The sequence below is a fragment of the Gigantopelta aegis genome, chromosome 6 (genome assembly GCF_016097555.1).
Source record: "Gigantopelta aegis isolate Gae_Host chromosome 6, Gae_host_genome, whole genome shotgun sequence".
In the NCBI taxonomy this organism is placed as follows: domain Eukaryota; kingdom Metazoa; phylum Mollusca; class Gastropoda; order Neomphalida; family Peltospiridae; genus Gigantopelta; species Gigantopelta aegis.
This window is the reverse complement of record NC_054704.1, coordinates 55,787,409-55,931,587: the sequence shown is the minus strand read 5'-3', so window position 1 is coordinate 55,931,587 and position 144,179 is coordinate 55,787,409. Positions and strand designations below refer to the sequence as shown.

Genomic DNA, 144,179 nt, shown 5'->3' with positions numbered 1-144,179 from the left:
ATGCCAAATCATGTCATTGTATTGCATTTAGAAACCGGTTGATATATTTAGTGTTATGATGAATGGACGGCCAGTTTAAAAAAAGAAACTAGCGCATGATCTTATAATTATTATGTCACTTATATCGTTGATTATCTAATCCTGAAATTATTGTCCTACATTGTCCGAGTACTCGAGTACTCGTGGAGACCCTAATACAGAGAGGGGAAAGTTAGACAGAGAGGAAGAAAGAGACTGAGACAGAGAGTGGGAGAGGCGGGGAATCCGCTGTCGCCACAGAGTCTACGGGCAACGGGCAACTCATTTTACGTGCCCCTATCCACGAAGGTTCAGGCACGCCCACCACGGATTTAGCCTCTGACTTCGCCAGTGACTAACTCCGGAGCAGGAGGGGGGGGGGGGGGGGGGGGGTAAGTTTGAGGTGGGCAGAATTTGGAAAAAAGCCATTTAGTAAGGTCAACGCGAGCGCGGACCAAATAGCAGACACTTCGTAAACTTGAAGTACACCGAGTGGGAGCCGTGCTCTGATTGGCTGAATTTCGATTCCTCGGTGAAGCCTGTATTTTACCTAAGTCTACAAAGAGTAACTGCATCCAAAAACATGTCCGGACTCTAAAATTTAACCCAAAATAGTTAAGACTGCTCAGCCAAAAGGTTTTTAAGGTGATTTTGAGCAATTGAACGGGCGCCAAAGTAAAATGCGTTAGACTACTTATAAAAAAATAAACATAAGAATTTTGAACTGCTTCCAAAACGTTTAAAGTCTAACTAGCCCCAAAAAAGAGGTTGTTACCTGTCCTAGGAAAGGTTGGTATCTAGGGGATCCGATGTAGTCGTTGATCTCGAGATGCAGGTGGAACTGCCGGTAATCGGAGTCTGCTAACGACTTGGTGATTGGACGGTAGTGCGGACCCGCGACGGTTTTTAGGACACGATGTAATGTCGGGTTGTCCATCTCCGATAGTAGCAGACCTTGATTAAATCTTCCGTTCCGGCGGATGGTTACGCACACTGCGCTTTGTCCCTTCCGCATCTTGAGCCGGTGCACCGCGAATTCCCCCTCGTTGAGTCCGTCGGGTAGAGGTTGGTAAGACTGCTCCTTGGGACGACTAATCAGGAGGCGTACGTCTGTGAGGTTGGTCTTCACCAGCTGTTGGTAGCGCTGTTGGAGACGGCCGGCCTGCAGTGACCACCGCTCCTCTGGTTCTGTCCCCGGCTGCGGCGGTTGAGAGGGGCGACTTGGCTTGGCTGGAGTTGCACTCGGGGGAGTGTTCGCCTTCCTCCTCTTCACAACTGGTTCCTTCCGGGCCTGCGCCTCAAAGGGTGTCGTCGACAGGATCCGCGACACATCCGGAAGCGCTTGAGTAGGAACTGGTGCAGGAGGCCGATTGAACGGGGTGACACAGATAGCTGTGTCAAGCTCGTCCAGTTCGTCTTCTTCCAAGGGGACGGAAGCCGAGACAGCCGGGGCCGGAACCTCTTCCATCTGGGTCGTCTTCCTCGGGTGAGCGGTGTTCGGCGGTCTAACAGAAGGAGTCGCCGCCGGCGGTTTAGCCACCGGTTTTGACCCCCCCTGCGCCGCCGCTGGCACACGTCTCCTCTTCCTCCACCTTCCCTTCTTCTGGATCCGGTCTCCGTACACCAAGGTCACGGTTGCCCGTGACCCGGTGTACGAGACTCGATACTCCAATAGCATTCCGTATGTTTTCATAAGTCCCCCCAGGTGGGGGGGCAGATCGAGAGAGCAAGGGCTAACGTCCGTCATCATCGTGAAATAAACTGGAATGCAGAATCTACTGCATCGATACGCAGCAAGGGATCTTTTATATGCATTTTTCCAAAGATTGGTCCGAACACACCACGGTCTTTGATATAAAAACTGACTCCATCGGGGCGACCCATCGAGCCATGATGAGCTAACTGGCGCAGAAAGTGCAGTTTGCTGCATCTCCGTATAGTGTTAATAGAAATAAACGTTGAACTATCAGACTGTCGTTAATATTCTTCTACGCCTGTTTACGACTGTGCGTACATATATTGAATTATGACTATATAAACAAGTTTTTATGATAAGACAATGCTACCCACCATACCAAATACAGGTAGAGTGAACAAATATGTTCACTGCAATGGAAATACGACTTCGATTGTTAAATTTGGATTACAAACTTTATTGTTTCTGTCATATACTGCATGTTTACACACACACACACACACACACACACACACACACACACACACACATAATAATAATAATAATAATGAAAATAATAATCCTGTATTTCATTTTTATATGCTCTCTCTCTCTCTCTCTCTCTCTCTCTCTCTCTCTCTCTCTCTCTCTCTCTCTCTGTATATGTATATGTATATGTATATGTATATGTATATGTGTATATATATATATATATATATATATATATCAATTATTGACCGTCATTGAGGGCAATATCATGTTTTATAGACCGAAGAAATTGATATTGACCGAGGCCAACGGCCGAGGTCAATATCAATTTCTTCGGTCCATAAAACATGATATTGCCCGAAATGCGGTCAATAATTGTTTTATTACATAATGTCATCCATAAGACTCGTACATTCCTGCTTTGTTTATCAGAATCGAAATACGCCAACACATAATTTTCCGCAATGCCTTAAAACGAAGGGATTTAGTGACGTCACGTAATCCTATGACGTTGTATGACACGCTGTGGAATGCGGAAATAAACAGTTGAAACATTACTAAGACAAAAATCAAATTCGAGACATTATAACCAGCAAGAGTGTCAAAAATCATATTAAAAGCAAAATAAAACACAAAATGTGATAAATCTTAACATACATTTATACTGAACAGTTACCGTTTACCTCCAAATGCATTTTTTTAAATTTGCAACATAAAATCCCGAGAGTGCCGATTCCAAGTGCATTTTGATGTATCATGTACGTCCATACACAATTTAACGATTACTGACCTTGTTTTTGTCGTTTTTGCGGAATTAAACTCAGTATGACTAAAGATGTTATCTTTTTGTTGAAGAACAGCAAAGCGATTTGTCACAAGTTTGTGCTTGTTTACATTAGCGTTATTAGCAGTTGACGTTGCATTACGTTACCTACTCATTAATTGGATAGAATTTTGTCTCATTTTCATTTTCATTGGTTAAATCTCCCAGGGCAATATCACTTTTGATGGGTCGGTGAGACCGTCTCAGGGCAATACCACTATTTACGGACGGTCATGTGACTGGTTTTCGACCAATAAGAATACAGATATATTCTCATTATGTAATATATATATATATATATATATATATATATATATATATATATTTTTTTTTTTTTTTTTTTTTTTTTTTTTTTTTTTTTTTTACACGAGCTTCATACCAATCTTGGACCTCAAAGTTGGAAATGTAGAAACATGTATTAGTTTCTTGAAATGGTATAAATCCAGTACCACAATCAACTGCAATTATAAGAAAACACTCGTTAAAATTAAATATGGTTGTTTTGCTCTTGATATCTGTTATTCGTAACAGCATCGTACATATCACAAGGTGCGTATCCGAGGTGGCGTACGGTCTCCCATTTTTGTAGGGGGATGGGATGGGGGAGGCTGCTTTTTGCCCGAATTAAACAAAAGTTTCCGAATCTGGATTACAAAGTTTATTCATATTAGTATTACTGCCAGACAACTATATAGGGTTGCAAACGAATCGCCACGCATTTTTACATGGATTACAACTAATATTGTTGGTAGAATGATGGAAGTACATGGTGAAAAGTGTTCAGGACAGCTAATTTTGTCCGAATTTCTCTATTGTTTTTACCAGAATTTGAGGATTTTCTCCAGGACTGGGGAGGGCAGTTGCACACCCCCCCCCCCCTGCCCCCTGTCTTGTACTCTTATGTGCTAGACTAACGGGACTACGTTGTTATGCATGTAAAACCATAATATTTATTACAAATGTCAGTATTTGGAGCTTACATATATATGACTTAATAAAAGGCAACATAAATAACAATCATAGCGCTAATATTTGTATTTGTATGTAAAGTGTTTCTTATAGTCTTAACCTGAGTACAGCATACAAAAGTATTCTATTTTCAATGTGTACATGCCTACATTGATCGCTTCAGTGACAGTAATGTAAATACACATGGCAGTGTTATTAAAATTAATAAAACATGACACATATCAATCGAAACGTCAACAAACAAAACAAAAGTGTTTTTATGTTTACTATCCATAGTGGAAAATAATAATTGTAGAGAGGTTTGGCAACCAAACCGTTACTGTTACGGATGGCATTACTATGACTGTAGTTGGTTACGTCGCAGCAATTTCGTGGCTAATGTATAATTAAAAAAAAAAAAACCTTCTGAGAACGCCGCCATCTTTAAGGGTGTATACTACCAAATCAAATCCAATAGACAACAATAGTAACATATTTAGCTAAATAAAAACTCCTAGCTGCAACGCATCAATCGACATAAACATCACGGATATAAATACTTCTGCCCCTCACCCTTAAAATTAATAAGAAAACAGTGGGGGTGATGCTGCTCATTTCAGAGATAACGGGTAGCGTCTATGACTACCCTAGTTCCGCACAAAATTTGAGTACTTTTTTTTTACAGGTACCCCATACATGTTTCAAGCACAAACGTACTTGACACTGTCGTACTAGATGAAATAAAATTGCACGCATTTTTAGCCCAAATTAAACGGGGTTTTTTTTTTTACAACCAACACCCTCACATTTATCACCAATCACAGGACTTAAGTGGTGTTAACTTCTTTATCAAACGTTGGGTGCACCTCGAAATTTGACCTATCCGGAAGTGAATTCGTTTAGTACTACCTTAAGTCACTAACCGTGTCAGCCAGCAAAATTAACTAAACGATTAGTAATGTTACCAAATGTGTTTCTTAAAAGCAGCTGTTTAAACATTGTCAATGTATTTAGTTAGCAGTTACACGTGTGTAAGACATAAAAAGGCTTACTAAATTCGGTCCACTGTGATCAGCTATCGGTATCCGTAACCGTAAATGTGTGGTTATGAAACATCTCTAGTGTTAAGACTTACAGTTGGAAACACCGGTAACCTCCACTTCGCACATCACTAGAGCATCACAGGTCAATTCCTTATGTCCGTACGACTGCTTATGTCCATACGATTGTTTATGTCCGTATGCTTGTTGATGCACGTATGCCTGTTGATGCCCGTATGGCTGTTGATGCCCGTATGCCTGTTGATGCCCGTATGACTGTTGACGGCCATATGCCTGTTGATGCCTATATGGCTTTTGGTGCCCATATGAGTTGGAATGGGAAGGATATGAATTTGTATTCATCATACTATGGGAATCGGACATTTTGGTGATTTTGATGTAGCGGCCATTCAGAGTGGAGCCACACATGATCACTTTGGTGATGCCGTCCATAGCCGGTATAGAGCCAATGGATCCACAGAGTTGGCCAACAGCGCCAGGTACCTTGGGATCCGTCTTGAAGATTTCCACCTGTAGATTTCGAAGTCGTCCCTCTAAAGCGAAAATTAAGGATACATTTTTGCTTTTCATTGCGATTTTTAAATAAGCCGTTGTGGAATAAAAGTAATATTTCTACTGGAAGGAAATGTTTTTTTTTTTTTTTTTTTTTTTTTTTTTTTTTTTTTTTTTGGGGGGGGGGGGTTAACGACGCACCCAACACGTTTTATTTACGGTTATATGGCGTCTGACATATAGTTAAGAACCAGACATATACTGAAAGAGGAAACCCGCTGTCGCCACTTCTTGGGCTACTCTTTTTCGATTAGCAACAAGGGTTCTTTATATGCACCATCCCACACACAGGATAGTACATACCACGGCCTTTGTTACAGCAGTTGTGGTTTCTACTGGAAACGACTTACCCTACAATGCACATATTTTAAACTCACGATGCTAATGCAATAATATATATTTATCACACTGAGGTGACACAATTCTTGAATTCTAAACATACAAAAGTATGGAAAGACGATGGATATTTTCCAAGTTTCATGTTGTGTTAAAACTAATAAGTGTTGTGGTTGTTGGATTGTTTGTTGGATTGTTTGTTGTTGTTGTTGTTGTTGTTTTTGTTTTTTTTACTAAGTTCTTTCTCAGTAATCCCATAACAATCCTAGTCCTCAATATACATTTTCAAGGACACGTGTTTATTGGTTTTGTTTAACGACATCACTAGAGGGGTCTATCCGCTACTGAATTCCAAGCCTTTGATAATTCTGACAAGTATTCTTATTGAAAACCCGCAACATATACCCATAACCAGAAAAGGATCGTTTATATGTTGCTCCCACAGGCAGGATATCCAATACCACACCATTTGATATACTAGTCTTTTTGGCATCGTTTGAGACGACCGGCCTCGGTGGCGTCGTGGCAGGCCATCGGTCTACAGGCTGGTAGGTACTGGGTTCGGATCCCAGTCGAGGCAATCCAGATACCGACTCCAAACCCTGAGTGAGTGCCCCGCAAGGCTCAATGGGTAGGTGTAAACCACTTGCACCGACCAGTGATCCATAACTGGTTCAGCAAAGGCCATGGTTTGTGCTATCCTGCCTGTGGGAAGCGCAAATAAAAGATCCCTTGCTGCTAATCGGAAGAGTAGCCCATGTAGTGGCGACAGCGGGTTTCCTCTCAAAATCTGTGTGGTCCTTAACCATATGTCTGACGCCATATAACCGTAAATAAAATGTGTTGAGTGCGTCGTTAAATAAAACATTTCTTTCTTTCTTTCTTTCGTTTGAGACGGGAGAAAAACAATCGAAGAATGGGCCCACCGAGTGGGTTCGATCCCACGATCTAGGCACTGTAGGCGAGCGCTCTACTGACTGTTAGATTCCCGTCCCAGTGGTGCCTACTCAGAACAGTGTGCTTGTATTTGTAATTAGACATAAAGTGATATGCATAATTAATACATACCAGTTTCAAATGGGGGAGGGGGTGGGGGCTATACAAATAGAAATAAACTGAAACGCGTATACATATGTAACAATTTCACATTGAAGGTCTGACATGGTCAACAAAAAAAATAAAACTATTAATTAACTTTATACACAACAACGAAAATCATTTAGCTTAATACTTTAAAGAGTCGTGCTTAAAACATCACAAAATTGTTATTGTTTTATCTACGTACTTTATTGAAGTGTAATAGTGTAATACAAAAACGACAAAACAACACAAAGGTTATAAATATAAAATAACTTACTTGCTTGGATGGGATTGGTGATAGAAACGGAAGTGATGTCGTAGACGTCACCTAAACACAAAATCCAATATGGCATCGTGTCGTAGCACGCCGTGTGACTGCAGCTTCCGGAATACAGATTTGAGTTCCGGTTTCCGTCTACTGCTTTGTCTGCGCTGGTTTCCAGTTTCAGTGTGGAACTCTGAGTTACTGTACCGCCAAGGGCTATGTTTAGTCCTAAATACGAATCATAACAGCTTTACGTGTGTTAAATGTAATAAGACATAGCTAAGAGAGAGAGACAGACAGACAGAGAGGCAGAGAGAGAGAGAGAGAGAGAGAGAGAGAGAGAGAGAGAGAGAGAGAGAGAGAGAGAGAGAGAGAGAGACAGACAGACAGACAGACAGACAGACAGACAGAGACAGAGAGAGAGAGAGATAAAACCAAGAATCACAAACACACATATGTACACACACACACACACACACACATGTACACACACACACACACACACATACACATGCACACACACACACACATACACATGCACACACACACACACACACACACACACACACACACACACACACATACACACACACACATATACACACACCAATGCGTTTATGTACACACAGATCTGTGTTTTTATAAACCAAACAGAAGATATCTTACCAGTAGTAAGCGAGTACAGTAAGGTCGTCACAAATGTGTACACTAAAATCGTTTTCATCTGAAAATATATCAGAAATGCGTGTGTAAATTATTGCACAGGTGTGAAGAACGTCTTAATGAAGTCGTAACCAATCAGACTGGAAACAAAGCTACTTGGCAAGAAACCAAACAAACAAACAAATTAACACAGAGTTTCTTTAATCTATATATAAGTACAACAAATATTCACATATTTTAATTATTATTGGAAAATGACCTTCGCCCGTTAATGGTTCTCCAGTTCTATATGTATATGTCAATGTTTTATAATATATAGTTATGACCAGCACAAATCAACAGCGTGCCCATGTTTTTGTTCGTGCATATCAATGTAATATTTAAAAACACAAAATATCAATTGGAAGGTTTTGAACTTACTGCACCGATAAGTATGATATTTGACAGGCCGCGACAACAACAACAAATTCGAAATGCATTAACCAAATTGTAAATGAAAATTCAAATATTAATTTTAATATATAACAAAGCCTGGACACGTACCTTGCAGTAGGCGCTAGCTGGGTATGTCAGTCCAACCTATTGGGCGGTATATATGAACACACGTTCATGTCCTTCGGCGAGGTTTAAAACAAAGTGGTCACTTTGTGAGGTCTAGTCGGGACCGTGGCCGGGAGGTTCGGATTATTGTCATCTTGATAAAACAAGTACTATAAAGACCAAGGTTAGGTTTAAAAGTTTAAAACAAAAATTATTCCCTGGCACCCAGATTTACCTAATAAAAAGGTGCAAGTCTATGTTTTTTCTGTGTTTTTATTAGCATGTAGGTGGATAAAGTACATACATAAAATGTATCTAGACCCGTAGGGATGAATGTAGTAAAAAGAAGAAGAACACAAAACACGATCTAACCTACTGACTTGGGTTTTTTCAGCACGTTTCCTGTAGCAAAATGAGTTTTTGGGGGCATTAAAAATATATTTTGAGGCAGTTTATTAAGAGCACATTTCAAGATAACATGCTGTGGAAAATATGTGCTGTACTGTATGGTGGTCTTTGGCTGTTTGTTTGCGTTCCTTTGTTTGTGTGTTTGTTAGTTCATTAGTGTGTCTGTTTTTTTTTGTTTTTTATCATTTCGGTTTCTGTTTTTCTGTTAGGTAGCTGTTTTGTGTGCTCGCCCCTTTGTTTTCGGGATTTTTTTTATTATTTCGTATTATTATTATTCCAAACCCAGTGCTGTGTGTGTGTGTGTGTGTGTGTGTGTGTGTGTGTGTGTACATGCACACACACACACACACACATATATACACACACACACAGACACACACACACACACATATATATATATATATATATATATATATATATATATATATATATATATATATATATATATATATATATATACAGCTTTTTATCTCTACAATCTTGAGACATTTAAAATTTATTTGCAATAAAAAGAGTTTTCCGGACGCGACATACTGTCAAAAAGGTAGACCCTTATATGAAATAGCTCCTTTTCCATTTATATCCACTTTCGGGTTAAGCAAATAGTCTTTGGCATATACCTCATCTACCTGAGCTGTCGGACCCGGAATATGCTTAATGGCTATTTATTAGTGAGAGAAGTCATACTGAGCCACTTAAAAGCCATTTTCGTTTGGAGCTGGTACGTGGGTGCGAACCCAGTACTTGTCATCGTTTGGCAGTCAGCTTAATCCGGATTCCGTCGTGGTTCGTGACATGCAATATGTCTAGTCATCGTAAAGCTAGATTGAACTGTCGGCACGTCCTACAGAGCGGACCGTTCTAACACAATCTGAGTAATCGTAGATTAGTATCAGTCTAATGTTTCTTTTAGGATTAATGAGTAATAAAAATTACTAAGCGATAACCGATAAGTCTGTCTGGTCGAGTGTATTAATAAATTAATGTTCACAATTCACAATGGGGGAGAGGGGAGCGAGATTTACGTCAGTCGGTTGAGCGCTCGCCTGAGTTGCTTGCGTCGCAGGATCAAACGATCTCGATGGGTCCATTCAACTGATTGGGTTTTATGCTGTTCTAACCAGTGCATCACAAGTGGTCAAAGGCCGTGGTATGTGATTTCCTGTCTGTGAATAGTGCATATAAAAGATCGCTTGGTGCTAATGGAAAAATGTAGCGGGTTTCCTCTCATGACTACGAGTCATAATTGCTAAATGTTTAACATCCAATAGCCAATGATTGATTAATGCATGTGTACTAGTGGTGTCGTTAAACAAAACAACAACCCCAAAACAACAATTCACATCTACTGATGTGTTGTGCGTGTGGTGTGATGTGTGTGCGTGTGTATGCGTGTGTGTGTGTGTGTGTGTACAATAAAATACACGAGAAACATCCTTAATAAACAACACCACGACTGGTATATCAAAGGCCGTGTAACGTCCTATCCTGTCTGTTGGATGATGCATATTAAAGATCCCTTGCTTATATGTCAGAATTATCAAATGTTTTACATCCAATAGCCGATGATTAATAAATCAATGTACTCTACTTTTGTCGTTAAACAAAACAAACTTTAACTTTAATAAAAAAGAAAGAAAAAGAGGAGGTGTAAGAGACTAAAATCACATTTCAGTAGTAAAATACAGAGGCGTATTATACCTAATAACAAAGGACCTAAGAATAATTAAAAAGTATCACCATTTGGTAGGCGAGAACCCTCGGTGTGGAGGCATAAGATTCATTAAATGTTTAGGATATCTCATCACTATTTCGTTCACATAATCCAGCATATACAAATTAAAACATTTAACCGAGAAAAAGTTTAACGTTCTTCCAATGGGACCATTAATGTCATTCTACATTTTAAAAAAATTAAAAATTAAAAACGAAACAAACTTTCGGCAACTGGAGTTTGTATTAATTTACATGGCACTAAAGAAGAAAGTTTCGTGTCAAAATTCGAGGCGCTCCTCAAACATTTACGGTGTAAAAACAGCTGTATCTCTGATTGGTAGTAATATGTGACATTGGTTATTAATGCAAATATTATTATCCATTGGTAATACATAAATACAGTTTTATGCAAGCCCAACCGATGATCAGAGACTGCAGCTTGTTTGCTGCTGATCATGCAAGTTAAAATAAAATACATAACAACATGATTTATTAATGACAAACAGTTCGTCAGTATATTTAATACTACTGTCAAGTATAAAGTGTGCATACATACAGAGTATACATTGTATGGCAGCATAGATGGGTAACATTGGCGATTTTAATAAACCTTGATCCCTCTGTAAACATTGGTGGGAACAGGGTGGGCTAAAAATTATATTTTCACGGCGACTGCCCTGCGCTGCGTCGTATTAAAAGAATGGAACACGTGATTTAATGAATGCACCGCTACCGGTCAAACTCATTTCATTGGTCCGTTGATATTAAGAGACGACGCATCTGTCTAACCGAATTGCTAAGATTGTACGCTCCACACGGCCGTCTAGACTTACGCATGGCAGCCGTGAATCAAGAAAAAGCATTTTTAAATTTAATATAAACTTATTGGGTTGACTTACATAAATATATTTATTGTCATAATAAATGCCATTTATTTGTTATACAGTTGCTATGTAGTATACTCCAGAGGTTGAAAATGGTGCAGTGTACACCAAAAAGGGAACTGCGATTTTCAGTAAAATTAGGGTTTCACGTTTTATTGATGTACTGCCTGTATGTGTTGATACGCTGCTTTAATCTGTTTTATTAGTAAAGGTTAACATTATCGACAATCTAATTAAAATTAGCTCCACCGGTTAATTACTATTACCTGAGGATCTAATTGCACTCCGTTGGAGCTCATGTCCAGTTGACCTTTCATTCGACCAATCAAAACCTTACTTGCAAAATCATGCCAGTGATTTGAAAAGAATTTGAAAACATTCGGGATTATGCCGAGGGTATACGAAATGATTCGGGTGAATTACGAAGTTTGCCGGGAACTAATTTCAATATAAAATTTTATATAAAATTCGTTTCAAGACGAAAAAACAATACCGTGATGGTATAGCCATAATATGTTTATACCAGTATACAATCCAGAGTTTATTATTGCACTTTTCACCCTTTTTTAATGTTGAAATAGACCAACAAGTTCGCCTATTGCATAAATAGTCTCGCCCGATATTCACGGCTGAAAGAAATGCTTTATTTAACGACGCACTCAACACATTTTATTTACGGTTATATGGCGTCAGACATACGGTTAAGGACCACACAGATTTTGAGAGGAAACCCGCTGTCGCCACTTCATGAGCTACTCTTTCCGATTAGCAGCAAGGGATATTTTATTTGCGCTTCCCACGTTATTTGGAAATTTGCATTCTTTTAATGGTAAAAATAAAATAAAATTCGTTCTGCTGCTACCCCCCAGAAAAACACAAACAAAAAAAAACACCAAACCAACCAGTCCACGGGACCGACACCAAATTTCAGTTATAGGGGAGATTAAACTCTTTAAAAATGTGTTTTGTGAAGCTTAATATCCAAACGTTCCATTTTGATTTGCTGGATTTTTATAATTGGTCAATTCGACCTACATTTTCAAGGTCAAATGAAGGTCATTGTTTCTGAATATATAATATGCTGTAAATGACACTAATCATTGGTTTCTTTTTATTCTTTCCAATAATATTGATCAATAATTGTCAAATTATCACTTTGGTTTATAGATATATCCATTACATATCTAGTATGGGTGTTTCCTGCTTTCAGGGGCAGATCCATAATTTAACGAAAGGGGGAGATGTTTAGGAAAAGGTTACATTTTTACATAAGAATCGATGTTCAAAACTTCCTGACTCTCCAATACTGATAAATCGACTTGGCTTCTGAACTATCTGTATTACATACAAATACAGTCATGGAGAGGCTTTAATTTATACTGATTATAACTTTGCTGCATTGTAAGATATATATATACATATATACATACATATACATATACATATACATATACATATACATATACATATATATATATATATATATATATATATATATATATATATATATATATATATATATATACATATCGACCTGGCTCCCGTATTAAGAAGAATCATGGACAAAAGTATGTGTCCACGTGCATTAACAAAGTGTAAAAACGAATATATGTTGTTTTAAAGTGAATAAAACATGTCATGTATGTGTATTACTGTTTAGTGTTTTCCATAGAACATTGGGAAGGAACTGTAGACTAAACACTTTTGGGGCATTTTCACCATTTTAAGGGCATGTTTTTGTTCGTTAAAGTAATAAAAATAAATGTATTTAATGATATATTTTCTGAATGTTTTATAAAGACAATTTTAAAATTAATTATTTAAAAATACTTCTTTAATGTTAATATAACATGGTGATGATTACGGCAAGATGGCGCTAGACTATTGAGACACATGCTAGGGAAAACATTACTATCAATGAGGGGAGGGCTTGAGGGGACTCGAGCTACAGTGCAACATGACTAATATATTACAAGCCGTGTTATGTGCTGTTCTGTATGTAAGCTAATTTTGTTTAACGACACCACTTGAGCATATTGATTTAATAGTTATCGGCTATTGGATGTCAACTATTTAGTAATTTTGACATCAAGTCTTAGAAGAAACTCGCTACATTTTTCTATTAGTACCACGGGACCTTTTATATGCACAGTCCCGTGGACAGGATTACGCATATCACAATCTTGACATGCCAGTTGTTAATCAGGGCAGTTAGGTAAATTGCTCATTTTTCTGCTACATTTTGTAAAATATATTGTGTAGCTCCTTTGCATATCTTACATGAATAAATCTATTGTTGGCATTTTCCCCATCATAATATTGGCGGCCATCTTGAATTTAAAATGGCGGCCATTGTAAGACCACCCTGGGGTCATATCTAAACTTCTGTGTCACTTAAATATTTCTCTACCTGTCCAGGTATGATACAAAACTGATTGCGTGAGCCTGCGAAAACCATATATAGCAAAACAACATGTGTAACCATGACGTTTATGGCGTTGTTTAGGGGAGTAGAAATATGCAGATGTAATGCAGTGTTGTTCAATGTTTGGTCTATGAACAATATATCCATTTTTATTTGCAAACATATTTCACTTTTATCTGCTTAAATAGCTGTCCATATATCTCAAGCTGTAAAGGATCACATGTATTGCTATATATCCTGCAATTTGGCCTCGACTGGCAGTCCATTTGATGTAGCTAATTTTCGTGCAACAGAACGTTGGTGTTTTTTGTTGTTGTTGTTGTTGTTTTTTTGTTGTTGTTTGTTTTTGTTTTGTTTTTTGTTGGGGTTTTTTTTGGACAGAACTTAGCTGAAGGGCTAGTATCGTCTGTAGGCTGAGTTTGGTGTCTACAGGGAGAACAAGCAGTTTTCCAAAGAAATTGCACAAACAACCTTCATGTTTGAAGACCAACTTCTTGTTTTTGTTAACGGATCCAAATGTCTTTAGTGGCCGTCTTGTGATGGGTACATGGAACTTTGAACATTTGCGAACAAGCCTTTTCTGAATAAACCTTTAGAAAGCTTTTTATAATTGCTTCAGCCTTCAAGAAATCGTTTGCAACTTCAGCTGGGGCTTGGAATACAAAACAAACCTTATATATCATACAAACTTCAAATGGATTAATAAAATGTTGAACATAATTTATTTGTAAATATGTCTCGACACGTCTCAGATGGTCGACTGTTCTTGTGCACCTTGTACTCAGAACTCGTCACACCTGCCATATCCTGTGTAGTTTCTACATATGTTTACTCAGTAAATTGTCGGTTCCTAGATGAATACATGACAAAGTACACAGACACGTATTGGACACGAGCCAGGTGCGGATAAACTGTTTTCTGTTGAAGTTAGAAGGGATTTTAAGATCAACCATATTCTGTCCATGTAATGAATCAAAGCCTGTGCTGTTAGTCCTAGTTTACCACTTGTCACCTTACTATTGTACTTACAGTACATTGTGTGCAGACACTAACATTGGCCACTAACAGCCATCTCTTGCAACACTTCAGACACAGATCTTCCATTTAATGGGCCTAGTTCTGCACTGACCTTCTGGATCAGAGACTGCGCTTCGTGTTATCTTTTGAAAGTATCAAACAATAGTCTTTCCAAGGTATTCAGAGTGAGTTTGTGCACACACATAGCTATTTAACACTCTTTCAACTCATCCACTGCCACATACCAGACTCGATCACAGTGTCAGCGAAACCTCTGCCACACAGTGTTGTATCAAGTGCTCCCACATTTTGGCAAATATAAGTAGACTGTGTGGAATAGGCCAAGCTCTACAATAACATACTTCAACTGGAGAGAGCAGTGCCACACAAACAAAAGCCCTTTCTAAGGCGCTACAAGGTAAAATGTTACTGATGTGTTATCTTGATCAACAGTATTTTGTGATATGATTAGGACATGCTAAACTGTGGAGTTATCTGTAATGGCTGAGTTGGTAGGACCCATGTTGTTCACTCTGGACACATATTTTGTTATACCAGAACCTGTGGAAGATATCCACCCAGCCCAGCCAGCAACTAACAGTTGCCCATATTGTAGTTCACGTGGTGCACTGGCCAGAACAAGAAATAGCCCATTGTGTCCACCGATGGGGATCGATCTTAGACCGACCGCGCATCAAGTGAGCGCTTTACCACTGGGCTACTTGTACATGACGCCCTGTTCCTTACCACAAAGACCATGTGTCACTAGTAGGCGTAGTTTAGGTAGTGCTGGCTAGCATGAGGTACTCATTTCCATTCGAATAACTACGACTACTGTATACAAATTCCTTAAAAAATGGCAATGAAAATCAAACAATAGAATATCATTAATGACAAGTTTATTTGGTTACAGAAATGTAAAAATACACTTTTGAAAAAAACCCTGAATTCCACCTCTAATTAAATAGTTAAATAAATGCAGAGATCAATGAAGATTTACACACACAGACACACACACACACACACACACACACACACGCACACATAAAAGCGCGCGCACTCAATATATAAAGTATAAGGTTATTGGCTTTTCCAGTGCATTGCTTTGAAATAACTTATTATTTTATTAAACACTTTTAACATGGTGTAATATCTCTCTTTGGAAAATTAGCATTTTTTTCACATATGAAATGCTGATTAGACGTGCAGCCTAAATCGTGCCATTTGAACACCCCGCCTTCGTTTTTGAAGGTCATGCAGAACTGTGTCCCGGGAGAGCTGGGTTCTGTTGCTCTCCAGTCTTCGAAGCCAGGTCCAGCCGCCCCTGGTCCAGGGGGTATCGCGTTAGCAGTAGAATCCACCCACAGCCAAGTCGGTCCCGCAATATCGGACAGCTTATTGGCGCCGATAAAGTTGTGATCTACAAAAAACATAAGGAAAGTAACGGACATCGCATCACATATTTAGTCCCCTGCCGGGCTAACCGGACGGGACTGTAAGTTTCATCTTCGTCCTTCAGTCTGTCCCACATATAGTTCTCCGCATGTTTTTGGTTTTCTTACAATGCCTTGAGATATTGATCTGAAATGTTGTGTATATCTTTATCATGTACTGTTACAGATCAAGTTTGACTTTCATGGCAATTTACCCATTGTGGACGGAGTTATCGCCATTCAACTTAGGAGATGTGAAAATGTGTTTTCCTGACTTTTGCTTTGCAATGCCTGAAGATAGTGAGATTTGTTATATAGCTTTATCACGTACTGTTACAGATCAAGCTTAACTTTGGTGATGATTTAGCCACTTTTCACACAGGTATAGCCCTTGCATTTAGGAGGTACGATAACGTGTTGGGATCGGTAGGGTATTGCTTTAGCAGTACTCTCAGAATGCTTGTTAAAAAAAGAGACTTCACCCGCAAGAACATCGATGGTAATATATGTTAATCTACTCGCCAGTAATACACCAACACAATATATAATTTTAAAATGTATGTTAATCTACTCGGCAGTAGTAAAACACCAACACAATATAACATTTTCATATACATGTTAATCTACTCGACAGTATGAGTAAAAGTTAACGTTTGTTTTGGTTAATGACACCACTAGAGCTTATTGATTTATTCTACCATGACTTTGGAAAATACTCGATTCTGATTGGTTACACACCTTAAATTAGAGGTGTTAAATTTACGAAACCATCTCTGATTTAATTAGGCTGCTTTACTCGCGTAGGAATATGAATAGGAGTTTATTAACAAATAAACCAAGATGACAGCTACATTTGACATCGGAAGGCTGGTGGATATTTTCGTTCCAGAAAGAAAGAAATCCTAAATGGTTCGATGACGACATGGAACCCAACGACGAGGAACACAACGGAACAAGCGAAGAACAGAAAGAAAGTTAGTACACAGATTGTATTTTTTTTACAAGACTAAACAATAACTAAGGTCGACGACAGTCACTTTTTGCACCCTTGTTTTGACTTCGTGCATAATAAATATAGCACATCTTACCGTAATTTCACTTGAAATCCATATTTCGTAAAAGGTAAAAAAAATTAATAAGAAGATTTTCTTCAAACACATTCAGGTGCATTAGTAATGTTCAAACATTTTTTTTTCAAACGTAGCGCTGACATCGACACGGTCTTCTGAACAGAAGACATTGCAACTTCATAAATCAAGGCTAATATTCGTTCCTCGTATTCAGTCTTGATACATGTAGTCAAGATTACTGATATCCACTACTAGCGCCCTCTATTGGAAGAAAATTTGTAACACCGATTATGTCCCTTACACGATGACATCGCTGACCAATCACAGCATCGGTAACATGTGACAATATTGAAAGCAATATCAGTGTTCGCCCGCCAACATGGAGTTTACATAACAAGGGAATCTATATAAGGAGCGTTGCGATTCGTTGCAATCAGATCTCATCGCATCCAATGAAATTTAAGCATTTTGTGGCACGATTTCTTGACGACATGTATCAAGGCTGAATACGAGGAACGAATATTAGCCTTGATTTATGAAGATGAAGACATTGTCGATGTCAGCGCTACGTTGTCGTATCTACAGCTGACCGTGACATAAAATAGTTTGTAATTCGATTTATTTATTCTGGTTGATGAATTGTCCTTTATAACCATTGATTAAATGTGTCCGAAGTTCTAGCCAATTCTCTACTTTTTGCTCCATGGATTAAAACTAGTTCCAACATTAAACACGTTTTTAGCCATGGTAGAATGGAGATAAACATAATCTGACGTCAGATTGGAGGTAGTTTATCATGCATTTAACATCGTAAAATGTTACATTTAAATGTCATTTAGCGGTGTTAAATGCATGATAAACTACCTCCAATCTGACGTCAGATGATGTTTATCTCCTAATTAATCATCGGTTATTGGATACCAGACGTAGTGTATTGGCTGAAACAAGAAATAGCATAATGAGCCGTAACACTCACAACGATTACGAATTTGACATTAGCATATTCAATACCGCACCTCTGCATAAGACTAATTCCAAAAGATGACTCACTGTCAGGTAGTTTGCCTACTTTTTATAATCAATCAGCAACAATGTTTCTTTTACATTTCCCACAGACAGGACAGCACATACCTCTGCATTTAAGACACACCAGTTATGGCTGGAACAAGACAATCCAACTTAAGAGGATTTATGTTTCGACCCATCTGTGGGGTAGTGGTTAAGCCAGTGGGTTTAAGGCTGGTACGTACTGGGTTCGTATCCCGGTTCTAGCTCCCACCCAGAGCGAGTTTAGCGACGCAAAGGGTAGCTGTCAGGCCACTACTGACAGCTTCTCTCTCACTAACCACTAAAAAATAACCCAGATAGCTGAGATCTGTGCCCAGGACAGCTTTGTTGAATATTAAGTGTATATAGGCATGACAATAGGTATAAGCAAACAAACAACATCGACCCTTGGAATGTGTAAATGATCTCAATTAACTCATTTCAATGAGAATTCGGGACACACAAAAAGGGCTGAGTTTCAGTAAATGTACTAATTTAAATAATCGATGTATATAGCTGATTTGACAAAGTTCATGACACCACACATCATGGTCAATAAAACTGTAGTAAATAAAACATCACACATATAAAACTGAAATATATACATATAGCTGTACCTCGATCAGTTGGTACCACTGTCTTTAAAAACTCATTTTCTGCCGTGTTGTCCAAAATAGCTAGATCCGCACCCAGAGCGATACATGCGTCCTGTAAGATATGAGAAATGTTGCTGTGAATGTCACATCACACATTAGTTCGAATAATTAACATTAGTCACACAGAGTACATTAGTCAGATATTTGATAATACTGTCTTATTATCTTCAGAGGAGATCCGCTACATTTTGAAAATTAGCAGCAAGGGATATTTTATATGCACTTTACCATAGACAGAATATACCATGGCCTTTGGTGTACTAGTTGTGCATCACTGGTTTGGACGAAAGCGAAGAAAACCAATCAGATAATAGGTCCATTGATGGAATTCGATCCTTCAACCCAAGGATATCTCTGCCGACTGAGGTAAGTCCACCCCCGCTACAGCTTAAAAACCTCTTTTAACAATACCCTAGAACACTCTATGACAAGTAGCTATTAGATTGTTTTTAATATACTACTCACAAAGACGTTCTGTAACAACCTGTGAAGTATAGAAATGAAATATCAAATTGACACTATTCTTATAACTGATTTGATGTGGTAGTAAACCTTCACCATCCAGTAAACACACCCAAACACGACATTGGCCGTGCTACGAGGTATGTTAGAGTTGTCTACTCTTGAATACAACACCTATTGACAATGTACGTGCAAAACAATGCTCGTGGTTGTCATGCATGGTTTTTTTCCACACGTCATAGTTGAATTTGCTTACTAAAGTGGAATCCGGTGTTGTTTAGATGTATTCAACAATGGTTAGGCATCATTTAACGTCCATTAACGATGGTCATGCCAATCTATGGTCATCATGTCCATCCATAATCTATGGTCGCCATGTCCAACCCCAAGCTATGGTCGCCATGTCCAACCACAAGCTATGGTCGTCATGTCCATCCACAATCTATGGTCGCCACGTCCATCCACAATCTATGGTCATCATGTCCATCCACAATCTATTGTCGTTCATGTCCATCCACAATCTATGGTCGTCATGTCCATCCACAATCTATGGTCGTCATGTCCATCCACAATCTATGGTCGCCACGTCCATCCACAATCTATGGTCGCCACGTCCATCCACAATCTATGGTCATCATGTCCATCCACAATCTATTGTCGTTCATGTCCATCCACAATCTATGGTCGCCACGTCCATCCACAATCTATGGTCATCATGTCCATCCACAATCTATTGTCGTTCATGTCCATCCACAATCTATGGTCGTCATGTCCATCCACAATCTATGGGATTCATGTCCATCCACAATCTATGGTCGCCTTGTCCATCCACAATCTATGGGATTCATGTCCATCCACAATCTATGGTCGCCTTGTCCATCCACAATCTATGGTCGTCATGTTCACACATAATCGCTAGATAAGATGGTTCTGCTTGTAAAATGACGCAGCGTCTCAGTTGGTCGATGCCAAGACGGCGTGTAGAAGCCTGCTGACCGAGGCTACACGTGATATTAAAGCCAGTTACTGTAACAGAAACACTGGCTTTTATTTTTCTGCTGATCTGTTTGCACGTGCATTTCTATAGGTGTTATATTCAAGAGTAAATAATTAAAACACAACTTGTATCACTGTCAATGTGTTTACTGGATGGTGAAGGTTTACTAATTCAAATCATATAAAGAATAATGTCAAATAATACTTCATTTGCATACTTCATTGGTCATTGCTTAACACTATAAGAGAACAAATCGCATACTACCATGCTACGCATTTCGATTTGGTTTCACGTCATGTAATGGATCCATCATTTAGCTGTTAGCGTTAGTCAATGAGGGTTCGACTTTACTTAATTTCTTTTTCAGAAAACAAATCTATTTGCCTCTATAACCGGTACCTTCGTCTATTTTCGCAGCGAATTTTACCACTGTATCCTAACCGGAAGCATGCAGCACGAGCGACTCGAGCGATTTTTTTTTTAGAAACCATTGATTTCAATTGCTGCATCCTAACCGCACGTTTAGGGCGCGACAAACATATATTAACTAATCAAACAGATTTGGCAGTTTCATCTGTTGTTAACAATTTTAAAAAGAAGACTGTCGTAGCGTCTAGTTAGGATATAAATATTGTCGCGTCGCTTTAAGCTGTATCCTAATGCTGTATCCTAACCAGATGCGAGCGATGCGAGCGATTACTTTAGAAATCATTGATTTCAATTGTCGTATCCTAACTGGATGCGTGCGACGCCGTGATGGTATAGCCATAAAATCTGTTTATACTAGTATACAATCCAGAGTTTATTACTGTACTCACCCCCCCCCCCCCCCTTGTTTTTTCAATGTTGAAATAGACCGACAAGTTCGCCTATTGCATAAATAATCTCGCTCGATATTTTTAAAATTTGTATGCTCCCGAATAACGCTATAAAAGGCGAAGTGTAATTGGTCGATATTTAAATTGTTATTTATAGATGAAATGTCACCTGGACATGGCATTCCACGCCATGCTATTAGATCTATTGGTAGACCCAGTAGAGCTAATTTTAATCAGACCCATTTATCCGTCGCGCCGTACGCGTGCGGTTAGGATACGCGTCCGGTTAGAATACAGATTTACCTTTATGGTTATGTGTCTGTTGTTTATTGTTTCTGTTTGCGTCTTTGTATTTTTTTTTTCTCTCTTTTTTTCTCTCCTCCACCCCTCTGCCGGAAGAATGAAAAATATTACTCTCACTGCGTTTGTGGAATTATTTTTTTATTGAATGAAAGGAAGGAATGTTTTATTTAACGATGCACTCAACGCCTTTCATTTTCGGTTATATAGCTTCGGACATATGGTTAAGGACTACACAGATAATGAGAGGAAACCCGCTGCCGGTACGAAATGGGCTACGTTTTCCTACGTTTAGCAGCAAGGGATCTTTTATATGAAGCATTCCACATACAGAATAGTACATATCACGGCCTGATGTATAGCAGTTGTGGAGCACTGGCTGGAATGATAAATAGTCCAATGAGGATCGATCCTAGACCGACAGCTCATCAGTCGAGCGATTTACCACTGGGCTACTTCCCGCCCCTAGTTTTTATTGTTTTTGTTGGTTTAGGCCAAACAAAATAAATTTCTGGTCTCTGGTCAGAGCAAGTGTCGATTTTAACCTTCGCATGTCAAATTATTTTTTTAATTTCTCGCGTTATGACGTCGATTATTGTCGGGCTTTACTTCCCAAGACTTAAACACCGCATTTCGAGCCAAAACGTCATCGCGCATGAACTAGGATGTCCATTCTGATTTCAATTTAAATATTCCCCTTATTTCGGTATCAAATATACCCACCTTTTCTGTGCAATACATGCTTTAAAAAAATATAAAAAACTCCGCATGAATTCTGGAACTTTGTTCTTGACAGGAGACCATCTTTTTTGTTTGGCCTTATATACTGCGTGTCTGTGTATGTACTAATTATGTTTTTATTTCTACTTCTCTCTCTCTCTCTCTCTCTCTCTCTCTCTCTCTCTCTCTCTCTCTCTCTCTCTCTCTCTCTCTCTCTCTCTACTTACGCGAGCTTGATACCAATCTTCGGCCGCAAAAGTGGAAATGTAAAAACATGTATTAGTTTCTGCAAATGGTACGAATCCAAGACCACAGTCAACTGCAATTAAATGAAAACAATAATTGTTAAAATCAGATAAAAATATATGAGCACAATCTCTCTATCTCTATCTATCTATCTATCTCTCTCTCTCTCTCTCTCTCTCTCTCTCTCTCTCTCTCTCTCTCTCTCTCTCTCTCTCTCTCTCTCTCTCTCTCTCTCTCTCTCTTTCTCTCTCTCTCTCTCTGTGTGTGTGTGTCTGTCTGTCTGTCACGGCTGGTAATCTAATAATGCATAACATATTGTTATGCAAAGAACTCACAAGTACTCCTAAATATACCGAATTATGCATAACCTACCACGTTTTTGATGTAAAAGAAGCTTACATTTACGCTTGAAACTAATAAGTGACATCGAATAAGAGGATTTCCGAGATTTTGTCAAAACACCTCAGACATGTTGGCGATCTGTTGAACCCTGCTGTTAATTTTGTGCAACCCATACCAAATATTTCACTTTACGTTTGCGCCTAAAACGCAGTAATGTTTTGTTGACCAAGTATCCATTCTTGCTAAATGGCAACGTAGTTTATAACGAAATAGTTTTTAAAATAAACAATAAAGTATCACACATGATACGTGCTATTAATAAAGGCCATTGGTGTGTGCATTGAAAGCGGTGGAATTTATAACTGTTTATGCCAAATTTAGAAGCGGGTATGTTGTGGTGTATGGCATTATATATAAATAACGAGCGCACCAAATACGTGTGAATTTATAATTTGGGTTTTGTTTTGTTTTTTGTGGGGTTTTGGTTTGTCGGGGGGGGGGGTGATGGGGTGGGGGGGTGCTGCTGTTGTGTTTGGGGTTTTTTTCTTTGTTTGTTTGTTTGTTTTTGTTTTTGTTGTTTTTTAAATCTAGATGTGTATCAGGAATGGGCGTTGTCCAAGGCATCATCATTATCATTTTCATTATTTGTATTTTGCGATATATATTTTTATATAGAATTATTTTAAATACTACAAACAATAGGACGACTACATACAACTCGTATAATACTGTTAGTTGGAAACATCTAATAATGGCTGCACATCCAGGACAGTCTCTTCAATAGAAACATATAAAACCAGACAGTACAAAGCTAACGTGTGCAAGGACACGGTAATTGTATGAAGGAAAGAAATTGTTTGTTTAACGACGCACTCAACACATTTTATTTACGGGTATATCACTTATATGGCGTCGGACATATGGTTAAGGACCACACAGATATTGAGAGAGGAAACCCGCTGTCGCCACTTCATGGGCTACTCTTTTCGATTAGCAGCAAGGGATCTTTTATATGCACCATCCCATAGACAGGATAGCACGTATCATGGCCTTTGACGTACCAGTCGTGGTGCACTGGCTGGAGCGAGAACTCGGTAATTGTATGAAGACACGAATTTAAAATGAAACATCTGGCTTGGATTGCACGTAATGTACGTAATGCACAGCAGTATCGAAAAGCTCGCAAAGTGTGTCGCAGGTTTCTCGGCAATATCTGGAGGATCTTAGTCCCGACCACTTGATCATTACAAAGTTTGTTTGGTTTATTTAACGATACCACTAGAGCTCATTGATTTATTAATCATCGGCTATTGGATGTCAAACATATAGTCTTAAAATGGAAACAGACTACAGTTTGTTTTCATTAGTAGCTATGGATCTTTTATATGCACCATCCCACAGATAGGGTAACACATTCCACGACATTTGATATATCAGTCCTTGTGCACTGTCTGGAAAGGGAAATAGTTCAATGGGGTTTTTTTTTTACGTCCTGTCGTAAACGGTAGCTTTTGTTACAGCGTGTCGCATTGGCATAAACGCAAGCTTCTGTTACGGTGTATTGCATTGACATAAACGCAAGCTTCTGTTACGGTGTATTGCATTGACATAAACGCAAGTTTCTGTTACAGTTTACTTCACTGACATACACGTAAGCTGCTGTTACAGAGCATTGTATTCCTCCTTTTTCTCAAAGAACTGTTTAGAAGAAAGCGTATTGAATTGACAGAATCGTAAGCTTCTCTTACAGCGTATTGCATTGACAGAAACGCAAGCTTCTCTTACAGCGTATTGCATTGACAGAAACGCAAGCTTTTCTTACAGCGTATTGCATTGACAGAAACGTAAGCTTCTCTTACAGCGTATTGCATTGACAGAAACGCAAGCTTTTCTTACAGCGTATTGCATTGACAGAAACGTAAGCTTCTCTTACAGCGTATTGCATTGACAGAAACGTAAGCTTCCGAAACGGCGTATTGCATTGACATAAACGCAAGCTTCTGAAACGGCGTATTGCATTGATATAAACGTAAGCTTCTCTTACAGCGTATTGCATTGACATAAACGCAAGCTTCTGTTACAACGTATTGCATTCCCCTTTTTTCTCAAAGTACTGTTTAGAATATGCATAGTTGTGTTATTACGAGGACTTACCTTCCCAGATGGCAAGAAAGAATCACTTCCCTCGTGGCCGGAAGATCACCAGAATTTGTTCTTTGCATAACAATACTATGTTATAATTAACTATAAGTGATTACATCACCATTCGTGGCCGTGACACCCACTGACTCGTCCTGAGTCATAAGACGAAAACAGCAATATACGTCATAGACAAACGGTTGTTCGTGTGTCTGCATAAAATAATGTTTCAAAACCACATACCGCTGATGAAAACGATTGGCCAAATAATTTTGATATGCAGACAGACAGACAGACGGACAGATAAAGTCTTTGTTATTATTGTAAATGGATACAAAGTAAAACAATTACATTATTTGTTTTCTAAGTTTAAAAGTGAACATGGGGATACTTCACAAGTAAAAGTGAGTTTCATAGATAGGTAAAATATCGAACATATGTGTTTAAAAATGTCAAAAATAATACTTCATAATGTGGCTGTTTTTTAAATGAACATTACATGGCTTTACCATTCATAATGGAAAATACTGATAGACGGTTAAGACTTACAGAATGGAACACCGGTAACCTCTACTTCGCACATTACTAGAGCGTCACAGGTCAGTTGTTTATGTCCGTACGACTGCTTATGTCCATACGACTGTTGATGCCCGTATGGCTGTTGATGCCCGTATGCCCGTTGATGCCCGTATGGCTGATGATGTCCATATGCCTGTTGATGCCTATATGGTTTTTGGTACCCATATGAATTGGAATGGGAAGGATAAGTATTCATCATACTATGGGAATCGGACATTTTGGTGATTTTGATGTAGCGGCCATTCAGAGTGGAGCCACACATGATCACTTTGGTGATGCCGTCCATAGCCGGTATAGAGCCAATGGATCCACAGAGTTGGCCAACAGCGCCAGGTACCTTGGGATCCGTCTTGAAGATTTCCACCTGCAGATTTTTAAGTCGTCCCTCTAAAGCGAAAATAAAGGATGCATTTTTGGTTTTCATTGCGACTTTTAAATAAGACGTTGTGGAATAAAAATTAAAGTTTGTTTTGTTTAACGACGCCACTGGAGCACATTGATTAATTAATCATCGGCTATCGGATGTAAAATAATTGGTAATTCTGACTCGAATTTATCAGAGGAAACCCGCTACACTTTTTCCTAATGCAGCAAAGGATCTTTAAGAACGATAATAACACGGCCTTTGTCCAATTGTTTTGCACTGGTTAGAACGAAACACTCAACTGAAATAATCAGCTGAATGGATCCACCGAGGTGGTTCGATCCTGTGACGCAAGCACCTCAAGCGAGCACTCAAACGACTAAGCTAAATCCCGTCCCTTGTGGAATAAAAGTAATATTTCTACAGGGGACAACTTACCAAACACTTTAAATATTTTGTAATTGGAAATAAACATTTATTAAACGCGACCTGAGGAGAGTAAAGTTTCTTTTAATTAACGACGCCGCTAGAGCACATTGATTTTTTTATCTTATCATCGGCTATTGGACGTCAAACATATGGTCATTCTGACACTGTTTTTAGAGGAAACCCGCTGTCGCCACATAGGCCACTCTTTTACGACAGGCAGCAAGGGATCTTTTATTTGCGCTTCCCACAGGCAGGATAGCACAAACCATGGCCTTTGTTGAACCAGTTATGGATCACTGGTCGGTGCAAGTGGTTTACACCTACCCATTGAGCCTTGCGGAGCACTCACTCAGGGTTTGGAGTCGGTATCTCGATTAAAAATCCCATGCCTCGACTGGGATCCGAATCCAGTACCTACCAGCCTGTATACCGATGGCCTGCCACGACGCCACCGAGGCCGGTCGACCTGAGGAAAGACCCTCGACGCCAAAGGCATAACAAAAGCATGAGAAGAGAATAGGTTTCTTATTAAAACAAACAAATGCCACTATATTTCGGTTAAACATATATCACCGTCTTGTTCTCGTCGGTGTAAAAATGTACACCGGTAAAATTTAATAGATTTGTGTTGCCATACGAAAATAATATGTTTAAAGTTCTGACTTGCTGCATTGTAAGATGTTTCCGACTAATAAAATACTTCTACAATTTCATATTTTCATATTAAATATATTTTCTTGTTTACGATATCAGTCTCTGTATATTCAATATGTTTCTGGGCCCCGTTCCACGAAAGAATTGTAGCTAAGATTAATTGTAGTGACTTACGGTGAATTTTACAACTGGCACCGTAAATTTTACAGCTGTTCCACAAAGCAACCTTACAGTAGTCGTAAGTGCCCCTTTAATGATTAAACTATCCTTTACGAAGAAGTACGAATTAGTTAAATAATGAATTGGTTACCGACTTTTCGGAACATCTTAGATATATTCATCGGTATCGGACATTCATGAAGTAACTTGGTCAGTTTATTTGCTAACCGATAATTGCCGAATGCATAAGACATGAGAGTTATCTCCCGTATTTTGGTGTGAAAGTCGTATGGCCTAGAATGTTTTTTTCATCGAAAGCCGAGATTTATAAAAGGTATTTGCTATATATTAGATCCATTTTTATACAAAAAGTTAGTATCCTTCTTAGAAAATGACCAAAATCATCATTTAACTGTCATTTGACAGCTACATTAGTGGCTTACAACTGCCTCGTACCTATTGTAAATTTTCACAGTAATTTACGACGATAGTAAGCTTGGAACGGGTTGGCGATCGTAGACAAAAATTAAGATCGCTTCGTGGAACGGGACCCTGGTCGTCTTAATATTTGTAAGAAGCCCAAACTGGATTTTGTCTTCAAATAATTCCGTACGTACGAAAAAACAATAATTTAGGAAACAAGATGAAATTTAACCTAGTACAAATATTAGAACGATCAGAAACACGTTTAATATACAGCCACTAATATTTTATGCAGAAAAATATATTTGATATGTAATTACAATCGTTAAAAAGTCTCTGTTAGTCGATAACATCTTTAAACGTGAAGCAAACTCGGGAATGTCCCTTTAATTATTCAAAGAAATAAGGCGACGGCACACGATACAAGTGTCTCGTACGGGAATACTGGATTACATAGCAACCGATAACATCGTAATATTGAATTGTGACTATCAGCTATTCTCGTACTTGTCAATCGTACCGTGTGGCGTTGTCTTTAGCTACTTCGTGTGAGACAGTTATTTATAAAACTCCTTTAACCGACCAACTCTCAAACGATAAATGAAAAATAACTTACTAGCTTGGATGGGATTGGTGATAGACACGGAAGTGATGTCGTGGAGGTCACCTAAACACACAATCCAGTATGGCATCGTGTCGTGGCACGCCGTGTGGCTACAGCTTCCGGCATACAGATTAGGGTTCAGGTTTCCGTCTATGGCTTTGTCGGCGCTCGTCTGTGGTTTCAGTGTCGAACTCTGCGACGCTGCACCGCCAATGGCTATATTTGCTCCTAAATACGAATTAATTTTGGTTTTTGAAAACTATATAATAAAACAGACCGATACTTGTTAAACGAAATGAAAATAACGCAAGAACGACGTTGCAGCAAATTCAATGGTGACCATCCGCTGTCGAACATAATATGGCAATTTTGAATGTGGTACGTTCAAGAAATGCAGCAACCCTCTATAAAACGGCGCCCTTAAGCGCCAAACATAACGCATAAAGTTAAAAGTTAACGTTTTATTTAACAACACCACGATTTAACTTACATCTATTAATTATGATGTCAAACATTGCTCATTGAGACTCGTAGTCTGCATTTCCCCACAGACAGGATAGCACATGCCACGGCCTTTGATAAACCATTCGTGGGACACTAGTTGGGATGTGTGTATGTTTGTGTGTGTGCTCGCGCCTGCGTGCATTAATCAATATATTACAGAGTGTAAATAAGTTTCATATCTCCTCCCTTGAATCAACGCATTCAGTGATAAATATGAAATGAATATATAGTCATTTGTTGTATTACTGATGGGTATTTACACTATAAATTACTAAGGACTAAATGTGATATGCCCGTGACCCGGGAGATATCTTTTTTTATTATTATTATCCCCAGATGAAGCAGACAATGTAAAGGTTGGGGTGCCTCGAATCATTGGTGTACAGTGATGATATATATATTCAGTCATGATTACGGTTGATACAATAATTTATTTCATTTAAATATATATATATGTCTGGTGTTCTGCTATAATGAAAGTGAAGTGCATCACATTATTTTTTTCCACTAGATTAATTTGGTAGTGAATATACATATTACCATTATTTAATCAGACAATACTTAATATAATAAAATAAATTATTTATCATTTGTGATTTAACTTATTTTAAATCAACAAAATAGATACATTTTCTATTAAAAATTGTTTTAATTGCGATGCTTTGCATGTTGGTGGTTTTTATAGTATTTTCTGATATAAATGCTCTCTATCTACATACAAGAAAACAATCCAGAATAAAACAGAACTACAAAAAGAAGAAAAATATTTATATATATGAATTCCCAGACACTAGTTACTGGGAGATATCTTACCAGCAACAAGCGAGTACAATAAGGCTGTGAAACAAACGAACACTAGCATCGGCTTCATCTGAAAATATATCATAACAGTGCATACAGATTAGTGGTTGACAACTAGAGAACAATACATGAGTGGCCATTAGATACCATTTATGTCACAACGAGTCGTTTTAAAATGTATCTAACAAGCGAAAGGGAGTTTGACACGTTTTTAAACAACGACTTGTGAGATAAATGGTATCAAACGGACACGAATGTATTATTCTATTTCTTACATATCCTCAGAAACCAAGTGTCAACCATATTGTAACATCTTTTTGGACTAAAAGTTATTTACAGCTACTGCACTTGTAGCTGACGTATGCGTCACAGATACATGGATGTGAGGTTAACTATACGTCACAGTCTAATCGATTTCCATCGTGCAGGTTTTCATTGGTTGTATGGCACTGGTGACCTGGTCATCACATAGGAGTAGCCAGTCGTATGTCTTGAAATTGCTAACACACGTACGTGTGTTAACAACCATGTGTAACCAAAAATGACGCATGGTGTTCTCACCAACGGGTGTGTAAGAAAGTAAATGTATAGTTAAAAGCAACCATCTAAACAAGAAGAAATGTTAAGAAATGTTTTATTTAACGACGCACTCAACACATTTTATTTACGGTTATATGGCGTCAGACGTATGGTTAAGGACCACACAGATTTTTAGAGGAAACCCGCTGTCGCCACTACATGGGCTACTCTTCCGATTAGCAGCAAGGGATCTTTTATTTGCGCTTCCCACAGGCAGGATAGCACAAACCATGGCCTTTGTTGAACCAGTTATGGATCACTGGTCGGTGCAAGTGGTTTACACCTACCCATTGAGCCTTGCGGAGCACTCACTCAGGGTTTGGAGTCGGTATCTGGATTAAAAATCCCATGCCTCGACTGGGATCCGAACCCAGTACCTACCAGCCTGTAGACCGATGGCCTGCCACGACCACACCGAGGCCGGACCCATCTAAACAAATTAAAGTTGGTTTTCTTTTACGATACCACTACAGCATAGTGATGTATTAATCATCGGCTATTGGATGTCAAACACTTGGTCATTTATATAGTCTTAGACAAGAAACCCGCTACATTTGTTTATTGTAGCAAGGGATGTTTTTATATACACCATACTACAGACAGGATAGCACATAGCACGGCCTTTGATATCTCAGTCATGGTACATTGGCTGGAACGAGAAATAAGTCAATGGGTCAACCCAGGGGATCGATCAAAGACCGACCGCGCATTTGAGCTACGCCTCGCCCTTACTGGTAGAGAAACTACCATGTTCGGTAAAACTCAGTAACAATACATTAATAATAAATAACAAATTCTAAGTGAAATATTTTGTTTAAAGTATTGAACACGTACCTTGCAGATGAGTTTTAACGCAGTAACGAAGAGCCGCTCTATCTGGGTATGATAGTAAAACACAAGGGCCAGTATATATGGATACACGCTCATGTCCTTCGGCGGTGTTTAAAACTAACTGGTCACTTATCAGATTTTGTCCTGACCATGGCCCGGAGCATCAGATCATTGTCATCTCTTTTTTTTGAAGATGCGAATTCGAAAGATCAAGGTTGATATATGTATTTAGGAGAAGCTTTTCATTTGAGAGTGTATTTTAAACTAATTCCTTATTGCTGTGTTAAATGTGTGTTCGCAAGAAACTTTATGTAGTATTTCTACTACATTCATGTTTTGTTATTTCACCTCTGGTTTCTTAAGCGTTTATATATATATATATATATATATATATATATATATATATATATATATATATATATATATATATATATATATATATATATATATATATATATATACATATCAGAGATTACTTGACAAAAGTAATCGATTACGATTACGATTACTTTAGAATGTCACGATCGATTACCATTGCGAATATATTGTCTAGTAATCATGATTAAAATCATGATTACATTTCCACAAATCTACACAAATAATGAAATGATGTTACCACCATGAAGTTATGCACTTTATTTTACAACCATACCGATTTCTTTCATTGAAAGACATAATGGATAACTTTGGATTATTTATTAAATTATTTCAAACATTTATAAACGTATGTATACTGCAGAGAGGGAATCAGTTTCCAAAACCAGATTTATTATTCTTAAATTTGGATTACTGACGAAAGGTACCCATAACCATAGGTATAATTATTGTATGATGCATAACATATATTTTTTGTATTATTATTGAAATAAGCCATAATTAGTAATTGCAAACTGTCTGATCATTATTACTTGTTGTTGTTTTTTATTGTTTGTAGAACGTATACCATTAATACCATCCACAAATTAAATAGTTTTTTTAAATCTATAAATGAAGAAATAAAGAACGAAAGAAAAGAACAAACAAGTAAATAAATAATTAAATTGATATCTGCATACATATACATGTGCACAAGTTGCTCGTTGCATTTAATTGTTGACATTCTAAAAATGACTATTATTAATGAATCGATTTGCAGTCATGCTTGCTTTGTGCCATATTATAAGGATCCATTTGTATCGGTGAAAATTACAAGTATCTTGGTCCGGGTGTGTTTATTTTGGTATCATCAGAAGCGCCGCGTTTCGTAGAACATCTATTAAAATCAGCTTTCGGGAAATTTTATCAGACGTATTAATATTTTTAGCTATTTTAAAGGAAAAATAACCAAGGTTTATCGTGATAGACTACTTTCAACTAGGTGTTTGCTTAATTAGTTACGTTATTTATGGTTGTGTCTGCGACAGGGTGAGGATGACTGTCCATGGAATCAAGCTTGATACGACTGACTGGCTGCCCGTCTCCAGTCGTAACCACTAACAAAAGAAAAGAAAGTTTGCCACGGTACCATTGGTGGACTTTCACACCTGTGACAAAACGAGATATTGTGAAGCGTTTCGTAGTTGAATTCAGACCCGTGATAACGCTGTATATGCATTCAGAGAAACGCAAGTGTTTTATTATAAAAACAAATATATATATATATATATATATATATATATATATATATATATATATATATATATACTCTTCAAAAGAAGAAACATAAAACCACATTGTCGTAACATTTGGAGAATTGATTTAATTATTGAATGGTGAGTCCGATAATTACCAAATGTTGCAGGATTGTTCACAATTCACTCTAGTCCATTGTGAGTAAGTGATAGGACACACCACCAAGGTCAAGGTCATCTGGAGTCAATACCGGGTGTGGCCTCCGCGTGTGTTGACAACTGCCTGGCACCGCCTGCCCATTGAAGCAACCAGAGTACGGATGACGTCCCGGGGGATGGTGGCCCACTCGGCCTGCAAGCCTGCTGCCAGCTCGGGCAGGGTCTGGGGCTGTGGTTGTCGCTGTCGGAGGCGTCGGTCCAACTCGTCCCATAGATGCTCAATTGGGTTCAAATCCTGTGATATCGATGGCCAAGGAAGGACATTAATGTTGTTGTTCTGTAGGAAAGCCGTTGTGAGACGTGCTGTGTGAGGCCTGGCGTTGTCATGTTGGAACACTGCGTTGGCGTTGGCCATAACTGGAACGATGTGTGGCCGGAGGATCTGGTCAATGTAGCCCTGTGCATTCAGGTTGCCCTGCACGTGGACCAGGTCAGTTCTGCCAGTGTGTGAGATGGCTGCCCACACCATGACACTACCCCCGCCGAATCTGTCCACTTCCTGCACGCAGTTTGCCGCATAACGTTCACCACGACGCCAATACACGCGACATCTTCCATCATGACGTCGGAGCAGAAATCGGGACTCGTCACTGAACCACACCTGTCTCCATCGCAGTTGAGGCCATTGTCGATGAATCTGGCACCACTGCAGTCGGAGTCGACGGTGTTGTGGTGTTAAGATGACACCTCGAACTGGACGTCTGGCACGAATTCCTACCTCACGTAGGCGGTTCCGTACGGTCTGGTCGGATATCCTGCGCAAACCTGGTATTGCTGCGGCTGTGGAGGTGGCAGTAGTCAATCGTTCCCGAAGGTGGCGTACCCGGATGTAGCGGTCCTGCCCGGGGGTAGTGACCCGTGGTCGACCGGATCTAGGGAGGTCACGTGTTGATCCATGTTGCTGGTAACGGTCCCACAGTCTGGAGATGGTGCTTGGGGACACATGGAATGCCCTGGCAACGGCCGTTCTGGATTCGCCTGCGTCTAGTCGGCCGATGGCATTGTTTCTCTGCGGTTCACTGAGACGTGGCATGTCCTGGATTGTCAACTGTCGGCCAGATACAGAGGCCAGGCAAGCGAACACCCTGCACTTTTATACTGTCGGTGTTCATGTTGCACGTGCAGACAACGCACGTGCAGTGGTGACATGGTTTGCACGTGGCTGCGTTTTTGCGAATATTCACATTTTGGAACTTTATTGTACAGTAGCTGCATTTTATCGAATGTAACCGTGGGAATGTGTTTGGGACATGCAATGACCTTATATTCACAAAGCATGAACCGGTAGGAAACATAAAATCGGAGTTATAACCCATTTGTACCCTTTTGCGTTTCTTTTTTTTAAGAGTATATTATTCACTTTTTTACGGCAATGAATTAGGACACAAAACCGGGGCATGGTGCAGCGCCCTGTTATATATTGCTAGCTAGAACACTGTATTAATTCAAGTGGTTTTATAGTAAACGTAAACACGATATATACCATTATGTGAATGTGTCTTCATCCCCTGGGTAACATTAATTTGATAATCCAGACGTTATGATCTCCTGTTTCTCAAGGCGAATAATAGTTCTACTATGAGAGTAGTAGACAATGAAAGATTAGTTCTACTGACTGACCAGTACTGCTTCTAACTATAGGCACTGTTACTGGAGTTGATGCTAAACACATCTAAGGTTAGTAAATAATTATGAGTAATCATGAAAGTAATCGCTGATTACGATTACATTAAAAATATAATCGATTACGATAGCGATTTCATGAAAACATGTACAATCGATTACGATTACTGATTACGATTATCCCATCTCTGATACATACATATATACATACATATATATATATATATATCATACATACAGAGAGAAAGAGAGATACATAGAGAGAGCCAGCCAGCCAGACAGGTCGACAGACAGAGAGACGGGGGGGGGGGGGGGGGGGGGGTAAGAGATAGAGAGAGAGAAAGAGAGACAGACAGACAGGCATAGAGACAGAGACACAGAGAGAACCGCTGCACCTACATATCTACTGCTACCGAAAATGCAGCAAGACATCTATACAGATAACATACATTTTTCAAAACGTGTCCAGTAATGTGTCTTTATGACAACCAGGTTCAGGTGTATTCTGACATAAACTGACAACCTCATTAGAACTGTTATTTCTACAGCGTAATTTAATATAATATACACCTCATAAGACATATACATTGTATAGAGTTTTGTACAATTGCACTGTATCATATTTCAAAAACAAATGTTTTTTAAATAATACTCCTTAAGATATTTACTGTCAGTTGGGTATGTATGCTCAGCTATATATGTAGAGAGAACATGGATATTCAGAGTACCTCTACTCTTTAAACCATTCCATTGAAACACATATGCTTGACTGATCCCTAGATTATGAAGACTTTAACAGAAATATCACTATTAAAAACATACAACGTCTGAGGAAGGAAAAATCAACATGACTGCACTTGTATGAAGTAATGACTGTTGGTGGAAAATCCTGTATGCTGAGTGTGGGTATCTTCAACATTGTTGTCGCATTTAATTTCATGACGCTTCGCGATATCATTTTCCAGTGCGTTATCAAAATGTTACAGCTATTTTTCCCCGAGTCGTTCTCGGTCGTGTATGTAACAATAATATATGTTTATGAGAAATAAGGAGGAAGGGATGTTTTATTCAACGACGCACAACACATTTTAATTCAGTTATATGGCGTTGGAGATATGGTTAGGGACCACGTAGATAATGAGAGAGGAAACCCGCTACCGCCACACAAAGGGCTACTTCAGTATTTAAATAACACATTGCTTTGAAGCTACTTGTACTTTTAGTACTAAATGATAGCACACTATAAAGTGGTAAGTGGTATGCTGCCAGTTATATAACAGCAAAATGAGGGGGTGCTCTGGAATAACAGGAGACAACACAAAATGTTTGTAGTTAGCCTATGTTGATATTTAGCTCCAAGGGAGGAGTACTTCCTAATAACAGCCATGAAGTAGTCCTTTTCAATATTAGTAAACTAAATTTCACAGTTTATAATCTCACAAAGAAATATATTTGAAATGCATGCTAAAGTGAATGGTTGAAACAGAAATAAATTTGAAATGCATGCTAAAGTGAATGGTTGAAATATAAATATATTTCAAATGCATGCTAAAGTGAATGGTTGAAATAGAAAATATTTGAAATGCATGCTAAAGTGAATGGTTGGAATAGAAAATATTAGAAATTAATGCTAAAGTGAATGGTTGAAATAGAAATATATTTGAAATGAATGCTAAAGTGAACGGTTGAAATAGAAATAAATTTGAAATGCATGCTAAAGTGAATGGTTGAAATAGAAAATATTTGAAATGCATGCTAAAGTGAATGGTTGAAATAGAAAATATTTGAAATGCATGCTAAAGTGAATGGTTGAAACAGAAATATATTTGAAATGCATGCTAAAGTGAATGGTTGAAATAGAAATATATTTGAAATGAATGCTAAAGTTAACGGTTGAAATAGAAATAAATTTGAAATGCATGCTAAAGTGAATGGTTGAAATAGAAAATATTTGAAATGTATGCTAAAGTGAATGGTTGAAATAGAAAATATTTGAAATGCATGCTAAAGTGAATGGTTGAAATAGAAAATATTTGAAATGCATGCTAAAGTGAATGGTTGAAATAGAAATATATTTGAAATGCACACTAAAGTGAATGGTTGACATAGAAATAGATTTGAAATGCATGCTAAAGTGAATGGTTGGAATAGAAAATATTTGAAGTGCATGCTAAAGTGAATGGTTGAAATAGAAATATATTTGAAATGCACACTAAAGTGAATGGTTGACATAGACATAGATTTGAAATGCATGCTTAAGTGAATGGTTGGAATAGAAAATATTTGAAATGAATGCTAAAGTGAATGGTTGAAATAGAAAATATTAGAAATGCATGCTAAAGCCCGATGGATGAACAACTACAACATTGGGGGCCGATGGCAGGTTTGCCGAGTAATCGTAAACTTAGAATGAACCGTTAACACGTGTACAGACCGTACATATTTGATACTATCCTACTTAGCACAGATTAGTATCAAACATTTTTTCCTTTCAAATTAATGAGCGATAAAAATTACTGATCGATAAGCGATAGGCTGTCTGGTCGAGTGTACTAATTCGCATCTGTTTACAGTTCAACACAATCGGTAGTGAAGTTGTTAAACCATCAGAATTAAGGCTAGCAGGTACTGGTTTCGCATCCCGGTACCGGCCCCCACCCAGAGCAAGTCAAACGATTCAGTGGGTAGGTGTAAGGCCACTACACCGACTTCTCTCTCACGAGCCACTAACCATTAACCACTAACCATTAACCACTAACCTGTTTTAACCTTAATTGGATATATAGGCACGAAAATAACTACACACAAACACACTTATTAGTTACGGCTGATGGGTTATCGGTTCGAATCCCTGTACCCGCATTGTTGAGGATTAAGAGCAGTACAGCGTGTTTGAACTTTCATTAGATAAATCAGTTAAAATTAATCAAAACACACACACACACACACACACACACACACACACGAACACACATACACATACCCTCTCGCTCTCTCTCTCTCTCTCTCTCTCTCTCTCTCTCTCTCTCTCTCACACACACACACACACACACACACTATCTCTCTCTCGCTTCTCTCTCTCTCTCTCTCTCTCTCTCTCTCTCTCTCTCTCTCTCACACACACAAAACTCTCTCTCTCTCTCTCTCTCTCTGTGTGTCTGTCTCTCTCCCCACACACACTCTCCTCTCTCTCTCTCTCTCTCTCTCTCTCTCTCTCTCGCACACACACACTATCTGTCTCTCTCTCTCGCTCTCTTACACACATACAAACAAACACACACACACACACACACACACAAAACACACACAAACACAATATATACACACAAACAACACACACACAAAACACATACAACCATACACACACACACACACATACATACATACACACACACACACACAAACAACACATACACACACACAAACACAACACACACAAACACAACACACACACACACACACACAGAGAGAGAGAGAGAGAGAGAGAGAGAGAGAGAGAGAGAGGAGAGAGAGAGAGAGAGAGAGAGAGAGAGAGAGAGAGAGAGAGAAACAACACAACGGAGGCCAAATCCAGTTTGGGCTACTTGCGAACACTAGGACGATCAGAAACACACTAAATATACAAACACTGATAATTTAAACAGGAAACTGTATGTAGTATGTTATTTTAGTCGACACGTTAAACTATTCTATTGATCGGAAACACGCTGCAATGGCAGAAAACTCAGGACAGTCCCTTTATTCGACCACATAATGGAATATTGAAAACCCTTCTCTTAGGACGTGGGGGCGAGACGCAGCCCAGTGGTAAAACGCTCGCTTGATGCGCGGTCGGTTTAGGATCGATCCCCGTCAGTATTTCTCGCTCCAGCCAGTGCACCACGATTGGTACATCAAAGGCCGTGGTATGTGCTATCCTGTCTATGGGATGGTGCATATAAAAGATCCCTTGCTGCTAATCGAAAAGAGTAGCCCATTAAGTGGCGACAGCAGGTTTCCTCCCTCTGTGTGGTCATTAACCATATGTTCGACGCCATATAACCGTAAATAATTTGTGTTGAGTGCGTCGTTAAACAAAACATTTCCTTCCTATCTTCCTCTTAGGACGTTACCTCTGAAGACAGGCCACTCCTTAACAGGATTGTCGTATGCGCAGGTTGGATTCAACAGTGTCTCAAAATATATTTTTTTAATATGTTCTATAAGCATTCGTAATAATTGTTTTCAAATTTCTGTTTATCGTTTAAAATATTCTGTGATAAATTGTCACTTGTGCTATAGGTTTTTTGTTTTTTTTACCACATATATTATTTCCATGAGTTTACCATAACGGTATCTTGTACTGATATCTATGCATTTTGATCGCCATTTATCTCTGTAGGACGCCTAATGGCAAATGGTTTTCGTGGTCGTTAAACATAGTCATTCATTCATTTTTATGGGCGCAAGGGATGCTTTACATGCACTTTTCCACAGAAAAGACACCACATACCACGGCCTTTGATATATCATCAGCGGGTCACTGGTTGGGACGGGGGTGGGGGTGGGTGGGGGTGTCGATAAAAATTAACAATTGTATGCATATAATTGCTTTTATTATGGGGTTTTTTTTTGTGTTTTTTTCATAACATCCATAGTGCAGAAATCGTTCTTTTCTGTTTTTCTTCTTTCTTTTTTTCCTTCATTGTGTTTTGTTTTGTTCTGGTTTTCTTTGTCATGAAAATGTCCGTTTCATGATATACTAAAATATAGCATAATGTTCTAAGGAACGCAAAAGTGTATTATAATACAATCAATAACAAAACTCAATTTGTTACAGTAGCAATATACGTTGAAACTCAATCCCGCGTAACACCTAGATCAGCGGTAAACCCGCGTTCTTAAAGGTACACTCTCTTGCATATTTTAACATTTAGAATTGATAACCCACGTTTGTTTTCTTAACTTAACGTTTCATTCTGCATATTCTGCATATATATTTTGTCCGTGCACATTTGGTTTTCGCCATATATAACTGTCGCAAAATTTAGGAGGGACCAAGCCCCTGCCCACAAGAACAAGCTCAATGGGTCCGTCAGGGTGGCTCGAACTTACGAACCCAGGCACCGACTGAGGTTAATCCTGGCCCTTAGATTAACGCGCATGGCCAACATATATTTAAAAATAGTGTACTACAACAAGAATTTTAATGTGGATGATCCATTCGAAAATGATGAAATATTTAGCAAGCATTCTGAGGGTACTGCTAAAGCAATATATGTTTCCGGACTGGGTCCAACCAATTTCTGTATCTCCTAAATTCAAGGGACAAAAGTCTGTGAAAAATGGGTAAATAGCCATGAATAAACTTGATCTGTAACAGATAATGATAAAGATATACATAAAGTTTTGCTCAATATTTTTAATCATTGAAAAACAAAATTCCGGAAAACTAATTTCCGTGTCTCCTAAGTTCAAGGGCCATAACTCTGTAAAACATAGTAAATCACCATAAATCTTAAACTTGATCTGTAACAGATCATAATAAAACTATTCAAAAAATTTCAACTCAATATTTTGAGGCATTGAAAGTCGCTATGAAAGTCAAACTTGATCTGTAACAATACCTCAAGGCATTGTGGGAGAAAAGCATCCGGAAAACTATATTTAGGACAGACGGACGAACAGACAGACAGACAGACAGACAGAAGAACGGAGAAGAAACCTATAGTCTTCTCAGGTTAGACTGATAGTAACTAATAATAAAAATATTATCGAGAGTGCATCTTTAAGGCCTAGGCCACATGGGGCTTTTTTCGCAGATGAACTGTTCCCGTCTGGAGCAGTGGATGTTGTGCCAGGTGTAGTAGTGTTCCCTGTGCATACCAAAACACAGTTCGTCTTCTATGTTCGGCTCCGGGTCCTTGGGGTTCGTGGCTTTGTCCCAGTCGTCGAATACCCCCATGGAAAGCGCGTTCGAGTCCAGCCAGCGGAAGGCCTGCCCACTGAACGCATGGCCGCCTAGGTAGTATATGCGACCTGAAATTAAAACAGTAAATCACTAAAAAAAAATTAAAAAATTAAATCACAAGCTTCCTAAGACCCAAAACACACCGGATCTCAATCTGCGTCTGGGTCTGGCGAGTTTTGTACCAGTCAAAAATGAAACGCATTGAATCGAATGTGACAAAACACACTGCGTCTGTGCTGGCTCGAACTACAGATCTGACAAGAGACGACATAGAACATGGCTATATTTTAACACTACCAGACTGGCAGCTGCACAATGTCCGAACCTTATTACTGATGTTTCTAGAAGTAAATTTATCTAAAGATATGAACGCATTAATATATTATATTGAAAACACGTAACAGTTACAGACCTTGACGTCAAAATACAAATATAGTCTTTGCCACACTTGCCAGACCCAGAGTCAGACCCAGACCCAGATTCGGTATGTTGTAGGCCTTTGTCCTGTTTTTCGAAGCGATCTTAGCGCTAAGTTCACCTTAAGTGCCTGACTACTGTATATGCACTTTCAGTGCTATGATCGCTTTGAAAAACGGGGCCTATGATAAAAATCATTAGACCATGTGTCCATGGAGGTCCGTGATTCAAATTTCGGTGGATGTAAAGCATGTGTCAAACGTAGCACGAGTACTCTGACGGTAAGAGAGCTGGACGGACATTTGGACAGCGATTGATAACTGTCCAAATGTCCGTCTAACTCTTTTACCGTCATAGTACTTGGGCATGTGTCAAACGGTGTCGGCCATGGTAATAATTGCGTTCAAAAGTCCAAAAGTAAACGAAATACACTTTGCCGTGATTTAGCACATTAAATTGCTGTATTTTGTAACTTTAAAAGGAATTATAAAGTTAGTTAAAACATGCATATTATGTTTGTGTTGCCGTGTGTGTGTGGGGGGGGGGGGGGGGGGAGGGGGGGGTAATGTTAGCAGACATATTAGAACATACGTTAAAAAAACAAAATATGTTGTGTCAAAACGACGTGTATCAATTTCCCAGTGCTAAACCAGCAACTTGAGCAACATCAATGCTGTGATGTAACACATCACGATGACGAGCTATATGGAGTGGCCCGGGGATTGTTTTATTTATTGAAAACGTTTCTAACTGATCAGACCTTGGGGTCAGTCCGGTGCTTTTTTTTTTTTTTTTTGCTTTTTTTTAAATTTGTTAACAATTTCACGTTGTGGGTTATCGAAAATAGGAGAAATGAACGATTGAAAATAGGTTTTGATGATGGCGTTAAATTTATAAATGGGCGTCTAAATCTGTACTAGTAGGGTGGACATACATTTGTGGTAGCTGGTAGGTAAGTAGGTATTATTTTGTGGCACCGGAGCGTCGTACACAGTCTATAGTAAGTTGCTTGAAGGGAGGTATGTATTTTACATAATTTATTTAAAACACAATTGTTTACACCCATTTTTGTCCAAGGTTATAGAAAGGACAGTGGGGTGTCGTTTTTCTGGACCTCTTTCTTTTTTATATATTGTATAGACAGACAGATAAAGTGCCGTAAATATCGCTACATGTTTCTCTACTTAGGTGTGAAAGAAAGAAATGTTGTATTTAACGACGCACTCAACACATTTTATTTATGGTTATATGGCGTCAGACAAATGGTTAAGGACCACACAGATATTGAGAGAGGAAACCCGCTGTCGCCACTTCATGGGCTACTCTTTTCGATTAGCAGCAAGGGATCTTTTATATGCACCATCCCACAGACAGGGTAGTATATACCACGGCCTTTGATATACCAGTCGTGGTGCACTGGCTCTACATAGGTGTGATGTACAATATAATTGAACGATTTAGCGCTTACCAATCAATGGCCTTGTCGGTACTAAATCACGATTTGGCATGTGCACAAAATGCCGTCACATAATTTAACGAGTCTGCATTTACGCCTCTCTGTTTTCATTGTTAAATTTTCAAATACAATTAACAAAATAAACCCTTGGTTTTTGAAAATTATTTGTGAACGTGGGAAAAAAGTGAAAGCTATACGCAGAACTTTGTGCGAAGTGGTTTACATCGTTTTATGCACTGTATGCAGGCTTTCTGAGAGGTGAAAAAAAAATAGCTGATGTAAATAAATAAAATAACAAACTCAATACAAACTATCAAATTTATGTCCCTTGTGAACATGTTTCATTTGTTACTCGCTAAATCACGTCATAAATTTGGTAACAACAGGTAGTTCGTTTATCCTCTATTTGTGTGACCTAGCTTTCCGAATATACCCAACTGAGATTGAAGAATGACGCGCGACAGTAAGAAACTGAATGTGGATGGTTTGTTGTAAAAGTTTAAATCATTTTAAAACATGTATATATTCTCGTGAGTGCAGTTTTAAACAAACGTAGGTACTTCTTTTATTTCCCGAAATTGTGCGTTTTAAGGCGATACCAAACGATACGAGTGCTTTGTACGAGAACAGCTAATTGCGTGGCAACCGAGGAAATCGTAATGTTTGTCTTGTCACAATCGGCTGTTCTCGTACGAGCCACATGTACCATGTGGCGTCACTTTTTACTTAGAAGTGCCCTCTTTGACATGCGGGATATGTGCTCTTACCTCCTAATGCCCCCAGCGATTTAAGAGCAGATTTGAAAAACTTCACTTTCTCTTTGTTGTCCGCAATTGCCAGGTCGGCACCTAACGCTCTGCATATATCCTGTGTTTTAAAAAAAATAAAAATAATAAACTATTAATAATAATAATAATAATAATAATACATATATATGCATGCATCTTTTGAACAACGTAATTTCGAGGTAATAAGTAAACATTAAAGGCATACTGTCACAGATTTAAGGACCTTATTTCTCTTTTAATGAATAATAAATAAAAATTACATTAATTTTTACAGACCAAATCTAACTATTGCATCACTTTAACTACATCATGATGGAGTAAAATCCATGTCCACCCTCTCAGCAATGTTTGTTTTTGAATTATGGACCATTGCCATAATTCAATTATTTTTACAAAATATCATTAATAAGTGGAGCATGGTGGTTATATAGATGGTTGAATAAAGTAGGTTTATGGACAAATCAACTATATATATATTTAAGTAATACGTTGTTAGGCCATGAAACAGGTCAGTGGTCTGTGACAGTATGTCTTTAATTCGTTACTTATGTTACAGGGGCGTATGCAGAGAGGTTTCGAGGATCGACCCTTTTCTTAGTGTAATTTGCGAGGGAACATGATTTAACCTCTCAGCCATAAACACTTCACTCGCCAGTCCAGACCCTCTCCTCTCCCCTGCACTCATCCCGCTGGGGGGGGGGGGGGGGGGGGGGGGGGGGGGGGGAGTAGCTCAGTCGGTTGAGAGCTCGCCTTGAGGTGCTTGCGCCACAGGATCGAACCATTCAGCTGAGTGGGGTTTTTCTCGTTCCAACCAGTGCACTACAACTGGACAAAGGCCGTGGTATGTACTTGCCTGTCTGTGGGAAAGTGCATATAAAAGATCCCTTGCTGCATTAGCAAAAATGTTACGGGTTTCCTCTGATGACTACGAGTCAGAATAACCATATGTTTGACATTGTAGGAAAACATTATTACGAATTACTGAAGACGCAATGAATGTGTCAAATATGTATGATCAGTCGATCGTGATGTACCAGTCTTGGACACTGGTTGGGATTGAAGGAGGGGGGAGGGAGGACGAGACATAACCCAGTGGTAAAGAGCTCGCATGATGCGCGGTCGCTTTGGGATCGATCCCCGTCAGTGGGCCCATTGGGCTATTTCTCACTCCAGCCAGTGCACCATGACTGGTATACCAAAGGCCGTGGCATGTGCTATCCTCTCTATGGGATGGTGCATATAAAAGATCCCTTGCTGCTAATCGAAAAGAGTAGTCCATGAAATGGCGACAGCGGATTTCCTCCTTCAGTATTTGTGTGGTCCTTAACAATATGTCCGACGCCATATAACCGTAAATAAAATGTGTTGAGTGCGTCGTTAAATAAACCATTTCCTTCCTTACTTGGTTGGGATTGGGGAGGGGGGACACAAGTCTATTGACAGCGATCGATCTTACGATCCTTCGCACCTGAGGCGACCGCTCTACCAGTAAGTTACAGCCCGCTACACAAACGTTTATCTCTCCTGCACAACCTGTATGGAGTTGTAGGACAGCCACTCTCCCAGGACTGTCCTGTTAAACTGAAGCCTGTTCGCAACCGCACCATTTCGACCACTTTGTCACATTGTTTGAACTGGGACACCCACACTAACATGGGATACATTCAAGGGAGACTGGGCACCTGTGTTGGTGGTTTTATTGCCCTTGGTGCAAACATACCACATTATAATACTTACTCGAGCCTGGAACCAATTCCCAGCTTTGTGCTCCGAATAGAAGTAGCATGACCGACCATGTCTCACAAAACTGAAAGGACAGTTAACTGAAATCAAATGAAGCATGTTTTAAATCATCCGTGTTTTGTTTTGTTTAGTTTTTTGTTGTTGTTGTTGTTGTTTTGGGGGTTTTCCTAATAAAGAATATGGCGTTGGACATGAGTAATTTGGCAATACTCACTAAAACCAATCTGCTTGTCATATAGCACGGTGATACTTTGATAGTTCTTTTTGTTATACTGTAACATAAATATTTCAGAAATAGAGATAACAGTAAAACCTATTTCGTTATTTCGTTTGATCATATTCACCCGTATATGCAAATTACTTCAATGAAAATGAATAACTAGCTAGGACGCAGTCGGATTACATGAGTTAGAGGCACGTGTCTAAAAATACATTTTATTCAGTCACTCTGTCGTACTGTGGAATTATTTACTAAAATCAGATACAACAGTTACGGTAGGTTCAACTTTTATTTTATGCATGTGTGAATGGATGGACTGAAGAATATATGGATGGATGGACGGACGGGTGGGTGGATGCATCGATGAAGGGGTGGATAGATGCAGGGATAGATGGATGCAGCGATAATGTGAATGTATCTTCAGAGCGAATCAACGGAGTACAGACGCACACATAGTTGTGGACTAAACATGGATGGATGGATGATATGAATGGATGTATAACTGTCCAACTATTGAAACTGTAAAGCGTCGCGGCTGCTAGTGAAGCAGTATAACATCGTTTGGAACCAGTCACATCCTACCTACTTCCTCGCCGTTGACCATCACTTCGCACAGGATGAGAGCGTCGCAGTGACTGGTGAATTTCTTCGATATTTTCACGAAACGCCCTCTGGTGGGGCGCGAGCACGTGAATGTTCTGTCCTTGCCGTGAGCTAGAGCTGCCGGACCCTGTGACGCACACAACTTGGCCATACCGCCCTTGTTGGGGTGCTTATTGTACAACTCGATCCGGAAGTTTCTCATCCGCCCGCCTGCGTTATGCAAGTAAAAGCAATGTGTTGAGATAATTTACTTAAATAAACATGAGAAATGGGAACGTTAATATTATATACTTTTTTTCTTATAATATACCTCGCTGAGGCCTTCCGACGCTTGTTGAGACATCCGGACTAAAGTTGAGGTCTTCGAGCGTAGGTCTGGTGAGATGCAATCTCACTGCTGTTAGGGGGCGGGACGTAGCCCAGTGGTAAAGCGTTCGCTTGGTACGCGGTCGGTCTGGGATCGATCCCAGTCGATTGGCCCATTGGTGTACTTCTCGTTCCAGCCAGTGCACCACGACTAGTATATCAAAGGTCATGGTATACGCTACCTTGTCTGTGGGATGGTGTATATAAAAGATCCCTTGCTACTAAAATGGAAAAAATGTAGCGGGTTTCCTCTCTAAGACTAAATGTCAAAATTACCAAATGTTTGACATCCAATAGCCGATGATTAATACATCAATGTGCTCTACAGGGCTGTGTCGTTAAACAAAACAAACTTTAAACTTTTCAACTTTCGTCCGAATGTCTCAACAAGCGTCCGAATGTCTCAACAAGCGTCCGAATGTCTCAACAAGCGTCAGAATGTCTCAACAAGCGTCCGAATGTCTCAACAAGCGTCAGAATGTCTCAACAAGCGTCCGAAAGCATCAACAAGCGTCAGAATGTCTCAACAAGCGCCAGAATGCCTCAACAAGCGTCAGAATGTCTCAACAAGCGTCAGAATGTCTCAACAAGTGTCCGAATGTCTCAACAAGCGTCAGAATGTCTCAACAAGCGTCCGAAAGCATCAACAAGCGTCAGAATGTCTCAACAAGCGTCAGAATGTCTCAACAAGCGTCCGAAAGCATCAACAAGCGTCAGAATGTCTCAACAAGCGACAGAATGTCTCAACAAGTGTCCGAATGCCTCAGCCTTACATATTTTACAATGAAATTCGGTAAATGCCTAATTTTCGAATATGTTATTGAATTTGAACGTTTATAGGCATTGTCATATCTTTATTGGTGTTAATAATGTATCAAAAGTGTTTCCAGATTACCTGTCACCAGTTTTCCTTTAGAATAAAAGTGATGCTGGCGGCAAATCTATATAATCCGCAGACTTTTGTCTCATATAATTTCTTTGATCCTTTGGTGATATTTGATTGCACAGCATTCCACGAATTTCAATTAATGGTTTTGAAGGTCTTTAACAGGAGGGTTTTTTTTTTTAACTTCTTTCACATTCAAACGGCTTGACACAAGTGTGCAGGTCTACACCGGAAATGACCGCAGGCTGTTGATGTGCTCTACATTTGGTTGAGACATTCTCCTTTCCCAGCTCGTCCCCACTACAAATATACTTTAAAGGGACATTCCCGAGTTTGCTGCAATTTTTAAGATGTTATCGACTAACAAAGACTTTTTAACGATTGTAATTACATATTAAATATATTTTTTCTGCATAAAATATTAGTGGCTGTATATTAAACGTGTTTCTGATCATTCTAATATTTGTGGTAGGTTAAATTTCATTTTATTTCCTAAAATTATTTTTTTCGTACGTACGAAATTATTTGAAGACAAAATCCAGTTTGGGCTTCTTACAAATATTAAGACGACCAGAAACACATTGAATATACAGACACTGATATTCTAAACAAGAAAATATATTTAATATGTAATTTTAATCGTAAAAATATTTTATTAGTCGGAAACATCTTACAATGCAGCAAACTCAGGAATGTCCCTTTAATCGGGGCCCGTTCATAAGACATGGATCTGGATTTACTAGGCACCGTGATTATAATTGTGCGCTTCACTATTGCCTGGTGATACTATCGCATACTACTATATCCCCATTTTATCGGTGGTTGACATGTACCAAATTTCTTTTTCGTTTGTTTGGTGTGGGATTTTTTTTTTGTGGGTTTTTTTAAAAAACCAAACATAATATATGCCTCCCCTATATTGCAGTTTCAGGAACAGCCCTAATTGTTGGCTTTCGTCGTTGTTTTTAAATATGTATTATGAAGGGTAGAGCGATAGACGGAGAGATCTAGACTCGTACTCACTGGCACTATCTGCGACGGCGATTGTGACGGACTTGATGAGATACACCTTGCCGAGATCCACCATCCACCACGGCGCGCGGTCCTGGCAGTTGGTGTGCGAGCACGACCCATGGGAGTACGCCTTGTCCGCATTTCCGTCCACGGCCTTGTCCGCGGTCGTGTGCACCCTGTGGGCCGAACTCTGAGTGGCCGGTTTACCAGCAGCCAGGTTTACAGCTGTCAGACAAAAAAAAATTAAATTTAAATGTTAAAGGTCCTATGTCAAAGTTGAAACTACAATTAACTCTAGAATAATAATTATAAAAGTCTTGCAGTGGGCGAAAAGATGGGTTTCTCGAATAATTTTTGGATAAATATAACATGGCCACCAGAGCCGTAATGCAAATGTGTTGGTCTGGGTATACTGCGAAACTACAAGTTAGATGCAGTAATGAAGCTACTCGGTTACTTAGTTCATGCTTCGAATAGCGCATACTAGAGGGACATTCTTTATGTACAATGGTACTGTATTCTAAAGATGAATCGGCTAGGGTTAGAGAGCTGGAACCCATGTCATGCTGCAAGAAGTGGGAGATAAATCTCACTAATGATCTCTTCACAGTTAAAGCTTATAGTTATCTCCCCTTATTATTAATGTACAAAATGATTTAGACTAACGGGCGTCGGTGGTGTCGTGGTTAAGCCATCGTACATAAGGCTGGTAGGTATTGGGTTCGCAGGCCGGAACCGGCTCCCACCCAGAGCATGTTTTAACGACCCAATGGGTCTGTGTAAGACCACTACACCCTCTTCTTTCTCATTACCACTAAACCCACTGTCCTGGACAGACAGCCCAGATAGCTGAGGAGTGTGTGCCCATGACAGCGTGCTTGAACCTTAATTGGATATAAGCACGAAACTAAGTTGAAATGAAATTATTAGACTTTTAGTACCTGATCCTTTTTTTGGATATATGCACGTTAAGATTAGACTTTTACCGTCCTCGGTGGTTAAGCCATCGGACATACGGCTGGTGGGTACACGGTTCGCAGCCCGGTACCGGCTCCCACCCAGAGCGAGTTTTAACAATTCAATGGGTAGGTGTAAGCCCACTACATCATCTTCTCTCTCAATAACCACTAACAATTAAAACTAACCCACTGTCCTGGACAGACAGCCCAGATAGCTGAGGTGTGTACCCCTCAATCGTCGATATTACATGTAGCCCACCAAATCACTTTAACCTAAATAATATTAAACTCTGTTAATGACAAAATAAAAAGTTTTACCTTTCACAGTTTGTATTGTTAATAACACTAGGATGTACAGACACACCAACGTCATCTAAAATGAAACAGAAAACAAAACAATATAGTCTGTGTGTGTGTGCGTGTGAGTACGTGTGTGTGTGTGTGCGTGTATGTGTGTGCGTGTGTGTGTGTGTGTGTGTGACTGCAGGGGGGAAAAACCCACTTAATAAATCTAATTAAAAGAAGCAATTATAATACTTTACGAAAACTGGAAATCAGCACTAGCCTTTATCAATGAAAAAGTATAACAATATACTATAATTAAAGCAAATATAAAATTATGGTAAAGCTATATTATTTATAGAAGTTCCATAGCTTGAAATCTGCGAGTACCGTAACAATATTTGCCCAACTTGACACTGAAAAGGCACGACCCCTCCTCCAAATCAAAAGAAACACATGCGCACGTTATATTGTATATGACGTCATATTATGACGTCAATGATTGAAATCTAATTGTATCAATTAAATTTGTAATTTAGGGGACTTTCTCTGTTTTCTTATTTGTCAACGGATATATTAATGTGTTTTTTTACCATTATCAAGTTAGTTTTGTTGATGCAATACAGTTATTGGTAATTGTGTATTTTGTTTTTGGTCGTTTAGACTTGTCGTATTTTGGATCAATGTGGGTTTTATAACTATCTCTTAAATATGATTGTGTTCATTATTATTATTTTTTTAAATATTGAAAAACTTAAAAACAGTAGTGTGTATAACTTTCAGACTTAATATATTGCATAATGTATGCAGTGGACCCCCACCCCGCTCCCAACCCTCTCCACCTACATACGTATATGCTTTTATGCGTTTTGCCGATGACCTGTTACTCTCTATGCGTACCTATTAAATTGATGGTCCCTAGCCATATAATTTTGTCTATAAATGTGACATTTTACACCATTCAAAACGAATGGTTACCGTACATTATTCTAATATGGTGATACAAACTACTACTTTGATGCCGCTAGCCAAATTTCCCGACTATAGGAAGTGACGTCATAAACGATAACACGTAACGATGTTAGCAACGTTAACGTTACACGTTTGATGTTGATGTGTTCTTGAAAACTGATGATAATCGTTCTGGATTTACCGCATTGATGTTCATTTAAAGGTAAGCGATAGCATGTTATATTGTACAACTTGAACTCTATCAATGAAGAACTGGTGGGGATAGTGTCTATAAATAATTATTAATAGTGATAAGGTCACTTGACCTCTTCAGAGTTTAGTTTGAAGAAAAGAGGTTGGGTAACAATTATACTCTCTCTCTCTCTCTCTCTCTCTCTCTCTCTCTCTCTCTCTCTCTCTCTCTCTCTCTCTCTCTCCATTGTTATTCTCCCTCTCCCTATCAACCCCTCTCTCTCTCTCTCTCTCTCTCTCTCTCTCTCTCTCTCTCTCTCTCTCTCTCTCTCTCTCTCTCCAGTCCTCTCCCTATCAAACCCTCTCTTTCTCTCTCTCTCTCTCTCTCTCTCTCTCTCTCTCTCTCTCTCTCTCTCTCTCTCTCTCTCTCTCTAACTCTCTCTCTTTCTCTCTCTCTCTCTCTCTCTCTCTCTCTCTCTCTCTCTCTCTCTCTCTCTCTCTCTCTCTCTCTCTCTCTCTCTCTCTCTCTCTCTCTCGGACACACACATGCACACACACACAAAGCCAGGAATACATGTACACATCCACAGATTTTTCTACAATAACTTTTTATTTTATTTTCCCAGACTCTATTGGTGCAATATTCAATAATTGTATCGAGTATCTTGCTTGCGCGAATTGCATATTCCGTTTTATTACCCTCTTCTTAATAGTTTCGGTCTAAATGGGAGATAAAATGATTTTTTGAAAATCGCCTTTAATCTTCACCAATAAATAAATATTTTACTAATCGCCCAGAATCAATTCAATAGAGTTATGTTTATAATGTGGACGTACGTCACGCTTGGTCATCCACAGGTTATACACGAAGTTTCATCTGTCAGATTAAAGCGGCACGTTCCTAGTTAATGGTATTCCTTGCTTTATCGTCCGTTACTGATTATAAAGTATTCCTGACCCGTCCTTGCCTGTGAGTACTAATCCTTTAGAAGCACCGGGGCAGAACCATTTCTGCTGTTGAATTAAAGGTGGGTCTCCTTTCGCGTATCAAATATTCATAACCTTATTTAGTCATTAGATACTTACGAACAGTTACATAGCGTATAACTGCTTAGCGTGCAGTTATGTCTTTTAAACTCTTTTATTTGTTTGACTGTATAGACGTCGGAAACGGTGGGGGGGGGGGGGGCAGTGCAGGGTCAAGGGCCCGTTTCACGAAGCGATCTTAGCACTAAGATCACTTCAGTGCATAAGGTAGTTATGCACCTAAAGTCATCTTCCGTTCCAATCCCAGCTGAGAAGATCAAGAATCCCCCTCTAAGTTACCTCCCTACCGCACAGTTCCTGACATCTTTCGAAGCCTATCAATTTTGATAGACAGAAAGGTGGTAATATCATGCTCTACGATACTTACCAAGTTTTACTTTGAAGTGTGGTATAAGAAACGCAATGGTAGGTGCATTCTAGTATATAACATAACAGGTCAAAGACCGTGGTATGTGCTTTCCTGTCTGTGGCAAAGTGCATATAAAAGATCCCTTGCTGCAAATAGGGAAAATTTAGCAGGTTTCCTCTGATGATGACGTGTCTGAATTACCAAATGTTTGACATCCAATAGCCGATGATTCATGATCGTTAAACAAAACAAACTAGCTTTATTCTGATATTTCAGAACGTGCATATAAACGGTATAGTGTTCCTAATCAGAAACACATGCTAATCTAAAACGTCACAGCCATCATGGAGATCCTCCTTGAGTATAGTACTTCTACAAATACTATGGACATTCCTGCATATTGTAATTTTTAAGAAGAAAACAATAGGCTTCTTTATTATCGTGTTATTACATGCGTATTAATCTTCTTCTTCTTCTTCTTCTTCTGCGTTTACCGGCCTCGGTGGCATCGTGGTTAGGCCATCGGTCTATAGGCTGGTAGGTACTGGGTTCGGATCCCAGTCGAGTCCCATCGTTTATGTATATACAATAATGCCATGTACAGGAATGATTCAAGGCCCCAACCTTGACCTTGCTTATGTTTCTGGGGACAATAAAAAAAGAAAGAAAGAAAGACTACTATATCAAAAGCCGTGGTATGTGCTATTCTGAGTTGTGGGACGGTTCATATAAAAATCCCTTACTACTAATGGAAAAATGTAGCGGGTTTTCTCTTAGGACTATATGTCCAAATTACCAAATAGTTGACATCCAATAGCCGATGATTAATAAATCAATGTACTCTAGTGATGTCGTTAAACAAAACAAACCTTTTTTGGTTCTAGGGGTACTGGTTTTATTGTAAGTTGGGTCATTTGTTTTCCTGCGACTGAAAACCAAGATAGAAGTATATCTAAGAACTGTTAGAAAGAAGCGACGGCGGTTAATATACGTTTTCAGTCAGTTTTTGCTAGTGTTACAGCAAATTTTGATATCAAATCATTTCTAAACATTGCTAGGAATAAATGTTTACCAGTGAAGCACGAAAACATCATGTGCGCTATGGGTTTTTCATATTTTGTACCATATAATAAAGAAAAATGCTGAAAATATATATTGTTCCTTAATTAATTGTGTTGGGTATATGTCCATTGCCAGTGTCAATCCTATACATATTGTGTATGCAACAGGAACAACAGATGTGTTTAATTTGGTTTGGTTGAACTGTAACACACATTACATAGTCATTAATAATACAGCCGAACCGTTGAATAGGCTCAATCAACAACAGCATGTTAAATCATACCAGTAGCAAAACTGCAAACAACCATTAAAAAATTAATATGCTTTATTGCAAAAATATAGGAATGTCAGCATATAAAATATATTGAGCACGTAATGTATGAAAGACGCGACACAATGCATTAAACAATGTTTTCTTAACTAAATGCATAGATGAACAAACAGCGAATAAATTAGTTTAAAAACAAAATATACAGCAATAAATATATTTAGTCACAAAACACAAATTCATCAACAGTATATTATGTAAAACATCACTAGTATGAAGACAACTGTTAAAGCTAACGTGTTAATTTTATTTCATTAATATGCATACTATATATACATATATATTTCATTATTTACTAAATACACTAAATGGATTAATTCACATAGTCATTGTTGGATTATCAGCACCGTAAGTAATTCGAAAAAGAAAAAGAAAACCTTCTAATGTCTAAAAGCAAACGTTATATTATGTCACTGAAAGTCCACCTTCGATGGTCGATTTGAATTCAGATTTTGGCTTACTAATTAGATACACACGGAAAAACATGTCCGTGCATGCATTATATATGGTGTGTCCACACGAGTGACACGTTTCACCATTTACAAAATTTACGGTTGGTTTTATTTACTCCAGAGGATTTTTTTCTGGAAGTATATATTATAATTATGATGTAGTGGTCTAACACCACAACATTGATCCATTAAAGTTCGCTCTCTGTCTCTGCCTTTTGATATCCAATAGCCATTGATTAATAAACCAATGTGCTCTCTCTCTCTCTCTCTCTCTCTCTCTCTCTCTCTCTCTCTCTCTCTCTCTCTCTCTCTCTCTCTCTCTCTCTCTCTCTCTCTCTCTCTCTCTCTCGCTGCGTGGGAAGCAGTACTGCATTGCGAAAACCCACCACTATAATTATGTACCTGCACAAAGGAAAAGTCTCCGTATTCTCCACTATGAAAAGAACAATTGTGTATTGTGTATGTGCTCCTCTTTCTCTCTCTTGTTACATGGATACGGATTTGTAAATATTTCACGACTAATGCACGCAGGGACGTAACAGGTTCATCCATCTGTTCCAATACCCTCATAGGAGGATTGTAATTTGCAAGGTCCAATATTTAAGGACATAGTGTGCAAACAAAGCGATTTGTCGCTTCAAACACAATTTCCGTTTTCATGTAATGCTGATCAAATATTTACTTTTGTAAATACAATAGCATTATTTGTAACTGGCAACAAATTCCCATATGCAAATGCACCATTATTGACAACCATATGTATTTTGTATGAGTCAGAACATCCAACAGTTCGTCTGTAATCTGATGTATTGATAATAGTTTATAACTGTTTTCAATACAAAGTCTATAAAAAAAATCATGTAACGATGCACTGTATTGTTTAATACTTGGTATGCACATGAATGCTTGGCGTTTAGTCAAGCCGTACATGCATACAGAATAATCATCCTGTTTATTTTATTTACAAAATATGAAAACGTAGGAATTCACAAATGGGCATTTCAGAAAATACGTAACACTGCAAATTGGCTTTGGAGATGCTGTCGAGGTTAAATGCGTTTGGTACCGTGGTATGGCATTCTCGAAGACTGCAAGACATGTCGGTTCCGCCGGTGTGCAATAGAGTTGTATCGGGAGACAGTGGCCATTCAGTTACTGAACGCGAGGTTTTCTCCGAACAGCCAATCACGTCTCGGTAATCCTCTACTTTAAACTGTCACACGAACAGAGCCAGGACGAAGCTTTAAGCCGTAGTTTCGCACCTGGAATAATAACGGTGCATCGAAGTTATTCAGTAAAATTACATACATATATATATATATATATATATATATATATATATATATATATATATAGGTTTTTTTTTTCTTAAGTGAATAACTAGAAGAATAATAATGAGAAACAGTAATTCGGACAATTTTGCTACGGCAATTAAGTGCTGTCGCAAATCAATTTTACAATAGCTTTTGCGGCGGCATTACCAATTGCCGCCGCGAATTTCAAGGGCTGGGGCATTACTCAGCTGGATAGAAACGACCACTAATAGTTACAAAATAAAAAGGTGGGGCTTTCGGGGGGGGGGGGGGGAGAAGGTTGTTGGGTTGTTGTTTTTTTGTTTCGGCCTCGGTGGTGTCGTGGTTAAGCCATCGGACATAACACTGGTAGGTACAGAGTTCGCAACCCGGTACCTGCTCGAACCCAGAGCGAGTTTTAACGACTCGATGAGTAGGTGTAAGACCACTACACCCTCTTCTCTCTCACTAACAACTAACTAACCCTCTGTCTTGAACAGACAGCCCATATAGCTGAGGTGCGTGCCCAAGACCATAATTGGATATAAGTACGAAAATAAGTGGAAATGAAATGAAATGTTTGGGGTTTTGTTCCATGGTGGCCAACTGCCCCAGTCACACCCCCTACTAGGTACAGTATTGATATACCCCACCAATCCACGTGGCGATCATAATATGTTTGACTAGTTTATACATAACAACTATTTTGAAAAATAGAAGATGTTGATAATTTCCTTACATACATTAGCTCTCTACATTACACAAAATGGTAGGCTCTTTTTCTTTTTTTTCTCTGCTACATTTATGCCTACAGGCAGAGATATCAATAATATATATATATATATATATATATATATATGTATATGTATAGTGTGTGTGTGTGTGTGTGTGTGTGTGTGTGTGTGTGTGTGTGTGTGTGTTCGTGCTAAATGCTTATGCATATATTTAATTATGTATGTATGTATATAGCGATGTATGAATATCTATATATTGTATGCATTTCGGGTTTGACGTTTACATACATATTAAAAGGATATTCCTGAGTTTGCTGCACTGTAAGATGTTTCCGACTAATAATATATTTCTATGATTAAACTGACATATTAAATATATTTTCTTGTTTAGAATATCAGTGTCTGTATATTCAATGTGTTTCTGGTCGTCTTAATATTTGTAAGAAGCCGAAACTGGATTTTGTCTTCAAATAATTTCGTACGTAAGAAAAACACATATTTTAGGAAATAAAATGAAATTTAACCTCATACAAATATTAGAACGATCAGCAACACGTTTAATATACAGCCACGAATATTTTATGCAGAAAAATATATTTGATATGTAATTACAATCGTTAAATAGGTTCTGTTTGTCGATAACATATTAAAAGTTGCAGTAAACTCAGGAATGTTGCTATGACGCACTGGCGCAGGTGGTAATTAAATCCTTTCTGGCCTCATAAATTGTCTCATGTTGTTGGAAAGAATGCTTGGAAAGAATGCTGTTAACTCAACCATATGCATGGGGCCTACAATCTACGCGGTCGATCCCGCTTACGTGGATGAAACAGTGGGCAGACCTGGTACTGGCTAGTATGCATTGATGTATGAATATCTATATAGGTTGGCTATTACATACATAGATATTAACGCACTGGCGCAGGGGATAATTAAATCCTTTATGGCCTCACAAATTGTCTCATGCCGTTGCTGGGACTCGAACCTGTGGCCCCGAATATATGTATGTATGTATGTACGTATTGATGTATTGATGTATGACTATCTATATATTGTCGAGGTGGACGATTACATACATAGATATTAACGCACTGGCGCAGGGATAATTAAATTCTTTCTGGCCTCACAAATTGTCTCATGCCGTTGCTGGGACTTGAACCTATGGCACCGAATCGCTCACAAATTGCAGACTTGCCACGATACTTTCTGAGCTATTGAGGCATCCATAAAAGGATGCTCTTTAACTCAGCTATATACATGGGGCCTACAAGTCACGCGGTCAATCCCGCTTACGTGCATGAAACAGTGGACAGATCTGGCACTGGCTAGTATGTATTGATGTATGAATATCCATATATTGTACGTATGTCGAGGTTGACGATTACAAACATAGATATTAACTCTCTGGCGCAGGGGATAATTAAATTTTGTGGCCTCACAAATTGTTTCATGCCGTTGCTGGGACTAGAACCTGTGGCCCCGATTATAAGTACGTATGTATGTATGTATGTATGTATGTATGTATGTATTATATTGTATTGTATTGTATGTTTTTCGTTGGTTTTGTGTATTTGCCTATGCATGTTAGTATTTGGATGTGTACGTTTGTCTTTGGCTATACTCGTGCGTATGTGTATATATATATATATATATATATATATATATATATATATATATATATATATATATATATATATTTGATTATGTATGTAGATAATAGCTATCCAAATGTGTACATACCGTGTATATTCCATGCTGCTGTTGTTCTCGAAAGTTGTCCGACCGTGGTGTGTTGATGAAGCGACACAGAAACAGAGCGATTGCATCTCGGTGGCGATTTACCGTACCTTCCTGCAAAATAATTCAACATTCATTCTTAGCACACAATCCGTATTTACCTATTGAAAACAACTTTTTACTACAGTATTTTGTAACTCGAAATATTTGACTGACTAATTTACTGATCGTGAACTATAAACTTATGCATATGTTCTGTTCTGTCTATGTGAAAATGTATATAAAAAATCCCTTAGGTTACGAATAGCAGGTTTCTTCCCTCTTCCTGTTCTCTCTCACTCTCTCTCTCTTAGGCTGGCTATGCCATTCCTAAAATGCTATTGTCCGACTTCCGGCAGTATATATATATATATATATATATATATATATATATATATATATATATATATATATATACATTGATTATATTTCAAAGTCTGTTGTGTCACAACATTTCAGGGTTTTTTTTAACCCTTTTCTGTAAAAATAAACTTAAGTTTATGTGTGACCTGAAGAAGATCTACATCACTTGCTGCTAGTGACTGTGGCGTCAGACGCTGTTCCAATGTAAACATTATTTGTAGGAAGCTACTTGTTTGGGTGTTTTTTTGTTTCAAAATGTATAATTTAAAAAACTGGATAGTGAATAATGGAGAATTGAAAAATAAGAGATAATTTGACGTTACAAGAAGTATAAATGTTATACATTATATTTAGTTATGCAGTTGAATAATTATTGGTCTAAATGAATGTTTGAACAATGAGTTAACGATCTACCTAAAAAGATGTCTATCTGTATGTCTGTCCATAGAGTCATAGTTTAAAATGTGTCGAAGTGAAATCTAATAAATATTAATTTTCTTTTCTTTCCACAATGTGCATGCGTATGCAATATGAAAAACATACACCACCTCGGGAGTTCATTCTGCACATAAACCTTATCTGACATCTGTCTAGTATTAGAAACCTTTAGTTTTTTCACAAGCATGCCATGTCATCATATCAAATGGGTCTATTTCCAGCTTCACATATTGATTCCTTTTATACTCTCTATCCTCTCATAATTATTTGAAAAAGTTTTGGGAATAATACAGAAAGGTATTGTTCAAATCAAGGTATCATATTCAGATAGCGAGGTTTTTGTGCAATTACTCAATACTACACATAGTCTTCTCGAGTATTAATATGTATTGAATTCAACATGATACAGTTTTTCATCTGCTGTACTAGACACGAGTATAAAGAAAGACCTACACCTGCGTAACTCTGGTAGATTATATTACAAAGTGTTTTTTTGTTTTTTTTTTTTATATAGAACCCCGAACCCTTTTCCTGTCCTGGGCGGAGGAGCCGGCCGAGGTGTACACCTGCTCCTATGACAGCCGTGTGCTACAACAGCTTGTTCTGAATGTGCACGTTAAAACCTATGACTTGACCTGACCTCTGTTTAAAAAGGAGCACCTATAGGTTTCAGAGAGGGGTGTAACATTTAAAATGAAACCTGCATTATTCCAAAGTATACTAACATGCATTGTATAATTGTACAACACAATGGTTATTTCGGGACATATGAGAGTCCATGGGGTGTGAACACTCACCACCCTTCTTTGAATCCGCGCATGGTGTTAACCTCGTAACAACACTGCGAAATATCAATACATCAATAAATACATACTAATCATAATCATTATCGTCATTATTATACAGGGCTCGAAATAGGAAATCAAATATGGCCTGCAAGCCAAAAGAAATATGCTCTACTAAAAAGCAAATATTACCTGCTGAATAAAACAAGACAGCACGGGGTGAGGTAAGGGTTTGGTATAGTGTGTAAATAATTATGAACTCTGCGATGGATTTTAGGCATTACGGCATTATGGAATTAAAACAATGAGATAATCGTACAGGTATTGTGGCATTAAAATATAATGGGATGAGATAATCTTACAGGCATTATGAAATTAAAATATAACAGGATGAGATAATCGTAAAGGCATCTCTGCCTGTCTGTCTATCCATCCATCTCTCTCTCTCTCTCTCTCTCTCTCTCTCTCTCTCTCTCTCTCTCTCTCTCTCTCTCTCTCTCTCTCTCTCTCTCTCTCTCTCTCTCTCTCACCTGTTAGGTCTTATACATGGACTGCTTTTTGATTTCAAACAGTCACTGTACTCACTTGCCACTCGATCGTAGAGGACGGTGTTAACAAGCTGGAGTGCAGCTTATTGTATGAACCCAGTCCTTCAGGTGTACTTAAATTTGCTGTTTACTGAGAAAAAAAACATCAATGGATTGTATCAGTATAAATACATGTACATTTAAATAGCAACAACTGCAAAAATACAACCAATCAATCAATCAATTAATCAGCCAGCCAATCAGTCAGTCCAGCAGTCAACCAATCGGTCAATCAGTCAATCAATTCATCAGTCAATCTGTCAATTTGTGTATTAAGAAAACACATCTGATAAGATGATTTGACTGACTTGACGCTAGTCATATTCATGATCAACATAATCGTATATGTATTCAATGCACATTTCTACGGTTTGAACATTATTTGTGTAGAAACATTTCCTACCTTGATAAAACATGTTTTTCCCCATTGAACACCTTCCAGCATTCTACAACAAAATAACACAGCGTGAATAACATTGACATTGTATCACGTGACTGTTGTCTTATGGAATTGTTGACAGATCGCCACTAAGGTACATGAATAGCATTGACATTTTACCACATGTCTGTTATGGAATGGTGGATAGATCGCTAATAAGGTACATGAATAACACTGACATTGTATCACGTGACTGTTGTCATATGGAATGGTGGATAGACCACCACTAAGGTACATGAATAACTTTGACATTTTATCACGTGACTGTTGTCATATGGAATGGTGGATAGACCACCACTAAGGTACATAAATAATATTGACATTGTATCACGTGGCTGTTGTATTTAATGGTGTATAGACCACCACTAAGGTACATGAATAACATTGACATTGTATCACGTGACTGTTGTCGTATGGAATGGTGGATAGACCACCACTAAGGTACATGAATAACATTGACATTGTATCACGTGACTGTTGTCGTATGGAATGGTGGATAGACCACCACTAAGGTACATGAATAATATTGACATTGTATCACGTGACTGTTGTCGTATGGAATGGTGGATAGACCACCACTAAGGTACATGAATAACATTGACATTGTATCACGTGACTGTTGTCGTATGGAATGGTGGATAGACCACCACTAAGGTACATGAATAACATTGACATTGTATCACGTGACTGTTGTCGTATGGAATGGTGGATAGACCACCACTAAGGTACATGAATAATATTGACATTGTATCACGTGGCTGTTGTATTTAATGGTGTATAGACCACCACTAAGGTACATGAATAACATTGACATTGTATCACGTGACTGTTGTCGTATGGAATGGTGGATAGACCACCACTAAGGTACATGAATAACATTGACATTGTATCACGTGACTGTTGTCGTATGGAATGGTGGATAGACCACCTCTAAGGTACATGAATAACATTGACATTGTATCACGTGACTGTTGTCGTATGGAATGGTGGATAGACCACCACTAAGGTACATGAATAACATTGACATTGTATCACGTGGCTGTTGTCGTATGGAATGGTGGATAGACCACCACTAAGGTACATGAATAACATTGACATTGTATCACGTGGCTGTTGTCGTATGGAATGGTGGATAGACCACCACTAAGGTACATGAATAACATTGACATTGTATCACGTGGCTGTTGTCGTATGGAATGGTGGATAGACCACCACTAAGGTACATGAATAATTTGACATTTGTATCACGTGACATTGTATCACGTGACTGTTATATGGAATGGTGGATAGACCACCACTAAGGTACATGAATAACATTGACATTGTATCACGTGACTGTTATATGGAATGGTGGATAGACCACCACTAAGGTACATGAATAACATTGACATTGTATCACGTGGCTGTTGTCATGTGGAATGGTGGATAGACCACCACTAAGATACATGAATAACATTGACATTGTATCACGTGACTGTTGTCGTATGGAATGGTGGATAGACCACCACTAAGGTACATGAATAACATTTGACATTGTATCACGTGACTGTTATATGGAATGGTGGATAGACCACCACTAAGATACATGAATAACACTGACATTGTATCACGTGACTGTTGTCGTATGGAATGGTGGATAGACCACCACTAAGGTACATGAATAACATTGACATTGTATCACGTGACTGTTGTATGGAATGGTGGATAGACCACCACTAAGGTACATGAATAACATTTGACATTGTATCACGTGACTGTTATATGGAATGGTGGATAGACTACCACTAAGATACATGAATAACATTTACATTGTATCACGTGACTGTTGTAGTATGGAATGGTGGATAGACCACCTCTAAGGTACATGAATAACATTGACATTGTATCACGTGACTGTTGTCGTATGGAATGGTGGATAGACCACCACTAAGGTACATGAATAACATTTGACAGTGTATCACGTGACTGTTATATGGAATGGTGGATAGACCACCACTAAGATACATGAATAACACTGACATTGTATCACGTGACTGTTGTTTTATGGAATGGTGGATAGATCACACTAAGGTACATGAATAACATTGACATTGTATCACGTGACTGTTGTCTCATGGAAGGTACATGTATTAATTTATTTTATTCAAATGTAGCCGAGTTTGGACTATTTAGCTGTTCTTACATGGTGCTGTTTAATGAAAGACATACTTTTTGTTTTCATTTGTCGTTTATTTTCGTGCCCTTTATCCACTTAATGTGCAGAATCTATATTGCTGTCGGAAATAGAATAAAAATGATTTTCCTCGATTATTTCTTACATATTAAACTGATAAGTAAATATTTTGTAAATATCTATTTAATGACAGTCTACCTAATTTAGCATTTACTTGTTTGGGCGCTCATTGATGTTCAAGGTGGTTTTACTCTTAAAATTAAAAAAAAAATGTCAGTAAACAGGTGATTTGTGCACTTTGCTGTTACAATATGTGAGGGACTGTTTCTGATGATGATTTGCCCCTATCCTTCTCCAAAACAAAATATTTGTAGTCATTTATAAGTAACTTTTGAGTAAAACTGTTAAGAGTCATTATGAGTGATCCATTATACCGGTATTAAAGGTGCTATCTCAATGTTGCCCAATGACAGCTATTGCAAATCATTTGGGGGGTTTTGTTTTTTTAAATAAAATTTTGATTTAACATTTAAAGAAGACACATTTAACAATATGCCCATGAATGATTATAGGAAATAATTTTATCTATTGGTAGAAAATACATTTTTATTGGAGAATCTTTATCACAGCTCGCATTATATAGCTTTTTGCAAGATTGTGTAAATTTCTAATGTACTAATATTGAATTTATTCTCTTTTTTTTTTCTTTTTTTTTAATTCTTTATTTTTCTTTTTATTGGCAAAGGTACAGTTTATAAAACATAAATTACAAAATACAAGAAAAAAAGAGCAATACACTATACACACAGCACGTAATTGAATACAAACAGTATTTGAAAAAAAAGAAGGTAGAAAGGTATGTACAGCTGATGTTTCAGGGAGGTATAACATGTAATTATACTCAATAAATAGGCCTGTCATAATTAATAATTTATGCTTCAATTCAAAATAATCAGTTAACTTGCAGTTTTAAATTAAAAGTTTGTTTAAGGGTAAATGAAATTGACACATATCGATCAAAATGTTTTATAGTCTGTTCCAATAAAGGTCACAAATCGCCTGTTTACTGACATCTTTAGTTTAATTTCAAGAGTAAACACCACCTTGTACATCAATGAGAGCCCAAACAAGTAAATGCTAAATTAGGTAAAGTATCATTGAATGGGTATTTACAAAATATTTACTTGTCATTTTAATATGAAAGAAATAATCGGCGAAAATCATTTTTATTCTATTTCCGACAGTACTTTAGTTCAGTAGGCAAAGCTCTCGCCTCAGATGCTTTCGATCTAGGATCGAACCACCTTAGTGGACCCATTCTCTGACTGGATGTTTTTTCTGTCCAACCAGTGCGCAACGACTTGTATATTAAAGTCTGTGGTATGTGCCATCCTGTATTTTGGAAAGTATATAAAAAATCCCACAAATTATTTAATGTTTGACATCCAATAGCCGATGATTAATAAAGCAATGTGCATCTAGTGGTGTCGTTAAACAAAACGAATTTTTCTCTATCCACTTACGTTCTAAGCATATTAAAGAAAATCGTCCTTTCGTTCGCTTGTCTTAAAGAGAAGGCAGAGAAAATAGTACAATTTGTCCTTTAGTGGCTTTGTTTACATAAATAGAAGCCTAACCAAACGGTGTGTACTCTCCATCGTGGTTAGTGGACACATCTACCCAGAACACCTACCTAGAACATCTACCTAGAACATCTACCTACGTTTTTTAAAAATATGACAGCTGTGCCGACGTCTGAATAGAAATAAACCGGTGTACACTATATATAGAAATGCACATTAGAACAGAACTGTGAACCAGTATATGTTATTTGTATCTGAACCTAGTGCTTGGACTGCACATCAAAAGCCTTAATGTCAGGGAGATACTATAAACATCTACATAATATAATTCATTCGTCATATCCTTGGCTAAACAAGTGTTATGCAAATCCGTAAGTTCACAATCTATCCATATAGTAATCTAATTTTCACAGCGTATATCCTTTTCGAAATTCGAAAGTTGTTATTTAATCCAGGGTTTATCCCTGTCAAACTCAGCTAGATATGATAACAAGACAGATCACTCAAATATACTTGATCTGGTTTTATTATGGTCAGGAGTCATGCAACTTATAAGGATATACCTCAGTCCAACACATTATAACTCGAGTTGTTTGAGTAACCTTTTCAATCAACGCCTAGAAGTATCTACATGTATTTTTATCTCGCCTTCATGTAAAATTCTTTAATCTCATTGGTTGTTTGCCGTTGGACAAATCCCTTATCCCCCTGTGGGCGGAGCCAAATTCTCTTATACCCCGTCTGTAATTTCCAACAGTTTCCAGCCGCCCCAGTTAATGCTAAAGCAATAATTAGATTATAAATAACATTGATAATCAATCAAGTATACATAATTAATTTATTTTTTACTATAAAATACACTATTTCAATACTTTTAAAAGCTGCAATGTTGAACTCGGCCACCTAATTACGGTCGTGGTGTTATTGTATTAATGCGCGATTAGCAACAGTTGTTTTTTATTTTTAATATTTCTTTTTTTTTTACTACATACATTTCTGATAAAATTTTTTTTTTTTTTTTAATTATTAATATCTGTTTCAGACAATTTCGTATTACAAACATTTGAAGTTAAAAACTCGTTTATCGATGGAACTATTTTTCGTCACTGGCAAGTGATTTCGTTCGCGTCCGCGTGGTACGGCTCCGTTAATAAATTGTTAACAATTATTGTCTGGCGTTAATTTGATTATTTGGCTATATGGTTTAACATGTCGGCAAGATAAATTCGTTGTAGAAGCATCTCTCGGGGTATATGGCTTTTTATGTACCCTCGGTGTGCTGTTTTACCCCCTCGCCTTCGGCTCGGGGTAAAAGAACACACAGAGGGTACATAAAAAGCCATATACCCCTCGTGATGCTTCTACAACTTATAATGTCACACCCATGACCACTGAATATCCAAAAAACGCCCAAAAGTGTAGCGCACCAAAGGTGCCAATACAGTCATGTGACAACAGCGAAAGCGAGGCTCCAGACAAATGCAAATAAGCAGAGAAGATGCGAGAAACTGAAGAACATCAAGCTAATGTGGACCACCATGCAGGAATTTAGTATAGGGGCTGTTATAAAACTTTGGCTCAAGAGATTGTTTATCCCTATTTATTTATTAGTCAGTGGGGCGGGGCGTGGCCCACTGGTAAAGTGCTAGCTTGATGCGCAGTCGGTCTAGGAGCTACCCTCGTCGGTGGGTCCATTGGGCTATTTCTCGTTCCAACTTGTGCATCATGGCTGGCATATCCAAAGACGTGATATGTGCTATTCTGCCTGTGGGATGGTGAATATGAAAAAGCTCTGGCTACTAAGGAAACAAATCAGCGGGTTTCCTCTCTAAGATTGTCAAAATTACCAAATGCTTGACATCCAATAGCCAATAATTAATAAATGTATGTGTTCTACTTTAACTTTATAATACTTTGGCTCAAAAGAGATTGGTTATGCTTATTCATCAGTTGGTAGATTCGTCCTTTTTAGAAAAAAAGGACAATAATTTAATATAGTCGTGATTTAATAGTTTAAACTAAGAGTGACTGCTTATCGTATTAAAAACACACAAGATGCAAGCTCGCCATAGTACAAGACAAAAATACACAAAGTACAAACGTGCCAACAGAAATGAAGACCCGGTGATGAGACAAAAATAAAAATAAAGCGATATTACATCCAGCAACCATTAGAGTGGGCAGAGCAGAGCCGTAGCCACAGTTCCAGAGGTTAATCCGATGGAACTAATGTTTCAATAGCCCATGTGTCTGATGCAGCAACAAAATTAAGTCTCATTTTTCCCCCTCAAGGATTTCTGAGTAAGCACCTGCCTCCTTGGTAGGTTCCTCCTGTTGGGTTAATTCTGACTACGGCCCTGCACAAATGGAGACTGCCTTAAGCGAAACGAATAAAACAGTAGTAATTACTGGCGAGCTGGCCTGAATCATGTGACCGACACGTTTGAGCTGACATGCAGGACATACAAAGTTAATGTTGGTGCGGACGGTGCGCTGGTTCACGTCCTGCTGGGGGCGGAGGTTGCTCATCCACTGCATCTGCGGGTTCTCCCGGCCGGCCTGGTTCAGATTGCGCAGGACGTCCAACTGAAACACGAAAGAAGGAATGTTTTATTTTTAACCCTTTATATCCTTGTGCATCATCATGCTTCGTGAACAGAATGGACGGTATGGTGATAGGGAAAGCTAGGGGCAAACGGGTTAAAAACGCAGGTAACACGTTTTAAAACGTGTGTAAAGACCATTCTCACATTAGGCGATTAATTAAAGGCAGCATAACTCGAATCGTCGGCACGACGACAAGACTAGTGGGCCACCAATCGCCAGGTAGATAGATAGATAGATAGATAGAAAGATAGAAAGATAGATAGTTAATTTATTAAAGTCTCGCCTCATTACAACAAAATAAAATTTAGCATATACACAAAAGCAATATTAATTATAAAATTGTAATGAGCTACTCTATACTGAGTTATGAGACTATTCGCTAAAAGTATCTGAAATACAAATAAAGTAAACAATCCAATATAGTAGAGTTAAAAGAATGGCAGCACAAATAAAACAATAAGATATATACATTTAAAATATTATACATAAATCATCTCATAGTATATAAAAGGGATTTTCGATATTTAAGAATGCTATGGCAAGTTTTGGCAGCTAAGATACAAATATCGGGACAGGACAAGATAAAACAAGTTATGCATGTCGGTGCAGTCATCATAATTAAAAAGTAAAGTTATACAGTGGGTGAGTAATTCCAACGTTATGTTAGCATATAATGGGAACTTAAGGAGGACGTGACACTTGTTTTCAGTGTAGTTAATACAACTAAAACATGTCCAGGTTTAAAACACACACACACACACACACACACACACACACACACACACACACAACCGGCGGCGGGGACGTTAAGCCGCGATTGATGGTTTGACGATTAACGACAAATCACCCGACAATTTGGAGTAAGCCTGTCGTCGTCAGGAGGCCTCAGTGGTGGATCCAGAAAATCTATTTGGGGGTGGGTGCAATGACGAAGGGATTCCTCGGATTCTCTAATGTAAAAAATGAAAAAAAACTAAACAAAACATATAACTGTTGCAAACTTTAGGGGGGCTGGCCCCTGCGGAACCCCCTTAGATCCGCCACTTGGCCTCATCACCTAAAGTAGCTTGCAAATATTATTACGTTTTAACATTTATGTCCCTACAGTCATTAACTCTTTTCATTAAGTTTGTACAAAACGTATTAACTGTTGACGCAACAGTGAAAAGAAACAGATTAAAACAATCCAAGCAATGTATATATGTATTCTGTTTTGACACCTTACATATAATTACCTGTTCTTTACTTATGTAGATTGGTTTGTTCAGCACTATCCACGTGACCGTCTCAAAGCAGCCCGGATATGTGAGCGACCCGTCATACGTCACATATTGCGATGTGGCGGGAAGAAATTTTGTCAGACGAAGAAAATTGATTCTCTGTTTATCACCTGTATAAAAAAAAAACGACAAATAGGGGTGAACAAAGTAATTTTAATTGCTGTTTATTCACAAAAATAAGGTCATGTTTCCTCACATAAACTCGTATAAATAGATACTCTAACGAAATCATTTTATTTAAACAATTGCTTTGAGAAAGTGGCTTGGTTTGTTTGTTTGTTTGTTTGTTTGTTTGTAATAGAAGCTCATTTCACGAGGGTGTAACATCTAAGAACATGCTATATATATATATATATATATATATATATATATATATATATATATATAATAGATTTTCATTAAAATAAAAGTACGATTAACAGTTAACACACTAGTATTGAGTATCAATGACAAAACCGTTATCCATAGCCAAAAACGTATCTCTGTTCAATGCACAGAATCGGATGGGCAAAATAGTGGTTGATTTCTTTTTTTTCTTCTTCTTATCCATATGTTTTTTTACAGCTGTAGTTACCATGAAACAGTAACATATTCTATAATTACTAATTTTACAAAATACATTTGTTTCACCTTACCTTTATATTTTGTTCTGTTCATAGCAAAAGTAAGTTTTCCAAATTCTGAATGGCCCGTGTCTGAAACCTGTAAAACAAGCAAAGCAAAGCAAAGTGTCTGAAAGACAAGGACAGACATGTGGGGCTGGATGAGAAGAACTTTATAACTAAAGGGTGCTTATAGAAAAGGAAAAGGTGACATCGGTGTCGTATCTACTGATACATACTGTGTCCGCTCATCTACCTCACTTTATCATGACGTCGATATAGATGTTATTAGTGCTAACTGTGTCAACTTTACATCATGAACGTAAATATTTTTAACAGTGACCTCTGTCTCTCACACACACGCACATGAACACAAACGCACACATAAACACACACATACACACGAACACGAACGCACACAGAAACACACACATACACACGGACACGAACGCACACACAGACACACAGATACATACACACGAACGCACTCAGACACGAACGAACACACACACACACACACACACACACATACACACGAACACGAACACACACACAGATACATACACACTCACACACGAACGAACACACACACACACACACACACATTCACACGAACATGAACGCACACACAGACACACAGATACATACACACGAACACTAGAACGAACACACACACACACACACACACACACACACACACACACACACACACATACATACAAAACAATTACCATATGTCCACCAATCACTAGAGCATATATATAATCTTTTCATTAAAATTACTGATGTGTGTGTGGTACATTATGTTACACTGAATGTGTAGTAGTTCACATCCTCATTGAACAAAACCTAAACGTGAGAAGCACACATTACATGTAACAGGAAACCTGCCCACATAAGATCATTTGTGATAACAAAATAACATAAGATTCAGTTACGTGTTTGAAATACCAACAGAAGGATTCACTTTCCGCATACTCTCAACTTGAGAAGGCAAATTGTATAGTTTTTAGAACAATACATGAAGCTAGTATATCTCGTTAACATTATAGTGTCTTGAAACATTACCTGTGCAAAGACGGCTAGTGTTGCAATACCCCGCGGGGATCTAGAAGCGTACGACAGATTGGTGTAAAGATCTGCATTGTACGCGACGATATGGAACTGAAAGGAAAGCACAATAACATGACAGTTAGTGGTAATTATAGATGATCAATGTGTCTGTTCGCAATCACCATCTACTCCCCAGCTTGGCACAGTGACCGTTTTAATCGCGGATCCGACCGAGATGTATCTGCCACGACTGTTAGAGTAATGATGGCCCCATATATGTATGTTGACCATCTCTGAGGCAGTGTTAATGTTAGTGTCAATGATGGCCCCTATATATGTATGATGACCCCTATATATGTATGATGACCATCTCTCAGGCAGTGTTAATGTTAGTGTCAATGATGGTCCCCATACATGTATGATGACCATCTCTCAGGCAGTGTTAATGTTATTATTAATGATGGTCCCCATACATGTATGATGACCATCTCTCAGGCAGTGTTAATGTTAGTGTCAATGATGGTCCCCATACATGTATGATGACCATCTCTCAGGCAGTGTTAATGTTATTATTAATGATGGTCCCCATACATGTATGATGACCATCTCTCAGGCAGTGTTAATGTTAGTATCAATGATGGTCCCCATACATGTATGATGACCATCTCTCAGGCAGTGTTAGTGTTAGTATCAATGATGATCCGCATACATGTATGATGACCATCTCTCAGGCAGTGTTAATGTTAGTATCAATGATGATCCGCATACATGTATGATGACCATCTCTCAGGCAGTGTTAGTGTTAGTATCAATGATGATCCGCATACATGTATGATGACCATCTCTCAGGAAGTGTTAATGTTAGTGTCAATGATGATCCGCATACATGTATGATGACCATCTCTCAGGCAGTGTTAATGTTAGTATCAATGATAGTCCCCATACATGTATGATGACCATCTCTCAGGCAGTGTTAGTGTTAGTATCAATGATGATCCGCATACATGTATGATGACCATCTCTCAGGCAGTGTTAATGTTAATATCAATCTCTCAGGCAGTGTTAATATTAATATTAATGATGACCCCCATACATGTATGATGACCATCTCTCAGGAAGTGTTAATGTTAGTATCAATGATGGTCCCCATACATGTATGATGACCATCTCTCATGAAGTGTTAATATGAACCTCGGTTGGGTTTGGACCTCAATACACGTCTTACTGTGTTGGTTATAGAACTGGAAAGCAGCATACATAAAATAGGGTATAGTGTGTTGACTGATGACTCATCACTTATGACCATTGAAACAAAGTTTGTTTTGTTTTAACGACACGACAAGAGCACATTGCTTAATTAATCATTGGCTATTGGATGTCAAACATTTGGTAATACGGACACGTAGTCATCAATAGAAACCTCGCTATATGTTTTCTAATGCAGCAAGTGATCTTTTATATGCACTTTTCTACAGAGATAAGCACATACCATGGCCTTTGACCAGTTGTGGTGCACTGGTTGGAACGGAAAAAGAACCCCAATAATGGGTCTACCGAGGTGGTTCGATCTTGCGACGCAAACACCTCATGTGAACACTCAACTGACTGAGCTAAATCCCGCCCCACCATTGAAACAGATGCTGCCTAGTTATTTATGAAAATGCTCAACAAAAACTAAGATCTGACTATTTAATAAGCTTTTCAAATTCATTATGTAGATACTGGCGAAATTATAAACGCAAAGCCTTGGGCATGGGGCTTTAGACCATTGCCAAACTGGCCTATAACTTGGAGTTAGCCCAGTCGGTAGAGCGGTCGTCTAAGGTGCCTGGGTTGTAGGATCAAACCTCTTTGGCGGACCCATTGGGTTTTTTGCACATCCCAACCAGTCCCATATGATTGGTACATCAAAGAAATTAGATTGTGCTGACCTCTCTGTGGGAAAGTGAATATAAAAGAGTATTTGCTGCTAATGAAAAATATATATATATTCCGGGTGTGCTGTGAAGATTATGTGTGAGAAATACTAAATGTTTGATATACTAAATGTTTATAATTAATAAACCAAATTATCCTACTGGTGTCGCTAAAACAAAACCAACCATTTTGTTTTTAATCGAACAAACAACTTTGATTAGGCCCTAGTTAGGGTTAGAGTAGTTACCTCGAATAATATCTAGCAGCACAGGCATAAATGCAAAGAACGCACAATGGATTTTAGTACACTAAAAATGGTGATTGCGATAAGGAGTATATAAAACATCTCCTGTTGTTAATCGAATTGAGCAGCCTTGTATGGCTCTTTTCTTCTTAAAGGCCATGCTTCTCAATTATCGGTGAACCCATTCTATGATTGGATTTTCCCCCGTTCCAACCAATGCTCCACGACTGGCATATCAAAGATCGTGGTATGTACTGTCCTATCTGTTGAAAAGTGCATATAAAAGATCCCTTGCTTCTAATGGAAATTTGTAGCGACGTTTTCCTCCAAGACTGTCAGAATTACCCAATGTTTGACATAATAATATGATTATTAATAAACCAATTTGGCTCTAGTGGTGTCGTTAAACAAACCAAGCTTTAACTACAGATCTAAGCAGACAGCAGAGATTACCTCGAGAGAGAAGCTCTTGCCGTCGATGGTGTGTTCCGAGCCCTGGTGATCGTCGGTACTGAAGTGTAGTCTGATCTGAGCCACTCTGTAGCGGTACGACAGCGGTCCTCCGGTCAGATTCACACTGCGCGACCGGTTCGACACGGTGAAGGTAATGTCGTGACCATTGTTTTCTAGCATACCAGAAACCTGAAGTAGAAATACAGCCAGAGTATAGTCAACAAGTGTGACAACGATTATAATCATTATTGGATGGTGATCATGAAAATGATGAATGATAGGTGGTGGTGGTGGTGGTAGTAGTTGTAGTAGTAGTAGTTATTGAAGTAGTTATAGTAGTAGTTGTTGTTGTGGAAGTGGTAGTGGTAGTAGTAGATATTGCAGTAGTTGTGGTTATAGTAGTAGTAGTCATAGTAGTAGTAGTTATAGTTATAGTAGTAGTTGTAGTAGTAGTAGTAGTAGTTATAGTAGTAGTTTTAGTAGTAGTTGTTGTAGTAGTAGTAGTTATAGTAGTAGACTTAATAGTATATGTAGTAATAGTGGTAATATTATATATTTACTGTAAGAGTACAGACAAAATCTACAAAGCTTTTTTTTTCTCTGTTATATGTTTTGTTGTTAGTTTTGTTTTGAGTTGTTTTTTTGTTTGTTTTTTTCTATTTTGTTTTTGTTTGTTTTTTTCTATTTTGTTTCTTCTTTTTTTTTCCTTTATTTTATTCTCCTTTTTTTTTCTTGGCTTTTTAAATTGTTTTGCTTTTCTTGGTTTAACGATTTAACAGAAGCAACATATTGGTTTTGTCGTATGATTTCAAAAAAACTCAAAACATTTTTGTTTTCTCCCTTTCCGTCTTATAAATATCATAGAAAGCATTAACATATTTAAATAGCATATTTTGTTTAGACACTATTGTTTAAATATGTACTTTGTAAGGCAGTGACCATGGCTCCCCAACCTGTTCACTGCCCATGTTCTGGGGGCAATAAATGTTTATAAAAATTTTTAACAAATAAAAATAAAAACCACAAAACATATTGACATAAATAGTATAGAGCATTTCCTTTTGTTACAGTGTTATGTATCTGTAACACGCTTCGTACTGGCGTTAAAGGTATGTTACTGACCGCTTATCAGTTATAACTTTTTATTCAAGTGGAGTGGAAACACGTTCTAATTTTCTTTGTTAAAAGAACACACACAAAAATCGATTGATGTTTGCGGGGAATTGTATAGCTCCTTTAGTGCGCATCCCTGAACAATACGGTTCACCAACATTTTTTTCTTCTCTCTTTTTTTTTTTTTTTGCTTGTTTTTTTCTCTTTTTTTTTCTTTTTTGTAGTCTAAAAGTACAGACTCCTATCTCAGCTATTGCACAGTATTTCTGTGTTACAGAGAGTTTGATCAAACGTAATAGCATGGCATTTAGAATTTCTTAGCTGGAATAGTTATTTGTGTGTATTGATGTGTTTATAGTTAGTTTGGTGTTAGCATTATATTAAAACAGGTGAATGATTTTCTTTCAAACTCTGCAAGCATCTTTCAACACTTTTGTTTGCAATAAATTTCAAAATTATTTATTTATTTATTTTATAAAATTTGGGTTCAAGCAAGCTGTGCTAGGTAAATAAAACAACTGGAGACATAAAGACAAATTCTTTATACAATGAATGAATGAATGATTAACGACACCCCAGCATGAAAAATACATCGGCTATTGGGTGTCAAACTGTGATAAAGATAATTCTTTATACACGTCTAACCGGCCTCGGTGACGTCGTGGTTAGGCCATCGGTCTACAGGCTGGTAAGTACTGGGTTCGGATCCCAGTCGAGGCATGGGATTTTTAATCCAGATACCGACTCCAAACCCCGAGTGAGTGCTCCGCAAGGCTCAGTGGGTAGGTGTAAACGACTTGCACCGACCAGTGATCCATAACTGGTTCAACAAAGGCCATGGTTTGTGCTATCCTGCCTGTGGGACGCGCAAATAAAAGATCCCTTGCTGCTAATCGGAAAGAGTAGCCCATGTAGTGGCGACAGCGGGTTTTCTCTCAAAATCTGTGTGGTCCTTAACCATATGTCTGACGCCATATAACCGTAAATAAAAAGTGTTGAGTGCGTCGTTAAATAAAACATTTCTTTCTTTCTTTCTTTCCTTCTACACGTCTCACCTGGACTATATACATGTGCACTGTAAAAGACAAAATACAACCAGAAAGATTAACACAACAATGTGTTAAAGTATACAAGCCACTCCTATGGAATTATGAGAGACTAAAATATATATTTAAAAAGAAACTATAAGAAATACTGAAGCGCACTTACAGCAAAGAAATAGAATCGTAAATGGTTGTCCGTTATAGACTTAACAAGTAGGTGTTACAATCCTGCTACCAACAAATGGAAGGAAGGAAATGTATCATTTAACGGCGCACTCAACACATTTTATTTTCGGTTATATGGCGTCGGACCACACACACACACACACACATATATATAAAAAATCTTTTTTTTTTTTTTTTTTTTTTTTTTTTTTTTTTTTTTTTTTTTTTGATCCAGATATTGAGAGAGGAAACACGTTGTCGCCACTTCATGGGCTACTCTTTTCGATTAGCAGCAAGGTACATACCACTGCCTTTGTTACACCATTTGTGGAGCACTAGCTTGAACGAGAAATAGCCCAATGGGCTCACTGACGGGAATCGATCCTAGATCGATCGCGCATCAGGCGAACGCTGTACCACTAAGTTACGTCCCCCACCCCACCCCAACATACGGACCAACTATGATATACACGTCGTACAGCACTGGCTGACACCTACAAGTTAAGTCGTATGGTGTGTTAGATCCGTTGAATGGATACAAACCCTTTACTCTCTAGCTTTAGACGGGCGATACATAGCTCAGTGGTAAAGTGCCCACTTGATGCGCGGTCGGTTTGGGATCGATCCCCGCAGGTGAGCCCATTGGGCTATTTCTCGTTCAAGGCAGTGCACCACGACTGGTATATCGAAGGACGTGCTATGTGCTATCATGTCTGTGGGATGGTGTATATAAAAGATCCCTTGCTACTATATTTGTATTATATTCTCTGAACTTGTACCTGAAAAGATAAGTGTCCTTGTTGCACTGGCTATACTGACAGCAACACAGTCGTCTCAGATGGTGTAAGTTCTAGGTTAATTACTTAAAGCGCTTCCTGGGTTTCCGACTTGAAATGAGTTGTGGTGTGTGTTACTGTGTAGGATGTTTCCTTCTGTCTCGGTTAGTGGTGCCGGGCGCTTCATCTGTTTAAACTAACTACATCACCTTTCCTGCATCACGATCTCATTGCGTTTGGGTGTTAAGTTTCAGGAGTTTATGAAATGTATCCAGCTTTGGTTTCCTTGAATTACAAGGAATACCGGTCAAGCGTGGGCTTTCTGTGTTTGAGAGAGTTAAAACTATGGCAAGTCATAACACAATAATATTTTTTAATGGAATGGTACAAGGCAACCCATGATATACGATACCAGATTTAATTTACTACCAGAATAGTTGTACCTCTATAAAATACAGAGATGTAACGTGGGACTGAATTTCAGTATTGTTTTATTGACCTCTTGTAGCACAACTGACTTTCATGGTACTGGATGAGGGTTTTGATTGCAGTCAATGTTTGCTGTAACTGTGTGTGTGTTCTTTCCATCGGGGGGAGGGGGGGGGCGTAGCCCAGTGGTAAAACTCTCGCTTGATGCGCGGTCGGTTTGGGATCGATCCTCGCCGATGGGCCCATTGGGCTATTTCTCGATCCAACCAGTGCACCACGACTGGTATATCAAAGGCCGTGGTATGTGCTATCCTGCCTGTGGGACGATGCATACAAAAAATCCCATGCTACTAATGCAAAAATGAGGCGGATGTCCTCTCTAAGACTATATGTCAAAATTAACAAATGTTTAACATCCAATAGCTGATGATTAATAAATCATTGTTAAACAAAACGAACTTTAAAAAACCCACTTTCCATCACTATATATGTATACATTGTTGTTGGTCAACTAAAGGTAACATCACACCAGTTGTCTGATTAGTTTTCACCAGCATAACGTACATCACTATGAATGCCGAGTTGTGATGTTATTTTCATTGTCTCAAAAAATAACCCCAGATAATCCACACTCAGACGGGTATTCTATTTTCCATTCGAGACAGTACCTAGAGTAATTTGATCAAAACCATCCGATACAGTAACTCGAGTAATCCTACCAAATCAACTCGAGACAGCACCTCTACTGTACACGAAAAGATCCAACGAAAACCGTCTGTGCAAATACAACTGCAGCAAATCCGACAAGCAGACAGACAGACAAATTCTTTATTTTCGTCTCAACTTGTGTACAGATTTAAAACAGTAATAAAAGTACACAATCCACTCATGTGGAATTATGAGACGCTTTAAAACTACTAAAATACTATCAGAAATATAAAACAAATATTGTATTTATAAGAAATAAAACTAAAAACCATAAATTAAGTATATGTGTATATAAAAATAAAATGATTACAAATAGTTCCGTTTCATATCTCCCTGTACAGCAAGGGTGGATGGAGGGTTTACGGGTTTACTAGGGGTGGGATTCAACTTGAAAAAGGCACCTACAGTATTCCAAAATACAGCAACATGCATTATACAATATAGTAATAATTCCTAAAAACTCGCAGCCGAGCGCTATCTGTTAATTAAACACTGGAGGTTTAGGCACTGCCAAGTTCAAGCCAGGTGGTTGATACGCATCATGCCCTTGGATCCATATTTAATTATCCATTGTTAGCGGGTTTTTACAACAACAAAAAAACAACAACACCGAATCTGCTTCTCTCTCGTGGTTAGGTACATAATTTAGGCGTTGGACTTGGCGTGCGTATACATCAGTTGAAATTAAGCATTAAATATTACCCAACTGCGATACGAGACATTGGATTCTGTATTTGATAACTTCGAGATAGCAGTAATCTGAAATCAACAGATTCAACTGGAAATGAATCAATGCATAATGCATTTATCTTTGAAGAAATGCTCATTCAATTTGATTAGTACACGCGTGCATGCTTTACTGGCCTTATGCTTAGAATATCATATGTAGATGTATTATGTATGCTCGATTTACTTTATATTTACGAAACATGATTGAACATTGTTGACCGACACAAAGATAAAGGCTGATGATGACGATGATAACCATAGCGATATGTAAACGGTGACATGATGCTGATATTGATGTTATTGATGATGATGATGATGATGATGACCATATAGGACCTTAGTTTTATAGCAGGGAATATGGTTATGATGATGATTATTACTAGTATCATGATGATAATGATGCCGATGATAATCATGGTAATAATGATAATACTGATAAATGCTATTACTATCATGATGACAACACTGATAATGATAGTGATGATGCTGACAATCATGATGATTACAAGGTCGATATTGCTGATTTGTAGGACTAAAACTACCTCGGTTTTTCATTTTTGTGGGAAAATCCCAATACATTTTAAAATCCCATTGCAAAATCCGTCCAGTGCCATGGCGGTCATTGTATCCGTGTAAACTCAATACTTTCCACCTAATTAATCCTAGTCACTGAAAACGCATTAAACATTTACTAAACAAGAAAATTTAATCTATTAGAGAACTTAATTTGCCTACTCGGGTATTTGACCGTCTTATATCTAACAATATGCACGTGTATTCTCTTCCCGTTGCCCATTCTAAATAATTCAAAAGAGAAAACGTCCCATTTCCCTTACATATCGTAAATTAACGAACGTGGGCGTTTCATTATTCATGTGCTTCTAAAGTATACTCTGAGAAGATGATTCTGTCCTGCAGATGGACTCCTGAAATCATTCTCAGTAATTAGATATTTGTGTTTGGGCTGAGAAAGAAAAGCGATGTGTTTTAGTGATAGCCTTTGAACGTTGTTTAATCATTGTAGGTGTCACTAATATAGTAACTCGGACGCGTGGTATAGAAAACGTGATGGAAACCTCGTAAGGGAATTCGAGAAATGTCGAGAATTGTTGAGCAAAGCTTGCAAAAATATACATACATACATGTATATTTACGAGAGTATGTTATTGTTTTTTGTTTTAAAGTGTATTGACACCATAAAGAAGTAAGGTAGTATCAGGGTTGGGGGCTGGTGTCACTATGTTATTGTTTTATGTTTTAAAGTTTATTAACCCCATAAACAAATAAGGTAGTGTCAGGGTTGGGGGCTGATATCACTATGTTATTGTTTTATGTTTTAAAGTGTATTAATCACAGAAAGAAATAAAGTAGTGTCAGGGGTGGGGGCTGATATCACTACATTATAATCAAGTTAAGCTAATGACGGTACATATAAACATAATACAGATACTTGATATGGGGGTTAATAATGAAGCTAGAAATAAAGAGACAAAAACGTTTAAGGGTAAAAAAAGAAGGACGGAAGGCAGAAAAGAAAGAATGGATGGATGAATTTAAAGATCCGATTTTGAAATAAAATATAGTAAATTTTGTCCTGTAATAAATACCTCTAGAACAATATTATTGTCATGTCTTTTTTTTAATACATTTATACCAATATTCGACATATGCTTGTGTATTTTATTTTGGTGTGGGATGGACTAGTTTTATTTTAACACGCGTTCCTTTCGTGTTACTCAAATAACGATATTATTATCCATAATAGATACACGAAACAATATTATTTTCACTAAGAGCGAAATAATGGTTTCTTTTTTCATCACTAGCTGTATCTCAAGACAAAGTTTTGTAAATCTCCTAAATCATTTATATCCCACGTAACCGATTATTACTTACATTTACTGTGAGGCAAAAGGTCAGGACCCATATTCACAAAATATCGTAAGCCTAGTTTTACACGTAAACGTAAATCTACGACTGAAGAGCTATTCACGAAACAACGAAAACGTAAGTTACGTGTAAAGTTGGACGTAAATATAAGAGTGCCTCAGGTTGCAACTAACGCTGCACGTAAGTTGTGTACATATAATAAATCAAGCACGATCGCCGTTATTTACTATTATTTACGGAAACTAGCAGTATTTCCAATAAATGAAGCAGTTTGCGATGGCGAACGCCCACGGATTGAACATATTTTTGTTCGTGATCAAACGGATGTTTTCGACTCGGCCAATTTCTCCTGAGTTATCTTTTCCTTTTTAAGAACTGTCCTCAAGTTCGTACCAAAACGCGGATCCCCACCAGTACCAAAATGCCATGGGTCACTGTTCGCAATGTTATTGTTAGCAGACAACAAACAAAATTGCGTTTTGCGCATTTGTTATTTACCCGGTAGCCATCGTTTTTTTAATGTGTTTTTATTAATTACTCCAGTGAGAATGTTAAATCGTAGATTTACGTCCAACTAAGTTACGTTTACATTTACGACCATCTTTGAGAATAAGGTGCTTCTTGCACGTAAACGTAAATCTACGGCACACGTAAGTGCTAGTCGTAGACGTAAATTTACACTTGTTTGTGAATATGGGACCTGTATTTCCAAAACAATAATCTACAATATCCATTTCTACTGTAAATAGCAAGTTGCCATTGCATCAATTATTCCTTCAAGTTATAACATTGTATCTTTCGTCATTTTAAGACATATTTTCAATTTGACATAAGTAACAGTGGAGCAAAGCACGTATATATTGATTATATTGCTGATTTCATAATAAATGCGAACGGAAATGAATATTTGTTTAAAGTCACGTTAGTACATTTTACGACTATTTAGTTTCTTACATCATTTCAACGTTTATTCTAGACAGTGAAAAAGGAAACTTGCGTCCACCACATGGTATATGCCACATATCAAGGTATTTGATTTGTCAATATGTCTTTGATATCGTTGAGAAGTGGCTGGGGCGGAATACAATTTTGCCGAAATTGTTTCGTGTTTTTTTAATGGGATGCTCGTAAAATTAGTTCAGCCATCACTTTGGTCAGTGATGACTCGTATTTAGTAGATTAGCCTCCACATTTCTAACACTGAACTTTTTCAATGCCCTCAGGTGGACATCGTAACGCTGATGGAACAACTTTTGTGCCAGAATGATATAAAGCTGTTTGAAATCAGCAAACAATGAAAATTCTGTAAGGTATCTTAGAAGTTGTGATATGCAGACACCAAAAGCTGGAGAGGAATGTATATGCTGGATTTAAAGGGAATATTGACTATTGGAAAGTCATGCCTTATGTCATACAACTTGGTTTGGAGACCAGTGTCGCTTTGAATCTCTATGCATATATCGAGGTATGGAACTGATTTGCTGCCATCAGATGGGTTTTTAAAAAATATATATAAACTCTTGTTTGGTTAATCAGTGGAAGGTAACCTGTTATCCTGTGATTGTATATGTTGAATGATATAAGATCATCAATATATCAATACAGCGGAAAGACAAGTTTTAGCCATGCAGATTCCTTTGTTTTCTTTTTACCAGATTAGTCAAAACTTCTAATTCATATGCTTGCAGAAACAAATCGGCGAGTAGTGGAGAACAACAGCTGGATCCCATGTGGATTCCTATTTCCTGTCTATTTGTCCTATCCTCAAATTTGACACCTATGTTGTCGAGCTTGTTTGTGCTAATCGTGTTGTCCTTCAACTTCGTATGTGTTGTTACTAGTCCGACTCCAGCCGAGAGTAAGATATGAGCACTGGTACACTGCCCCTGTTGTAAGTCAATACTGTAGGTACAGTCCGACTCCAACCGAAAGTGAGATATGAGCACTGGTACACTGCCCATGTTGTAAGTCAATACTATAGGTACAGTCCGACTCCAGCCGAGAGTGAGATATGAGCACTGGTACACTGCCCATGTTGTAAGTCAATACTATAGGTACAGTCCGACTCCAACCGAGAGTGAGATATGAGCACTGGTACACTGCCCCTGTTGTAAGTCAGTACTATAGGTACAGTCCAACTCCAACCGAGAGTGAGATATGAGCACTGGTACACTGCCCATGTTGTAAGTCAATACTATAGGTGCAGACGTGCCCCTGAGACTCGGATCGAAGTGCAGAATCAGGTTCATCGGCGTCTATCGAGTTCCATTGACGGTTATGTATACAATCATACATTATGCACAATGCGTGAGCGTGATGCAAAGGGAATTGTGACTTAGTCCAGGAATTAGATATGGCACGGTATTCCACAGAGACCGGCTGACAGTTAATACAAGGTTTATCAGACATCACCGGTCAGTCTGATAGGTGGACCAGACACTGATCTGTAAACAATGTGTCTGTGGGTTCTCATTTTCTGTGGGGTTTTGTTGTTTATTAGTATAGCTATATCTGACATGTTAAAAAAGATGCACCTCGTGTGGATATCATCCTTTAAAGTACAGTTCAAAGCACAATAATGGTCGATTTATCAAAATGTAAAGGATTCCACAATGGATATGGCTGTTTCCTTTTATACTTTAGCAACCATGAATCTGAACCCCGACAATGCTATTAAATTTTGATTTGGGACAATAAATATTTATTTTAAAAAACCAACAACCACACACAAACATATAATTCTGCGTCATTATATACATTTTGAAACAAAAGAAATCTGAATATTTATTTCACATATTTCAAATTGACTGCTTGATACATCCAAAATGAAGTTCCAGAAAAGACAAATACACTAATATTAATATTAAGTTGTATCATCAACGGGGAACTATGTATCTTGCAGTGTGGCTGTAGTCAGTCGATCTTATATTTGGATATAATTAAGTTTGATTTATCAAAGTGGAAAGGATTTTAAAATGGACATAGCTGTTTCTTTTTACACTTTGCCGATAGGGTCTCTACGAGTACTAGGGCGAGGGGCGAGTCCAGCAATACTCGAGTCCGTTCACAGGACTCGAGTACCCGTGCAAGGAAGAACACTAAGTTGTAGAAGCATCACGAGGGGTATATGGCTTTTTATATACCCTCTGTGTGTTCTTTTACCCCGAGCCGAAGGCGAGGGGGTAAAACAGCACACCGAGGGTACATAAAAAGCCATATACCCCGAGAGATGCTTCTACAACGAATTTATCTTGCCGACATGTTAAACTATATAGCCAAATAATCAAAATGACGCCAGACAATAATTGTTAACAATTTATTAACGAAGCCGTACCACGCGGACGCGAACGAAACCACTTGCCAGTGACGAAAAATAGTTCCATCGATAAACGAGTTTTTAACTTCAAATGTTTGTAATACGAAATTGTCTGAAACAGATATTAATAAATAAAATAAAAAACTTTTTTTTTATCAGAAATGTATGTAGTAAAAAAATAAAAATACTAAAAAAAAAACACCAACTGTTGCTAATCGCGCATTAATACAATAACACCACGACCGTAATTAGGTAGCCGAGTTCAACATTGCAGCTTTTAAAAGTATTGAAATATTGTATTTTATAGTAAAAATAAAATTAATTATGTATACTTGATTGATTATCAATGTTATTTATAATCTAATTATTGCTTTAGCATTAACTGGGGTGGCTGGAAACTGTTGGAAATTACAGACGGGATATAAGAGAATTTGGCTCCGCCCACAGGGGTATAAGGGATTTGTCCAACGGCAAACAACCAATGGGATTAAAGAATTTTACACGAAGGCGAGATAATCTCATTTAATTACATTTTAACGTCATTTTGCCATACAATTATATGCTTGTCGCCGGTTACATTATAGGCCTTTGAGACATGGAGGGAAAACAAAGTCGAACGTGTAGAATGCAATAAAATGACATGATTTGGCATCGATGTTCAGCGCTGGAAATCATGTTAGTTTGTTTTATTCTTCAGTCAAGTTATCATCTAGTGCCAGTGTCGGGTACTCGGTTCCGCGTCGAGTTTGACCCTCGAGTACTCAAGTCCAATATTTTGGACTGGTGCAGGCCCTGCTTGCCGATCATACATCTGCGGCACCTAATTGAACTGTTTTGGATATGTTCGTACAATATAAATAATCAAACAAAAGGAATTGGACTGTATATTCTACGTATTTAGAAATAACTGTTTAATGCATCTAGGACAAATACGACGACATAAATATTGATTTGTGTTTTATTATCAGAATGGGTTTATCTTGTAATATGGCTACTGGCAGTCGATCTACCTTGTGATTTAATTATGTCACCTGAACAACGGAGGGAGCCCAGGCAGAGGAACCTTTCAGTCTATAATATCAAACTATGCTAACAGAATGCCAAAACACAACCTATTGGTCGTACAGAATTCCAAAAGCAGATTATTGCCATTTTAAGTAACATTAACGACTTAAAATTGGCTAGCAGAAAACAAATATCATGTTGTGAAAGTGTTAGAACCTTTCCAAGTATATGGCGTAACGTAGAAGAGAATATGATAAAGTGCATTTTAAACACCTTGATGTTTGCAAGTTTGCACTGATTGCAAGTTGGATTAACTCCTCAGGGATCTACTGGGGTTTTCCAGTCCCAACTATTGCTTGATGCTTCGCGGCCAGTATATCAAAGGTGGTGCATGTGCAATGAAAAATCCCTTAATGCTACTAAACTATAATTTTAGATCTGGTTCAAAATTTATTTCTCAATATTCCGATTCAAAATTTAATTTTAGAGAGCCATCTAAATTGCGTTCAAATTCTAAAAACATTTTGATTTACACAAAATTTATTTTTAAAATTTGGCTATTAAATATAAAATTTCTGATCCATTAATAATTTGTTTCCGAATTCCAGATTCCTCTTTTTACCCCTATCCTCTTTCCTAATTTGTGACACAAGCCAGAGTCTGTGTCCCCAGTGAGCGTGTTTGAACATTAATTTGATATAAACACATTAAATTCTGGCTTTTGATCTGATTTCATGTGGGTTACATATATACAACTAAAACAGACAAGAATTAATATCACGCTAATGTTTGATACCCAGTAACCACAGATTCGACAATGTGCTGAGGTGTTGTTAAACATAAAATCCTGTCTTTACCATTCCTCTAAAAACATAGCTGATATATTTATTCCTGTAGGGGTGTCGTTAGACAATCAATCATCCTTGGGAAAAATTATCTCTACCACGTGAAGGACCTAAATGGCCATCTTAACACATTTAGCAGTCATCAATCACTTTAGCAGCAGATACCTTTTAGCAAATGTGTGACTTCCCATTTGAGCTGAGACCAGAAGAGTAGTTGGTTAATTAAGACATGAAAGAGAGTTACGGTATTGACTCTTCGGGCTAGCTCTCAGGTCTTGCTCTGTCATCAGGTAAGCTGATGACATATTGCGTGTTGTTGTCCAGCATCATGAAATCTTGATGGGCTGTTGTCTACTCGATTGCTGCCTCTTAGAAAACCAGGCTCGGTGGCTTTGTCAATGGCTGGTATATCCATGATGTACTGCGATCAAGATCAATCGCGCAGAACAGGATTTCCCCGAAGCTTTGTAATAGATACGCTGAGCGTTAAGCAAATATGTTATTATTTCCATTGCATATGGAGAGCTACAATGCCTATGATCAAGACTAAGTTACAACAAAATCGCTTTAACCCAAAACTTTGTACGGTGAAGATAAATATCAACAAATATAAAAGATACCTAAAGCAGTTCATTTATTAAATCCTTGAGTAGCTTCGTTTTTCTTTTTTTTTTATGTTTTGTTGTTATTGTTGTTGTTGTTTTCGAGGAAGTCTTGGAGGTGAAGGGCAAGACGTTAGTTTCCCGGTGGTTTCGTCTAGTCAAATAAGTACAATGCATGATCAACTTGAAGGATAATGAGTTGCAATGTATTTGACTTTCTTTCATAGTTTGTTTTGTTATATGACTTGTTTAACAATGTTATGAATGACAATGTTCCATTTTGTTTGTCGTTGTAGTCAGTGTTCAGAGTGTAATCAAATCCCATAGACTTATAACATATGTGGTTAAAACTCCTACATGTAGCGTATCAATCGACATAAACACCATGGTTATAAATACTACCACCCCTCACCCTTAAAGTGAATCTGAAACAAAAACAAATTGCTAGGTTAAGCTGCTCATTTCAGAGATAACGGGTAGCGTCTATGACTACTCTAGTTCAACTAAGAAAATGTCATGCTATTATTAGTAGGACTCCACATATGTTTCAAGCACAATGGTAGTTGGTACACTGATACTAGTTCAAATTAAATTACAGGTATTTAATGGCCAGTTGAACCAATGTTTTATCACAACACAGTCATATTAATTACAATTGGCAGGACTTGTGGTATTAACTGCCCTATTAAAAGTTAGGTGCATCTCGAACTTTGACCCAGCCGAATGTCATTTGCTTTAGTATTACCTATAACACCTGATTATTAATATCTCGAAAGAAGGTACATAACCAGTGTTTCTGCCAGAGGGTAAAACGGGTATGGCGCCATACCCAAATTTGTTTGTAGATTTTTGTTATAAGTTGACCTTTTAACAAAATTGATTACTCTTATCATTACTGTATGATTTTCGTAAACGTAACTCATTTTCTTTTTCTGATACCCCCTGTCAACTGTGGTTGCATTCAGCACACACATATTGTAAATATTCAATTCCACAACGCCTTATCCAAAACATTATTTCTGGCAGAAACCCTGATAGGCTGAAAAATAGTCCTAATTGTGGCTGAATAGAGGGAATTGAAAAAAATACAAATACAAAACAGTCGTACAAAAACACAAAATAACAGAAGTGTTGTGAAGAGTACTTGCCAAAACAATAATTAACTGTGTAACAGCCGTCTTTGCAAAGTGAAATACCAAATTGTACTTACCATTGTACCGTCAATCATGATGGCGTCTAAACTAGGGTCAAATAAAAGAGATGCAGGCTCAATATTAATGGGGGACTGGTTCTTTCCTTTGCTGCATAAAGACCAATCAGGGTTAAGTAAACCCCAGAATCCCGGTCCTGTAAAATAAAATAAAAACGATGAGTTAATATGACAGTTGGTTTTGTTTACGACACCACTAGAGACTTAATTGTACAGTCAGACTCGTGTCTCTATTCACATTCAGTAGTTTGTCTTACATAAGAGACTTAATTGTACAGTCAAACTCGTGTCTCTATTCACATTCAGTAGTTTATGTTACATAAGAGACTTAATTGTACAGTCAAACTCGTGTCTCTATTCACATTCAGTAGTTTGTCTTACATAAGAGACTTAATTGTACAGTCAAACTCGTGTCTCTATTCACATTCAGTAGTTTATGTTACATAAGAGACTTAATTGTACAGTCAAACTCGTGTCTCTATTCACATTCAGTAGTTTGTGTTACATAAGAGACTTAATTGTACAGTCAAACTCGTGTCTCTATTCACATTCAGTAGTTTGTGTTACATAAGCATAACTTGTAATCATCACCCGGTAATATATAATAAATATTTTATAATTTTGACACAATAAAACTGTATACTGTATTACGGAAACAACATTTAAACCCTACATATTCGCAGTTGTTTGAATTTAACATTAAAATTACATATCTGCTTTCACTTAGCTTATCTTCACATCTTAATTTTAAGTGAATGAACAGATATCGACATATAGACCGTTTTGAGACACTTAGTAGTAGTAGGTGGCAGCAGCAGTATACTAGTAACATAATCGGTAGCAACAGCAGCAGTAGTAGTATCTAATAGTATCAGTAGTAGTAGTAGTAGTAGTAGTAGTAGCAGTAGTAGTAGTGGTGGTAGTAGTAGTAGTTGCTCTTGTTCTAGTTGTTGCTGTTGTAGTTGCTGTTGTTGGTGGTGTTCTTGCAGTCACTTAGCTTACTACTACGTTTAATTTTAATTGAATAAACAATTATCGAGATATAAACCGTTTTAAACATTTAATAGTAGTAGTAGCAGCAACAACACCACCAGCAACAGCAGCAGCAGCAGCAGTAGTAGCAACAGCAGTAGTAGTAGCAGTAGAAATAGTAGTAGTAGTGGTAGTTATTATTTCATATTTAAACTGGTATATACAGAAAGGTGTAATGTTTGACTGTGGTTAAATGATTTGCATTATTTCATACCTGCTTTAAACAAATGTTTAAATCACTATTACAAATTACTGTGGCAATACTAAGGAACATTACGTCAAGTTGGAAGACTTCTACTTGATGACCTTTCACTTACAGAATAACAAATCCCTTTTATTTCTCTGTTTGTGTGCTCAACTGACTCATACGAGAGCTCTACTTCATATTGCTCGCTGTGAGGTCAATACTTTGTCGATGATCCATAGAACAAAGCACCAGCTTTTAAATACCACTGACACCGCATGGTGGTCATATCCATCCTGTATTACTATTCAGCTGACAGACGGACATCGATGACACACAATCATATGCCCGTAATACGAAACCATTCGAGTTAAACGGCCCGAACAAGGACCATCCCCGCGATATTATCAATGATATTGAAGCCCCGTGTTTGCTCTCAGCGTGCGACACCAAATGGATCCATAAGTGCTAGTTTGTTGAACATTCAATCAGGGCAGTTGGCAAATATAATAAAGCGTGTTGGCGCGCCAGGGTTGAGAATATCATTTATAGAATACAATTTACAATATTAACTCTCATCGCCATTAGTCGCTCGTGTGGCGGTGGTGTGGTTCAAGAATCGACGGGGGGTAAACTGATGATGTTCTGTTGAAATGTGAATACAGTTTAGATAAATGAAATAAAGCCTGTAGGGCAATGTTAAAAATGTTATTTATAATGGGTGATTTCTTTTAATAAGGAAGAAAGGAAATGTTTTATTTAACGACGCAATCAACACATTTTATTTACGGTTATAGGCGTCAGACATATGGTTAAGGACCACACATATATTGAGAGAGGAAACCCGCTGTCGCCACTTCATGGGCTACACTTTTCAATTAGCAGCAACAGATCTTTTATATGCACTATCGCATAGACAGGATAGCACATACCACGGCCTTTGATGTACCAGTCGTGGTGCACTGGCTGGAGCAAGACATTATTTTACTAAGGGGTGGGGAGGGTGATAACCTTTTGTCAAAATGTGAATACTACGTGATTACTCTGAAGTGCAGAGTTCACAATTTAACTTTGAGTCTGAGAGTATTTTTGCATGCCCCTATACCACTAAGGTTTCGGGCATGTCCATCCCGGCACCGGTCTCTGGATAGTCAATGGTCCGACCCGGGACAGAACGTTGAATGTTGTAATTGGATTGGATTAAAACAAACATCGGGGTAGGATCGTGATATGCTGCAAACGGATGATTTCGTATCTGCTGAAATTTATGTCCATGAATTAAGAATTGTTTCTCTTGTTCTAAATGACGGTAAAAAGAATAGAATTTGTTGAAATGTATTTTAAAAACTAAACTCTAACGGTGTTCTTTGCGATAAACGCGAATCTATTATCGATAATGTATTCTTGATATTTAGATAGAATTAAAGGGACAGACCCTAGTTTCAACCCGTGAAACTTAACACTAAGTTTAGTTAATCTACAAACCTGTAACTCATTTGGATAAAGTCACAATTGAGTGAAACATGAGTCTGTGGCTTTGAAATGGTGAAATACCCTCTAAAAATAGACTAACACTTGACTCCATAACTATTACTTCTCAGACGCACGTGCGTTTTAAAAATATGAGAAATGCATTTTGTGATAATAAAAACACCAGGTGACCAAAAATACTTCGACTGTACGGAAACTGATAATCTAATCCATAAAATCTAAGTAAAGTATGATTTCAGTTATCAAAACGGCTGTAATAGTCAAAAATATGCCTTAGTGTTTAAAAACTAGGGTGTGTCCCTTTAATGTTTTGTTTCAATTTCAACAGCTGGCTTAAAGTCACTAATCCTGGTTAATGTGGTACGTACCTTTCTGTTTTGCATAAAAAATGCATTTGAAGCAAATGCATAAAATACCATGACGATCAGAGACACATTGTATTTGTGAAAACTGATAATTGAAGTTGTTATGTGCAATTTCATTTAGTTGTATACAACTTGGCAAGGTGACTAAAATAAAGTTAATAAAGTTTGAATTCTGTTTAACGACACCATTAGAACACATTGATTTATAAATCATCGGCTACTGCATGTCAAACATGGTAATTTTGACATATTCTAAGAGAGAAAACCCGCTAAATCTTTCCATTAGTAGCAAAGGATATTTTATATGCACCATCCCACAGACAGAATAGTACATACCACGGCCTTTGATATACCACTTGAGAAATTGCCAAATGGGTAGGTGATTGAAATGGTGCGGTTGTGAACAAGCTTCATTCTGTTAAGTCATTCCTGGGAGAGTGGTAGTCCTTCAAGGCCTATAGTCTGTGCAGGAAGGATAAAACAGCCTTGTGTCATACTCGTATTCGTTTTGATTTATTCTAAACAAGAATCTTCCACCTCAGTGTGAGCACTATCAGTGTATTCTGACGGTGCGCCATATTTTGGTGGAGTGCAATAATTTCAAGAATACTAGAACTGGTAAAGTGTGTTTGTTTTGTTTAACGACACCACTAGAGACTAGAAAAGATATATTTGGTGGAAGAAATGCGATGAACTCTTTCTAGATTCCATCATGAACTGCATGTACCCATGGTAGTTTTACAACTTGTGAGAGATTCGAAATTTTACCCTACATTTTATTTTTTAATATCTCTTTATACTGTTTTAATTTAACTTTTGATGTTTTTTTATTGATTTGGTTATCACTGTAAATTTATTCATGACCATACGTTTCTTTGACACCCCATAGCCAATTTATTCCTTGTGCTGGGGTGGCGTTAAAGATTATTTGCATCCATACATACATACATCTAGCCATTCATTCATTCGTCCATTAGTTCATTCATTCATTTAATTCAACTGTAAAAGCTGAAACGCACTGCCAAGTAAATAGATGGGATCTTTGTCTTTAAAACATATGTGATTTATGGGATTAAACTGACGCATCACTTTATTCTAAACCTTCCTAACCATCTTGAAATCCTGATCATCACATCACCATTTGTACGAGTGTGTGCTTGAGCATGTTAACAGTGGCCACGCCTGGCAATAAATGCATCGTCACAGGAAATGAATGAAGCCGTAACATGATCTCGCAATGCCCTTCTCAGCAGATTGTAGCTTCCCGGTGGTCGATGCATACCAAATCTCTTACACACAAATTCAATGAGGATTTATTTTTTTAACACAAAAGCCATTTTCACAAGATCGTGGATAGATAACGACTATTTTATAAGATGAAATGCTTGAACATAATATCGAAAAAAATATTAACAAATATTTCATATTTTATTTAGTTTTCAAATCTAGAATTTTACAGTCTCAGCCGTAACTATTTTATTTTAAAAGAACCCTGTGTATGACAGTTATATATTGTTCATCATTTTATATATATATATATATATATATATATATATATATATAATCAAACATTTTATATAATCTTGGTTTTAAAATACATGTACGCTTCTTTTTCTCTGAAAATGTAGGTATTTTATATATTAATAAGATATGTGTGTGTGTGTGTGAGAGAGAGAGAGAGAGAGAGAGAGAGAGAGAGAGAGAGAGAGAGAGAGAGTGTGTGTGTGTGTGTGTGTGTGTGTGTGTGTGTGTGTAAAGTCGAGACAGTATATGTTTATACAAGGTGAGGTTCAAAGAAAACATATGTTATGGCAATGAACGCCTTTCACAGTTTTCTGGTGATGTGTTACAATAATTAATACTGTTTCAACATTACGTCAAAACGAATAATTGGCATTAATATATGATTTACATAACAACTCACAAATGGTTTTCCTACAATTTGAATTACAAATGAATTACCCTTAAACAATGATCTCATTAACTTTAACTTTAATTGCATGCTTATACCCAATTAATTTTCAAGTATGCTTTTCTGGACACACGCTTTAGCTATCTGAACTGTTTGTTCAGAGTGTGAGTTAATGGTTAATTTTAGTGACTATGGTGAAGGAGATCAGGGTTTCATCAGCTATGGTTCTAGACTTCGATAATGGGCACCATTCCCAACCATTCTCCAAAGGCTATGTCATTTTGTATTCCCAATTTTGGAGTAAATAATTCCCATTCTGAATGTAAATAATTTCCATTATCATCTAAAGCCATATTTTGAAAACGACACAAAACGCTTAACAAACACGCCTTCCTTCCCCTATAACGTTTTGTAATTCCAAATAGATATATTAATTTGAATAAGCATAAGTACATGTACATATATAAACATATATAAAATTACTATTTTAAATTCTAACATAAAAATAGGATGTTTTTTAAGTAAAAGTAAAAATTCACAATTTTGTTTTGTAAAACGACGCTACAATTCCCAAAGTCAAAGTCATATGCATAAAGTCAAGTTTTAGAAATAAAACCATGGAGATGTTAAACCTTACTATGGGTGGGTGCTACAACCAGGATGCGAACCCAGTATATGCCAGACTTAAACTGATGGATTCACCACTACACCACTAAAACGGGTTAAAAGATAAGATCAGGTTAAGTCAAGTCATAGGCGATAATGTGCACACTCAGAGCAAGCTATTGTAGCACACGCCTGTCATGGGCGCATGTGGGCTTCTCTGTCCAGGACAGGGAATAAGATCGGGTTTGATTTTGTTTTAATGTTTCGGCTGGAATAATGATTCCAGTGTGGTTTCATAATATTGCAGCTATACTATACCCGTAACGGGACAATGACAGCATTTATGCATTCGTTTTAAATGTAGAGCAGGGTATAGTTTAGTGGTCTGAGGAGTGACAGATTGTGGGATCGATCTTCTCGACAGATCCATTGTTTTTCTTCTTTTTTGTTTTCCTTTTCTGTAACCAGTGGCCTATGACTGGTATAGCAATCGGTATAGGAACTGCGTGACGGGAATCATCGGATTGGTTCTCCCTCTATGTAGATCAATTAACGCAATTAGCATATGCTGGACATTAAATAAGTTTAGTTTACACATCTGTCAACGTATCTCGTTAAACAAACATTCATCTCCTTTCCTTTAGGACATGGTCTTAATGGAACTCTTATTTTTAATGTTTAATGCCTCAGAGCATTAGAATACATTAGAGAATTCACAAAAGATGAGACCCATTGAGTACACTTATACCTTACGGCATCTGTTTTAGAGATGTCGAAACCAAGCGTAAGAATTATTAATGCGTGTCCTTTTACCATTGACGCACAATGGCCAAGTGTCTGTCATCATTTATTTCTATGGAATTTACATGTTTTGTCATTTATTTTTACAAAATTTACATGTTTTGTCTTTTATTTTGAAATCGGTGGAATATTGATGGATATTTTAGCATCGGCATTACGAACCGGATGTTTCTCCGTGATGCGCATTGCTATAGAGTGTGTTGTAGTGAAAATTGAGAAGAACCGGAAGTCTAACAGGTCGATGGGTTCTAATGCATAATCAATCAATTTTTCATTCACACGGTTAGAATTAAAATAAAAAAGTAAGTGAGAAGAATAAGTGGACGGATTTTTGTGGTAATGATTTCTTTTGGTGGTTTGTCAGTTTTGCTTTTCAAGGCATTAAAAAAATGTTTAATTGGCATGTAATAAATAAATAAATCTATATAAATCTACACACGTATTGGCGCACCCATATGCATTACAGATACACACACACATACGCTCACACACACATACACACACGCACGCATACGCAAGTACAAGGCAAGGTACACACGCACGCACACGCACAAGCACAACTCGACACAGAATGAATGAATGTTTTAAGACACCCCAGCACAAAAATACGCATTGGCTATTGGTTATGCAAAACGACACAACACAAATAAACACACAAACACAGATACACATACACAAGCACGTACAGACACAGACAAATGAAACAACGCACACAAATCTCTGTGTGTGTGTGTGTGTGTGTGTATATATATATATATATATATATATATATATATATATATATATATATATATATATATATCATATCTACATTTATTTCTGTTTCTAACTGATTACAAACATAGCTTTGCATTAAAATATTTGTTTTAAAACACACAGTCGAGAGGATCTTTAGAAAGTTTATCAGTTTTGTACAATTTGTACTTCAGTATATACCCACCAATATTTGGACTCGTCACTGTGTTCAGTGTTTTGTTCACTAGACCTCTCCAAGGAATACTTCTGTTAACGTAAACCAGATTGCCTATTGACTCTGTGGGGTAAATTTAATACAAAATGATTTCGATTAATTCTAGGTCACCAACACCAACTGTTTTAATGCTTATTTGGTTAGGAATTTCCGCGAATTGGAAGATTAAGCGGAAAGTGAATTAGGAAGAACGCTTGGAAACAGTGGGCATGATTTGGGGTTTTATTTGAATAGCAGAGATGTCTCATGGGTTGTAAACATGAACCAGACAGGACTGGTTCTTGGTGGTAATTTTCCCCTCAAGGAAATATATAAATTTTAGAGTACTGAAGGGATTCTATAATTAAAGAAATCTGGATCAAAATGACTGCTTGAATTATATTACAACATTTCTCGAGTTTTTCTATGTATTTTGTATGGGTTTTTTTCTTTTCTTTCTTCTTTAGTTTGTCGGTTTTGTGATAATTTGTTTCAACAACTTTTTCCAGCTAGCCAGGTGGGACTGAAGAAACTGGGCAAGTTTCTTCCCAAAATTGAACTGTAAAGCAAAATACCTAGAAATGTTATATATACAGTTATGCAGTGCACTGTAATTCCAGTGACGAGACGTAAATTTCTGGGTAAAATCCAATACACTCCCGCAACTTTTGTCACCATTTTCTCAAGTTTTTCAAAACTGCAATTATTTGCCAATTAATAAATATGAAAGACGAAACGTAACACATGACCAGGGCCATATCTCCGCACAAGGCAGAGCCGAATGGGCGTTTGGCAAACTAGTGAATCTCTCTATTCCTGAATCTCGTTAGGGATAAACCTAAAATCGATATACCTAACGCTAGCGTAAGTATTTTGAATCCAGTCATCTACCTTCCAACTCTGACAGCAACTACCATAAGTTCACAATACCCCAAAACGGAACGATAATATTGACCTGCCGTTCTATAACGTTCCGGATTTAGTGCTTAACAAAGAAATAGATGATAATGTGTCTGCGGTGTGTATAGTATATCATGATCTTACCGGATATGCCTTCATAGGACCACCAGTCGTTCCATATATCCATGTCTGAAAAAAACCCGACAAAAACAAATAAGATCTGTAACCTGATCATGAGTTTTTATCAATCAATAAATCAGTAAACTGTATTTCTCATACCAATCAATCGGTCATTGTCCCATATATAAATCGTTACAAACAATCAAACATTAGTAGTATCTATTTCGTATAATTATTAACATTGGAATCTGGAATCTCATTCCTAGGAGTTTCTTTCAAAGCTCACGTAACAATATATACTGTTTTGTTAAAATGTATCAACATGTGCTGGGCAGAGGATATACTGGCTTTTCTCGCACCACGACTGGTACATAAAAGGCCGTGGTATGTGCTATCCTGTCTATGGGGTGGTGCATATAAAGGATCCCTTGCTGATAATCGAAAAAGAGTAGCCCATGAAGTGGCGACAGCGGGTTTCCTCCTTCAATATCTGTGTGGTCCTTAACACTATGTTCTACGCCATATAACCGTAAATAAAATCTGTTGAGTGCGTCGTTAAATAAACCATTTCCTTCCTTCTATACTGGCTAAACTAACAGTAGCCGTATATGTGGGAAAATTTAATTATTCTGTCATCAATTTTGTACGGGCTATTTCTTGTTAAATAAACATAATTATGTCTTCTGTTTTAACACTATTACAGACAGGATAAATGTCAGGACAGGCTGTTACTGGCGACATTTCAACTGGCTGTAGCCAGTGAACACCGAATGACGTAAACTGTGCTGTCTTGTGTCTGTCTGCTAATTACAAAACCCGCAGTGTTACAGTGGCCATGCTTTGCATATACAAAAACAACGTGCTGGAATTTCATTAATATAATCTCCTTTTGTTCGTTCCTTTTAGTGATGACTTGCAGTGTGATACAGTGCAATCAGGCATGGGTGTTCCTGTCGCTAAATTAATGGGATTTGTTATTCGACTGTCAGTATTTCCAAAAGGAAAGAATATTATAATTAGAAATATTGCACAGATCTTGGTGCATATCACAGACTACCATTTTTAGACACACAAAAACCCCACAGGCACAGAGCAAAAAACGATTACACAATAAACCTATGCCATTTCCCTGACAATAGTTTCCTATCAGACTGTCCTGAAGCACTTCAACAAACATCCCGTTATTGGGATAATGGAATTAGTTCTGATGGCGGATGCACATATCTGAAAAGTGTTGTGATGTGTTAGTCCATACATTGTCTGACATACGTAATAGAAATTTCTGAACGCAGGAAAACAAAGCGTGGCACCGCGAGACGGAATTTTAACGATGATACAATGTTCACGCCATACCGTAAAAAGGTTTTGTGGATTTTTTTTTACTCTGTTTATAGTCCATCATCACACAATGGCTCTATATTGGATTAGGAAATTAATAACACTTGTTATAATATCTCTGTTCACGTTTGTCAATAACCGTAGTTTTGCCAGGCGATGGGGAAATTGTTGGCGAGCTTACTGAATCATGCGAAGAACAGCAATGAACACCAAGCGATGCCGGCGGGACGACCCACAGACTCAATTAGAGGGAGATCCAAGCACACAATTATCTGCGTTTGATTGAAAACATCCTATCAAAATTGCCCAGTTTTCCAGCTTATTGCTTTCGTTCAATGTCGACAATCTGATACAGTACAAGCAATTCAACGCTTTTTACGTGAATGGAGGTGATTTGTTTTTCAAACTATGAATATTAAAAAGTTCAAAGAATGAAGTATTTTCCCCTTTTTTAAAGTGATATAACTAAATCTTTTCGACGATAATAGTTCATTCGAACGAATGGATTTCTTCCCTATTAAACTGCTTCAACTATATTAAAATTGTATTTTACTTAAAAACTGCTGTAGCTATGTGTTCAACCATATAACTAAATGTTTTAGACGATAATAGTTTAAACTGTTTAACTATATTGAAATTATATTTTAGTTAAAAACTGCTGTAGCTATGTGTTCAACCAATATAGCTAAATGTTTTAGACGATAATAGTTTAAACTGTTTAACTAGATTGAAATTATATTTTAGTTAAAAACTGCTGTAGCTATGTGTTCAACCAATATAGCTAAATGTTTTAGACGATAATAGTTTAAACTGTTTAACTAGATTGAAATTATATTTTAGTTAAAAACTGCTGTAGCTATGTGTTCAACCAATATAACTAACTGTTTTAGACGATAATAGTTTAAAATGTTTAACTAGATTGAAATTATATTTTAGTTAAAAACTGCTGTAGCTGTGTGTTCAAAGATATTGGGGTTTGAGGAATAGGATGTTGAAATAATTGAGTCCTTCCTTTTGTAAACCAATATAACTAAATGTTTTTGATGATAATCTTTAATGTAAGATAATGAATTTCTTTTCAAAACTGCTCTAACTATATTAAAATGAATTCCAGTTTAAAACTGCAATAGCTAAGTGTTCAAAGATATTGGAGTTCGTGGCATAGGAATGGTGTTTTGTGTTGTTTGTTTTAATGGGGGTTAATATATATATATATATATATATATATATATATATATATATATATATATATATATATGCTATCAAAAACAATATGAGTTTTTAAACATTTCATTTATTATCTTAAATTTGTAACAATATTCATAAGCAGTGGTGTCGTGGTTAAGCCATCGGACATACGTCTGGTAGGTACAGGGTACGCAGCCCGGTACCGGCTCCCACCCAGAGCGAGTTTTAATGACTCAGTGGGTAGGCGTAAGATCACTACACCCTCTTCTCTACCTCACTAACCACTAACAACTAACCCACTGTCCTGAACAGACAGCCAAGATAGCTGAGGTATGTGCCCAGGACAGCGTGCTTGAACCTTAATTGGATATAAGCATGAAAACTCTTTTTATTTAACTTTTATTCAATAAATTAATGAATGAATGAATGAATGAACATTTAAAGTCACGCCACAAATCCTATTAACAAGAGATTTCGCTTGTATTTTTCGTGGAGCGTCGACAGTAAGAAAATTATCAACCAGTGACCTTCAATTATGATTGAAGACTGTTAGAGCAAAAATACTTGGTGCACCACGTAAAATAAACCGTTTCTTTCTTTTCTATATCAATTCATATGCTTACCTTTGATTAACACCCAGCAACCGATGTATTGTTCGTGCTGGGGTGTCATTAATCATTCAGTCATTCTTTCTTTTCTATCTTTCAGCCTTTCTTATTTTTCTTTGATATTGTTTTGTTGTTGTTTAAAGGATATGTCATATAGCATTTTTATGCAACTACAATAAACTTCTATCCATAACTATGGCAACACTGGCGATCATTTATAGAACATCTCTTTGGGTACACAACCTGGATAAACAAAACAACAAGCAAATGTCGGCCCTAAACAAAAGCACTATACAATTCGAGCATACCTATAAATCACGAAGCATCGATCGGGGACGGGAATCATTTATGTTTTGTCACCGGAGGCAATGTTTCATTGATCCAAGGAAATGGAGGATCGTCTGGTATAGCATCATCTATTTACCAGTGGTGAATTCCTCACTCTGGACAACCACCTCCTTAATTAATTTACCCTCCAGGCGGTTTTAAAGTTAAGAGCAAGTCGCAACGTTGGCACACGCAATCATGCGCGGCTTTGACATTATACACCCCTTGAACTCATCCACAAAGCTACAATCTTCACGCCTTCTCGCCCGTGCTTCATGGTGTCGAAAAGATACGAAAAGGAGATGCAGTCAAACGTCTAGGTTTTCAAATTAATTTCTGCTGTGGGTTTTTTTTGTGCGTTTTTTCTGTGGGACTTTTTTGCGTTTTTTGTTTTTGTTTTCTGTAAATGAAAGGTAGGCTATTTCATTTGTACAGTTCTTGAACTCCTTCACAAAGCTACGATTTTCACGCTTACACGTAATCACTGATTCTCGTGTTTATATAGTTATGGTTCAAGCACGCTTTGCTGGACACACAATTTGGCTATCTAGGATGTTTGTCCAGGGTGTGGACTACTGGTTAGTTCTTATTGGTTACTGGCCTCGCAGGTTACGAAAGGGGGATCGAATGACAGGTCTGGACTTTTGTTTACTGTTACTATTGTTGTCTATGAAAGGAAGACTACCGTACATAATTTAATAGCAGGTAGATGAATTGCATGGCGTATTCCCATGAGGGTTATAAAAAAACCCAGAAACCTTATCAGCGAGTTTATTCACCAGTCTCGATGAAGTAATAGTTAAGCCATCGGCCGCAAGGCTGAAGTTGGTAGATATTGGATTCGCATCCCACCCAGAGTGAGTTTTAACTGGTCAGTGGGGAGATTTAAAGCAGTCAGTCAGTATCTCTCTCTCTCTCTCTCTCTCTCTCTCTCTCTCTCTCTCTCTCTCTCTCTCTCTCTCTCTGTCTGTCTGTCTGTCTCTCTGTCTGTCTGTCTCTCTCTCTCTCTCTCTCTCTCTCTCTCTCTCTCTCTCTCTCTCTCTCTCTCTCTCTCTCTCTCTCTCTCTCTCTCTCTCTCCTTACAACTAGCCGTTACATCCTGATCTGGACATACAGCCCAAATAGCTGGTATGTGTTCGAACCTTGATTAGAAATAAGCACGGAAATCAAATTAAAGTGTAAAAAAAGAGTTTCATTCCTCATCTTTGGCACAATTCCATATCTGTAAGACAAAATTGCTATAAAATTACTTTTTGTTACTTTCTTTTGATTTGTTTACTAATTTGAAAAACAAATAGATCAGTTAAGAAATTGCTACTGAAGTTGAACCAATCTAATTAAAATTAGCTCCACTATTACATGTGGATCTAACAGTAGCCCGTTGAAGCTCATGTCCAGTTGACCTTTTATTCGACCAATCAAAACCTTACTTGCAAAAATCATGCCAGTGATTTGAAAAGAATTTGAAAACATTCGGGATTATGCCGAGGGTATACGAAATAATTCGGGTGAATTACGAAGTATGCCGGGAACTAATTGCAATATAAAATTTTATATAAAATTCGTTTCAAGACGAAAACATAAACCGTGATGGTATAGCCATAAAATCTATTTATACTAGTATACAATCCAAAATTTATTACTGCACTTTTTCCCCTGTTTTTTCAATGTTGAAATAGACCAACAAGTTCGCCTATTGCATAAATAGTCTCGCCCGATATTTTTAGAATTTGTATGCTCCCGAATAACGCTACAAAAGGCGAAGTGTAATTGGTCAATATTTAAATTGTTACTTATAGATGAAATGTCACCTGGATACGGGAGCCCACGCAATGCTGTTAGATCTACTGGCTAGACCCAGTAGAGCTAATTTTAATTATATTGAAGTTGAACATACGATGGACAGAAGAGCGGAACAACTTCATTATCATCAGGCCATTATACAAAGGTATATGTCGAACTATTTTGTAGTGACAAAATGGAGGAAATAGCATACATTAATCCCAACAATGCTAATTATAATATTATAGAAAATCCCAACCTAATAGGACGCTATGATATGGCTATTGTTGACCAACTGATGTACAACGATCGTTTTGACGAATGGTTTACGAATGATGCCACCGCTATAATCGTTTTCGACATATTTCACAATTTCAAGATATTTCTATTTTGATAGTTGATCTTTAGTTTGTATAACACGATTTGTTTTTGTCGTTTTGACTAGATGCCGTTCTTCTCAAACAATGAGTTGACGCTTCACTACAAGACGCCACACATTTGAAAAGGTTAGAATCTGATCATGAATATCAATTTTATGGCGTAGAGGCAATTAATTTTGATTAAATTGAACAAATTAGTTTTGGTGAAACCCCTATAATATTTAAACCACCCTGTTGTTAAACCATAAAGTATGCGTGTTTTGTCAAACTTGCTGATTTAAATTAACTTACAATCAACCGTTTATGAAGACAACAATAACAAAAACAAAGGGCAATCAAAGATAACAGATCAACTATGATGCTATACATCATATTGTAAACTGATGGCGAGTGTGTTCTGTATTGTGATTGGTTAATTACATTCTTTTTCTGGGATTAAGTGAAAATAACACACGGAAAGCTAATGACGTCATTAGAAAGTGACGTCATTAGCAATTGGAACAGGCGAAGTTGACGATTCATTCATTCATTCTTTATTGACTTTGATCTAAAAGCTCAGTTAGATTGTAGCAAGGTATTTGTTTTCAAGAAATACCAAATATACAGTTAGTTCCATAGAAAAACGATTAAGTTTACAATGGACATAACCATATTGAGTTTTAGATCTGCGGGTGTTATTGTCTATTTGATGCCCAGGCTAACGCCTTTCTTCAAAAATGGCATTTGCGGGGTCAAATATACAATAACACCCGCAAATCTAAAAACGTCATATGCTTATCTTCTAATTGATCGCATTGACGTTATTCAAACGACCTTAAAATAATCAAGCGACCGTGTAGTAACACAATTCCATCAATGCATGCAGCACCAGACATCTACTCGGGACGACAATGTTTGTATTCCAAGACAAGCATATTATGCAGCTAGCTAAACAACTTTGGTTGAGCCTTTCACATATATTTGCACTGCAATTAATATCTGGGAAACTAAAGCAGAAGGAATCGCCCAAAGTAGAATTGATCCTTTGGTTCCGCGGTTGTGTGTACGTCCATGTTAATGGCCCATGCAGCATGTTGGCACAGGTTAAACAGTGCGGCGTGGAAAACGTCCACCACATTCGATATTACGTCTACAAACCCTAACAAAGAGCCAAGACAAAGATCTGGATTGGAACATATTGGACATTTTCTGACAGAAGAATGGTTTTAGTGATGTTTATCGTATCAGTACAACACATAGTACAACTGGGTGGTACATGGTTTTGTCTTAGTCACCAGGGGCCTAATTCACAAAGGTATCTTAGGCTCTGCTAGACAACAAAGCATCCTCTTTGCACTGCGAGATCGCAAAGTTGCGTGAGTTTAGTGAATTAGGCCCCAGGACAACCCATATGATACTAGTGTGGGCCTGCGGTTGTTTGGAGAGTATTTAAAGTACAGAAATATAACAGGTGTTTGTGGATTTTGGTGATGCTCGATTTTCAATTCTACATAAAATTGGGTACACAAATAGGTATTTTATCATGTGTACAACAACCAGGTGGCTGATTCTTGAAAATAGCATTCTTCAGGACTACTTCATCGAAAGCCGACCAAATAGCCATTTAAAAGAAATATTATATTATGGGGGAGGTCAAGTAAATGTCACTTCCTGAGTAACCAATGCACACGTGTATTTATTCAGAAAATGTCAAGGCCTCCGTAATTAATGCAGGAGTGTATTTATCTGTTATTGGGTCTATTAATTTTATGAAGCTACCAAAATCAAACATTACAGTATTAGCAAAATTCGCCATCCAGACATCTGAGATTGCACTGCAGTCTTGGAACAGATCGATCGTCGTTTATCCAAAAAACTTAATAATATTGTTCTTGATTATGCTATTGTTATCACTGACTCGGTGTGAACAAACGCACCTTGATGATTCCTCGCCCTCGTGGGCATCGAGCGCTGCCTGGTGTTGACGTTAATACGGAAGCGGTCTACGCTAGTTAGTTTCTTCGGGTCTTCGGCCTCGGTCGCCAATAGCCGTACCGCCTCGGGCGCATTACGTGGAATCAAGCGATCGCCAGCGCCGACGTCTAAATGGCATTTGCTGAAAGCTTGTCGTTACGAGTTTTCACCTCAGATCTACTCTAGCAAAGTGCTAAACAAATATGTGCGCTAATCAATAAGAACACGGTAGCCTCCATTGGCAACAAAGTTGTCGCGCGCGGGCTTGGGAGTTTAATGCAGTCTTCCTCAATGCACGGTACCAGTTTAAGCCTCATTGGTGACAGCGTTAATAGGTCTCAATTAAATAACATTGTCTCAGGGGTGTGCTTCTATGTCTTGCTGTGGGTGTTGGACAACATGCAGTCTTCATGAATCCATGATGCCACGTTTATCCTGGTTGGTGGCAGTGTTAATATTTTCCATTGCAATAAAATTGTTTCAGGGCTGTTCCTTTTTTCTTACTGTGCACGCGAGTCTTGGAAAGGAAATGCAGACATCATGGATGGATGCACAGTACAACTTTAGCCTCGTTGATGATAGTGTTCATATTTTGCAATAAAATAAAATTGTCACAAAGTTGTGGGGTCTTTTTTCCTGTTATGAATGTTCGACAAAATCCACGATGCCAAATTAAGCAACTTTGTTTTCTTCTCTTTTTTTCCCCTTTTGTTCTCTTATTGGGGTTTTTTTGTTTGGTTTTTTTGTTTGTTTGACTCCCAATAGACGATGTACATGTTTGTGCTGGGGTGTCGTTAATCATTCATTCATTAATTCATTCTGTCTCGACATACCGGAGCTGAAGTGTGTCCAGGACAGCGTGTTTGAACCTCAATAGGATATAAGTACGAAAATACATGACAATGACTAAAATAAATATTAACAAGGCTGTTGCTGGGTGGGTTTTTATAGGTCCGCATTTTTTTATATATTTTTTATATATATATAAATCTCCTATGAGAGATCGGCAAATACTTTCTTCATGGTTCCATGATGCTAAATTAACTCTCATGGGTAGTAGCCTTAATAGTATTCAATGAAACTAAAATCAACAGCTCATTACCAAGCCAGGCAGAACGCGTACAAAGCGAGTGGTGCATTGAATTTAATCTCCATTCCAGAAAGCAGAAAAAGATGGACGCTAAATGCAAATGACATTTTAATGAGTTTTATACTCCCAACAACTGCAGAGTTTGCAAAATGTCATAGTAGGTGGTGGTGGCGGGGGGGGGGGGGGGGGGGGGGGGGTTCAAACCGTATATATGTTTTAGTCTGAAAACTATCTCGCTTAACTGATGACTAAACAAAACATTATTATACTGCATACTGATTATACATCGATACAGTAGTTGTCGAAATAACTTATTTCCAAACACGTTTCAGTTGCTTTTGTTACTGTGCTTCGTTTAACATTTGCCATGCTTCCGTTGACTAAAAGCAACCCTAGTCTGAAATGAAAGGTTAAAGTTTGTTTTTGTTTAACGACACCACTAGAGCGCATTGATTTAGTCATCATCGGCTGTTGGATGTCGAATATTTGGTAACTCTGACAGGTAGTCATCAGAGGAAACCCGCTGCATCTTTCCTAATGCAGCAAGGGATCTTTTATATGCACTTTCCCACAGACAGAAAAGCAAAGAACACATTGGTTGCTCAATCAACGGGGGGGGGGGGGGGGGGGGGGGTATTTAGCTCAGTCGGTTGAGCACTCACTTGAGGTGCTTGCGTCGCAGGATCGAACCACTTCGATGGATCCATTCAACTGATTGGGTTTTTTTGTCGTTCTAACCAGTGCACCCACAACTGGTCAAAGGCCATGGTGTGTGATTTCCTGTTTGTGGGAAAGTGCATATAAAAGATCCCTTACTGCAGTAGAAAAATTGTAGCGGGTTTCCTGTGATGACTAAGAGTCCTAATTACTAAATGTGTGACATCCACTAGCCGATGATTAATTAATCAATGTGTGCTAGTGGTGTCGTTAAACAAAACAAACTTTAAACAATCAACAGCTAATATTGGATGACACACTTTGACAATTCGTACGTATAATCTTAGAGTATACCCGCTACATTTTCATTAGCAGCAAGGACTCATTTTAAATACTTTCCTACAAACAAGACAGCACATACCCAACCCTTAAACAATTGCGACTGAAATCAGCAGTGCTACTGCATTATTATCATCGATGCCAATAATAGGATACTAATTTACCTTGCGTGTAAGTATTTAGCATGTGAGTCACTTATAATGTGTCGATGTGGTAGAGGGGGCGGTATGTAGCCCACTGGTAAAGCTTGATGTGCGGTCGGTCTAGGATCGATGTCCGTCGCTGGGCCCATTAGACTATCTTCTCGTTTCAGCCAGAGTTCCACAACTCACGTAACAAAGACCATGGTATGTACTGTCCTGTCTGTGGGATGCTGTATATCTCTTGCCGCTAATCGGAAAACGCAGCACATTGCGTGACGACAGCGGGTTTCCACTCATTATTTGTTTGTCTTTAACTATTTGGCCAACGTCATATAGCCGTTATTAAAATGTGTTGAGTGCGTGGTTACATATAACATTCTTCCTTTTATAAAAACTTTTGCAAAACCTGACATATTTGCAAACTAACCTTATTGCATCAAAGCTAGAGCACAGATACAATGTAAAAATAAAGGTTATTCGGCAAAGAATATGTCTAATTGTCACAAAAAATAAATCTATTAAACAACATTGATGAAATTAGATATTCACTACTGGCGTTACTGAACTTTCAGATCTCATATATCATCCATCTTAACTGTCGTTTTTGCTAAGTCAGCACGAAAAAACATTGTTTCCCTTTTCAATAAGATTGAAGTTTTAATGATACGACAGCCCATCGAGTTGACATCATTTAATGTCAGTAATACAAAACGCACGTGGGCACTCAATCTTCGTCTTACTTTGTGGGTAGGTAGGTCATATATATATATATATATATATATATATATATATATATATATATATATATATATATATATATATATATATATGTGTGTGTGTGTGTGTGTGTGTGTGTGTGTGTGTGTTTCATGGTCGATTTTGACAGGATTCCGGTGTACCCACATAGTAAGACGACGATTCAGTGCTGCCCCCCCCCCCCGCCCCCAAACACACACACATACACATACACATATAAATATATATATATATATATATATATATATATATATATATATATAATATATATATATATATATATATATATATACACCACACATACATACATATATATATATATATATATATATATATATATATATATATATATATATATATATATACTAAATTTTTAGTATTCACTAATAACTCATTACTCGGAGTTTCAGGCTCCTCGCCTTCATCAGATGAGTGTTTATAATTGTGACAGTTAAGGTGACGTCACGCTGTGTGTACGCGGCGGTGCGCTCCTGACGTCATGGCACGTCAGTCGTGAAACTCTCGGCTTGTTGCTGTGGCGGCATTTTGATATGAGTTCTGTCCTTTTGTTGAGTAGCTTGTCTCCTTTTTCAAATAGTATTGAGAGCTTCTCCTCGATGCACAGGTTGCATTGTCCCGAGCTGCGTTTCCGTGTGTCCGATTTCCTGACGATTTCCCAATTGATGTGATAGGCGGGTTTTTTTCGTTTGAGTTCCCAGATGTATTTTGACAGTTCTGTCTCTTTTTCATAGCGTTCATATTTGAAAGATTTAGTGTGGTTGTTAAGGTGTTTGTATAAGTTGAGCACTTTTCTTCAATCACCATGGACCATATCCGTTTCGACTATTCCACAAAAAACATTCCTTTACCAACACGAAAGGAATACTTAAAGAGACTGCTTGAGAAAGTGGAAAGTGTAATAAAGCGTATGAGATGGAAAGCTTTCTTCTTTGAAAAGAACAACGATGATAAACGCAACCATGACGACCCAACACCGAACAAAGATAGCAAATTCGGACTTAACTCCAGGAAAACACCCCCACAAATAGAAGGTTTAGCACCCTTCGAAAAGGACATGCTACACATGGTTGAGACAATACAGTTCAAGAATGCATATGACCAGTTCCAGAACACCATGAAAGAGGACATAAGGCATATAAACAACTCCAAAAAAGTGTTTGTACCTGCAGACAAGACTAGAAACTTCTACAAGTTAGAAGTGGACACTTATGACAAAATGCTAACAGAAAACATTACAACGAAGTACAAACATGCAGACGACCAAAAACAATCGAAGATATCAACACAGAGTTCGAGTACGTCAGCAATGCCCTAGGAATACGTGACAGAATAGACAAGATGGGCAGAGACCCGAGCATTCATCACCTTGAAAGATCATAAGGACAATTTTGCCACTAATCCAAGTTGCAGACTCATCAATCCAGCAAAAAGCGAAATCGGTAGGATCAGCAAAATTATGTTAGACCGAATAAAAACAGTGAAACACGACTCAAGACGCAAATGAACCAATGGAGAAACACTTCCGCTGTACTTGAATGGTTCTCAGCTCTGCATGATAAAAAAGAACTATCCTTCCTCGTATTCGACATTGTGGACTTCTACCCTTCCATAACACCTGAACTACTCGACAAGGCATTGAAATGGGCGAAGAAATATACAGTCATCCCAGATATAGAATACACAACTATCATGCATGCAAGAAAATCACTACTTTTTGACAACAAAGAACAGCCATGGGTAAAAAATTACACTCCCAATGCATTCGACGTCACCATGGGCGGATATGATGGAGCGGAAGTGTGCGAACTAGTAGGACTCCTCATCCTACACACAATTCAAACAAATACCTCCGACATGAACGTCGGACTGTACAGAGATGACGGTCTAGCAGTTCTACGCAGAAGTTCAGGAAGCCAAGCAGACAGAATGAGGAAAATGCTCATCAAAATATTCAAAGATCTTGGCCTAAAGATCACCATCCAGACCAACCTGAAAATAGTCAACTATCTGGACATCACCCTGAACCTTGAAACTGACTCCCACAAACCCTACAGGAAACCCAACAACGAACCCGTTTACATCAACGTCAGCTCAAACCACCCACCCGCAATCACGAAGCAAATACCAAAATCAATCGGCAAACGAATTTCCCTTCTGTCTTCCCATGAAGACTACTTCGCGGAAGCTGCACTAGGGTACAACAAAGCGCTGAGGGCAAGTGGCTACACAGTAAACATCCAATACGACCCGCCTAAACATAGAGAACAACCAGACACAAAGAAAAGGAAAAGACCCAGAAAAATCACATGGTTCAACCCCCCATTCAGCAAGAATGTGAAGACAAACGTCGGTAGCGTGTTCATCAAATTGATATCCAAGCATTTCCCAAGTAATCACAAGTACCACACATTGTTCAACAGAAACAACCTGAAAATCAGCTACAGCTGCATGAAAAACTTCGGAGCAATAATCAAAAGCCACAACACGAAAATCACCCAGAGCTCAACCGATCCCGCACAAAAAAAGCCTTGTAACTGCAGACAGAAGAACGAATGCCCCCTGAACGGCAACTGCCAAAATAGCTCCCTCGTATACCGGGCAAACGTGGCATCTGGTAAGACTGTCAGATCATACATAGGTCTTGCTGGAGGTACATTCAAGGAGAGGTTTAACAACCACACTAAATCTTTCAAATATGAACGCTATGAAAAAGAGACAGAACTGTCAAAATACATCTGGGAACTCAAACGAAAAAAAAACCGCCTATCACATCAATTGGGAAATCGTCAGGAAATCGGACACACGGAAACGCAGCTCGGGACAATGCAACCTGTGCATCGAGGAGAAGCTCTCAATACTATTTGAAAAAGGAGACAAGCTACTCAACAAAAGGACAGAACTCATATCAAAATGCCGCCACAGCAACAAGCCGAGAGTCTCACGACTGACGTGCCATGACGTCAGGAGCGCACCGCCGCGTACACACAGCGTGACGTCACCTTAACTGTCACAATTATAAACACTCATCTGATGAAGGCGAGGAGCCTGAAACTCCGAGTAATGAGTTATTAGTGAATACTAAAAATTTAGTGTACCTGCTCCACTAACATTGTGTTGAGCACTTTATGTCCAATAGTGATAACAAATATATTATTATTATTAATATATATATATATATATATATATATATATATATATATATATATATATATATATATATATATATATATATATACATATACACACACATAGTGAAACCTGTCTAAACCTGACCCTGAACAAACCGGAATCCTGTCAAACCCGACCATGGTCCCGAATTTTCTAAATTCTACAACGCTAACCTCTAAACACCGGATCCTGGGGGGGTGGGGGGTGGGGGGGGGAGGGTCGGATAGATATTAGATTCCCGACGTGATCCAGTGTAGACTACATGACTGTTCGGGTGAGTGGGGGTGGCAGGGTATTTTAATTATCATTTGTGATTGCGTAATTATGAGATTTTTATGATTGCAATAATTCAGTTATAAACGTTGGGAATGTATAAACTGCCTGGGCCCCGTTTTACGAAGCGATCTTAGCGCTAAGATCACCTTAAGTGTATAAGGTAGCTATGTATTTAAGATGATCTTAGCGCTGGGATCGCTTCGCAAAACCAGGTCCTGGGTAGCAGACAAAAATGCATCCACAAAGCCACAATTGTGAAAATTTTACAAGACGCCGCAAGACGATAAAACAGTATCGGTGCTTCATTTAATACACAACTCACGTTTCAGTTGCAAGTTACGGATATTGCTTGGAAGTTATCGGTGCTTCATTTAATACACAACTCACGTTTCAGTTGCAAGTTACGGATATTGCTTGGAAGTTATCGGTGCTTCATTTAATACACAACTCACGTTTCAGTTGCAAGTTACGGATATTGCTTGGAAGTTATCGGTGCTTCATTTAATACACAACTCACGTTTCAGTTGCAAGTTACGGATATTGCTTGGAAGTTATCGGTGCTTCATTTAATACACAACTCACGTTTCAGTTGCAAGTTACGGATATTGCTTGGAAGATGAACAAAATAAAAGGGTTGTAAAGCATGCGACAAAAAGTTTGTTTTGTTTAACGACACCACTAGAGCACATTGATTTATTAATTGATTTATTGGATATCAAACATATGGTCATTTTGACACAGTCTTAGAGAGGAAACCCGCTACATTTTTCAATTAGTAGCAAGGTATATTTTATATGCACCATCCCACATACAGGATAGCCAATACCACGGCCTTTGATATAACAGTCGTGGCGCATTGTCTGGAACGAAAGATAGCCCAATGGGCCCACAGCATGCGACAAGATACTGGAGCTCGTAATACTAGCTTAAAAGGCACGTTAAAACGATTGCAAGACGTTCAATGCTCGGCTTGGGAATATTCACGGAATTATTATTTCCATAACCTTACCCGTTATACGTTCAAGCACGCATATCCCCGAAAACAAACTCGGATTTGTTACATTCTTATTTTTAAATTCATTTTAATCTAATCACTCAAGGTTCAAGTACGGTCCTCCTGGGCACAATATTGCTGAACATTTTCCAGGAAAGGATGTCGCATTCTTCTTTTGTAGGCTATTTGTAGTAGCTGAATGCTACTTAACTGTCTATTAAAGGTTCATACAGACTGGATGCGACGCATGCGTTTGTTGCGGCTAAAACAAACTCGAAATACATTAGTTTTAAATGAGAGCGTCTAGACTAGAAAGTTTAAAGTTTGTTTTGTTTAACGACACTACTAGAGCACGTTGATTTGTTAATCATCGGCTATTGGATGTCAAACGTTTGGTGATTTTGGCATATAGTATTAGAGAGGAAACAAGCTACCTTTTATCCTTTAGTAGCAAGGGATCTTTCATGTTACCTATTTAGTTTGGGAATACATAAGTTTGTAATTAAAAAAATAGTGCTCCAAGATCTGTTCATCTATCTGTTAAGAGTAACTTATGTGGTATTATTATCTGTCTGTGTGTGTGTGTGTGTGTGTGTGTGGTTTCTCTCTCTCTCTCTCTCTCTCTCTCTCTCTCTCTCTCTCTCTCTCTCTCTCTCTCTCTCTCTCTCTCTCTCTCTCTCTCTCATCTTGTATTCGTTTTAAATATAGTCCAATCAGCCGAGCTGCGCACCCAGGATAGCGTGCTATAACATATATGTTACATAAGCACGAAGGAATGTTACCACCATTAAATCATAATTACAATTCTTGAACACACCGCTTGGAGAATCAATATGTGCGCTTGGGGCAAGGCATAAAGCGTAAGCCAAGAGCGACTTATTTTATTTCATTTCATTGTAATTAGATATTCGTTCTTTTATCCAATTAAGTTTCATGAAGCACACACTTCATCTATATTGGCTGGCTGTCCGAGGACATGTGTTAATGGCCATACACCTACCCACAGAGCCATTAAAACTCACTCTGTATCTACCTGCCTTAAGTAATGGTTTAGGGGCGGGACGTATCCCCATGGTAAAGCGCTCGCCTGATGCGCGGTCGGTTTCGGATCGATCCCCGTCGGTGGGCCCATTGGACTATTTCTCGTTCCAGCCAGTGCACCACGACTGGTATATGAAATGCCGTGGTATGTGCTGTCCTGTCTGTGGGATGGTGCATATAAAAGATCCTTTGCTACTAATGGAAAATGTAGCGGGTTTCCTCTCTAAGACTTATATGTCAAAATTACCAAATGTTTGACATCCAATAACCGATGATTAATAAATCAATGGGCTCTAGTAGTGTCGTTGGACAAAACAAACTTTAACTTTAAGTAATGGTTTAACTACTACACTACTACTGAGGCCGGATAGAGCGACCTACGTGAACATCCGTTTATAAAAAGCAGCACAGTTTGCGTCTTATTGCAATGACACTTGAGGAAAGTGGTGACATGAATAACACGATTATGTGTTTACTTATATTTACCTTGCCACTCATTCGTACATAATTGCCTGGTGTTAGCAGAGCTATTTCTTGATTGATGGACCGTTACAATTGCCGTGATACAAAGAAAACGTTCAACACAAACAAGATTACCGTTCTTTAGCATTCTCAGTACTCCCCCATCCCCAACCCTGCCCTCCCGCTAATATAATTGTTATGTCAGCTTTTCTGTTTGTGAGAGATTAAGTGAAAAACTGCGTCAATATTTTAATTTCTAGCTAAGGGCCGTGCTACAAATGGTCACAAACAGAATGTTGTTTCAGGATGGGACTAGAGGTAATTCTTTCCGACTATATTACACTATATAATTAAGTGGAAAATTGCGTCAAGATTTCAATTTCTAACAATGGGCTGTTATGGAAATAGTTTTAAGCAGGCTTCCCCCATAAAACAACAACCATTAAAGCGTAAATAAACTGTGTTGAGTACCGGCCTCGGTGGTGTCGTGGTTAAGCCATCGGACATAAGACTTGTAGGTACAGGGTTCGCAACCCGATATGTGCTTGAAATGTGAAATGTGCTTGAATTCGAGAAAATCATCTTTAAAAGTGTTTGAATTGCATGTTAAATTTTCCACAAATAAATATGAAAATTTGTCTTCCTCAAGTTTCGTAATTCCAAAATTTATCAGCTGGTATTATTGACAATTTTTACTAGTCAGCGTCGTTTTGATCATAAATATCGAAGATTGTTGAAAACACTGTAATGAATACTGAAAGTGTTACCAATTGAATACGGTCAATGCAGAAGCCTTTGAAGACGGTAATAATACAGTGAAAAGGGCTTAAAAGTGCTCAAATGTTGCCTACCTAATTGTGAATGAGCCTCGTTAGTATCTGCCGTCCTTCACTCGTATGGCCTAACCATTGCATTTCATTTCAAGTTATGTTCGTGATTATATCCAATTAAGATTCAAGCACGCTGTCCCGGGCACACACCTCAGCTATCTGGGTTGTCTGTCCAGGACAGTGGGTTAGTTGTTAGTGGTTAGTTAGTTGTTAGTGAGAGAGAGAAGGTGTAGTGGTCTTACTCCTACTCATTGAGTGTCGTTAAAACTCGTTCTGGCTCGGGGCCGGTACCGGGCTGCGAACATTGTACCTACTAGACTTCTGCGCGATGGCTTCACTACGACACCACCGAGGCCTAACCACCACCCTAAACATTGCGCCGTGAAGGTGCCCGTGGCAAACATGTTATAAACATCATGTAAAGCATGAGTCTGATGATCACTTAGAGGCATTATTATAAGCAAGCGATTTGGGTCACGTCTGCTTCATAGACGCGGAGTAATCTTGAGCAGAAGGTTTTTCATTTGACAGACAAATCCCCGGCTTTAACCATAACGTGGCCATGAGCTAAATGAGATTACATGGACATTCTCGCCGCAGTTGAGAGCGACAGCGCATGCGCCACAATGGTGGAAGAGACCGATACACTGATTGGATGACCAGCTTCCTGCTGCCTGGTCCACGCGTGAAAAAAAAAATCAATTTGAAATCACGATGGTACTACAGAAGGTGTTGATTAGAACCAGAACCTATTTTGGTTTGCTGTAATCCAGGTGCGAAGTTCTACAGCTTATCACGAATGATAATGGGACATTGCCCAGTCATTTTGCTTGCCTATTACCATATTTTGTAGGTGACCCGTCATTAGTGCAGTGTTACGCTACACCAAGCTTTTTGTTTCTATCCACATCAAAACGACAAAACCATCAGCATATCCAATCGTATACACGTTAAGAGTAAGTCCTGGGGACGGTTTTTCCACAAAAGTAGTGACATAACTGCACAACCATTAGAATATTTAAGCTCATATAATTGGATGCTCAGATAGTATGCATTCGTTATTTTAATAACAGCATCATCTGATACATGTAGCTTTTGTAAGGTAATGGATAAAGCCCAGCCATTGCCCTGGAAAATATTAATTCCTGGAGTCATAGATTGGGGAGAGCCACTACCAGCATAATCACATGCCCATCTTGACCGAAAGACATTAATGATAATCTATCATTTGATAGGATGCGTGTGGGTCTTATGTGGGTGCTGTGTGGGTGTTGTGTGGGTGTTATGTCGATGCTGTGTGGGTGTTATGTGGGTGTTGTCTGGGTGTCATGTGGGTGTTGTGTGGTGTGGGTGTTATGTGGGTGGGGCGTAGGGGCATTTAACTCAGGAAGTGTTAAACATGTTATCACCTCCTATTAAATAAATCGTTGAAAGTTATACATTTTGAACCGGAGAAAGAAATATTATTCAGTGACACACCGAATTATAAGCGCTTAGAAAGTCTCCGCTTACACTTTAATCCGTTTATTTTATTTTCATAACGGCTTCACCGTCTGGGTGAAACGCTAAGCTCATACAAAATTAGACATGAGTACTTGCAAACTGAACAATGTGTCTATTAGAGACGTGTGCTATGCCATGTCCATTATTTTTAAAACATATATGGTTATGTTAAAGCCCCATTTGGGTTTGAGCGATAGAGCCCCATTTGGGCTCTGAGCTACAGAGCCCCATTTGGGCTTTGAGCAACAGCGATCTGCAGTAACAACGCTATCTGTGGTAACTACATTTTTAGCTTCCTATTGCAACAATTTTCCATCAATTATATATCAAAAGTCGTGGTACATGCTATCCTTTTACGTGAAAGTAGAATCACAACATCCAAAGTTTTAAATCAGTATGTCTGGCCTGCATATTGTAGTAGCTTGTTTCTTCACTGAATAATGTGTAGCATATTTTAGACACCCAGTAATGACCTAGATGTGGTATGCCATGGGTCGTGAGATCGATCACCATCGGTGGACCCGCTGAGTTTTGCTCCGTCTCAACCAGTATCCCATGACTCATACACGGCAATCCACCATCTCGCTGTTTTGGCTGTGACAGATATACAGTATAAAAATTATATCTAGCGAAAGCGAGTGTGGTGTTTTATTTATTAACCACCTTCAAATATTGTAAAATCTAACAATTAATTCCATCATAACTCGACAAAGCATGCGAATTCATAGAATGAATGAATGAATGAATAAATGAATGTTTAAAGACATTCCAGTACGAAAATGCACCTCGGCTATTGGGTGTCAGAAAAGGGCGAATTCAAAGAGCTAAGACAAGGACGATGATGACGTCACTTACGCAAATCTGTATGACACACCCAGAGGTTAACCAGGTGGGTATTAACCTTTGCTGCTATGTTGTACGTGCAGCTTATGTGGAGGCAGCGGCTTATCTTTCAAGTCCTCTAGACCAACTGACGAAATGACCAAAATGGCATATACTAATAGCTGTAGTTTATATAGAGAAACCGGCCTCGGTGGCGTCTTGGTTAGGCCATCGGTCTACAGGCTGGTAGGTACTGGGTTCGGATCCCTGTCGAGGCATGGGATTATTAATCCAGATACCGACTCCAAACCCCGAGTGAGTGCTCCGCAAGGCTCAATGTGCAGGTGTAAACCACTTGCACCGACCAGTGATCCATAACTGGTTCAACAAAGGCCATGGTTTGTGCTACCCTGCCTGTGGGAAGCGCAAATAAAAGATCCCTTGCATCTAATCGGAAAGAGTAGCCCATGTAGTGGCGACAGCGGGTTTCCTCTCCAAATCTGTGTGGTCCTTAACTATATGTCTGACGCCATATAACCGTAAATAAAATGTGTTGAGTACGTTGTTAAATAAAACATTTGTTTCTTTCTTTCTTTCTTTATATAGAGAATAACTAGTTAATGACGTCGGATATCTGCTTTACCCTGTGAAGGTAAAAATGGGAAATTCTCATTCGGCCTGAACAGAATAAAGCAGATATCCAATGTCATTAACTAATTATCTTTATCCTGCAGACCATAAACATTAATGGGGAAAAAAGCTATTATTTCTGTTATTTCAGCCCCACTGTACGATGACCTAGATGTCAAATAAACGATTTTGAAATGTAGCAATGTGTGTGAAGTCAAAAGTCATATCCTGCTACTATGCGGATATGACTTTGCTTTATCAGTCATCATAGTCTGTCAATAGAAACGGTGGTTTGCAGGATAAAACAGTATGCTGAGGTGTCATTAAAAAGAACGTGCCCTTTTCTCTTCTTTTCCTAATAGTCTAACAGTCACTATCGAATTATAACTTATATAACTGTAGTTTATTACTCACGTGAACGTTAGCGTTTCATACACATAACGCCACATGTGTGAACATGCAAATCTGAATTATGAAATACCAAAATGTCGCACATCGTTTGACTGGGACTTGTGCCCATATTTAGTGAATTATTCATCAACGTGTTTGATTGAATGAAGACCCTGGGAATATACGGCGTCCGTAATCTGTTGCGCATTGAACCTGACTAATTTAGAAAGCGGTAATTCATTTACTGGCCGCCGATGCTTTGTCGACGAATGTACTCTCGTTTGCACAGTGTTTCTGACGGGGAGGATAACGACCCTCGAGGTGTACTTACACTGTTTACCTCCCAAACCAAAAAGTGCTTGTTTACGCATGGGCAACCGGAAGTCCCTCATCAATTAGGCAGATGACGATAGGGGAATTAAACATCGAGACTCGATATCCATTTTCCAGCCAGTCGCTTTGTGCCGATTTTTGATGAGTCGATTTTGAGCAGTTTTGAGCATGTCGACAATGCATTTATTCAGATTTGTCTGAACGCTGGGCATGTGTTTGTTAAACAGATTATTTGTGGTCAAATGGCTTCATTATAGTTAGGCGACAGAGTTGTCGCCAATACATTTAGGCAGAGTTTGCGACCTCGAAGCATGTCTTGGTTAATCACGTTATTTGCGGGCAAGCAGCTTTTGCTTGCTGTTAAAGATGTCATTATCTCTTTAGGACCCAAGGCGATGTATTTAGTAGGCAGAAAAATAATACAAAACCGGAATCAGTGCATGTGGGATAAAGATTTGAGAATTATTTTTAAAAATTAACCGTAGGCGCCTTAAAAACAATTGATATTTTTGCTAGATGACCAGCTTTAAGATTTTGGACGCACTATTTAAGGTAGTTATAACATAAACTACATGATGGCTTAAATGACCGTATAGAAGTTTGTACCTTTAAAAACAATATTTCTTTTCCTCAGGTGAAAAACAATTTCAGGCTTGTGGATCGTTAAATATATTGCCTTACTCATAAATATTATTTCAAATTAATATATGCTATGTCCACAATCGCACGAAATGTGTCGCATCCAATCAATGTCTTTCTCCTGGTGTCGGCTGAATCTTACTGCACCTGAGCAACAGAGCTGATGGTATTATAGCGAACTTGATATCCTTTCCCAACAGGGATGCTTACTTCTGTGTCGGCAAACAATTAGTGTGTGTCTGTCTCGGCTTAACTTATCATGCTACGTCTGCTAGAAGTGGGTGCTGAAAGGGCAGGGTATTCCAATATTCTATATAGTGTCACGGGTTTCATGCAAGTATTTAAAATATTTCTATCGGACATATTATCACTTAATGTTTTGCCTTTACCAAAGTTTGACACCCAATAGTCGATGTATTTTTCGTGCTGGGGTGTCGTTAAACATCTATTCTATTCTAGTCAGACATATCATGAAATATTTATAAAGTAATATAGCCGGGTCCTTAAAAAAATGCATGCTATTAAAATTTTATGATACATTTATATGTTCGGTGTGCAAGGTGAGCGTGCGACTAAAGACCATAATATTAAATTTATTCCAAAGTTCAGTATCATCGAAACTGTGGTACGCATAAAATGAAAACAGTATTTTGAGTGTATAGTTACATGTCTAGACTTTAAACAAATATGAATACATATGACGTACAGAGATGAATAGTCTAAGTAAATGTGTGTAGACGTTTGAACCCAATGTATCGCTGATAACAGAAGAGTATCCATCTGCGCAGTATACTAAATATTGAATAAAACCTATATTAGCGTCAGTAGAGCGTCAGGATCATGGACTAAAGCATAGTCGACGAGATATAATAGTTAATAGTGCATGCTCTTATTACAGTTATGTTAAGAAATTGTTTTTGTATTTTACAGACATTAGAACGATCCCCAAACAAACTCATCACAAATGCAGACATTGATCGTCCAGGCAATGAGCAAACGTCATCATGTTTTGTTTTTGTTTTGTTATTGTTTTGTTATTTTTTGTTTGCTTGTTTTTTTTTCTTTGATTGGCGGGGATTTTTGTTATTAATTTTGTAAAAAAAAATTGTGGTTGTTCTGGTTTGTGTGAGTGGCTTGTTTGGAGTTTTTTTTTATATTGTTCTTGTTTATTTTATAGGGGGGTTGTTTGGTTTTGGGGTTTTCTGGGGAGGGAGGGTATGAGTGGGTTTCTTTTGGGGGGTTTGTTGTTGCTGCTGCTGCTGTTAACCCTGTTGTTATTGTTGTTGTTAACCCTGTTGCTGTTTGTTTGTTTGTTTGTTTGTTTGTTTTATTTTGTTTTTTGCTGAGAGGGTTTTCTTGTTTGTGTTAAGTTTAGTTTTTGTTGTTTTATTTTTGGAGGGTTTGGGGAAGAGATAATTTACATTAAATTCGCTATTAGGAGAAAAGATGAGCGAGTTCGCAAGACATTGGATGCTGGATCTGCTATGGAGACACAGGCGACGCGAAAGATGAGCAAACCCTGACCCACCGGTGGCACACGTCGCGAGCACTGCCAACATAGCTGACAAGTCCGTCAATTCATGTAAAACAACGAAAAAAAAAAAAATCTGCAAGAGTTTTACCAAACACGGGCTCTTCTGGATGTAAGAACAAACTATTACTTCTTCTATTAACCTGTTTTACTATGAACCAATTCCAAGTGACCTGTCAATATTTTACTACATCGTTACGTTATTACGTTCTTGTCGGAGGGACGAGACGTAGCCCAGCGGCAAAGCGTCCGCCTGATGCGCGGTCCGTTTGGGATCGATCCCCATCGGTGGGCCCATTGGGCCATTTATCGTCCCAACGATTGCAACACGACTGGTATTTCAAAGGCCGTGATATGTGCTATCCTGTCTGTGGGATGGTGTATATAAATGATCCCTGTTTATTAATGAACAAAAAATGTAGCGGGTCCCCTCCCTCCCCCCCCCCCCTTGAATGTATGTTAAAATTACCAAATGTTTGACATCCACTAGCCGATGATTAATAAATCAATGTGCTCTAGTGGTGTCGTCAAACAAACTTCTTCTACTTGTCAGGACTTGTGTACCCCAGCTATTAGATGCCTTTTCAGAAACTCTTACAAAGCTGTGGGCTAGCTGCAATCTGCATTGCTTTTTGGAAAGGTCAAGTAAGAATGATATAATCAAGTTATTGCGCCATCACTTTTAAGACTTTCAGGAGTTACGTAGCATAAACCAATCTAAAAGGATACGTCGGATGATATAAAAATTATCTCTAGAGAAATTTAATTCAAATCTTCACTATATTATGTGTAACCACGGCTTACAAAATTGCATTGCAAACAGTAATTGGGTTAGGTAATGGGACGCTGTGTAGAACGCGTACGTACCGACGCTATGTGGAATACCTCAAGGGAAAAGGGGCAAAAATAAATTACATTCCTAATAAGGTGAGCTTTACTTTGTCGAGAACATAATGGCTTTGAGAGGACCGAAAACACCTGTCACAAAACACGAAAGATTAAAAATTACATACATCACAGAACAGAACAAAACAGATCTAGGACGCCAGTCAATTATTTCGCTAAAGCTAGATTTATATTTAACCGCCGACTCTTGTAGGCGAGTAGTTTACTCGCCCAGTCCTTCTAATCAAATCTAATCCTCATTTTTGTAGTCAATTCAGTTTGATTTAAACACGGTTCATATTAAATTTTGGTACGCGTTCGTTCAACGCTTTTCAGTTTACCTAATAAAAAATTCAAATTTCACTTGCGCATGAGGTCGGCAATCAAAAAGTATGAATTGATCTTTAGGGCTAATACCATTCCATAGATCAGACAGTACGTTTGGATAATACGGACAATAAGTTGAGATGGGACTATAACAAATGCTGCATTGAGCTTACAGGGTTCCGAGCACGTTTCTTTCATCATGGCCATACCTACTTAAGATTCCGGTAACTTTATCCTAGGCACATAATCGAACCTTGCCAGGAACCGGGTTCACGGCGCATTAACAATTTCTGTGCTTTGAACATCATTTTCTGCGCAGGGCCGTAACTAGCTTTGGTAGGGGCTTGTGTCCCGCCTCGAAAATATAGGAAAATGTTCCTTTATTTAGTCTATATTCTATATTTTGTGCACTAATTAGCTTTGGCGTGACCGTGAACTGTTTTTACGTGACCGTGAACTGTTTTTACGTGACCGTGAACTGTTTTTACATGCTCTTATACCACTAGGGTTTCACGGGTCCGGTCTTTGGATAGCCAAGGAACCGACCCGGGACAAATTTTTTAATAGTTTTTACTGTCCTCATATGCTGTCGTTTGACGGCCTGAGTGAATCGAAATAAAGTTTTTTAAAGTTTTAAAGTTGTTATGTTAGGCTAGGTAGGCCCTGTGGTGAGTGTTTGGCGTTGTACGATAATTGTACGAGACCACCCTGTTTAAAAAGTTCTTTAGGAAAGTACTCGATTTTGTAATCCGTCCATTGGAATTACATATTGAAAATATACACAACATACTAAAATTATTACGTGCCTTGATGTATGTGTGTGCTTGTGTGCGTGTACAAACGATAAAAACAAGCAGAATCTAGTCAGTCAATGGACGGGACATAGCCCAGTGGTAAAACGTTCGCTTGATGTGCGGTCGGTCTAGGATCGATCCCCGTCGGTGGACCCATTGGGCTATTTCTCGTTCCAGCCAGAGCTCCACAATTGGTATATAAAAGGCCGTGGTATGTACTGTCCTGTCTGTGGGATGGTGTATATGAAAGATCCCTTGCTGCTAATCGAAAAGAGTAGCCCATGAAGTGGCGACAGCAGGTTTCCTCTCTCAATATTTGTGTGGTCCTTAACCATATGTCTGACGCCATATAACCGTAAATAAAATGTGTTGAGTGCGTCGTTAAATAAAACATTTCTTTCTTTTAAATACCATATCTTGTAGAGGCTGGAGGTGACCTTCCTATACAGGTTGGAATCCACGTATTTTACATCTTTACATATACATATTTAACATTTTCCTTAAAAACAAAATATATAATTATAAAACTTTTTTCTAATTCAATTTCAAGTGCACTTCAGGGGTGACCTTTATAAGTATGTGTTAATGTATGTATAACGCATTGATAGTATTTATACTATTATACACATTTAATATTTTTCTATTTAAAATAATTAAAACATTTTCTTTTCTAAATTAAAGTGAATTTACAGAAATGTATTTATGAATGTATATCGTATTGGTTGGGGATTTTTGTTCTTTTACAATTTCATACATTTTTAATATTTTTGTAGAAAAAAAAGCTTTTCTTTTTCAATTTTCAGTGCAGTTATTAATTATTTTTTCGTTCGACATCGAAACCATAATAGTCTTCTTATACCTTTATCACTTTACAAGAAGGTTGTAAATAATGTATTAAGCCGAAAGGCAACATTTTGTATGTCTTTTAATACATGTACATTTTTAATAGGCGCTATACTTAAAATAAACCAGTCTGGTCTGGATTTAATAACTGATTGCAGTGAGTTGACCAACCACAGTGAATGTCGGCAGGACTCTGAAAACTGCGAGACCGATTTTTCGTTCTCGCGTCGCTCGCGCAAATCTAAGTTTGCGTTACCTATTTTACGCTCGCGCATTATATTTAGGACATGACATGTTATTACGTTAACAATAAATGGGTTTCGGGGTTGGAATGGGGAAAAAAAACAATCAAAGAATGGGTCCACCGAGGAGGTTCGATCCTCCGACCCTAGGAACTCAGCCGAGCACTCCACCGACTCAGCTAAATCCCGCCCCGTCTAGCCGAAGATTATTAATGTGCTATAATACTTTTTTTTATATAATATTGTACCCTAGCAGGTGGGGGGGGGGGGGGGGGGGGGGGGGGCAATTCTCTTCTTAACCGAGTTTTAGACTATTAAATACTCAGTTGCCCCCCTCCCCCCCTCCCCCCCAAAAAAAATAAAAAATAAATCCTAGCTAGTGTCCTGCCTAGGGACCAAAATATGACACACATACACTTTTTTAGTTTAAAAATACCCTTTTTATTTACCTAGAGAAGACCCTCTATTACTCTGCTCTAATTCGTTTTGTAATGCCACCTCATTTACTGCAGGCTAGGTACGATTCTGAACTAACACAAATAAACATAATTTTGGCACAGTTAAAAACGATATAATTAATTGATTAATTAATGTTTAACGACACCTCAGCACAAGTAATGCATTGGCATTTGGGCGTTATGCAAAGGTAAGTACATGAAAGACGTGTGACCAAATCGGAATAAAAGTTCACAATTAAATTAAAACAGGTTGTAATGTGGGATGGGTGTTTATATCTTAAGGGTGTATACTACAAAATCAAATCCCATAGACGACAATAGTAACATATGTGGCTAAAACACGTACCTGCAGCATATCAATCGACATAAACGCCACGGATATAAATACTATCACCCCTTACCCTTAAAGTGAATCAGAAAAAAATCGGGGGTCAAGCTGCTCATTTTTGAGATAACGGGTAGCGCCTATGACTACTCTAATTCCGCACAAAATTCGAGTACTTTTTTTACAGGTACCCCATACATGTTTCAAGCACAAGGCTACTTGACACAGTGATACCAGATGAAATAAAATTGCATACATTTTTTGCCCAGATGAAACTATTTTATTTTACAACCAACACACTCACATTTATCACCAATCACAGACTTGTGGTGTTCACTTCTCTATCAAAAGTTCGGTGCACCTCGAACTTTAACCCTGCCGAAAGGTATTTGGTTTAGTACTGCCTTAAGACTGGTCTTGTCTGGCATCTTTCAAAGAGCGTGTACATGGAGTGTGTCATGCACTCTGTGTAGTCGCGTGTCCATTGCCACCGGTTTGGAATCATTTCAGGCAGCATTTCGAACGATTCTTCTACGATATTATTAGTGTATCGGCTTTGATGATTTCCCTTAAGAACAATAAAATAACGCATTTCATTACCCGTGAACGTTTTTGTAGTCCACGTAAGTTGGTTTGAGCATGCGCGTGTCAGAGGTCGCTGCATTTACACATGTATATTCTATGCATACATTTCACGGCATCGCAAAAAAAAAAAAAAAAAAAAAGACAACGTGATTAACAAATATATTTGTATTTCCACAACATGGGGCAAAAGAACTACTAAGAATTGAAATACGTGGGAGAGAGTACGGTTTAATGAAGAATTGTTTTATGGTTTATGTGACATTGTGACACTTTGTTAGCTCGCGCCGTCATTGTACGTGCCTTTTACAATAACATATTTATTTCATGGACGATCACTGGGTGGGGCTTGAAATGTTTTCATTTTACTCTCCTCACATTACTATGTCGTTGGTTCGTTGGTTGGTTGGTTCGTTGGTTCGTTGGTTGGTTGTTCGTTTTGTTTTCGTGTTGTTTTGTTTCAGGGTTATTTTATGTGGGGGTTTTCTTTTTGGGGAGTGGTGGTGTGTGTGGGGGTTTTGTGCGAGGGGGAATGGGTTTTTTTTTTTTTTTTTGCGTTTTGTGTTGGGTTTGTTTGGTGTTTTTGTTGTTTAACATCTCAGATCATGTACATTACATTTGATATTGTTTAACATCTCTGTAAGTACTCATCTTATCATATACATTATATCTGTTATTGTTTTAATATCTCAACACGTACTCATCAGATCATGTACATTATATCTGATATTGTTTTAACATCTCTGTAAGTACTCATCAGATCATGCACATTATATCTGATATTGTTTTAATATCTCAACACGTACTCATCAGATCATGTACATTATATCTGATATTGTTCTAACATCTCTGTAAGTACTCATCAGATCATGTACATTATATCTGATATTGTTTTAACATCTCTGTAAGTACTCATCAGATCATGCACATTATATCTGATATTGTTTTAATATCTCAACACGTACTCATCAGATCGTGTACATTATAGCTGATATTGTTCTAACATCTCTGTAAGTACTCATCAGATCATGTACATTATATCTGATACTGTTTTAACATTTCTGTAAGTACTCGTCAGATCATGTACATTATATCTGTTATTGTTTTAATATCTCAACACGTACTCATCAGATATGTACATTATATCTGATATTGTTTTAATATCTCAACACGTACTCATCAGATCATGTACATTATATCTGTTATTGTTTTAATATATCAACACGTACTCATCAGATCATGTACATTATATTTGATATTGTTTTAATATCTCTGCACGTACTCATCAGATCATATACATTATATCTGATATTGTTCTAACATCTCTGTAAGTACTCATCGGATCATGTACATTATATCTGTTATTGTTTTAACATCTGTGTAAGTACTCATCAGATCATGTACATTATATCTGTTATTGTTTTAATATCTCAACATGTACTCATCAGATCATGTACATTATATCTGATACTGTTTTAACATCTCTGTAAGTACTCATCAGATCATGTACATTATATCTGATATTGTTTTAATATCTCAACACGTACTCATCAAGTCATATAAATATTAATAATAAAGTGTTTTTGTTAACAAATAACAACACTCAGGTTCGGATCTACCCCTCCTTTTAGCCACTTAAAAAAGTACATCATTGTTCTTGAATTATTTCATATATATTTAATCAGATGTAGAAAATCTCACCTATTTTTCGGTCATTTTTCTTTGATAAGAAGAATCGATAAGTTACCAAACAAAGTTATTATTTCGGAAATACTGATAAATATTCACAACTGTCTCAAACACAAAACAAATTAAAAAAAAACAGAAACTCGATATCGCGTCATGCAACATGATATCGTCCGCTAGAAACCCGTCAATACAAACTCGCGCAATACAAAAGAAGGCCACAGAACTGGAAACACACTCAAATGGTCGCTTTCATGCTTTCGGACGTGCCAAAACGAACTCATTCATCCCTACGGACTTACAGAATCCATCTTGAATTAACTTATTAGCCATTCGTATAGATTCTAAGTCATTTATTCGCCTGTATTAGAAAAACAAAACAAATCACACAGTGCAAGCTTTGGTTTTCGTTATTTAATATTGTGGGGATATATTGAACGAACATCATGCATATAATGTATTCTGATCGCTTCAGCTTCACGCATCATATTGCCATTGTGCAGATTTAAAGAGTGCGGTGATTTTTGATAGAATTCGTATGATTAAGAACAAGAGTGCCATTCAGCCGTTAGACATGGACATTTCCTTTCAGTATCAGGGGAAAAAAAAAAAAAAAAATGTTTTATTTAACGACGCACTCAACACATTTTATTTACGGTTATATGGCGTCAGACATATGGTTAAGGACCACACAGATTTTGAGAGGAAACCCGCTGTCGCCACTACATGGGCTACTCTTTCTGATTAGCAGCAAGGGATCTTTTATTTGCGCTTCCCACAGGCAGGATATCACAAACCATGGCCTTTGTTGAACCAGTTATGGATCACTGGTCGGTGCAAGTGGCTTTACACCTGCCCATTGAGCCTTGCGGAGCACTCACTCAGGGTTTGGAGTCGGGTATCTGGATTAAAAATCCCATGCCTCGACTGGGATCCGAACCCAGTACCTACCAGCCTGTAGACCGATGGCCTAACCACGACACCAACGAGGCCGGTTTCAGTATCAGGTTTTACAATATACATGTATGTGATTTTCCATTCATTGTTTGTTGTGGTGAGACTCTCCTTCATGGAGCAACAGTGTATCATTTCATTTCATTTCAATTTATTTTCGTGCTTATATTCAATTAAGGTTCAAGCACACGATGTCCTGGGCAAACGCCTCAGTTATCTGGACTTTCTGTCCAGGACAATGGGTTAGTTGTTAGTTGGTTAGTGGTTAGTGAGAGAGAAGTGAGTGTAGTGGCCTTACACCTACCCATTGAGCCCTTTGGAACTCGCTCTGGGTTGGAGCCGGTACCGGGCTGCGAACCCTGTACCTACCAGTCTGCAGTCCGATGCCTTAACCACGACACCACCGAGGCCGGTAACAGTGTGTCAATAGACGTCTTCAAGTTAGACAGTCTGTAGCACAAGTCGTCAGTCTATGAATGATGAAAAATCAGACTTGGACGTGAAATACAAATTAAGTTCTGATTAGCTTCTCTTAGATTGTAGGGAGTCATTTAAAATATGTATTACCATATTGTGCATTGATATGTAATCCTTTAAAAATAATAATAACATGTTAAGGAGGGCTTAAAATCACTCTCCTTGAACTAGTGATGAGGAGCCATAGTCATAGTTCAACTTAAACGGGGTGTAGACAATACATGATGTAAGGATTCGCTACACCAAAACGGGTTCGGTGCCCGGTCGCTCAAGGTCGGAGGCATCATATGTGACGATACAGTCCACATGTGCAATGCTTTACGCCTACCAGGTCTAGACAGTTTCTACAAGGGCACATCTGCAAAACATCCGATAGTGTTTACTCGTGCATAGATGTCGGAATCTGAGGTGGGAGGATGCAGGGAACACTGTGCCACTAATATTGAAGATTGTGACTCTCTGCCCCCCCCCCCCCCCCCCCCATCCCAGCTGAAAGACGAATTAATATATAACTTCACCACCGCTACCACCTCTACCAGTTTGTGGGAAACTTTCGACATGTACGTAATGTCGAGTATGAACACACGCGCACACGCACACACGAACACACAAAGACACACACCAACACACACATGGCATGCCATAATATGATATGACATGACATGACATGACATAGCATCACATTACATCACATCATATCACATCACAGACATTTTCATTTGTATAACGATATTAAACTTCATTACCTTTATCAAATTGAAAGAAAGAAGGAAACGTTTTATTTAACGACGCACTCAACACATTTTATTTACGGTTATATGGCGTCAGACATATGGTTAAGGACCACACAGATATTGATAGAGGAAACCCGCTGTCGCCATTTCATGGACTACTCTTTTCGAATAGCAGCAATGGATCTGTTACATGCACCATCCCACAGACAGGATAACACATACCACAGCCTTTGATATACCAGTCGTGGTGCACTGGCTGGGACGAGAAATAGCCCAATGGGCCCACCGACGGGGATTAATCTCAGACCGACCGCGCATCGAGCGAGCGCTTTACCACTGGACTACGTCCCACCCCTTTTTATTAAATTGTCACAGTTTCCGAAAAAAATGAAACAGAAGCTTGGTTTCTTACTTAGTTCACCGGCCTCGGTGGCGTCGTGGTTAGGCCATCGGTCTACAGGCTGGTAAGTACTAGGTTCGGATCCCAGTCGAGGCATGGAATGTTTAATCCAGATACCGACTCCAAACCCTGAGTGAGTGCTCCGCAAGGCTAAATGGGTAGGTGTAAACCACTTGCACCGACCAGTGATCCATAACTGGTTCAACAAAGGCCATGGTTTGTGCTATCCTGCCTGTGAGAAGCGCAAATAAAAGATCCCTTGCTCCTAATCGGAAGGAGTAGCCCATGTAGTGGCGACAGCGGGTTTCCTCTCCAACTCTGTGTGGTCCTTAACCATATGTCTGACGCCATATAACCGTAAATAAAATGTGTTGAGTGCGTCGTTAAATAAAACTTTTTTTTCTTTCTTTCTTACTTAGTTCAGTGTATAACTAACCATGAAGTACTGACCAATCAAAACGTATGTTACAGATCGTTACTGGTGACAACAAAATTACTGACCAGTGATGCTATATGCCCAGAGTCTATAATTGAGACAAATCTGTGCGAGCGAATCGCGTGTTTTTGGCAGTTTATTCTCACCAGATTTATACTACCCGCGGAGATCACGGAACATTAAGTTTGGTTGTTATCAATTTTATGTCGTGTTTACAAGCCACGAGGGTGTACGTAAGTGCTGACAAGTTATCGACTGTAGCCTGTAGTCGCAGTAATCGAAACAGATGTGCCATTTATTCATTCATTCATTTCTTTTTATTTTGATGCTTATATTAAATTAAGGGTTTATGCACACAAGCACGGAGTCTTGCAAACATTTGCCATCAATCTGAGCTGTCGAATTTTTTTTTTCTTTAACGACACCACACATTGATATATAAATCATCGGCTATTGGATGTGAAACATTTGGTAATTTTTACATAACATCTTAGAGAGGAAACCCGCTACATTTTTCCATTAGTAGCAAGGGATTTTTTGTATATGCACCAATCCACAGACAGGATAGCTCATACCACGGTCTTTGATATACCAGTCGTGGTGCACTGGCTGGAACGAGAAATAGCTCAATGGGCCCACCGACGTTGATCGATCCTAGACCGACCGCGCATCAAGCGAGCGCTTTTCCATTGGGTTGCGTCCCGCCCCGAGCTGTCGAAAAGAAACACGCTAATTTTTAGTTGTACTTGATTATTGACAGATATGGCTACATAAGGTAGGACTATACGAAAATGATTCCCATAGGAGACAAAGTTAATATATGTGGCTAAAGTACTGTATGCAATATATCAACCAAACTGTGACCCATAAATATGAATACTATAAACCCATCCCCAAAGTATTAAGTGAAGAAAGGTGGAACCTTTTATGTTTCATTTTCGCAAAAAATTGCAGTACTTAGTTTATTTGAAACAGTGGCACTGGATGAAATACAATTGCATGCATTTAAAGTTAAATGTTAAAGTCTGTTTTGTTTAACGACACTATTAGAGCACATTGATTAATTAATCATCGGCTTTTGGATGTCAAACATTTGGTAATTCTGACACCGGAGGAAACACGCACACTTTTTCCATTAGCAGCAAGGGATATTTTATATGCACTTTCCCACAGACAGGAAAGCACATGCCACGGCCTTTGGCCAGTTGTGGTACACTGGCTGGAACGAGAAAGAACCCAGTCAGTAGAATGGATCCATCGAGATGGTTCGATCCTGCGACGCAAGCACCTCAGGCGAGCACTTAACCGACTGAGCTAAATCCTACCCTGAAACACTGTCACAGTTCGAAGTTTGACTAATCTGGATTTTACTGATATGGTGCTACCTATACTGACAATACACACTTTTTATTAAGTGTCAAGACATGTGTTTTTACTAATGGAAGGACTGGCAGTATTAACTGCTCTATTAATGTTCGGGTCACTTCGAACTCTGACCCAACCGGATGTCATTTGGTATAGTGGTACCATAAATAGTGGTCTTCACCTCCTCATTAAGTGGTTTACTCACTATGTCTATTTTAACATGCCTTTAGGTATGGTATCGCGATATTTGATCTACTAATGGCACAGTCACACATATGTTTTTTCTTTCACAAGCTACACCAGTAGTCCAGTCTGTAAAATGATATGAGCTGTCTTTTCCAGTTCTCCTCTGTCACCATAGAGTTTGGTTTGTATGGTTGTTTCAATAGGCCACTCAGATTGTCTCAACCCATGATAGATTGGGCACTGCTGTAGGATGTGCTCCGTTGTTTGGTTTTCGAAGGAAGATGTTTTATTTATTTAACGACGCACTCAACACATTTTATCTACTGTAATAGGGTGTTGGACATATGGTTAAGGATCACACAGATATTGAGAGAGGAAACCCGCTGTCGCCACTTCATGGGCTACTCTTTTCGGAAAAAGACAAATTTTATGTTTTTAAGTGATTCAAGCATGCCTGTTTTATGCGCCAAAACCTGTTATTATATTTTGAAAAGACGTAAATCGTTTTTATACGGTTAATTCATGTCATATATATGTATATATTTCAATAATGTTATGTCTACTGTGTATTTTATTATAATATGTATTTATTTTAATAGTTTTTCCGTTTTAGTCTCTCGTAACTCCATAAGGAGTGGCCTCTTTATTATTTTATTAAGAATGTTTATGTATTTATGTAATATTATGGGTGACACTTTAATAAAATATCTGTCTGTCTGTCTTCGATTAAATGTTGGCCTGTTTTACGAAACAGCTTCCCCGTGGTGGTCAGTCTTGTAGTTTGTTTTCCATCACGACCTTGTGTGTGTTGGTTAATGAAGATTCAGAGGTGTTTGGCTTGACCGAAGGAGGTCCTCGTTTTGGTAATAAAGATGTATGGGACAGTTTTTGTCTGGTTGGAAAGGGATCATAGTTTAGAATTTAATTAACCTTACGGATGATGTGAACCATGATCTGGTGTCTGTTTTCATACTTCTCCTTTTGTTAATTACAGGACCACATTGCTCATGTCATCAGGATCAATTATTTCAGTAACTTAGGGATATCTATTTCACTTTATACAATGTGTGTATTTTGCAGTTAATTGAAATACATCTAGTTATGAATTGTTTCATTATTTTAACATACCGGACATTTGGACGGTTATGATCGCTCTTTCGGCAGAGATAACTCTACAGCGAAAACACGGAATGGCTAACTGCCACCACGTAGGCAAAGATTATCTCTCTAATACAACAATAACCCTATGTTTGACGCTAAATACCATTACATTCATCATTTTACCACCGGGTATGCAAATATTTCCACTGTAATACAACAAAAACCCTATGGTTTATGTTAAATACCATTACATTGATAATTTTCGAGTTCGCCGATAACAAATATTTCACATATTAACCACTAAAAAAATACACAAACTACAGGAAGAAACCCGTCAGCATCCCCTTTCAAAAAAGTTCCGGTTAAATTCGTCGGTGCTAATGGGGTATGTATTAGTGATTAGTATGTCAAATACTTGTTATCATCGAACTGGAAAAAATTTATCAATGTAATGGTATTGAAAGTAAAACACTGGGTTGTTGTTGAATTACAGTGGAAATCCTTGCCTAACCGGTGGTAGTCAGCAAGTCTGTGTTTTCGCTATAGAGCTATCTCTGGCTGGGAGAGCGATCATAACCATCCAAATGTTCGTCTAGCTAGTACTAGGGCTACCTTTGGGACAAATGGATGAAACGCCTGCTTGATATTACGTCCATTAAAAAGATATGTATACAGTGAAACTCCTCTAAACCGGACACCATTGAGACCAGGAAAAAAGTCCGGTTTTAAGAGGTATCCGGTTTAGAGAGGTTCTCTTATGTACATATATTTAAAAGGGGACCATAAACACGTCCGGTTAGGAGGGAATTCCGGCTTACAGAGGGTCCTGTTTTGAGAGGTTTCACTGTATATATTAAAGTGGCATTATGCGGATTTAAAAAAATATTTAAGCATATAAAACAGAAAATCCAATTACGTTTGGTGCATATATGACGCCGCACTCCGCACTGGTTTCACTACGCTGGCTTATTCAGGTCAAAAACAAAGCCAGTATTTTGAATGTGGGATACTTTTGACGGGCTCGTACCGATCTCGGTTTTCATTGGCTTATCATAAGTATAGAATTCCCCAACAAGAGATCACGTGAGATTTCGCAATTTTTGAACAAATTTAACTGTCTTGATTGAGGGGTCGTCTCATATCTCCAAAACATATTTATATCCATAGAGGTATGGTACAACGCCTTTCCAGGGGTCGGTGGGTGGGGGATTTGCCTTGAAATTTTGACAGTGACCAGCTGTTGGCATACGCGTTACATGTAAGGGGGTGTTACTAATTACGTAACGATCTAGGGGTAGAGGAAGAGGGTACTGTGTTCGATTTACGTAACATTTTTCGACTAGATGTTATTTTTATTCATTATTTAGACCTAAAAAGGTGTTTCTTGGAAATGCATGGTCAGTCTAGGATCGATCCCCATCGGCGGGTATATAAAAGACCATGGTATGTGATATCCTGTTTGTGGGATGGTACATATAAACGATTCCTTGCTAAAAAAAAAAAAAAAAAATGTAGCGGGTTTCCAAGGCGCGTGTGCAGGGATTTCAGCGGGGTGGGGGTTATAGACTGTGTTGAGCGAAGTTCATATGGGACCATGCCCCCCCCCCCCCCCAAAAAAAAAAATACATTTCAATTTTTTTTAAGCTTGGGCAAGTAAGGGTTTCGACCTCCAATACCCTCCCCCTGCACATGCACCCAATTCCTGTCTAAGATTATATGTCAAAATTACCAAATGTTAGACATCCAACAGCAGATGGAAGGAAGGCTAGGATATGTTTTATTTAACGACGCACTCAACACATTTTAGTTACGGTTGTATGGGATTGGATGATTATTAAATCAATATGCTTTATGGTTAAACACCCCCCCCCCCCCCCAACTTTACCCTTTCCAAACGAAATAATATTTATTTGAATTTGTCGATTTTAACACAAAAAAAATAAGTGAAAACGTTCATTGTCTACTTTAGTATATTTTATTTTCAAAATATATACATGATTAATGTGTTACTAGTATACAAACTAAACTTTGAAAGTTCTACTAACACTTTATAAAATATCAATTCTGAAATAGGAAGGTACGACTGTCGATAATACGTTGTCAATATCAAACCGGTTTTAACTAAAGACTCTCGTACAGCGCAAGATTTCTCTTTTAATTTTATGAGACGAACCCTACAATTTGAAATCGGCAAACGCACGTGTTAACTGAAATTGACAACAGGCTGTCGTTTGTGCTTTGCCGAGCTACGGCGGCACAGGCGACGAATCAATCGTATACGTTTGACGATATCCGTTCATAGCGAACACACACGACTTTTTTAAAAGTGGATTTGAGCTTGTATTTCACATGTGTACATGATGTTATAATATGGTAACCAGAGAATGTAACTTTGATTTTGGTTAGTGGAGGTCATCTTTATGTAGGTGTATTCTAGATTTGCGTCTTTGTCTCATTCTGTATATTTTAGCTTTTTTTTTTTATTATTTTAATGTTGGAGAAACTCATTTAACCGTTTTGGCAAGATTTGCTATTAATTTGGATCCAGACATTATGTATTTAAAAAAAAACAAAAAAACATTAAACATACTTGCGTTTTTCAGTTATTATTTACTTGATAACAAAAATGGCTAAGTAATACAATATTCAACATACATATAGTGAATGTCTGATTAAAATAGTTTGCGCTAATAAAACAAAGAACCGTGTTTTTGCCGATTGAATTGCGTTGTATCATTTCAACAAATAGTTTAAACATGATATAAGAAACAGTGGCTGTATTTCAGTTATTAATTTCTTCTGTTGTGTCGACTGACAAGACTAATCTAGAAAATAACGATTTTCTTCACTTTAAAATACACTAATGAAAATGAAATTCCCACAAGAGCGGTAAGAAAGCACATTGATTTGTGAGAAATGACACCGATGCAAAAACATTTTAAAATTATAAAAGAAGAAAATAAAAGAAGAAACCAGAAAGAGAAAATGAGAATTAAACGAGACATAAAATATGTAATGAATGTAACAAAAACGAAAACGAATAATTTAATATGAAGTAATTTAAAGCCACTTTCAGGCAAAACAGAAAAACGTTCGCTAGTTCTTTATTTTCGCTTCAAGTTAAACTGATCAAATGAGGAACCAATACAAAATAATTTGCAAACGTTAGCTTTGCTCAGTGTCACTGAACGTGGACACCGTGGCTTGGAGGGTACATAGTACGTACCCCATATCATTTCACCCTGGCTAAGAAATATCCACAATATTAGGACCAGCTAACCTCATCCTACCACAACTCGTCCACTGTGAAATATTTAGTTGGGGGGGGGGGGGGGGGGGGTCTAGCTCAGTCGATAGAGCGTTCGCATAAGGTGGTTGCGCCGTAGGAGACAATCACCTCAATGGGCCCATTCTCTGCTTGGGTTTTAACTGTCCCAACCGGAGCCTCATGACTGGTATGTGCTGTCCTGTCTGAGGGAAAGTGCATACACATATTCCCATGCTGCTAATGGCAACATTTAGCGGGTTTCCTCTCAACAGTACGAGTCCAACGTACAAAATGTTTGACGTCCAATAGCCGATGATTAATAAACCAACGCGCTCTAGTGGTGTAATTAAACAACAGAATTAACTGTTTAACATATTTAAGGCTAGATACACACCATAGATGGACTGGATGATGTAATGTTGTTTAACGACCACCACACATTGTGTAATCAGCTGATCCTAACGTATGCCATCAATGTGCTGAGGCCGGTGATCATCTGATGTTTCGCATGTCCGGTGATCGAGAAAGAGAGAGAGTCGAAGAGAGAGAGACAGGCAGACAGAGCCAGACAGACACAGAGAGACAGAGAACAGAAAGCTAGCAAGAGATACTGGAAGACAGAGAGAGAAAGAGAGACAGACAGACAGAGACACAGAAAGACACACACAGAGAGAGACAGAGAGAGAGAAAGAGACAGACAGAGAGAGACAGCCAGATAGATAGAGACACAGAGAGAGAGAGAGAGAGAGAGAGAGACAGAGACAGAGAGAGAGAGAGAGAGAGAGAGAGAGAGAAATGGACACCTCAAAAACAAATAAGGCCATCAAGCGAGAAACTGGGAGAAAGACAGATAGACGGACAGACAGACAAACAGACAGCTAGAGAAAGAGAAGACCAGCAAGCGAGATACTGAGACAGGCAGATAGACATACAGACCGACAGACAGACAGTCAGTAAGGAATCTAGAGAACAGAGAAGGCCAGTAAGCGAGATACTGAGACAGACATATAAGACATACAGACCGACAGACAGTCAGTCAGACAGCTAGAGAACAGAGAAGGCCAGCAAGCGAGATACTGAGACAGACAGATAAACCGACAGACAGACAGTCAGTCAGACAGCTAGAGAACAGAGAAGGCCAGCAAGCGAGATACTGAGACAGAGAGACAGATGGCACTGCATAAGGTACTCTTAACAGGTAGCATCTCTTTAGTGCACGCACCACACGCTTGGCTGCTTTATAAACGGATTTCCACGTAGATCGCGCTTTTTTTCATGCTTTATTTCAACACGCATGCTCCGACACACACACACACACACGCACACACTCAACACGCCTGCTCTGACACACACACACACAGAGAGAGAGAGAGAGAGAGAGAGAGAGAGAGAGAGAGAGAGAGAGAGAGAGAGAGAGAGAGAGAGAACAGAATCATACTTTCTTTAGGTACTAAAATGCCTCTTCACTTACGTTACGTTACTTGAAACTAAAAACCAGCAAATCTTTCGACACACTCAATCACAAAATTTTTTAACGACATCATGACAAAATGAACATAACGGAAAGACATTAACACCTGGGTAAATCACATTTAAAAATACAGAAAGAATTAAAAACATTTGCTCACCGGATCCACCGCTCAGATGTAAAACTATTGAGCATACACCGAGCCTAATCCAGAGTAAATCCATATCGCCTGCCGAACGTACGTCCCGTCTGTGTCGAACACACGCCAATGGTTCCAAGTCGTGCCACAGTCTCTCTCACTTCGCTCAGTGACGTTCTATTTCATCAATGGAACCGTAGCCGTCGGCCCATCGCGGTTACTGCCGAGGCTTGGACAGAACCGCCGGTTTATATACAATTGAGAATGCCTATTGATTGGAACAGGATCCACTTACAGAAGTGGAATTTTCTTTACAAGGCATATCAAAGAAGACAAATTAACTTAAAGTGAATAGACTGATGGGGGAAGAGAGTTATTAAAAAAGTTTAACAAAATCCGCATCCCACGCGAAAAGGGTAAATTTAGACGAAATGTGGAGGATGGGGAAAACTATCACTACTACTATTATGATTATTATATAAGTCGCGCCCATTTTACTGACAAATCAGATGCAGGGGCTTGTATGCATAGCGGTTCTAATTGGGTTTTTTGTTTAGGTTGGCGTAACGCCTTGTTTTACAACAAACTGTAGTTGGTTTTGGCGCGGTAGTTTGAGGAGGTGTTGGGGTTTTTTTTGTTGGATGGGTTTTTAATAGGGTTTTTTTTCTCTCTTTTTTTGTTCCTATTTTTATTTCTGTATGTGTTTGTGTGCGGCGGGGTTGGTTAAAGTTGATTTCTGTTTTGTTTATGTGTGCGGAGGGGGGGGGGGGGGGTAGCCCAGTAGTAAAGCGTTCGTATGATGCGCGGTCGGTTTAGGATCGGTGGGCCCATTGGGCTATTTCTCGTTCTAGCCAGTGCTCCACAACTGGTGTAACAAAGACTGTGGTATGTACTATTCTCTCTGAGGGATGGTGCATATAAACCCAATAGCCGATGTATTTTTCGTGCTGGGGTGTCGTCGAACATTCATTCATTCATTCATGGTGCATATAAAAGATCCCTTGCTGCTAATCGAAAAGAGTAGCCGATGAAGTGGCGACAGCGGGTTTCCTCTCTCAATATCTGTGTAGTCCTTAACCATATGTCTGACGTAAACCATAAATAAAATGTGTTGAGTGCGTCGTTAAATAAAACATTTCCTTCCTACCTTCCTTCTTTATGGGGTAGATGGTTGGGTTTATTATGGGGATGGGGTTATGCATCAAACCTCTCGGTCCCCTGCGCGTGCTGTAACCTCACCGTGGTGCAGGGGTGTAACATTCTCTTTGAGAATGGCCAATACTGCACAATTGAAATTTTGAGTAAAAGTCAGTATCTGTCTGTGATATTTGTATTTTTCCACAGTTCTTTACACTGTTTTTATTTAAATCTTGAATTTTTATATTAATGTTGATCATCACCGTATTTGTTTGCATTACCATAGTTTGACACCCAATAGCCGATGTATTTTTCGTGCTGGGGTGTCGTTAAACATTCATTCATTCATTCATTCATTCAAACCTCTCGGAAGTAATAACTCTATATATACATATATGGCAATCGATCTCGACCGACTAGCATATTACACTTCCGCCCCCTCCCCCACCCTCCATTAAAAAGAAATAATGCATAATATTCATCCGTTAAACGCTGCCCTTGAAGTTCGAAAGAGAGCAACTCACCCACACTACGCCACGCCCTTGAATTCGCGTCTGTAGTACAGAACGTTTAAAACAAATACAGAACACGTGTATGTGATCGCTATGAAAACCTGAACTATTGCCGTGTTGTTGGCGGTGGTGCGTTGTTGTCGATGTGTGTTGTTGATGTTGTTGATGTTGTTGTTCTGTTGTTGTTTTTGTGTTGTGTTGTGGTGTTGTTGTTGTGGTGGTGGTGTTGCTGTTGTTGTGTTGTTGTTGATGTCTTGATTTCTTAAATCCCGTTTACATGTGTTTATCATCCGGCCAGACAACGAATATTAACCAGAATTCCTGGCAATTAAACGTCTCGCCTACCAAAACGTTTTTCATTTGGTGTTTTGTTGTTTTGTTTTTGTTTGTTTGGTTTGGTTTGTTTGTTTGTTTGTTTAGGGGTTTTTTTGTTGTTGTTTTTGGGGTGTTTTTTGTGTGTGTGTTGTTGTTTTTTTGTTGTTGTTTTTGGGGGGTTTTGGGGGGGAAGGGATTCTTTCGGTGCACTGTCATGAACATTTATAGGTGGAACTATAAACCAAGTTTGATTGACCTAGGACTTTTATTTTGTGAGAAGCTGATCTAAAGGCGAAAGTTCAACGTAAAACATATAAGCCATCACCACCGTCGGAAATGTAATACTTCTATCTCAGCTAGGCCTACACTTGTGAATACCATAATAAAAACAGAATTTGATAACAAAAATAAGAAAACAAATATATCAAAGCAGATGTGACTTAAATATAACAAAAATTAATAATAAATAAATAACACAAAAAAATAAACAGATAAATAACAACAAAAATAACAACCAACGTTTGAACATCTGTGTTTGAAAACAGAAGCAAATGTGCGTCATGGGTATTTGGTTTAAAACGAAACTTACTATAATCCTATTGTTTTACTCATATGGCTCAGCTGATATCCCTTTTACCGCGAGCCATATCGCATTATATTTACTCTCATCCCTGTAAATGATCGGCCTCGGTGGCGTCGTGGTTAGGCTATCGGTCAACAGGCTGGGGTCTCAGTCGAGGCATGGGATTTTTAATTCAGATACCGACTCCAAACCCCGAGTGAGTGCTCCGCAAGGCTCAATGGGTAGGTGTAAAACACTTGCACCGACCAGTGATCCATAACTGGTTCAATAAAGGCCATGGTTTGTGCTGTCCTGCCTGTGGGAAGTGCAAATAAAAGATCCCTTGCTGCTAATCGGAAAAAGTAGCCCATGTAGTGGCGACAGTGGGTTTCCTCTCAAAATCTGTATGGTCCTTAACCATATGTCTGACGCCATATAACCGTAAATAAAATGTGTTCAGTGCGTCGTTAAATAAAACATTTCTTTCTTTCTTTCTCATCCCTGTAACATGGGGAATCTATTCAGACCTTAAACCTGTCCTCGGACCACGGCATCATGTTGCAAGTATGGTTGATCGCAAGTAGCGTGCTTGCAATAAGTCGTTTTCGAGCCGTGTTCCAGGCAGCTACTTTCCGCAAGGGATAGAGACAGTACAGGGGGTAAGCTCTATGTTTACTCAGCTCTATGTTATCTCAGCTCTATGTTCCCTCAGGGTTAGCGTTAGGGTTGCTCAGCTCTATGTTCCCTCAGGGTTAGGGTTAAGGTCCCTCAGCTCTATGTTCCCTGAGGGTTAGGGTTAGGGTTCCTCAGCTCTATGTTCCCTCAGGATTAGGGTTAGGGTTGCTCAGCTCTATGTTCTCTCAGGGTTAGCGTTAGGGTTGCTCAGCTCTATGTTCCCTCAGGGTTAGGGTTTGGGTTGCTCAGCTCTATGTTCCCTCAGGGTTAGGGTATGGGTTGCTCAGCTCTATGTTCCCTCAGGGTTAGCGTTAGGGTTGCTCAGCTCTATGTTCCCTCAGGGTTAGGGTTCCTCAGCTCTATGTTCCCTCAGGGTTAGGGTTAGGGTTGCTCAGCTCTATGTTCCCTTAGGGTTATGGTTCCTCAGCTCTATGTTCCCTCAGGGTTAGGGTTAGGCTTCCTCAGCTCTATGTTCGCTCAGGGTTAGGGTTAGGGTTGCTCAGCTCTATGTTCCCTCAGGGTTATGGTTCCTCAGCTCTATGTTCCCTCAGGGTTAGGGTTAGGGTTGCTCAGCTCTATGTTCCCTTAGGGTTATGGTTCCTCAGCTCTATGGTCCCTCAGCTCTATGTTCCCTCAGGTTTAGGGTTAGAGTTCCCCAGCTCTATGTTCCCTCAGCTCTATGTTCCGATAGGGTTAGGGTTCCTCAGCTCTATGTTCCTTCAGGATGAGGGTTAGGGTTCCTCAGCTCTATATACCCTCAGGGTTAGGGTTGGGGTTCTTCAGCGCTATGTTCTCTCGGGGTTAGGGTTGGGGTTCCTCAGCTCTATCTTCCCTCAGGGTTATGGTTAGGGTTCCTCAGCTCTATGTCCCCTCAGTTCTATATTCCCTCAGGGTTAGGGTTAAGGTCCCTCAGCTCCTATATTCCCTCAGGGTTATAGGTAGGGTTCCTCAGCTCTGTGTTCCCTCAGGGTTAGGGTTAGGGTTAAACGAGTTAACATAGAGCTAAGTGAACACAGACATAATCCCTAATCCAGCGTCCTATCCACTCAGCCAGTGTGACTACCAAGGGATAGAAAGCACCGTTAGTACATTAAAGGAAAGTGCAGTGTCGCCAGTATTAACGCCTACGATATCCCACTTCCTGGACACAATTAGATTGTTCACAGTCTTAAAATTTCATTTCATTCTCCCGAAAGACACAGGTCTATGTCCCGTTACCCTTTTGGAATACCTTGTACATGTACGTGTGTTACAGAGAGATGTGGGATGGTAATTGATATGACGGTCAATCCTAATTTCGTTATCACCATAGCGTAAAATTTTAGAATCTAAAACCCCATGGGCCAACTGTAATAGTCATTATGAATTCATTAATGTTCTTTCTTTTTCCTTTTTTTTTTTTTTTTTTTTTTTTTCTTCTTCTTTATTCCTTTTTTTTCGTAGATTGCTATGGCATAGGTTGTGGGCATAATTTAATTTCCATCAGACTACAACAGCCACAGTAATGGTGGAGTTATCTTGTTTTTGGTTAAATCAAAGTTAATGGCTATTTGTGAACTTCGAGCACTGATAATTTCACTATGTAAATACTCTTTTGTTTGGAGTACTATGTTTGATCCAAATAATATCATATGACTTTTTTTTTTTTAAACGACGTTCATAACTGTATGAGTCTCAATTTGGCACTACTTTGAGCAATGCTTAAAAACAAAATAAATTGTTTGATCTGTTTTCTTTATTTCAAATTAATAAAATAACTGTTTACTGTTACTAATGTTGAATCAGTAAATGTTATTTATTATTTAAATTTGTTTATATTAAAGGCATACTGTCAAGGATTTAAGGACCTTATTTCTCTAAAAATTGAAATAAACAAAAATTACATTAATTGTTGGAAACCAAATCTAGCTACTGCATTACCTTAACTGAACCATGATGGAGTGAAATCCATGTCAACCCTATCGGCAATTTTAGTTTTTGAATTATGGACCATTGCCATAATTCAATTATTTTTTACAAAATATCATTAATAAATGGAGTATGGTGGTTATGAATATGGTGAATAAAGTACATTTAGGGACAAATCAAATGGTTTTTGTTCAGGTAATACTTTGTTTGACCATTAAATAGGACAGTGGTTTGTGACAATATGCCTTTAATGTGAGCAAGAATGTGCAAATTCCCTCATTCGGCTACTGACTGAAAAATAGAGATTGGCTATTAGGAAAGGAAGAAAGAAATGTTTTGTTTAACGACGCACTCAACACATTTTATTTACGGTTATATGGCGTCAGACATATGGTTAAGGACCACACAGATTTTTAGAGGAAACCCGCTGTCGCCACTACATGGGCTACTCTTTCCAATTAGCAGTAAGGGATCTTTTATTTGCGCTTCCCACATGCAGGATAGCACAAACCATGGCCTTTGTCGAACCAGTTATGGATCACTGGTCGGTGCAAGTGGTTTACACCTACCCATTGAGCCTTGCGGAGCACTCACTCAGGGTTTGGAGTCGGTATCTGGATTTAAAATCCCATGCCTCGACTGGGATTCGAACCCAGTACCTACCAGCCTGTTGACCGATGGCCTAACCACGACGCCACCAAGGCCGGTCGGCTATTGGGTGTCAAACAAGGTAAGTACATCGCTATGATTCCTGAAGAAAGAGTTCGATTTAATAGTATTTTATATTAATGAAATTATTATTCACTTTGAATTATATTAATGAAATTATTATTCACTTTGAATTATATTAATGAAATTATTATTCACTTTGAATTCTAGAAAGTTAACATGATAATTGTTTAGTTTTACATTATGTGTGAACAGCGTACCGCGTTACCTTGAAGCCGTTCATGTGTGTGTAAAGCGGCTCATACTTGCATGAGAGTCAAAACTTATCTGATTTAATTTATAATTAACTTGGCAGAATTATTTGATGCCCAGTTGTACATCATATACAAAGGTGTGGGCCTATTGTACTATACACGCTGAATTTGTACTGATATTCTCGTTTCAGACATCGCACTACGGATGATAATCAAAGGCTGTGGTATGTGCTATCCTGTCTGTGGTGCGTATAAAAGATCCCTTGCTAAAACTTGTAGTGGGTTTTTTTGTTTATTAATGACACAGCTATATCCCTTCAAAATATTGGATTATGTGTTAATATTGATGGAGAAAGGGTCAGTGTGCTGCTATATGCAGATGATATTGTTGTCTTAGATGAAAATGAGAAAGACCTCCAAATGTTTCAAAACTCTCTTGGTGAATGGTGCCTTGATAATAAAATGAATATAAATGTTAAAAAAATCAAATGTAGTACATTTCCGTAATCCATCGACACAGTTGTCCCAATTCGTGTTTATGTGCGATTCAGTGACGTTAGGCTATACCAAGAGATATAAATAGCTAGGTCTTGTACTAGATGAAATGTTCTGAAGCTCGTGATTGACAACTGGCATACACCACCCGCTAACGACACATTATTATTAATTTTCTTTAATTATTATTATTATTATTTTCTTTTTTTCTTTCTGTCTTTCTCACTAAGACAGGATCGAAGTCGCAGTAACCCAATTGGCTAATTAACCAGCCAATCAACATCGTTAGACAATCAACCAAGATAGGACACCACTGTTGAGGCCCATTTTGTAATAAACGACCAATTTTGTAATATGTACCCATTTTGTAATAAAAAACGACCCATTTTGTAATAAGTACCCATTTTGTAATAAAAAACGACCCATTCTGTAATAAACGTAGGTACCCATTTTGTAATAAAATCGGACCCATTTTGTAATAAAAATAGGTACCCATTTTGTAATATAAAAAAATGCCCATTCTGTAATAAAGGCTTAAAACGTCAGAATACGACATAGATGTTAAATATATACAAATTGAAATAATTTTAAACTTTGTGTTTAGATTTTATTCAGTGGCTGGGAGTTCGTCAGGGGTACGAATATGTCTTAAGGTTGATTCTGTAAGTGAACCTATTCAGTTTTTCCGTTCATCCATTACTCCAGACCGCTCGCTTGAGGTGCTTGTGTCGCAGGATCGAACTTCTGTGGACACACAAATTGGGGTTTTTGTCTGTTCCAACCAGTACCCTAAAACTGGTATACTAAAAGCCCTGGTATGTACTATCCTGACTATGGAAAAGTGCATATAAAATATCCTTGCTGTTTTTCGTAACCCATCGTGTGGTATTATCTATCATGATCGGGGCGGGATCTAGCTTAATTGGTTGAACGTTCGCCTGGGGAACTTGTGTAACAGGATAGAACCTCCTCGGTGAACACATCAATTGGGCTTTTTGCCGTTCCAACCAGTTCCTTCTCTCCCCCCCCCCCCCCATTACGCCACGACTGCTACGTTATAATCTAATACCCCAAACGCATGCACAAAATTTACCCATATGAGTAAATTTGCTCATGAGTAAATTTACTCATGTAAGTAAAAGCAAAATTGCTAAGCGTTCGCATGAAATTAAGAAAGGTGAGTATTTTAGTCATATAAAAGACGGATAGATTTGAATTTTCTTTAGTTTCTACTAAAACCAGGATGGAAAGGTTGTTATCGTACCACAAGAGAGTCAGAAGATATTTCCCATACAAAGTGTGTATTGCTCTTGCTGTAGGATTAACACAAGAAAAACGTATCTGGGCAAAAGAAAGGAAGTCCACGTGGTGGGAGAATCTAAACAGCGGAGAGGAACAAGAGTGGTATGGCATTTTCCGAATGGACAGGAACGTTTTTGATTCAATTTGTGACAAACTGTCAGATGTTTTGAAATCAAAGGAAAACTGGGTTCGTATGCCATTTGACTTACGAAAACGAGTGGGTATATATAGCCATCTACTGGATGGCATCGACTGCGGAGTATCGAACTATAGCGTATCTGTTTGGAGTGGGAAAATCCACAGTATCAGAATCTATCCATGATGTGAGTGAAGCCATAATAAATGTCCTAATGGATGAGTATTTGTATTTTCCTAAGGATGACGACCTGAAGGAGGTAATAAATGGATTTCAAAAGAAATGGAATTTTCCTAACTTTGCTGGGGCGATTGATGGATGCCACATTCCCATCATTGGACCACAAGACTCCCATGGTGATTATCTTAATACAAAAGGGTGGTACTCGCTCATCCTGCAGGGTGTGTGTGACCACAAATACATATTCAGGGATATAAACATTGGTTGGCCTGGGCGCGTACATGACGCTAGAGTGTTAGCAAATTCTGAGCTCTTCTTCAAGGGTGAGAATTCCATCCTATTCCCACATTGGCTGAAAACAGTGTCTCTTCCAGAAAAAGATGTCACAATACCAATTGTCCTTATCGGTGACCCGGCCTACCCTCTGAGGCACTGGATTCTAAAACCGTACAGTAACCTGTCTTCTCTTTCTGACGAACAGAAGACCTTTAACTACAGGTTGAGTAGTGCCCGAATGACCATAGAAAATTCGTTTGGACGTCTCAAGGGTCGATGGCGGTGTCTCCAGAAGCGCCTGGATGTAGATGTTCAGTTTGCTTGCAGTGTCATTGCGGCTTGTGTTGTGCTACACAACATATGCGAGACCCACAATCAGCTCTATGATGAGAACTGGGACGAAAAGGATCCACAGGATGTTACTGGTGAGATAGAAAATGACAGAAACTTGGATGCTGGGGAAAAATCAGGAGTTCTGATTCGAAAACATATTACTCAAGCCTTTGCTAATGGTTTCTGAATGCGAATGTTCGTTTGTTCATTCAAATAAACGCTGATGGCAGATATTTGTTTTATTCAAATAAACAATGCTTTTGATTTTTTGTTTTATTGCAATAAACAAATGTGTGTTTCTTTTGAATCATTATTATTGTTTTAAATGTTGACCTAACTGTCGAAATACTCTTATATAGTCTTTGATCACCAGTTGTTTTATTTAATGATGCACTCAACATATTTTATTTACGGTTATATGAAGTCCGACATATGGTTAAGGAACATTCAGATAACAAGAGCGGACACCTGCTGCCACTCTTAATTAGCAGTAAGGGGTATTTTATATCCTCCATTCCACAGGCAGGATAGTAAATAACACAGCTTTTGTTATACCTGTTGTGGATCACAGGTTGGAACGGGAAGTAATTTAATGGGTTCACCAAGGGGAATCGATCCGACTTCCCACCGCAACTTATGCAGACCTGAGATAAGTGTGGAAAGTATTCTCCCTCTCTGTTTATTATGCACATACATATTGTGAAAATGAGATTTTATGTTCCTCTTAAACTTAAAGAACATTAACTATAACATTAACTAAAACAAAAAAAAAAAAAAAAAAAAACATTTCAAATTAAAAACAGTGGGGAAAATAAAATGCTGTAACTTTGTTTACATTTTGTGTAAAACATTCACATGTCATAAAATGAAGAACCAGAAGAGTCGAAGGAAATAGTGTTTGCTGTGTCCATGGCATTAGGCATTTGCCAATTGGAGGATCCTGGTCCCATATTATGTGCGTTTCTATTAGGACCTGGTGTGGCCCTCTGGTTAACACATCCAAGGATCATCTGCATCATATCATATTGGTGTTTACGCTCTTCCCTCCTCTGTCGCTCTTCCATTTCCATCTTGCATTTCTCCATTTCTATGCGTTTAATTTCAACTTCGATCTTCTGTTTCTCTAGCTCAACGTACTTATTTTCAATTATTTGATTAGCAGATGAAAACTCTGACATGACAGTCCGAAGAACAAGTTCCAGGCGATTTTTGCGAGCTGTTTTATTGGTGGAGGTAGTGGAAGCAGCGTTGGTCTTGTCACTCAATGATTTAGAAGTGTTTTGTGTAGAGGATGATGGTGTGGTTTCAAAAAGAGATTTCTTTGTTTTTTTGTTTGGGATTGTATCCGATGGTTCCAAAACTTCATCAATGACGCTCGGTTCAATAGGATCCTGTTCAATATCACTATCCAGTGTTAGACCTTGGTCATTGTGAACACTATTTTCTTCACCGATATCACTTCC

The 144,179-nt window shown here is 38.3% G+C and overlaps 3 protein-coding genes and 1 long non-coding RNA gene across 6 annotated transcripts; 2 read left to right on the top strand and 2 right to left on the bottom strand.

Annotated features, from left to right (window-relative positions):
- Positions 1 to 39,895: 39,895 nt before the first annotated feature.
- LOC121376520 (fucolectin-1-like) lies at positions 39,896 to 49,671 on the bottom strand. Its single transcript, XM_041504414.1, has 7 exons — positions 49,584 to 49,671; positions 49,230 to 49,284; positions 47,962 to 48,177; positions 45,666 to 45,896; positions 44,858 to 44,943; positions 43,100 to 43,199; positions 39,896 to 40,527 (listed from the first exon to the last, which is right to left on the bottom strand). Exons 2-7 carry the CDS (start codon positions 49,282 to 49,284, stop codon positions 40,277 to 40,279), a joined length of 939 nt encoding a protein of 312 aa, XP_041360348.1. The 5' UTR covers positions 49,584 to 49,671; the 3' UTR covers positions 39,896 to 40,276.
- Positions 49,672 to 50,108: 437 nt separating this feature from the next.
- On the top strand, positions 50,109 to 59,060 carry LOC121376021. The gene is made up of 2 exons (XR_005958385.1): positions 50,109 to 50,367; positions 58,692 to 59,060. It is a non-coding gene; the product is annotated as an uncharacterized LOC121376021 (long non-coding RNA).
- LOC121376020 (carbonic anhydrase-related protein 10-like) lies at positions 53,102 to 134,163 on the bottom strand. Of its 3 annotated transcripts, none has more exons than XM_041503780.1 (12): positions 133,984 to 134,163; positions 94,116 to 94,160; positions 85,732 to 85,868; positions 71,901 to 72,089; positions 69,302 to 69,397; positions 68,267 to 68,333; positions 67,587 to 67,741; positions 66,154 to 66,330; positions 59,953 to 59,995; positions 59,548 to 59,640; positions 57,341 to 57,451; positions 53,102 to 54,836 (listed from the first exon to the last, which is right to left on the bottom strand). In XM_041503780.1, the coding sequence occupies exons 1-10, from the start codon at positions 134,045 to 134,047 to the stop codon at positions 59,615 to 59,617; spliced, it is 999 nt and encodes a 332-aa protein (XP_041359714.1). In that variant the 5' UTR covers positions 134,048 to 134,163; the 3' UTR covers positions 53,102 to 54,836; positions 57,341 to 57,451; positions 59,548 to 59,614. The 3 variants fall into 3 exon arrangements, with proteins under 3 accessions (XP_041359714.1, XP_041359716.1, XP_041359715.1); XM_041503782.1 differs by having other exon boundaries at positions 66,211 to 66,330; XM_041503781.1 differs by lacking the exon at positions 94,116 to 94,160.
- Positions 134,164 to 142,033: 7,870 nt separating this feature from the next.
- On the top strand, positions 142,034 to 142,903 carry LOC121374634 (protein ANTAGONIST OF LIKE HETEROCHROMATIN PROTEIN 1-like). The gene has a single exon (XM_041501741.1). The coding sequence runs from the start codon at positions 142,034 to 142,036 to the stop codon at positions 142,901 to 142,903; it is 870 nt and encodes a 289-aa protein (XP_041357675.1).
- The last annotated feature ends 1,276 nt before the right edge of the window (positions 142,904 to 144,179 follow it).

What these genes read in the sequence shown, in the direction of transcription:
- LOC121376520 (XM_041504414.1), bottom strand. Translation starts at nt 49,284, where the DNA reads ATGACGTTGGTGTGTCTGTACATCCTAGTGTTATTAACAATACAAACT. An exon ending in AACAATACAAACTGTGAAAG is followed by an intron (nt 48,178 to 49,229) that starts GTAAAACTTTTT and finishes TTTGTCTGACAG; the next exon opens with CTGTAAACCTGGCTGCTGGT. An exon ending in GGTCAACGGCGAGGAAGTAG is followed by an intron (nt 44,944 to 45,665) that starts GTAGGATGTGAC and finishes ATTTGATTTCAG; the next exon opens with TTAACTGTCCTTTCAGTTTT.
- LOC121376020 (XM_041503780.1), bottom strand. Translation starts at nt 134,047, where the DNA reads ATGGATTTACTCTGGATTAGGCTCGGTGTATGCTCAATAGTTTTACAT. An exon ending in GTCCTATGAAGGCATATCCG is followed by an intron (nt 85,869 to 94,115) that starts GTAAGATCATGA and finishes TTTATTTTACAG; the next exon opens with GACCGGGATTCTGGGGTTTA. An exon ending in GAAAAACATGTTTTATCAAG is followed by an intron (nt 59,641 to 59,952) that starts GTAGGAAATGTT and finishes TTTTTTTCTCAG; the next exon opens with TAAACAGCAAATTTAAGTAC.
- LOC121374634 (XM_041501741.1), top strand. Translation starts at nt 142,034, where the DNA reads ATGGCATCGACTGCGGAGTATCGAACTATAGCGTATCTGTTTGGAGTG.